The sequence below is a fragment of the Oreochromis aureus genome, linkage group 12 (genome assembly GCF_013358895.1).
Source record: "Oreochromis aureus strain Israel breed Guangdong linkage group 12, ZZ_aureus, whole genome shotgun sequence".
NCBI lineage: Eukaryota > Metazoa > Chordata > Actinopteri > Cichliformes > Cichlidae > Oreochromis > Oreochromis aureus.
This window is the reverse complement of record NC_052953.1, coordinates 25,212,467-25,356,012: the sequence shown is the minus strand read 5'-3', so window position 1 is coordinate 25,356,012 and position 143,546 is coordinate 25,212,467. Positions and strand designations below refer to the sequence as shown.

Here is a 143,546-nt window from a genome sequence, read left to right as displayed (position 1 = left end):
TTTCCTGTGTGGACATAAAGCCTATCTATCACTCCCTGAGGGATGGGGAGGAGTATGTGCCTTGGTGAAGTTATCGGATCATGTCTTCTTCATGGACAGAGTTTAACATCACCCTAGCAACCGACGGAAGCGTGAGGTGGATATAGCCTCACCAAACTCTTTTGGAGTGACAGTAGACACTGGAGTGCCACGGGAATTCCGCATTTGGGGTGGAGGAGCTAAGTTCTTCCAAAGTCTGATCCCAAACATCGGAGTTGCAGAGGTGCGGGATCACGTGGAGATCAACCGGTACGCCCTACTGCAACACATTAATCTTACTAAGACTCTGGGGACAGCCTTAGCAGAGGAGCAAAAGGCCATCAGAACGATGGTTCTGCAGAACAGGCTGACCCTGGACTTGATAACAGCATCACAAGGAGGAGTGTGTAAGCTGATTGGAGAGACGTGTTGTACATTTATCCCGGATGGATACACGACTGGAGGAGACCTCTATGAAGCACTGCAGAACCTAACTGCTCTGCAGAAATATGTGGCGGACCACACATCAGGAGGAGACGCGTCACAAGGCTGGATAGCCTGGTTGACATCTGGACCATGGTGGAATATGTTCTTAAAGTTTTTGACTCCCATTCTTTTTTTTTTTTCAATATATTTTTATTGATTTTATAATTGGACAGTATACAACAACCACCTTCAAGAGAACACAATAGAAGGTGGACAGCAAGTCAACAAGGTGGTAATACAGCATATATAAATGTTAAAACAGAGTACATTTCACTTAAGTTTATCCATCAGGCTAATGACTGGTTGCCAAATCTTATAAAATACTCTCTCTCAGTTAGACAAGGTAAACCTGATTTTCTCCAGATGGAGTACATTTCCAAATTCTCTCAACCACATTTCGAAGGTAGGAGGTTTATCAGACTTCCAGCAGAGAAGTATCAGCTTTCTAGCCTCAAGTGTAGTCATTGACACAACCTGCGTCTCTGTCTTGTCCCTTGCCCATCCTGGTTCAGACACCCCGAACAATGCTGCAAAGGGGGTACACGGGACCTCCCTGCCAATGGCTTTGGTCAGAAAATCAAACAGATGATTCCAAAAAAGCTGTAGTTTTCGGCATTGAAAGAAAAGGTGAGATAAAGTTCCTCGATCACTTGAACACTTAACACAGAGGGCTGAAATGTTCTTATATATTTTTTCTACTTTAGTGGAAGAAAAATGCAACCTATACACAACCTTAAATTGGATCAGATTATGTCTAGCATTTATAGAACTACAATATATATTCTTAATGCACTCCTGCCAAACATCATCAGTAACATCCACCCCCAGTTCTTCCTGCCACTGCTCCCTAAAAGTATCAGATGAAGGAATGTATATATCTAGTAAGGCCCTGTAAAAGCGAGACACAGCACCTCTAGTGTAGGGCTCAACTGACACGAAGCTGTCAAGCACTGAGTTTCGAGGAATCAAATCATACTGTGGAATAGATGCTTTGATGAAATGTCTCAACTGTAAAAATCTGAAAAAATGTGAGTTAGGAAGATTAAATTTCACCCTCAATTGCTGAAAAGATGGAAAATGTCCATCAATGTAAATATCTTTGAGAGAACAAATCCCTCTTCCTTGCCATGTCACAAACGTGATGTCCTCCAGCCCAGGTCTGAAGGCATGATTGTTACAAATTGGAGCATCCAGATACATTTTAGGAGCCTTTACTGTGCCCAATAGTTGGTTCCAGACCTTAATTGAATTTTGAATTACAGGATTTCTGCCATACAGTGTATTCTTCACTTTTATCGGGCTATTAAGCAGGACTGGAAGACAAGTTTGTCTACAAGACAGGTGTTCCATCATCAACCATGAAGGCTGTCCTTCCAAATCAGCACCTGGAGTACACCTTCGCCAAAATGAAAAAAATATTTAAGTGTGCAGCCATATAATATAATCTAAAATTTGGGAGTCCAAGGCCACCACAAGTCTTATGTTTAACAAGATGTTTTTTGGAAATTCTAGGAACCTTACCCGACCACACAGAGGAGGATACAATAGAATCCAGCTTTTTAAAATATGACTGGGGAATGCACACTGGGACTGACTGAAAGAGGTACAAAAATCTGGGCAAAACTACCATTTTGATGGCGTTAATCCGTCCCACCATGGAAATTGGCAATGTGATCCAAAACTCAATATTCTTCTCCAACTGATTAACTTTTCTACCCCAATTTTGCTTTAAAAGTTGTGACACCTTACGTGTGACTGTGATACCGAGACATTCAAATTTATCTAGCGCTATTCTAAATGGAGTATTATGCAGATAAGCCATGTCCACCCCATCCGACAGAGGCATAAGTTCACTTTTCGTCCAATTTATCTTATACCCTGAGAGAGAGCCAAATTCGTCAATGAGCTGCAATAGTGGACTGATCGAGGTCTTAGGTTTTGATATGAATAAAACTACGTCATCAGCATAAGCAGAGAACTTATGAGGAATACCCTGATGTATAATCGGTAGTATATCAGAACTTAGCCGTATACGAGCTGCTAAAGGTTCTAGGGCCAGGGCAAAAATAAAAGGAGAAATGGGATCTCCCTGTCGCGTCCCTCTGTGCAATCTAAAAGGGTTTGATACATCATTATTGGTCCTTACCGAGGCCATAGGTCCTTTGCACAAAATTCTAATCCAATTGATAAAAGAATCACCAAATCCAAATTTGGATAATACAGTAAACATATACGGCCACTCGACCTGATCAAAAGCTTTTTCAGCATCCAAAGCTATTACCACAGAGTCATCCGAACACCTAGCAGGACTATATATGAGATTAAATAATCTACGCAAATTAAAATAAATGTAGCGGTTAGGGATAAACCCTGTTTGATCTGGATGTATAAGTTTAGCAATATGATCTTTAAGGCAGTTTGATAAAACTTTTGTTAATATCTTGGTCTCAACAGAAAGGAGAGATATAGGCCGATAGGATGAGACAGACATAGGATCGCGATCTTTTTTAAGAATCAATGAGATTACACCATGATACAATGAACTTGACAAAGAGCCAGACAATTTTGAATAGTTAAACATACGCAAAATCAGAGGGGCTAGCAATGAGGTGTAAGCTTTATAAAACTCCGCACCAAAACCATCTGGCCCAGGGGCCTTATTATTTGACATTTGTTGAATAGCTGTCTTAATCTCATCTAATGTGAAGTCTTCCTCCAAATCTGCAACTGCCTCATCATCTAATTTTGGGAGATTACACTTTTCCAGAAAGTCCTCAATTAATGACTGACTCGCAGAACTTTTAGAGCTATAAAGATTACGATAAAAATCTTCAAAACACTTGTTTATTTGTTGGGGGTTTCTAGTGGTCTAGCCATGTTTGTTATTGATTGATAGTATCGTTTGTGATGCTTGTGTTTTTCTAAGTAATCTTGCAAGTAACCTATGAGGCTTATCACCCAATTCAAAAAATCTTTGCTTACACTTAGTGATTTGAAGGCAAACTTGTTTGCTGAGCAGAGAATTATACTCACACTTCAATTTAGTAATTTTGCCCAGTAATTCTATTGTGGGAGAGAACTGATAAGTTTGTTCTAGCTGCTGTATATTTGACTCCAGATCCTTCAAAGCCATTTCCTGGGATTTACGTTTAGCTGCAGAGAACGAAATAATGTGGCCTCTAATTACCGCCTTCATACTCTCCCAGAGAATTGCATCGTTAACATCACCTTTATCATTGTCATTAATATAATCCAAGATGTGCTTCTCCAATGTCTTATGAAAGGTCTCATCTTTAAGCAGAGTTGGATCAAAGCGCCAGTTTCTTCTCTGTAAGTTGGCTAAATCTGCAAAATCCAAATCAATGGACACAGGGCTATGGTCAGAAATTAAAATAGAATGGTAGGTAACATCCCTCATAATTGGAATAAGTTTAGAGTCCAGAAAGATATAATCAATACGGGAGTACGACCCATGAACGGAAGAGAAAAAGCAGTAAGCCCTGCCTGTGGGATAAAGTAGTCTCCAAGTATCCACCATGTTCATGTTTTTCAACGCACTCTTCACAACATGACTGGATCTAGACTGTTGGGTATGAGCCGATGCGCTTTTATCCAAACAGGTGTCCAGTACCAGATTCATATCCCCAGCTATTATAATATTAGAATTATTCACATTTGACAACAGCTTAAAAGTCTTTTGAAATAACTCAGGGCAATCAAAGTTAGGACCGTATACGTTTACAAAAGTGACGGGTAAGGAGTTCAAGAGACCTGTAAGAATTAAGTACCTTCCCCCTGGATCCACAGTAACTGTGCTTTGACAGAAAGGAATATTCTTCCTGAACAAAATTGCAACCCCTCTTGCTTTAGCTCCAAAATTAGCATTGTATGCCTGACCCAACCAATTAGCACGTAGCACAGATTGAACCTTGCGCTTAGCATGAGTCTCCTGTAAAAAAATGATGTCAGGTTGCAATAGTTTAAGGTGTGCAAGAACCTTAGCCCTTTTTACAGGATTACCCAGGCCTTTCACATTCCAACTGACCAACCTCAGTGTAGTCTTATTGGATGTGTTTAACATAAATGTTACTTATCCTAATTTGACTAACTAACCAGTACTTATACACTCTGTACCACCATAGAACAAAAACATCAAAACATAAAACACTAAGAACAGTCCCACTAAAAATGAGGGGCCTCCCCAATCGAAGCCCTTCTCCACCCAATATATCCAATAGGCAGTGTTGGGAAGGTTACTTTTAAAATGTATTCCACTACAGAATACTGAATACATGCCCCAAAATGTATTCTGTAACGTATTCCGTTACGTTACTCAATGAGAGTAACGTATTCTGAATACTTTGGAATACTTAATATATTATCATGCTGTTTACAACTACATGAATGTCCTATTGCTGTGATTTATTACTGTTACTGAAGGTACGTGAGTACGAAAACGTAGTAAAGGGACCTCTGGCTAATACGTCCGGTTCCGTGTCGGGCTGGTAGCCGAAAACTAGCTTTACTTTGTTGTCTGGGTCAACTTTGCTTGCGGGAGACAGAGAGAGCGTTGAAAGGCTGCTCCAACGGAACTTATTTTTTCCGGAGGAAAACACGAACACAGTGTACCGTTGAGTCTTAATTATGGGCTCAAAATGTGGTCATAAATATTTTGTACTTGTAAATCAGTTTTGTACTTGTAAATCAGGATTTGTATGTGTAAAAAGAATTTGTGCGTCGTGTAAAAAGATTTGTATGTGTAAAAAGATTTGTGTGTGTGTAAAAAAGATTTGTATGTGTAAAAGATTTGTGTGTGTAAAAAAGATTTGTATGTGTAAAAGAATTTGTGCGTGCGTAAAAAGATTTGTATGTGTAAAAAGATTTGTGTGTGGACTTAGCCAAAACCCCCTGCAAGTTACAAGTACAATTTTGACCCTATTTTTCTTCCTGTCATCTGATTGGTCAATGTCATGTCAATCACAAATGTAACAATCCAATCAGAGAACAGATGGGTTTGGCTGTCGGAGGGCACTTTTTTGAACTGCAGGTCCTTGAAGGAATAAATGCCTTTTACATGCCAACCCAGCGTTTTCCTTTATCACCACGAAGGAAAACAGTCTGTGGTCCGAGTTTGGTGATTTTTGTGTCACAGGTCTACGTGCTTTATACAGGGACTTCCACAGCCTTTTCAACAGCGCTGCGGACCGCTGGGGGCAGTGTTTTGGAAATGACAGTCTTCATTACAAAGCTTTCTTCGTTATGAATTAGCATACATGTTTTATTGAACATTTGAAGAACTAGCAAAAAACCAGAAACTGTTGTAGAGGACATAAAGTCAGAGATAGAAACAACAAGGAGCAGGTGCATCTAGTACAGGTAGAGCTGCTGCAAAAACCCACAGAGCTCAGCAGCTTCTGGATCCTTTGCTTTTAGTTAGCAGTTAGCATTAGCAGCACATCCTGCGTCCGATGTGAAAGGACCTTTATGCTGCGCACTGTGACTCACAGCAATGGTCCCGGTCAGCCCTGACTTTGTGTTAAACTAATCCTAAAGTAATAATGGTATTTCTAACCACTGACATACCACAACTTTATCCTTTCAACAGCTGCTGAAAGTAAGGGGACCTAGCTGCTATCGGATATTTATATAGAGATCCTCCAGCTTCAAACTGTATTACCCTTCAAGGACCTGCAGTTCAAAAAGTGCCCCTCCGACAGCCAAACCCATCTGTTCTCTGATTGGATTGTTACATTTGTGATTGACATGACATTGACCAATCAGATGACAGGAAGAAAAATAGGGTCAAAATTCGTACTTGTAACTTGCAGGGGGTTTTGGCTAAGTCCACACACAAATCTTTTTACACATACAAATCTTTTTTACATGCACGCACAAATTCTTTTACACATACAAATCTTTTTACGCACGCACAAATTCTTTTACACATACAAATCCTGATTTACAAGTACAAAACTGATTTACAAGTACAAAACTGATTTACAAGTACAAAATATTTATGACCACATTTTGAGCCCATACTTAATAGCTTACTTACAAATGGGCTCGTCAGGCACTCTTCTTGGCTGCTGTGGTTATTATTATATTTACATGCTTCCAGCTCCCGTTTTTGCTCCGTGACAGTTCGGACTTTTCCTTTCTCTCCCTCCCTCGCTCACAGACACATAACGGGTATGGCAGTCCATTCTCCCTGCAGCACGGACTACACTGCCCATCAGGCTACATGCTTTAGCGCTATGCCTGTAGCATTCTGCCTTTAGCTTAGCACAACAACAACAACAACAAAGCGCTCTCTCACCAGGAAACACGCAGAGAGAGCGCGTCACCCTGTAACCATGGCAACCGTAACGCTGCCGCCTGGAACAACAGAACGTAGCTGTCAAACAAACCCAAATAATCCTGACCATGCGACAATATGAAACAGGAAAGTACCGCAGTGTAATCCATTTATTTCAACAAAGTAACTGTATTCTGAATACCACCTTTTTAAACGGTAACTGTAACGGAATACAGTTACTCATATTTTGTATTCTGAATACGTAACGGCGGTACATGTATTCCGTTACTCCCCAACACTGCCAATAGGAACATAGTAGTAGCTACAATCCTACCCCTAACCCATCCCGCAGTCCCACACCAGCAAAGGAGATTTATAAGACACTTTATAAAAGAAAAAAAAAATAAAAGAAAAAGGAAAAAGAAAAAGAAATATATATGGGAAAAATTCAGATAAATTAAAAACAAAAGCCATATAAACCCGTATATGTGTGAGCTTTACTAGGCTCCCATACAGCAAATCAAAGAGTAATCAAAGACCCTGAGGGCTTATACTGTCCATATTGTAGAGAGTAATAACAGCAATAATACTGACCTAAACTGTATGAGCCACATCAACACGCCCATGAGAACAGTAAAAATAAGGCTTATGCAGAAGAAACATATACCTGAGGAAGTAAACCGTTGTGGTAAAAAGTCCTACTCATTTGTACCCACGGCCAGTTTCTGGTCCAGGAATCTTTTGGCAGCCTCCGGCTTATCAAAAGTCTTTGTGACCCCGTCCAGCGTCACCCGAAATCGAGCAGGATGAATAAAGCCGTAGCGTAGATCGGCCGCCCTGCACCGCTTGTGGACCTCTTCAAACTTCTTGCGCCGTGCCAACACCTCCGCGGTCAGATCCGGAAAGATGAAAACTTTCGCCCCGTTGTACTGCAGCGGAGCTTTCTGTGCTGCCAGCCTCAGGATACGCTCACGGGTTTGATAGTAGTGCAGCCTTACAATAAAAGGACGAGGCCGGTCCCCGTCAGCTGGCTTGGGGCCCAGGGCACGGTGTGCTCTATCCACCACGACCCTGCCCGTGAAGTTCTCACTCCCCAGAAACTTAGGAATAAGCTCAGAAGCAAAGTCCAGTGGGTTTCCTTTCTCCGTCCCCTCCGCAACTCCAAGGATCCTGATATTCTGTCGTCTTGACCGCGACTCGAGGTCATCCAATTTTTTGTGATGTAAATCGTATCCTTTCTGGAGCGAGTCGCAGAGCGCTTCTAAAACGGCAATCCTCTCATCATGCCCATTTACAGCCTCCTCAATATCATGTATCCTCCCAGTTACAGTGGAAAGAGTGGCCTCCATAGCGTTCATCGTGGTTGAGATAGCAGTTAATTTGCTATCAACCGAAGTCTCCAATCTAGCAATTGCACTCATTATGTCGGCTGGCGTCGGGTTAGCTTACTTGGGAAGTCACGGGGCCTTTTGCACTTAGCTCCTCAGCTAGCGCGTGCTCGCTAGCCACATTCGCTAACTCACCTTCATCTTCTCCGATTTTCTCAGTCTTTTCACGGGCTTTTGAAGCTTTAGGTTTCGTCATTGTTATAAAGTATATACAAACGTCAGGAATCAACAGAAAGGTGTCAAAAAACAGATGGATATGAATAAAAAAAATTACAGGCTGGTGCGGAGCTCTTCCAAGAAACGTCTTACGCCATTGCTTGCTAACCACGCCCCCTTGACTCCCATTCTTACATTGTTGGCGTTATTTTGCTTGTTTACAGGTTGCATTTTGCCATGTGTAAGATCGATGGTGAATAAAATGATTGCTAACACTTTTACCAACTACATACTGTTGCAGCAGAGTGACATGGATGCTAAGGCTAATGTGTGTGTATGAATGAAGCCTGCACTGAAAGATTTTAGATTTATTATAAATTATTTAACAAAAAATTCTATACTAATATTATCTAAAAACTCTCATGTTTGTAATACTCATCACAGTGGCCAGAAAACGTTTACTAATTTTTGCTCAATTCCAAATATAGTATAATGTTTTTATAATTGTTCAGCATGTACACTTGAAGCTCACAATAGCAGTGCCCAATAAACAGAAACATAACATTTCTCTAACATTTCCAGAGTAACATTATCATCATTTTAGAAAAGATTATAGGTTCAGTATAAATATTGCTTTGCTTGAACTGAGTCAGGGTATTAAAGCTTAAAAGTATTGAGAGATTTGTTGACAATATAAAAAATTTAGAAGAACACCACTTGTCTTTACAAGAACCCATAGTAAACAAAGAATAGCAGTAAACAAATATGCTGCTTCTAAAAACAGAACCTCCATAAAATATACCACAATGAGCAAATTTCTCAGCATTTCATAATAATCTTAAACAAAACTCAAACAACTTTTTGTATTGTTCCTTACAAGTGAATGGATATCCAGAAGAGACTGGAAAAAAAAATAGAGGAACCACCTGAAGGTGTTATCTATTATTCATTATGTGGCATACGTGATATATCAACACCTGAGCACATTAATGAGGCTCGCTCCTCTCACTCTCTCATCTATTGTGGCCACATAATCACACAAGGTGGTAATATGTCTGCGTTTGACCTCAGGTGAAGCAGAGTTTCTATTTCTCATCTGAAGGTTTACACAAAGTTTGCATGACAAGAAACTCATGAATAAACCTCATGAATACAAGGCAGAAGGCGAAAGGTGCTGCCGAGGATAATCACTCTCTGCTATTGATACTGAGCTCAGAACAAAATTAAGTAAATGTTCTTTGGGATATCCATTTAACATTTAAAAAAAAAAAAAAAAAAAAAAAAAAAAAAAAAATCAGACAGCCAGTTGTTTGTTACGGAACGCCAGGACTGCCATAATGAAATAATTAAATACACCATTAAATAATTAATTAAATGTGGCAATAATTAATTAAAATTGGAATTAATTAAATAAATAGTTATGACACATGTAATTAATTAATTATTGACACATTTAATTAATTATTTATGTATTTCACATTTTAATTAATTATTGACACATTTAATTAATTATTTAATGATATATTTATTTATTTCATTTTGGCAGTCCTGGCGCCTGGCTCTCACCATGAATTAATTTTATCTGTCAGACTCACCCATCAAACTCAGGGGGCGGGGTTAACGCTGATCGAGTCAAAACCATTGCTTTGGCCTGGTGGCCATTGTTTTTAGCACACAACAACCGGCATGTGGAAGCTAACAGAACTGAACTTTGAAAAACCCTGTTTGTGTGTCACCAAATACCGTTTTAATATTTTTTTAGCCAAGAATGTAGTGGTTTAATCTTCATATGTCTGGTCGGTTTGTCAAGATACAGCCTCTTTGCAAAAGTGCTTCGATGATTTCGGAGATGTCTGCCCAGTCTCACGGCAAAGCGTGGGATAGACCCGCTCGCCTCGCAAGCAATCGAGCTGTTATTACCGCCGACAAAGCGCAGGCCCCGTACACAGCTGTAATAACCCCGTTGACACTGACTTCTTTTACTGAGGTTATATTTATCGGGGTTTTATTTCCTGATGTTCTTATGTGTCCTACGTGTTTCAGTCGCCAATTCTGAATTATAACTATCATTAAAAACATGTTTAAGGAGGAGAGAGAGCAAATAAATTCGATTAACAGCTGATCTTTGGGTTTTTGTTCAGTAATCACCATGACCTGTGTATAAACGCATAAAAGAGAAAACGTTGGTGTATCCGTCATGTAGTAGCTGCTGGCTTTAACTGTACAAAGGTTGTTCGACACTATGAAACACATACAGACTTCATGATGTCCGGCTAATATTTTTATTGTGAATATTAATCATGAGGGTAAACGGACCTGTACACCACGGAGCGAGGTCAGCATATCCACGATATCTTCAGCTCTCTGAGTTAACCCAGAGTTTCCCAGCTGATTATCTAACTGTCATCTACGAATATGTCACGGGTCAATATGATTTTACAGAAAAGCATCCTTAATACTGCCAACTATTCCAGAGATGTGAAAATCTACAGCATAAAGAATAACAACACTGTAACAGAAATGAACCGTCAGTTTGTCGCAGATCAAAGTGGAATGAAAGCAAGGGCGTCGATTTGGCATGGACGGAGGGGACGTGTCCCCACCAATATCCAGCGATTATTGAATTGTCCCCACCAACAGTGTTGGGGAGTAACGGAATACATGTACCGCCGTTACGTATTCAGAATACAAAATATGAGTAACTGTATTCCGTTACAGTTACCGTTTAAAAAGGTGGTATTCAGAATACAGTTACTTTGTTGAAATAAATGGATTACACTGCGGTACTTTCCTGTTTCATATTGTCGCGGGTCAGGATTATTTGGGTTTGTTTGACAGCTACGTTCTGTTGTTCCAGGCGGCAGCGTTACGGTTGCCATGGTTACAGGGTGACGCGCTCTCTCTCTGCGTGTTTCCTGGGTGAGAGAGCGCTTTGTTGTTGTTGTTGTTGTGCTAAGCTAAAAGGCAGAATGCTACAGGCATAGCGCTAAAGCATGTAGCCTGATGGGCAGTGTAGTCCGTGCTGCAGGGAGAATGGACTGCCATACCCGTTATGTGTCTGTGAGCGAGGGAGGGAGAGAAAGGAAAAGTCCGAACTGTCACGGAGCAAAAACGGGAGCTGGAAGCATGTAAATATAATAATAACCACAGCAGCCAAGAAGAGTGCCTGACGAGCCCATTTGTAAGTAAGCTATTAAGACTCAACGGTACACTGTGTTCGTGTTTTCCTCCGGAAAAATAAGTTCCGTTGGAGCAGCCTTTCAACGCCTCTCTGTCTCCCGCAAGCAAAGTTGACCCAGACAACAAAGTAAAGCTAGTTTTCGCTACCAGCCCGACACGGAACCGGACGTGTTAGCCAGAGGTCCCTTTACTACGTTTAGTACTACGTACCTTCAGTAACAGTAATAAATCACAGCAATAGGACATTCATGTAGTTGTAAACAGCATGATAATATATTAAGTATTCCAAAGTATTCAGAATACGTTACTCTCATTGAGTAACGTAACGGAATACGTTACAGAATACATTTTGGGGCATGTATTCAGTATTCTGTAGTGGAATACATTTTAAAAGTAACCTTCCCAACACTGCCCACCAATAATTTGATCTCTTCGAGTAAAGAAAAACAAACCCGATAGAAAAAAAAAAACGATCTGTCAACGTCTCATTCACCCAGCGGTGCAGAAAGAGTTAAATTACGTTCTCTACTGGAGTCCGACCTCATGTGACAAATATAGCCAATGTGTTTGGCTGTGCCTTTCAGGGAGCTCTGTTTAGTTTTAGCAGCGGCAATCCTGCGCTGCGAGGACCTGCAAGGAGGAGAGGAGGACGGCAGCAAAAAGGAAGAACCTGGATATAAGAAAGTATTTTTCAAAGAAACCTGTAAGTCACTTAAAGTCAAGTTCACTCATAAAATGTGTCCGTCATAATAACGTTACAGGCAATACCAGGCCATACATGCCAACCCTCCCGATTTTTCCAGGAGAATCCTGAATTTCAATGCCCTCCGAAAATCTGCCGGAGCCACCATTCTCCCAATTTCTCCTGATTTTCCACCGGACAACAAAATTGAAAAACCATATCCTAGATTGGCCCAGCCAATTCAGTTTCAACAATAGCTGCTACTACTGCAGCTACTTAGTATTAATATTACTCTTATTACTCTTTCTGGGTCATGAAATAAACTTTTAACATATTTTCAGGCGAGATTGTAGTTGTGTAAACTTCAAATAACTTAAACATGTTATTGTTTGGCCTTTTTTAGTGTTTTATTTGTTCGTGAGTAAATCGGTTTGGCTGAGATTAAAGTTATTAGCTTAGATTAGATTAAATAAAACTTTATTAATCCCTCGGGAGGGTTCCTCCGGGGTTTTCACACAGCTGAATAAATGTCAAACAGAAAACTGATTAAACAGAAGTGTGAGATGGTCGAGAATCTACGCCAGCGTCCGGTTATATTTTACTTTATTTAGACAGCAAGGAGCAGACGGCAGAGGTGACGTAATTATGAAGGCTAGACCCCCCAATTTCACAGTCGCTCATTTCCGGTCTACCCGGCTTTCGGAGGACCCGGCCCACTTAGACCGCGAAGGCTGGGTCCTCAGGTGGACGCAGCCTCTGAATTTGGACACCCCCGGAACAGGCCGGTGACATTAAACTTATTTTTTTCCGAGAAGTAAACACTGTAAAAACCCCTTTGAATGTCTCCCTAATTCTGAGGTCTCAGGGTTGGCAAGTATGTGCTAGGCTTTGGCCCTCATCAGTCTAAAACTGTATGTAACCATGACAAAAGTGTTACCATGTCCACCAGGACAGTATAGTATAGACAGTATAGTATAGACTCCTTCACATAGTGGACATTGAGTTGTTGTGTGGGGCACCAGTAGTCCATGTCTGTTGCTGTAACAGTAGTTCATGTTTAGAATAAAAAGTCCCAGCTCACTGATTTGATCGGGGCAATAGTGCCTAAAATGTTGCATAATTTTGCTGAGAGATCTTTTACTTTGTGGTAATCTTAGATGAGTAGTTTTATGGACAAAACCCACCAGGTCATTCAGTGTTCCCTTAGCGCTAATGTATCAGAGATGTTGGTGTACTATAACTGAAGTAATGTTGTTAAGTCCTTAAAGTCATATTCTTTTATTGTCATGACTCTATTTGAAGCTTTTTTTATTTTTGTATGATACCTGATTTATATGGCTGAAGTAAACTAAAGTCTAAAATCAGTTATTTATTTAATAGTAATTTAACATTATATAATTCACATATAAAACTATGAATTGTAATTTTAAATGGTTTAAAAGCATGTAGAATAGCATATGTAGGCAAGTATATTTCTCCTTTTTTTTTTTTCAAGAAACAAAGACAAAAAGGACAACAAAAGAAACGGCAGGTTTCGGTGGTTGAATCATCCGTCCCCACCAATGCCAAAACCAAATCTACGCCCTTGACTTAATGCTATGAAGAATTGCCTGCAGCTAATGGGAAATACACGCTTAGGGAGATTTACAAGTGCATAAACAATACATAGCATGAATAATATGTAAATTAATCGTGTTGTGAATTAATGTACATATCAGACATTCTTGTCACTAGTTTTTTGTTTTTCAGAATAGCTTGCAGAGCTTAATCTTTACACTGCAGGGGGCGTTGTTGTCCACCACACAGTAATTGGGCAAGTAATCAACTCCACGCTAAACACTAAAGGTTTGAGAACGTCTAATATGAACAGTCTCCAGTCCAGCCCAATAAATTGCAAAGAACTTCCAATTTAGAAATAAAACACACTGCTATTATTGGTGTGATGGAAATACAGGATTGGGGAATTTAGCAACTTTTTTTTAAATCATAAATATGTTCTATTTTGCTTTTGTTTATTTTATGAACCCCTTTAATAAGATATATTTCTGAAACTGTATTTTTGGAATTGCAGATTTGAAAAAAAAAAAAAAAATCTGTCTGGGCTTGAACACGATTTGTAAATGCATGGTTCATTAAATTGGAATATTTTCAGAATGTGTTTTTATTATTTGTTAATATCAATATAAATTAAACCTTTTTTTATAGTTTGCAGTGATTTTATTCATCCAGCTCACTTGAGCTGCATGGTGCCTATAAAATAATATGGGTTTGTCACCCCAAACTTAGTGTGTCAGTAACAATGTAAGCGCGCGCATATATATATATATATATATATATATATATATATATATATATAACTATCATATATATATATATATATATATATAGACAACTTTCAGATATCCGCATGATGCACTAGCACCTGCCCCTAGTTTCTTTGACAGATGTGTGTTCTAAACAGCTGTAGTATGGTCTCCTCTCTACATCAACAGAAGGCTGCTCTTTCTACATTGTAGCAGTGACTATAACAGGAGCCCTTCCCTTCCAGCTGCCATCAACTCTACACACCCACAATCCTGTTGTAGTGGAATCAGCCTGATTTAGCTTGCTGGATTCTGGTGCTTATAGCCCATGTTTATTTACCTTTATGTACAGTGACAGTGAGTATTTATGTAATCCTCTGATGAATTTGTAAGTTTGCTCACCTACAAAGGAATGATCTAATTTGTATGGTAATTTTAATAGATTAAAACAGAATATCAACAAAAAACTAGAAAAAAAAAAAAAAAAACACATTACATGAAAGTTACAAATTGTTACAAATTGATTGAGCATGTCACTGAATTTGATATACGTTTGATCCCCTACAACCCAGACAGAATTCTGGCTCCAGACTGGCTGTGTGGCCATGTAGCACATGAATTACAACCAATCAATCACAGATACTCCTGATCTTAACTCGCTTCTTAACTCGACAGAATCAATTTCTTCCATGCCAACCTCTCCAAGACCAAAGAGCGGCTCAAAAAAACATCAGGGACAAGGCCTGTATAAGGCTGGAAAGGGCTACAAGACCTACAGCATGTGAGCAATATCAATACTGTAGATTATGTTATTAATGCAATGGTAATGATGATGATTATGAACAATAGCAGTAAAATTTCTGTGATCCCCACAATTTCAAGTTATGAAAATTATTGTTAAACATGTTTGTGGGTTTTATAGTAAACAAAAAAAATAAGTCTTTATACTCGGATTTTGAATATTTTGTCTGAATTTAGATCAACTGTGCTAATATAGTATACCAAAATGAAAACAATAACTCAAATTTCAGATATTTGAGGTTGTGCTGAAAATAATGGTACCAAATAAGGCAAGAAAAACATATTTTAAAGGTGAAATATAGAGGTAAAATCAAAAATAGTCAAGAACGGCCAATTATACCCTGGACCACAGAGGGTTAAATTTGAAAACAGTTTAAAAAAAAACAAAACATCCCCATTCTAAAATGTCATGTGACAATCTGATTCATAAAGAGTGATGATGTCACAAGGACATCATGCCTTTGATCCTTTGAAGTGTTTTCCTCAAATAGGGGTCAGGAGCAGCAAGTTTTAGTCAGTTTGTTCGCAGCCTTCAAACGTTCACCAGAGATATATTTGAAAGTATTTGTAAACCTCTTCAGAGTCACTGTGCACAGGATTCAAAATGTCTCCACAGCGCCAACAAAGAATAAAAATCTTGCTGCCTCTCCTTCGAGGTCTGGGCGGCCACTCACTTCAAGAGGGATGACTGATATGACACGATCCATTAGTGCCTCATCAGTCCAAAGGACATTACAGGAAAACTCCGACCTACATGCAAAAATTAAACAAATTGAAGAAGAGAAGCTTCAACTGGAGGAGAAGTGCAGACAATTGGAAGCACGAAATCAAGAGCTGGAAAAACAACAGCAACACCAGCCTTACACAAAAATTATTAGTGAGGCCTGGGAAGGAAAGTTTGGTAAAGCACAACAGAAGATTTTGTTCCTGATGAAGGAAAACAAGACAAAGAGTGCTGAATTAAAAGAAACGTCTGCCCAGCTTCAACGCGCGAATGCTACTATTGGGGAGATGCAAAGGGATCTCCAAAACATGGAGCAAAAGAATCAGGCGCTCCAAGGAACACTTGATGAAGCTATGGAACAAACTGCACAAATCCTCGGACAGATAAAGGAAGAGGACACACAAATGCAGGACCAACTCAAAGGCATAAAGAAAAAGTACGAAGTGCTGAAAGTCAGGCTGGATGAAACAGAGTGCAAAAATAAAGAGCTTCTTCAAGAGAAAGAGCAACAGGAAGAAGAAAAACGTATTCTTCAGGACTTGGAGAGAAGAAATCTACAACTGAACGAATTTTGTAATACAATGAAGGACAGAACACCTGAACTGGAAGGAGAAGTATTGGAAAAACTACGTTCAAAGATGCAGCGTAGGATCAATGAAATGGCGAAAAAACACTCAGAGGTCATTAATGAGATGTTGTTGAACTCCGACAACTTGAAGCGCGAAAACGCTGAAATGCTTGCGCAAAAGCAGCAACAAGAGAAAATAAATGAAGACCTGCAGCGTAAGCTTCAAGAAATCACAAGAAGAAATGAGCAGTTAGAAAATATCCACAAGGAAAAACAACAGCAAAATACAGACAAGCGCAATCTATTAAAAGAAATGGAGCAAAGATGCCAGAAACTTGAGAAGGAAGTTGAAGAAACAACCGATCAGTTGAGAACCCTCATCCTGGAGAAAAAAGTGCTCGTGGAAAAGCTCATGGAAAAGAAGAAAAAACGTTTCTGCTTCTTCTGGAGGAGGGACACTCCTGCTTTTTCTACTTCTTCTATTTTTTCTACTGCTGATGTCACCTCGTCTCCCTCCACCTCTGTTCCGTCTTAATTTTCACCTCTCCTCTCCCTTCTCCCTTTCTCTCCTAACACTTCTTCCCTCTCTCCTTCATCTTTTTCTTTTCACCCTAACCCCCCCAACCAGTCCCGGCAGTTGACTGCCCTCGTGAGCCTGGTTCTGCCGGAAGTTTCTGCCCGTTTAAAGGCAGTTTTCTTCCCACCCCACGCCTAGTGCTTGCTCAGAGAGGATTGTTGGGGTTTTCTTTTTTTTTTTTCCTTCTTATTACCGTTTTCCTTTATTTACCGATTTGTTTTGTTTACTTTTCTTTTACGTTGTTTCTTTATTTACTTGTTTAACTTTTTTCAACTTATGTAATAAACTAATAAACCAATTGAATTTATCCTCTGAGTATTTTACATCTAATCTTTAAAGAATATTTCCAAAACATTTTCAAACATCACGATCTGTCTTTTTGTTTGCTTGTTAAAACCCGTAAATGGTGAAGTAAAAACCCTGTGATATGGTTTAAAACATCAAAATAGACTAAACAACTAGTCTAAAACTAAGAGACACAGGATAAAGTTGGTGTGAAGGTTTCAGTCTGTGAATGAATCTAAGCACCATCACCTTAACTTTAAATTCATCTCCGTTACCCTTTTTGTGACTGAACTCTGACCGTGAGCACCACAGCCACTGCACACCAGTCACACGCACTTTAAATCCATCACAGTAAACCAGTTAGTTTACCTCAGTTTGTTTTGCAGCACATTTCACAACATGCAAAAGCATAATGTGCCATGTACAGACTCAAAATCTGATTTAAAAACATGAGGACTGACCTGTACGCTTTACATTTACAGTTTCTCACATACCACTGAGCAGTTCTTACCTGTAATTCTAACCCCTCTTCTTTCTTTTCTGGTTTAAAACATCAAATTAGACTAAACAGCTAGTCTAAAACCAAGAGACACTTAAATATTAAGTTAAACCTCTGGGGCTGGACGGCGCCCGTAGCGTCAAAATCACATGACCAATTTAAGACGACACAGCTACAAGATGCAGCGATTCAGAGGCTGTATCCTAATTCAGGGTCTATCATATTTACACTGACTTTAGTCTCATGAACAACATTAACTCCTTGTTATTTACCAGCTAATCTTAAAATGACTGTTCAGTACAGATATGAAGGCCAACAATCATGTTTTCCAGTCCTGTGGCCTCAGTCTCAGATACTTATTAAATCACACAAAGCTCGTGTAGAAACAAACAAACAAATGAACAAAATATGTTCTCCTTCATTTCTGTCAACCACACGTTTCCAGCTATCATGGTTGCTAGGCAACCTGGGCAGCGCGACGGAGGCTAGACCGTTCCATTTCACAAGCCTCGCACTTCTCGGTCTTTGAGGTCGCGGCCCTTTAGGACTGTTGAGGCTGCATACTTTAAGGCTGCACACCCTGAATTGGCAGGGCTCGCAAAATCGCTAGCCCGAGGTCCTGGGGCTAGCGATTTTTCCAGTCGGGCTACCAAAATCCATCTCAGCCCTGCCCGTCGGGCTATCATAGGAATGAAAGATATGTCAATGCTTTTGCATTCTTTCACAAATGTAGCTGAGTAATTATGTCATCGGCATCGATGAGCCACTGTCAATATGTGACACATTGAAATCGCGTTTGAATTTGCGCTTGTTTGTTGCTTTCACTTTGCGATCGCGCGAACGGTGTGTAGAGAGCGGCAGCACTAATTGGTAAGTCACAGATTAATTGCGCACCAATTCCTCTGGCATCGTCTTATCAATCGTTAGCTTACTATCAAACATGACAAGTGAAATCTCCTGCAGCAAGCTTAAACATGTGATAGAGGTTGATTGCGCAGAGAATTGCTGATCGTTATGCAAGTATGTGTGAAAGAGCAGATGGATTTACGCAGGTATTTTAGTTCTGCAGAGCCAAACAAGACAGGTCAGGGTGAAGAAGGGGCAGCCAAAGAAAAGCCGACCACAAAACGGAAAAGTTATGACAAATCAGACAATGAGGGAAAAAGAAAGCGCACCTTTTTTGGTTTCATGGACAAAAGAATTTATGTGGCTGGAATATGACGAGCTAAATAACATAATGTTCTGCCGGGTGTGCTGTGAGCTTTCTGAGTCGACAAGCGCCTTTGTTACTGGGACCAGTCATTTTAAGAAAGACCCCATCAGAACCCATGAGAAATGCAAGAAATACATTATTGCTCAGTCTGCAGTATCTTTCCCAGAACAAACACCAATTGCAAAAAGCATACTAAAAGTAAACCAAGCATAACAAGAAGTCCTGAAAAATCTGTTTAGAATAGCGTACTATGTTGCAAAGAGTGAACTACCATTGGCAAAATTTAGCAGTTTTTGCAAACTTCAAAAAGCAAAGGTCCTAGATCTTGGTTCCACTTGCCTCTTACCTGTGATTTCAGTGGAAATTTCAAATTCAGGATCTGACACAGACTGATTCATGTTGTACACAGTTCTTGCAATTTCATAGAAATTTCTGTTCAATTAGAACCAAATATTTGAGTTGATGGTTGAAATTGTTGTTGTAATTTGTGTTTTAAATATTTTTAGATTGATTTTTTTTCCTTTATATTGTAAAGGAAACAAAACATCAATCAAAAAATTGTCTTTTTTTTTTTTTTATTTATTTTATTTTTTTTATTCGGGTTACTTAAATTTATTTTGGGCTACCAAAAACTGAAGAGTGCCTGCCCGAAGGACTACCAGGGATTTTGAAATTTTGCGAGCCCTGCTTATGCAAGGTAAGTTTCATGTTGGACTCATGGTTCTTTGTTAATTCAGTTTAGGATAATGTCTCTGACGTATGTATCATATCAAATATATGTCATATCAAAACAACCCCACACCTGCAGTTGTTTCAGTTTTTCACAGGTGTTTCCTGTCAGCTGGTCAACCTCACTCAGGTGGACATCCATATCAGCCAACCAAATGACAAGCTCCTCCCTTTGTGCTTCAAAGCCCTCCCACTCTGAGACAAGGAGCTGAGAGAGAGAAAACAAGGGTCAATTATAAAGAACAGAGAAAAGTGAAACCCTCCTGAGAAGGTCTGACTCGCATACCTGCAGTCGACCTATGATTGGTGTTCACGTCATCCTAGCGGCGGCCGCAATCCCTCGCCAATGCCAGCAGCCAAGTCTGCAGGGTGCCCTGGAAGAGCAGAGTTAATGTTCGACTCCTCCTGGTCAGAGGGTTAAATTTGAAAACAGTTTAAAAAAAAACAAAACATCCCCATTCTAAAATGTCATGTGACAATCTGATTCATAAAGAGTGATGATGTCACAAGGACATCATGCCTTTGATCCTTTGAAGTGTTTTCCTCAAATAGGGGTCAGGAGCAGCAAGTTTTAGTCAGTTTGTTCGCAGCCTTCAAACGTTCACCAGAGATATATTTGAAAGTATTTGTAAACCTCTTCAGAGTCACTGTGCACAGGATTCAAAATGTCTCCACGAAAACGCCAACAAAGAATAAAAAATCTTGCTGCCTCTCCTTCGAGGTCTGGGCGGCCACTCACTTCAAGAGGGATGACTGATATGACACGATCCATTAGTGCCTCATCAGTCCAAAGGACATTACAGGAAAACTCCGACCTACATGCAAAAATTAAACAAATTGAAGAAGAGAAGCTTCAACTGGAGGAGAAGTGCAGACAATTGGAAGCACGAAATCAAGAGCTGGAAAAACAACAGCAACACCAGCCTTACACAAAAATTATTAGTGAGGCCTGGGAAGGAAAGTTTGGTAAAGCACAACAGAAGATTTTGTTCCTGATGAAGGAAAACAAGACAAAGAGTGCTGAATTAAAAGAAACGTCTGCCCAGCTTCAACGCTTGAATGCTACTATTGGGGAGATGCAAAGGGATCTCCAAAACATGGAGCAAAAGAATCAGGCGCTCCAAGGAACACTTGATGAAGCTATGGAACAAACTGCACAAATCCTCGGACAGATAAAGGAAGAGGACACACAAATGCAGGACCAACTCAAAGGCATAAAGAAAAAGTACGAAGTGCTGAAAGTCAGGCTGGATGAAACAGAGTGCAAAAATAAAGAGCTTCTTCAAGAGAAAGAGCAACAGGAAGAAGAAAAACGTATTCTTCAGGACTTGGAGAGAAGAAATCTACAACTGAACGAATTTTGTAATACAATGAAGGACAGAACACCTGAACTGGAAGGAGAAGTATTGGAAAAACTACGTTCAAAGATGCAGCGTAGGATCAATGAAATGGCGAAAAAACACTCAGAGGTCATTAATGAGATGTTGTTGAACTCCGACAACTTGAAGCGCGAAAACGCTGAAATGCTTGCGCAAAAGCAGCAACAAGAGAAAATAAATGAAGACCTGCAGCGTAAGCTTCAAGAAATCACAAGAAGAAATGAGCAGTTAGAAAATATCCACAAGGAAAAACAACAGCAAAATACAGACAAGCGCAATCTATTAAAAGAAATGGAGCAAAGATGCCAGAAACTTGAGAAGGAAGTTGAAGAAACAGCCGATCAGTTGAGAACCCTCATCCTGGAGAAAAAAGTGCTCGTGGAAAAGCTCATGGAAAAGAAGAAAAAACGTTTCTGCTTCTTCTGGAGGAGGGACACTCCTGCTTTTTCTACTTCTTCTATTTTTTCTACTGCTGATGTCACCTCGTCTCCCTCCACCTCTGTTCCGTCTTAATTTTCACCTCTCCTCTCCCCTTCTCCCTTTCTCTCCTAACACTTCTTCCCTCTCTCCTTCATCTTTTTTCTTTTTCACCCTAACCCCCCCAACCAGTCCCGGCAGTTGACTGCCCCTCGTGAGCCTGGTTCTGCCGGAAGTTTCTGCCCGTTTAAAGGCAGTTTTTCTTCCCCACTGTCGCCTAGTGCTTGCTCAGAGGGGATTGTTGGGGTTTTCTCTTTTCTTTTTTTTCCCTTCTTATTACCGTTTTCCTTTATTTACCGATTTGTTTTGTTTACTTTTCTTTTACGTTGTTTCTTTATTTACTTGTTTAACTTTTTTTCAACTTATGTAATAAACTAATAAACCAATTGAATTTATCCTCTGAGTATTTTACATCTAATCTTTAAAGAATATTTCCAAAACATTTTCAAACATCACGATCTGTCTTTTGTTTGCTTGTTAAAACCCCGTAAATGGTGAAGTAAAAACCCTGTGATATGGTTTAAAACATCAAAATAGACTAAACAACTAGTCTAAAACTAAGAGACACAGGATAAAGTTGGTGTGAAGGTTTCAGTCTGTGAATGAATCTAAGCACCATCACCTTAACTTTAAATTCATCTCCGTTACCCTTTTTGTGACTGAACTCTGACCGTGAGCACCACAGCCACTGCACACCAGTCACACGCACTTTAAATCCATCACAGTAAACCAGTTAGTTTACCTCAGTTTGTTTTGCAGCACATTTCACAACATGCAAAAGCATAATGTGCCATGTACAGACTCAAAATCTGATTTAAAAACATGAGGACTGACCTGTACGCTTTACATTTACAGTTTCTCACATACCACTGAGCAGTTCTTACCTGTAATTCTAACCCCTCTTCTTTCTTTTCTGGTTTAAAACATCAAATTAGACTAAACAGCTAGTCTAAAACCAAGAGACACTTAAATATTAAGTTAAACCTCTGGGGTCGCCGGACGCGCCGGCGCGTCAAAATCACATGACCAATTTAAGACGACACAGCTACAAGATGCAGCGATTCAGAGGCTGTATCCTAATTCAGGGTCTATCATATTTACACTGACTTTAGTCTCATGAACAACATTAACTCCTTGTTATTTACCAGCTAATCTTAAAATGACTGTTCAGTACAGATATGAAGGCCAACAATCATGTTTTCCAGTCCTGTGGCCTCAGTCTCAGATACTTATTAAATCACACAAAGCTCGTGTAGAAACAAACAAACAAATGAACAAAATATGTTCTCCTTCATTTCTGTCAACCACACGTTTCCAGCTATCATGGTTGCTAGGCAACCTGGGCAGCGCGACGGAGGCTAGACCGTTCCATTTCACAAGCCTCGCACTTCTCGGTCTTTGAGGTCGCGCCCTTTAGGACTGTTGAGGCTGCATACTTTAAGGCTGCACACCCTGAATTGGCAGGGCTCGCAAAAAATCGCTAGCCCGAGGTCCTGGGGCTAGCGATTTTTCAGTCGGGCTACCAAAATCCATCTCAGCCCTGCCCGTCGGGCTATCATAGGAATGAAAGATATGTCAATGCTTTTGCATTCTTTCACAAATGTAGCTGAGTAATTATGTCATCGGCATCGATGAGCCACTGTCAATATGTGACACATTGAAATCGCGTTTGAATTTGCGCTTGTTTGTTGCTTTCACTTTGCGATCGCGCCGAACGGTGTGTGTAGAGAGCGGCAGCACTAATTGGTAAGTCACAGATTAATTGCGCACCAATTCCTCTGGCATCGCCTCTTATCAATCGTTAGCTTACTATCAAACATGACAAGTGAAATCTCCTGCAGCAAGCTTAAACATGTGATAGAGGTTGATTGCGCAGAGAATTGCTGATCGTTATGCAAGTATGTGTGAAAGAGCAGATGGATTTACGCAGGTATTTTAGTTCTGCAGAGCCAAACAAGACAGGTCAGGGTGAAGAAGGGCAGCCAAAGAAAAGCCGACCACAAAACGGAAAAGTTATGACAAATCAGACAATGAGGGAAAAAGAAAGCGCACCTTTTTTGGTTTCATGGACAAAAGAATTTATGTGGCTGGAATATGACGAGCTAAATAACATAATGTTCTGCCGGGTGTGCTGTGAGCTTTCTGAGTCGACAAGCGCCTTTGTTACTGGGACCAGTCATTTTAAGAAAGACCCCATCAGAACCCATGAGAAATGCAAGAAATACATTATTGCTCAGTCTGCAGTATCTTTCCCAGAACAAACACCAATTGCAAAAAGCATACTAAAAGTAAACCAAGCATAACAAGAAGTCCTGAAAAATCTGTTTAGAATAGCGTACTATGTTGCAAAGAGTGAACTACCATTGGCAAAATTTAGCAGTTTTTGCAAACTTCAAAAAGCAAAGGTCCTAGATCTTGGTTCCACTTGCCTCTTACCTGTGATTTCAGTGGAAATTTCAAATTCAGGATCTGACACAGACTGATTCATGTTGTACACAGTTCTTGCAATTTCATAGAAATTTCTGTTCAATTAGAACCAAATATTTGAGTTGATGGTTGAAATTGTTGTTGTAATTTGTGTTTTAAATATTTTTAGATTGATTTTTTTCCTTTATATTGTAAAGGAAACAAAACATCAATCAAAAATTGTCTTTTTTTTTTTTTTATTTATTTTATTTTTTTTATTCGGGTTACTTAAATTTATTTTGGGCTACCAAAAACTGAAGAGTGCCTGCCCGAAGGACTACCAGGGATTTTGAAATTTTGCGAGCCCTGCTTATGCAAGGTAAGTTTCATGTTGGACTCATGGTTCTTTGTTAATTCAGTTTAGGATAATGTCTCTGACGTATGTATCATATCAAATATATGTCATATCAAAACAACCCCACACCTGCAGTTGTTTCAGTTTTTCACAGGTGTTTCCTGTCAGCTGGTCAACCTCACTCAGGTGGACATCCATATCAGCCAACCAAATGACAAGCTCCTCCTTTGTGCTTCAAAGCCCTCCCACTCTGAGACAAGGAGCTGAGAGAGAAAACAAGGGTCAATTATAAAGAACAGAGAAAAGTGAAACCCTCCTGAGAAGGTCTGACTCGCATACCTGCAGTCGACCTATGATTGGTGTTCACGTCATCCTAGCGGCGGCCGCAATCCCTCGCCAATGCCAGCAGCCAAGTCTGCAGGGTGCCCTGGAAGAGCAGAGTTAATGTTCGACTCCTCCTGGTCAGGCTCTCCAACTGGATGAGCCGAGGTCCCGCCTCTCGCCGCCGCCTCTGAACACACAAACACAAATTGCATGTGAAGCAGGAGGTGCAGATTTTTTTTGCTATTGTTTTCTAAATCCAGGCTTGATCACGTGGAGGTATTTGGAAAACTTTTTTTGGCCAGCGGACTGTTATATTCTGGTCTCATTCACAACAGACTCCAGAATATCTATTTTGTACCCAACGGGGTAGTAAGGTTTATTAATAAGTCCACAGCAACATACAGTCTGGGTCAACACTCCTTACTTGTGTGACACTCCAAAACGTCCGTGCAGCAACACAATCCACTGTGGAACAAACCATCTTACAAACAATAATTCACATTATTACACGGACGACTGTTGTCTCGCAGAAAGTCAAATCAAATGTATGCGATACACAATCAATTCACAAGAACACATTAAAAAAAAAAAAGAAAGTGCCTGATTTCAACTGAATTCTGCATCAAAACAGGGTAGCAGAATTAAAACGAGTGTTTGCAGCAAATGTGAGCACAAAGCCTCACTTTGTACAAGCCTGCTATTAAAGTTCTCCTCTATGCAGATGACTTTCCTGTTTTCAAGGCACAACTTGGATCTGCTGTACAAATCTTATGGATACACGCTAAATGAAACAGTAGTGTGCACGACTCCAGATTCTGATCCCTCATCCTAATATGGTCCTAAAAGGCTCACAAAAACCCACATAGCAATAGCAATAAAGCAAATGTTGAGTCCATAAACCAATGGCTCACATGGGTTTTATCATAAGGGTGATAAATATACAACATAAGACTAAAAGTATAATACAGATTTTAGTCTGAGAGATTTGATGTTCATTTACCTGCAGATGAACTATACGTGCCTGCTCTGTGGTTTTCCACAACGTTTTGCACATCACTATTTAATACAGGAAGTAGGTGAACTAAAACAAGTCATCTTTCTTTGTGAGAGGACAATATTATGAAACAAACCTCAATGACATCATAGAGATCCCCTAAAGATGCTCCTGCTGCTTTTCTTCCTCCTCATCCTAAACTTCCTTCTCCTTGTCCTCGACTTTCATCCAATTGTACTTCAATCTAATTGTGTTTCTCCCCCTCCTCTTCCTCATTTTGTTGGAGCTGTGAACAGAATTAGTGTGAATCTGAATTAATTTGTGCAAAAAAGTAAAATCTACAGCTTTTCAGTCAGAGGTGGTCTTGTGATTTAAGCCGGGTAGAATAGATTTATGTGTTGATGCTGCCTGCTTCATCTCTGCGACTGGCTGCTGAGTGATATTTACACCCCGGCTGGATTACAAACTTTAACCATGTGCTGAACTTTGGCCCAGTGTTGATACCTCTTGTTAGTATAATGAACTCTTCTTGGCTTAATGTATGATGGTGGATAAATGAAATGTACAAAGAAAATTTAACTATATTACAAAAGGACATCTATCTTGGTAACATCAATGACCGGAGCATAACTTGTTAACTAGTCCGAAAATAAGTTACACAGGAACAGTCAAAGACACACCTTCTCATGTGTCACATTTCTATTCATTCAAAACACTTATGCATTGCTGTATTTTATACGGCTCTTACAGAATGCAAAGTACAGGCTGATGTGAGTATTTAATGTACGGCTCAGCTCTACTGAACTTCTGAGTTTCTACAGCAGACACAGTTCACATCACAACAGGCTTCAGGTGCCATTATAGTGACTTTAACAATATTATACATTTTAATATCGGTCTAGCTGCACGCAGCACGCAATTGAACCACATATTTTAGAAGCCAAAGGTTCAAATTAGTTGGGAGCACCTTCACTTAATTATAACAGTGGTTTTGTTAGGAAAACAGTTTCTGTATACCGGATACTAAATTGCGTTAACCCTTGGGTGAACCTCAAATTCCCATCCTTTCCTTTCCCATGGGAGCAAAAATCATCCCGTACCAGAAAGTGCTCTAAAATGTTATATATCAATATTTTTTTCCCCACTTTAAATTAGTCAGTCTTTTAAAACTACTTCTTAAAATATCCATATCAAGTTTTAATTATATTTTCATTGCTTTAACCCTTTAAATCCCAGTTTGGGTACATGAGCGCCCTGTTTTTTAACAGAAAAAAAATAAAAAAATAAATATTTTCCGTAAATACATTTGAATTAATATTTGATTGTTATTATAATTAGGCCTTTAGATTGTCCAAACATTGGCACCAACATTCATTTTGATCCAATATTATTTTTTGTGCAGAAGCACACTAAATGTCATGTAGTGCCATATCAGACACAGTTTCCTGTGTCTGTACTATTATGTAGATATCTAAAAATTGGGGCATTGTGGGCTCCAGGAAGTTTCTCCTTCTCTCTCCCTCTCTCTCTCACACACACACACACACACACACACTACCTAAGGCAACTCCTATCTATGGGGTCAATGGGAGTTGGTTTGGGACGGACCACTCTGATGTCGTCACTGCTGCACTCAAGAACAGACCATAGCTGTAGTACCAGGGCCCGAATAAAGCCTGAGACAGAACATGGAGAAATTTGTTGTACCAAACATTTATTTGAAATAGCAGCAACTAAAATGATTAACAGTGCTTTAATAAATAAACGACTGACTTTGTGTCCAATCTTTTAAAGAATGCCATTTTAAATCTGTCTTTGCATTGCTGGCACCGTTTTGATTGGAGGATTTGAATCTCAGGAAGGAATGAATTTATAATGCCACTCCCTTTGATCCCATTTAATCTCTTCCCTGTTGCACTTTGGCCTGTCAGTAACTACATTTGAATTTTGCAGCTTCTGATTGGCTGTAGTGTAAAAGTATAGCCAATCAGAGTGCTGATGTTAAAGAGCATTGGACTCAACAAACCTCAAGCTTGCACATAAAGGCTGGATAAAAACGTTAATGCAATCAAAATGTATGCAGCCCTCGCTGGAAAACTGAGGATACAGTACAATACATAAATGATGAAGCAAAGACAAAACATTAGTGTCATGGAAGAAGAAATAGTCAGTGCATCACGGGAAGCTCCCAGCAATAAAACCTGCATTTGTATTGACACAAACATTAATTTGTGAGCAATTTTCAGTGTATTTCAGTTAAATTAACAAGACAAATATAACAAAAAGGGATTTTATACTTAGAAGAAGAATATGAAATTGAAATATTAAGCTATGAAAACTGTAAATACTGCAGTTCTAGAGTTACAGATATACAATTAAGCTTTGCATATCAGTGCTGTATAACCCAGGGAATGTACTGTATTGTATATAAAACAAGGACATAGCCCCCTAACAGCACCCATTGATTAGTGAAGTCCAGTTCTGAAACCTCAAGGAGATGCTTTTGGTTTTGGTGACAAGCTAGGGGTGAATGTAGATTTCTAAATGACACTGCAGGCCTTCCTTAAAGTATTGTTTTTAACTGTAAGGTTTACATTATTTAAATTGTTAAAGGTAATGTTACTTTTTTTTTTTAATAATTGAATAGTAATGGAAATCATAAACTGTTTTTCAGAGGTCATAGATCAAATGAGCAGTAAAGTCTTTTTCTCACAGAATGGTTCTTTCACATAGAAAGCAGTGTGTGCTGCAGATTTAGCATATGGCCCATAATTTGTAAGCTCTGTCTGGACTATATCACTTTTTGAGGCCATCCTTCTTTCTGTCAGTCTGCCTTTTTATCGATGGCACAAACATATGTCACATCATGGAACACATGAGTGCTCCACAGCCAGCGCTGCTCAACACAGCAGGGAACTGTTCATTCTGCAGCATTCAAATGACGATACAGAGGGGAAGATGAAGCTTTTGTTTGTCTTTGGTCCGCTCGTTTAGTGCCAGTTTGCTTCATAGCGTGCTCTCCTCTGAGTTGCCGCCGACTATAAAGAGAACAGATGGATCTTTGCTGGAACTCTGCTCTGCGTTTTGACCCACGAGATTTGCCTGATTCTCCCTGAACACCGCTGTTACTGCCGTCTGATTCAGTGCTGGCTCTGCGGCTCACCTTAGCCACCTCCCGGGCCATTTCCTCTGGCTGTGGTAGTGCGCGCATTGCCACAGAGCCAGATTTGCCTTTGCTAGATTTTTCTTTTTTCAGCTTACCCGCCTTTGACTTGCTGTCAGATGATTTTTCAGGCAGGTGTGGACTTTTGCTTGGTTGAGGAGGAACGATTGGTGGTTGTGGTTTATTGACGGGAGGATTAACTCTGTGCTCGGGTGCGTTTGGCTGTACTGTCCCATTACTGACGACCACATCTGTGAGGCAGTCGTCATCAGTCTGATCCTTGGCAAAGTTGACAAACACCTACAAAAGGTAAGGGGCTTTAGTATCACTGAGACTTATTCTTTCTTTACTGACCCAAGTCTTGTTTAATTATGACCAAGCTTTAAAGTGGGATTTGGCAGATCGGGTATCGCAGCGCCACATGTGGAGAAAATCACTAAGAAAGAATCACTTGGCTCCACTTAAACGGGATCACAGGCCATGAAACTTACACAACCCCTTTTGCAGAAATAGTCATTTCCCAAAACACTAAAGAGGTTTTAAACCTTCATCACAGCCCTCACCTGGTCCAGCGTGGTCTGTGAAATGGAGAAATCAACGATGCCCAGCTCCTCGTATTTTTTTGCCAGCACGTAGAAGACGCGAGCGAGGCAGCAGGCGTGCGAAGGTAGCTGGTACTGCAGCACATTCTGGTGCCGCTCCTTCAGCTCAATACTAGGAAAACACTCCTTCATGTAGGCGCTGACGGGACACGAGTCAGGGTCCGATTTGGTGTCTGCCAAACGAAGGATGATGGTGTATCCATCACCAAACCTGAAAGACGGGAAGGAACGAAGCACGTGATTCACGACTGTTACATGAGAAGATAAACTTCTCAGATCCTGACCTCTTCACGAATTTGTTCACCTTCCGCTTGGAAAGGGTCAAGGCTATTTGCGGTACTTTTTTCAGCATTAAGTCAGAACTGGGGGTGAAATGCAAAACACTACAGGATGCACTTTCAGCCTGTCTAATGTAGACAACACACCAGACATTAAATCAGGGAGAAGTGCAGCGTTTCGTAGAGGTAAGTGGATATTGTTTAGCTGGTATCGGATCGTATGCCTATATTTGCTGTATCGCACAGCACTAGCGTTTGGTTACCTGTTCTTCAGGTGCTGCACAGACCCAAGACACCGAAACCTGCCGTTGACCATGATGGCCATCCTGGTGCAAAGTGCCTCACACTTCTCCATGCTGACAATACAAACATTTAGAGACAGCAGTAAATATTTTGCCTTTACAATACAAAACTCCACCGGGAATGAAATAAAGCTGAACCGACTGGTACCTGTGTGAGGTTAGCAGTACAGCTCTTCCCTCTTGGGTGACACTGAGGATGCAGTTCCACAAAAATCTTTTGGCTTTTGGGTCCATGCCAGTGGTGGGCTCATCCTGACAAAAGGTGGTGGGGGAGCATAGAGGAGATATGGAGTGAGATATAAGTTAGGAATATTTTAAGGATGAAGGTCATTCAATAATAACCGCATCATCTTTTCTATTAAGCTGAATCATCACCAGGAATATGACAGGTGGAGACCCGATGACGGAGATGGCTGTGGAGAGTTTCCTCTCGTTGCCCCCGCTGTAGCCTCCAGCCTCCTGATCTGCATACTGAGCAAGCCCCAGCTTCTTCACACCCCACTGCGCCACCTAGAGAACAGCAGAGAAACTGCTGACTGTAGCCAAACCTGATACTTCACCTCTTGAAATAACATTTAAAGATGACAAAACCTAGATTTTTACGATGACCACATATTTAGCAAAATAAAAACACCAACTTCTTGATGCATTCTCAATCATCCAGGAAAGTAAGTCTCCAAAAGTTGAATCTGTTCATCTGGATGTAGCGTTTTGTGGGAGAAACGTTTCGTCACTCATCCAGGTGACTTCTTCAGTCTCAGCTGACTGCAGGTTTCCCCAAACCTTATAAACAGGACATTTGCATAATGACTGAAACCAGCCCACTGAGGGAACAATGGGCTGGGAGGTCAGTTCCTTAATCATAATTATGCAAATTCTCATGACCAGTGATCAACAATCACTGACCAAAACCCACTGATCAAAGGCCATGAGTACCATTCACAGAGAGCTGGGGAATGGCTGCAATCATAGCATTGTAAGATGGTGACAGATGTACCCTTAGGCCCCCTCCTCGATTCAGAGATGGTCTTTCCCTTTTCACGTAAATGGCCTCCTTGACTCCGCCCTCAAACCAGCATCAGTCAGCTGAGACTGAAGAAGTCACCTGGATGAGTGACGAAACGTTTCTCCCACAAACGCTACGTCCAGATGAACAGATTCAACTTTTGGAGAAAAACACCAACTCTTCAGCATATCTTCCTTCATAAAACTCTAGCTTGGGAATTTTACACCACCTTAGAGACGAACTCCTCTGGCACCCCCTGCAGGCGGGCGTACAGCTCCAGATGTTCCCGGCCTGTGAGCAGGTCGCTGATGGCATCGAACTGTGGGCAGTAACCCATCAGCTGGTGGACCCACTCCATTTCTGTCAGCACACTGAGAGCAGAGAAATAGCTTATGCAATGTCTGTGGTTTGGTACAATAGTAGTTCTGTAGGGGCTGAAGTCACTGCAGCAGACACGCTTTGTACCTGTGCTGGCTGAGGAAAGCCTCTCCATGAGTGACAGGTGTATCTCCAGTCAGCATCCGAAATGTTGAAGTCTTCCCAGCTCCGTTGACCCCAAGCAGCCCAAAACACTGGACGGCAGAGACATAAGAGCAGCATGCTAAAAACATCTATTTATATACACACAGCTCAGTTATTAAGTCATAAGTCACAGAGGCTTTTACTAGCAGAAGCAACTATAGAAAAAGTAGAAGGTCCATTACTAGTAACGATGGTATTTTTAGAAACTGCAGCACTACATGTGAAAGTATAAATAGCAGTAACAGTGGTGAAAAGCAGTACCTCAAGTTGCATTTACAATATCATAAAACAGTCCCTGTGATAATGTGGCTGTAACTACATGGATAAAGAACACAGAGCTGATAGCCAAAGGTGGTGTGTGTGTCTTCACAATCACTGGTGCGCAGATCCCTCACCTCGCTGCGAGGAATCCCGAGGCAAAGACGGTCTACGGCTGGCTTTCTGCCAGCTTTATAAACCTGAACAACAAGAAGCTTATTTGTTACACTTTTAAGCTGAAATTCACAACTTTGTGTCAGTGTAGGAGGAGGACAGCTCATCAGTGAGAGTCTCTCGAATGAAAAACATTTAGCTGCAGTAGAGTTAATTAGTGACCTAAACAAGTTCAGCGTTTACATTTTCCTGCACGTTGTACCTTGCTCAGGTCGATCATGGTGAGGATGTCTGAGTGTGCTTTCCCACTTTTGACCCTCTCTCGCAACATCCTCATCCTCTGGACCAAGAGGAGGCAACTCAGGCTTAGTCCACCAAGGCCTGAACAAACACACAAGCAACCAACTCACAGATCCCACTTTTATTTGATTTCAGAATTTCTATCCATTAAACTGACACACTTGCACAGCAGCAATAAGAGGAAGGAAAAGGGAAACAACCTGAGAAACAAGAGTGCAGAGAAGGTTAAAAATAGAGATTTTTTACCTGTAGCGGATGAAGAATTTGTACTGAAGGAGTATGGTAAAGATGAAGAAGATGACACCTTCTACTGCCATTGCAAAAAGGTTCTTTCCTACAAAGTCCCACTGAAGGGGGTCCAGGCTTGGTTTGGTACCTGGAGGAGAGACATTACATATTTCTATACCTTTTTATACTTATACATCTATATTTAGTCTTTGTAAGAGCAAATAACTCTTGAGGCTGACTAATATGTACCCAGTCTTTTGAAGGCATCCACCATGGCCTGGTTTTTGGCCATGTCGATAAGTCCTCGTCCCAAACAGAAATGAGGGAAGATTAAAAACACCTCCAGGATTCTGTTCACCTCGTTCAGATACTGGAAAGACAAAATCATTCACATATGATGGATTAGTTAAAGGTGCATTAAACAAAATTATGTTTCTACTGCAGAGAAATATTTTAAGGAACATTTCCTTAGTTAAGAATAATGTAAAACAAGAGGGTTAAAAGCATAGTTACTGTTATTTACATATATTTATGCCTTACTTATTCCTAGAACACAGGTGAAGTAGTAATTGAACTTCACCCCTGCGTAAAATTTACCTCAGCTACAAACAGCTCCAGGACGAAGGTGGCAATGCTGCCGTTGATTCCAATGAAGAGGTTGGAGGTCAAAAATACATAAGCTGTGCTTGGGACAGTGAACACAAAGGATGCTGGGTACATAAGAGGGGTTATGGACCACCCGTAGAACAGGAGGAGCAGGATAAGAGCGGGCAGGTTGGTCTCAGAAACGTATGACTGCTGCTGGAAACTGATGAAAATCAGCACCACCATGATAGCAGGAATGGTGTAGTTTAACTGGAAACAACGACAAAAAAAAAAAAAAAAAAAAAAAAAAAAAAAAAGAAAAGGGAAAACTATCCTGAGCCTGGATTTTTATCTAGTCAAGTATGTGATGATAGTCTAAAGGCCTTTACACACCTGACGTAAAATCTGTACAAATATTTCGTGTTAAAAATGTTTCTGGGACGATTCTCAATGCAACTATTCATGCTCAGTAATTTCCCTGGACATTTATTTTTTCATACTGAGCCTGAATTTTCTGATTTCTTTGCGTCTGAATAAACAGCATTGATCAATCTGACCACTGCATTTGACAACAAGAGCGCTCGTAGCTCAAAACATGTATTGGATCCACAAACAGTAAAATAATACTATTTTACTTCAGACACACAGCTAGACGCTTCTCCAGGTCAATCAGGTCTCTGAACTTCTGTCTCTGCTTTCTCAGATGTGGAAGCCAACGAGAGCTCAAACTGTCCCACTGACATCCTGAAATGTGTGCGAAAGCACCGTGATACAGCTGCAACTCCTGGATCAAACCGTGAAATCTCAGTTTCTTCCTTGTCTTGTTCAGAAACATCAGGACCAGCTCATCATCGCTCAATGCTGTGTGTAATGGTCTTTACAGTGACAGTACCCTTTACAGTAGTAAATGGATTGATGAAACTTCCTGACTTACACTGATGCATACAAATCTGTGTGAGTGAGGACAGTTAACTTCTTCTATCTCAAGCTTTACTGACCATGTCCCAGGTAAAATTGGCCAGCCAGTAGAGAATCGGTTTGACCCCGCTGACAAACTGCAGGTGTTTAGCTTTGCTGACTCGCTCCTCGATCAGAAAAAGGATGAAACTGGCCGGCACGAAGGACATGGCAAAGATCACACAGATGGAAACCAGGACATCCACCGATGTAGTCATCCTGAAGGAGAAAGCAGAGAAAAACCATCAGAGGACTGTGGACCTCTTTATTTACAATACATAAATAAATAAATAAATAAATAAATAAATAAATAAATAAATAATTTTTTACAACAGTGCACAGAGTTTAAATCCACTCTAATCTTCCCCCTCACATAAACAGAACTAATACAACGAGCACAAGAGCCAAACTGGTGAACTTGAACTCTCCACAGCAGTGAACTAACATGGTTACTTCGGTGAGCTGCTCCTTGGTGAGGTTGAGTGGGTGATTGTAGGCAGTGATGCCGTGCTTCCTCCTCTCAGGACCTGGTGGCAGACTCGCTCTCAGCAGGCCATTGTTCATCACATTGACAAATGACACCATGGCGTGCCAGCCTTTGTTGTTGTACCACACCTGAGCACAGAAAAGGGAGCGTTTGAGCTGACAGAAATATCTGGACGCATCACCTACATCACTTTCTTTAAAGTCTGTGGAAAAACAAACAGAAGACACAAAGACAGTGTTGTGGATGGGCGTAGCTTTGGGTCACGTGGTGTCGGTAATAGTAATAGTGATTGCTATATCACCTGTTCATGTCCCGAGGGAATTTTTGTGAATGAGTGGGTGATGGGGGAAGTCGACTTTTGCTGACCGCTCAAGCTTAGAATGTTCTTTGATCACTGTTTTTCTATGGATTTTAAGGATTTGATAACAAATAAAGAAGTTTTTAATCTGGAACTTTGACCTACGTTTTGAACAGCGGGCGCGTCAACATAATTCCCCTATTCAGCTGCTCGGCGACTCAAAGGCTTGACAGTCGCCAATATTTGTCAGCAAAAAGTGCGACGGCAATGGAGCCTCCCGCAATCAGCGCTAAATAAACGCCGACGCGAGCCCACACACGGCCGCCACTACACCCATAAAAGCGGCTAGTCTGACAGATAAGGAGAAGACGACGGTGGTATGTAAACTGTTTTTGTGCTGCGTATTGTTTGTTTGAACGCAGTTTGGATTCTGACCACACGAAGATGTTGCTGTGACACGCCCACCGCTACGTTTGCTGTTGGATTTGGTGTATGTGTGTGCTGTGGCTCTGCAGGCGTTCAACTGAGTTTAAAGGAATTTCTGTTGCCTTTGTTTTGGATTTTGGCATGCTGCTTATGTTGAATGCTTAAAATGAGTGGATCACAGGCTGCATCTGTTGTTGGAAAAACTGAAAAGGATAAATATCAATTTCTCTCACTGAGAAAGCTCTTGCAAACAAAATTGAAACCATCCAAACAGATCGGAAAAGGCATGTAAACAAAATGAAAAGTGTTATTATGTCTCTTAAAGAGCTAATGAAAGATGATAAAAATCATTCACAAGTCAAAAAACAGTTTGATGAGTTCACACACCTGTTTAAGGATGCCAGTACATTGCATGAATCTTTACTTTCTCTAATCTCATTTGTTGAGAAAGAAACAAAATACATGATTCTCAAGCATCGCTAAATACAATAAAGGGTTTATGGAGGATGTTAAGATATGGCTTTCTGAAACTGATAAACGTTCGGGAAGGCCATCATCTGACAAAGCACAGTCACAGGAAACTTCCCTGGGAGGAGAAATGGAGTTGCTAGAGCACCCTGGAAAAGAACCTCAATCATCTCTTAATCCCCATGATGACGTTAATGATGACGTGTTGCCATCCGACAGTGTGTCAAATCAAGGCAGTAGGTCAAGCTCAAGAGTATCATCTACTTCATCTGCACGTCTCAGGGCAGAAGCTAAAATGGCCGCCTTGCTTGCACGTCAACATATGCTGTCTAAGGAGCTTGGAAAGAAAAGCATCTGGACTTCTTTGAGTTGCTTGAAGATGTTTCACCTCTCATCCGAGAAGCTTCTTCAGTTCTAAGGGTCAAATGGTGGAGAGTCCCAGATTTAAACCCAGTGGGAGTTTCCCCCCAAAGAGGGACAAAGGACCCCCTGATGATCCTCTACCTAATCACATGAGCCGAGGTGTGAAAGTGGGTGTGGGTCCTAATCAGCCAGAGTTTCGGGTAAGCTCATTGTGAATCCTGGCCCCACCCTATCATGTGATTTCCTGAGGTCAGATGGCCCAGGATGTGAGTGGCTGAAAGAAAAACACTCTTGAAGAACAAGAGGAACAATTGAGGAGAAAGAAAGAACAACTTCAGCTTGAAGCAGATATAGCTGCAACTGTTGCGAAGGTGAACGTGCTGAGAACTGGATCCACTATGCGGAGCGTCGCTTCACGGAAATCTAATGGAATGGAATCATATTTTAAAACAAAAGGAAACAGGCTTGAAATTCTTAATGCGGATGCAGAGACTTTTGTTCCACAGACGCTTACAAAAGGAAACACAATCACTGGGAATGCAGAGCTTCAAGTAAAAACAGTGTAACAGACTATGAAAAGGGAAAAGCCTGCACCCGCTCTTATGGGGCCTTCTGACACTTTTGGATCAATTCCACCTTTGCCTAAGCCACAAGCTGCTCATCCAGTAGCCAATGAAAATCTGTTGTCCATTATGGAAAAACAAAATGAATTAACTTGTATGTTGGTCCATCAGCAAAGTCTTTCTTCACTGCCCAAAAGGGAGATTCAAACCTTTGATGGCGATCCTTTACATTTTCAGGCTTTTATGCGCTCGTTTGAACAGGTCATAGAAGCAAAGACTGGTGATGCTGGCGACTGCCTGCATTATCTTGCACAGTACACCAAGGGGCAGCCCAATGAACTTGTTAAAAGCTGTCAACATATGTCTGAGAGTGCTGGATATGTAAAGGCAAAGACTCTGCTGTATGAACACTTTGGGAATGGACATGTGATTGCATCTGCTTATTTGAACAAAGTTCACTCATGGCCACTGATTAGATCGGAAGATGGAAAAGCTCTTCAGGCATATTGTTTGTTCTTACGTGGATGCTGCAATGCAATGGAAGAGATTAATGATCTCTCTGAATTAAATACACCTGCCAATATGCTTGCTGTGATTAGAAGACTGCCATATAAGTTAAAAGACAAATGGCAAACAGTAGCATGTGACATTCAGAAGAGGCAACATCGCAGAGCCGCATTCATTGACACTGTTTCCTTCCTTGAGCGTCAAGTTAAAATTGCAACAGATCCCGTCTTTGGAAATCTATGTGACGTTCCAGCAACACATCTAGCAGCCAAGGGCAGCAATGGAGGGAAACGTTCTCCACATCTAAGAGCTAAAGGAAGTAGCTTCGCCACGACAGTCTCTGATGTCGAGAGACAGAATCAGACGGGCTCAAGATCGTCGCAGCACTGTGAAGGCTTGTTTTTTCTGCAAAGGCGGACACACACTGGAGTCATGTGCTCTGCTTGATAAGAAACCTCATAATGAGAAGATTTCTTTTCTTAAAAAGAACAGCATCTGTTTTGGCTGTTTGTGTACTGGGCACATAAGCAAAGAATGCAGAAAACGCCTTTCATGTCAAATCTGTGGTCTCCGACATGCAAGTATACTCCATATCCACCACAAAGAGAAGAATGAAGTCAAACCCAATGATGAGGCAGACAACATTCCTGTTACGATCCAGACTAGTGGTCTTACTGGGGCCGGTGAACAAGACTGTAAGCTTGCCATTGTGCCAGTTAAAGTAAAATCAAAGAGAGGTCAAAGAATAGTGGAAACGTATGCCTTTCTGGACCAAGGGAGTTCAGCGTCCTTTTGTACAGTGGGTCTTATGGACAAGCTGAATATTGCTGGGAGGAGGACAAAGATTCTCCTGCGCACCATGGGACAGGAGAAAGTGGTGGACAGTTTCATTGTACCTGAACTTGAAGTTGCTGGATTGGACAGTGACATGTACTGTGATATGCCTAACCTCTTCACTCAGCATAAAATGCCTGTGGATATTGGCAACATCCCAAATCAACAGGACCTGGATGACTGGCCACATTTGAAGCATGTTCATTTGCCAAAAATTAAGGCCAATGTGGAGCTTTTGATTGGCATGAATATGCCCAGAGCTCTAGAACCTTTGGAGGTCATCCGGAGTGTAGGTGATGGACCTTTTGCCATTAGGACTGTGCTTGGCTGGACAGTGAATGGGCCACTTAATCGAGAATGCTGTGGAAGGCCAGGATGTTTGGCAACAGTTACTGCCAACAGAGTTTCTGCTGTCACACTGGACAAGCTATGGAAACAGCAGTTCAAGATGGACTTTCCTGAGAGCAGCGATGATGAACAGATGGGGCTGTCAAAGGAAGACTTGAAGTTCCTAGAATTGGCCAGCAAGACGGTGACTTTGAGGGATGGGCACTACAGCATTGCCCTGCCACTGAAAGACTGAGACATAAGAATGCCTGACAACCGTGCAATTGCTGAGCAACGAGCCTTAGGTTCGAAGAAAAGGTTCATCAGAGATAAAGACTTTCACAAAGACTACACTGCCTTCATGACAGATCTGATATCTAGAGGATATGCAAACAGAGTGACAGAAATCCTCAAGGCTTCTAGTGCCTCCCAATGGAGGTATGTGAACACCACGCATAACCCTGCGGACCTTGCCTCCAGAGGTATGAAAGCAGAGACCTTTTTACGTGACACTGAATGGATATCTGGCCCCGCATTTCTTACACAGCCAGAGAACAATTGGCCTGTGAACCCAGAAAACTTCCAAGAACTTCCACATGAAGATCCTGAAGTTAAGGTGTCTGCTGCCATCGAGGTCTCACAAGCACACGATGATGATCATCCTCTGACCCTTTTAATCCATCGTGCCTCATCCTGGACTCGTCTCATCAGGGTGATGGGTTGGATTTTCAGGTTCAAGACATTGCTATTGCATCGCAAGAAGATACATTTCCAGTCTGCATCTGATATAATTCAGTTTGAAGACGCTCAACATAAGGTTGATTTCCAGCATGGCTTTCTTTCATTGGGAGAGATTAAGGATGCTGAGATGCAAATAATTAAGTTCTGTCAGAGGAAAAGATATGCCAAAGAAATTTCTTGTCTCCAAAGGGGAGAGTCTGTGAAACGAAGCAGCCACATATATAAGTTGAATCCTATTCTGGAGGATGATGTGCTGCGGGTTGGTGGACGTCTCAGTAGGGCTGTCATGTCAGAAGAATCCAAGCATCCTGTCATAATTGCTAAAGAGCTTCACATTTCTAATCTCATTCTACAGCATATTCATAAAGAGGTGGGTCATGGTGGAAGGAACCACATACTCTCAAAGCTGCATCAAAAATACTGGATTCCTGGTGCTGGTACTTTGATTCAAAGCATCATGTCGAGGTGTGTGACCTGCAGAAGGTTTCCTGGAGCTGCAGGCCAGCAGCAGATGGCTGAGTTGCCTCAAAGCAGAGTGACCCCTGAGAAACCCCCATTTAGCTTTGTTGGAGTGGACTATTTTGGTCCATTTGAAGTGAAGCGTGGGAGAAGTCTTGTGAAGCGATATGGTGTTATTTTTACTTGTTTGGCAATTAGAGCAGTACATATTGAGGTTGCCTCATCTCTTGACACTGACTCTTTTATTAACGCCTGTGGAAAAGAGGAAATTGCTTTACTGCTACAATATATTAGATAGCATATTAATCAGCATTAATATTATCGCGTATAGCTTTAAGCTGGCCAGGTGACAGTTAATACACGGACACCATAGTAATCATTTAACACACTGACACCATATTAATCCTTATTACAGGTGCAGCACAACCACTTTCAGTATTATTATGTTTTTATACACACATTGCAGTCCTGTGCTCATAAAGAGTTGAAGCTTTCCCAGGTAATTAAAGGTCTCAAGCTTCATTCAGCGTGACTGTCTGGGTGACACATTGGTTAAGAAGCCGGGAGCTTAAGAAAGATTGCACACATGCTTACAAAACACACATATATCACATAACCTAGAACTAGATTTAAGCATAGGCCTGAATGTATTGAGCAAACATGTTGCACTGGAGCTTTCTTGACAACAGGTGACGAGTGGAGAGGACCAGCCCCTGGAGACTGCAGAGGCCCGAGTCCATTGCCTTTTTTGGAAGAAGATGCCAAAAAGAGGAACCTCTATGTTGCATTTTATGCTTAAAATACATGAATGTTCTGTACATGCAAATTATGTGCTTGTAAACGCTAGAAGGGGCGTTATAATACCCTGATGCTATAAAAGCAGTCTGAAGTATAATTTTGGTGAAGACCCTTGCTGACGTGTGCAGTGACTGTCTTCCCGCGCGTGTACTTCAATAAAAAGATCACTCTGACCCAAATCTTCTGGACTGTCTTGCCTTTGTACTCTCCACCAATTCTGAACCCTTAACAATTGGTGCATTGGCCGCGGTTGGTAGGGAGAGACGCTGTTGGCATTGTAGACGTCCAAGGGGGTCTCACAGACAGGATCCGGTGGTCGATCTGAGTGGACAAACGGGCAGCCCATCGCAAAAGGTAGGCACTACCTGTTGAATTATTCCGAAGTGTGCCGAATTGGATGTTTAAATTAATGTCTACTCATTAGATTACTGGTGAATGTTTGTGTTATGATCATTTAAGAAGTTGCCATTCTGGGTATCATATGCATATGGAGAAGTACTGAATATAAGAGTAAAAGGATTAAGAGAAGTTACAAATGGTCGTGAATAAGAAATAACTGTAAAAGAAAAGTGAATTAAGACAAGTTAATGTATTTACAGTGAAAAAGGATTTTAGTGTGATAGGCAATTGGTGTATTTTGTGACAATAAAGTCACAATTGAATATAAAGCCGGGCTTGGACACCGATATGGTGGGTTTGTGATTTTCGGGGTGTCTTCAAAATAATTAAATTGTATAACACGGGACTCTGGGAGTCTAACAAGTGCATCGCTCAGAGGTAACGCTTGCCGGAGTCGGGGACGCTTAGACTCCGTCCTCTATGAGGGATAGTCAGTTGGTCACTGTGGAGCTTGGGGCACTCCAGAATAACTAGTGGTTGGACCACTTTGCCGTTCGGAACGGTTTATGCACTTTTTTGGTCAGTAGAAACCGGGTTTCGGGCGTCTAACTTTTAACTTTAAACTTCAGGGAAGCCTGGGATGTGGACTGTCCCCAAAACAGGGCTTTTCGGGTTGAGTTGGGTGATGCTTTTAAATTGTTAAGGGTTCAGAATTGGTGGAGAGTACAAAGGCAAGACAGTCCAGAAGATTTGGGTCAGAGTGATCTTTTTATTGAAGTACACGCGCGGGAAGACAGTCACTGCACATGTCAGCAAGGGTCTTCACCAAAATTATACTTCAGACTGCTTTTATAGCATCAGGGTATTATAACGCCCTTCTAGCGTTTACAAGCACATAATTTGCATGTACAGAACATTCATGTATTTTAAGCATAAATGCAACATAGAGGTTCCTCTTTTGGCATCTTCTTCCAAAAAGGCAATGGACTCGGGCCTCTGCAGTCTCCAGGGCTGGTCCTCTCCACTGTTGTCAAGAAAGCTCCCGTGCAACATGTTTGCTCAATACATGTTGTCAATGAATATGTGTGTTTTGCAACATGTTTCTTTCTTAAGCTCCCGGCTAACAATTCAGACAGTCACTATGAATGAAGCTTGAGAAATTACCTAGCTTCTAGGTTATGTGATATATGTGTGTGTGTATAAAACATAATAATACTGATGTTGTGCTGCACCTGTAATAAGGATTAATATGGTGTCAGTGTGTTAAACAGTGTTGGTCAAGTTACTTGAAAAAAGTAATCAGTTACTAATGTGTTACCCAGACAGTCATCCGCTTTACTGAATGTAAGCTTAGAGACCTTTTAAATTACCCTGGGTGATAAAGCTTCAACTACTTTTCTGCATAATTCATCACAAAATGCAAATGTGTCTCTTTTTATAAAACTTGTTTTATAAATAACTGAAAGTGGTTGTATGCAACATTCTCTGACTGGAAGAAGGTTTAACATTTAAACCTATTTTGTTCAGCATATAAAATAAAATATTTTTTTGTGTTTACACTCACTCTTTCAAATAGATGCAAGTAAAACACAGCAGAAAATAAATAAAATCAAAGACTAGCGGTCCTGTTGCTCTATTACCTGTAAAGCAGGACTGGGGTAGGCGGAGGAGGTTTACCCTGGTGCAGGTGTGCAGGCGGTCAGTGGAAGAATCATGAGTTTCTCTGTGAATTTCACATTACGTCGTAGTACACTCGGTGCTTGCTTGGAAGTTTAGGGGTTTTTCGCTGTAAAAAGTAGTTTTCTTCCACGCACAACGGACACTAATGTTTTTGTCACTTTTTATGGAATCAAACTCAAAATAAGGTCAGTACTTCCACGCTTTAAACGCTGCATGCTACACTCTGTCCCTTTTCGATATATTATGATCTGCAGACAGCTGTTGTCACGAACGTGTCATGAGACGTTCTCGCAAAAAAATCTGCAAAAGCTGTCTTTCCCACGCACAACTGTTTTGCCACTTTTATGCAAAATCAGCTTTTAAACGCTGTAACGCAGTAACGCGATAATATTAATGCTGATTAATATGCTATCTAATATATTGTAGCAGTAAAGCAATTTCCTCTTTTGCAATAGTAATCCTCACACGCCTATCAGATTACGTACGCTTCATCGCAAGACGCCCAGGTGTCACTATGGTACAAGAACTGCGCCTGGCCAGCTTACAATGGCTGATTACTAACTATCTAATATATTGCGCAGTAAAGCAATTTCCTCTTTTCCACACGCCTGACGACGATTCTCTGTCTTTCAGAAGGAACTGCGCTGAAATGGATCTTTAAGAGCCTCCAGGCTCTGTCTTTGAAGGGATAGCTCCAGTAGGGATAGCTCAGTAGGTGCGGTTGCCCCATGATCGGAAGGTCGGGGGTTCGAATCCCCTGAGCAAGGTACCGTCCCCACACACTGCTCCCCGGGCGCCACACTGGTGGCTGACCACTGCTTCACTGAATGAATGGGTTAAATGCAGAGAAGAATTTCCCCACGGGGATCAATAAAGTATACATTATCATTACATTATTATTATCAACTGGATCGCATCATGGCGGAGCATGGGAGCGGTTGATTCGTTCTGTCAGAAAGGTCCTTAATTCCACTCTCCAAACACAGTATTTGGACGAGGAAGGGCTCCAAACTGCTCTTTGTGAAGTGGAGTCAATCCTCAACAGTAGACCCATTACGCTGGAAGCCTTAACACCAAACCATCTCCTTCTTCTCAAGTCCAACCCGTCTTTACCACCTGGCCTGTTCCGGAGGGACGATCTCTACGTACGTAAATGATGGAGGCAAGTTCAATATATATCTGACCTGTTTTGGAAAAGATGGACTAAAGAGTACTTGCCACAACTTCAGCAGCGCCAGAAATGGGGAAGGATTAAACGCAACTTTGTTCCTGGAGATGTGGTCCTCATAGTGGAGGATTCTGCACCTCGTGGTTCCTGGATCATTGGGAGAGTCACCAGAGCTGCACCAGATGAAAAGGGGCTTGTGCGTCAGGTCTGGATTAAGACTCCAACCAGCCATGTGTGCAGACCCGTAACAAAGATATGCCTTCTTCAGGAGACCTCTGACCCATGACGGTGACATTTTTGACACAATGTGACATAACTAACTTTGAATTGACTTTGTTGTTATGAGATGCACATCACAGACTGTCTATATTTAGGCTAAGTGCTGGTAACCTCTGGCCTATGACTGACTGATCATGTGTCAACAGAAGAAAAGAAGAGAAGAAATGAGAAAATAACTTTGGTGGACTTTTGAGTATGTTATGTTGTCTCACTGGGTGTTTGTGATGTGATGAAGTGTGTCTTGAGTTATGGTGTCGGATGTGTAATTATTACTGTGAGAGTGTTATAATTAGGGGCCGGAATGTTGTGGATGGGCGTAGCTTTGGGTCACGTGGTGTCGGTAATAGTAATAGTGATTGCTATATCACCTGTTCATGTCCCGAGGGAATTTTTGTGAATGAGTGGGTGATGGGGGAAGTCGACTTTTGCTGACCGCTCAAGCTTAGAATGTTCTTTGATCACTGTTTTTCTACGGATTTTAAGGATTTGATAACAAATAAAGAAGTTTTTAATCTGGAACTTTGACTTACGTTTTGAACAGCGGGCGCGTCAACATAATTCCCCTATTCAGCTGCTCGGCGACTCAAAGGCTTGACAGTCGCCAACAGACAGATAAAAAGATGCTCATTTACCTTCACATTGTTTTCACTGTTCAGCCCTCCTAAGACCTCTGGGAGTCTGTGCAGCAGGTTTCCCAGTGAACTGTTCTGTGATGAAGCAAAAAGCACACTCTCAGTGTTGACTGCTTTAATGGGGAATCATGTGGCGTGGGGGATGGTGGGTGAGGCTTTTTATTGTTATTAGCCGGTGCTCTGGTCAGGACTAGCTTTTCCTGGCACCAGCAGTAGAACTTCCAGCCCTTTTAAATATTTTACTTCCATTTTCCCTGCTATTCTCTCTGTAAAGGTAGAAAAAGGAATTAGTCTTATTAAAGCACTCATCTTAAGGCTCTCTGTACCTGTGGGACTCGGAAACGAGTCCTGATGGCCATGACCGAGTCTTGGAGATATTGCGTTTGAGATACAGCTCTGCCTCCGAGGGAGAAGCCACCATATCTGTGATACATTTTAGAAATAATACAAAGGTGGTTCAACCGAGTTCATGTAAACCAGTACAAAGCATTTAAAGAGATATATACAAAATATCTCCTCTATTTAACTGTGATAAGTGTAATTTAACAGCTTACCTGAATTCATTCACCCACTTCTTGGTTTTTAGGCTATTAAAGGCAGAGAGAGAGAGACAAGCGATCACAGAGTTAAAATCATGATGGAAATATGCAAATCAGTCAAAGTTTATGAAGACATTTATGAATACTGTGAAGTGTTCGGTCAATTGGGATCAAAATAAATGATAGCTATGTGTATATTTTTATTGTATTGAGTTAATGAAGGATTTGAGCGTAGGTCTTCACCAGGTAATCTGAGATGTTATAACTTGTCAGATTTTGCAGGATGTCTCCAGTCGGCCTTTTAATCTGAAAAATAAAAAACTGCAATAGGTCAGTTGAAAGCACTGGGGTCCAGTACAGTACTGACATAGTCTACAGTATTTAACGAAAACAAACATTTCATGACAAAAAAAAAAAAAAAAAAAAAAAAAAAAAAAAAAATCAGATAATGTTGGTTCTGTTATGAGTTAACTGGTGATATTTTCTGATGGTGCAGAGATCGTTTCACTGATCACTAGGGATGGGTATCGAAAACCGGTTCTTGTTGAGAACCGGTTCCCACTGTTTCAATTCCTTGGAATCGTTTGCCATTTTTGTAAACGATTCCCTTATCGATTCCAGTCGCCCCGAATGACGTCACCACGTTGCGGAGCGTACCTGACAGGAAACACGGCGCCTAAGCGGCTCAAACGCTTAAAAGTTTGTTTATACTTTACGAGAACGGATGACAACAGGGAACTTGCAATACTTGCAAAGTAGATATTTCATTTAAGGGAGGAAACACTACGAACATGCAAAAGCATTTGCTCACAAAACACGCGACGAACTTAAATGAATGTCGTGTTTTTAATTCCGCTCCGGACTCGTGAATCTCAACCCAGCAGCAGCAGTAACGTTTGCACGTCCTCTCCCGTTAATGCGGCAGGTAAATCTACCATTACTGTGCATTTAGGTGACCATGATGAGAGAGACAGACAGAGTCTGGCTGGCGCTCGCTGGCAGTTGTCGCTGCAGTCTACCGGTAGCGTCTCCTTTCAGGCCCGAATGTCACAGAGCAGTGACTAAGTTTGTGGTCAAAGCCTTGCACCCATTTGCCACAGCAGATGGTAAGTGAATGTGTTTAATTGTAGGCAGGGACATTACTGGATATTCTTGTGTAATTGCTACAGAATAATTTATGTTATACTTTGTTATTGCTACAGAAGAATATTTATTTTATTATTTTACATTTACAATTTTTTTCCCCGGGGACCCTGTGACACCCCATTGAAGAGCCATAGGCTGGATTTCTTAAGGATCTCTTAAGATCTCACTGTTGGGTTTGTAAGGCCATGTTACTCCTAAATTTCTCTCTTGTTCAAAGAGAAGATATAAAACAAAATTCTAAGCTAATCGACCTTAGTGTTCTCCTTTTTAAAAATAAGAATCGATAAGAGAATCGATAAAGAATCGAATCGTTAAACAGAATCGAAAATGGAATCGGAATCGTGAAAATCTTATCAATACCCATCCCTACTGATCACTGTGTTACAGTAAATCAGTCCCGATTGATCCCGCGCTGACCTGTGGAGGTGGAAGCCCTCCAGCACCCTCAGGACACTCGGGGAGCATTCGGTAGACGTCTTCTGTGCTGCACTGACATTCAGGTGAGGGTCTGTCTCTGCTCCAGTTGCCTCTGCTGAACATGTCCCAGGTAGAGTAAGATAACTGTGGCCTCATGAATAAACCACCCCGCCCAGCTTCACACTGAGGATCCCTGCAGGGAGAAGACAGTTTTGGTGTTATAGTCATCGATGTGCAGTGATGCAGATTTACCCAAATCTATATGTTTACTTATAGAGAGATGCAATTTCAGCTGAATGCCACTGGAGGTTTTATATTGTCCAACCACTCTGTAACCAAACTAAAACCGACACTTTCTGAAAACGTGCATACATTTTAGCCACAGCAATAATATCTGTGTAAGGAAAATAAATATTTTCTGGTGCCTAATACACTGTATTTAACATCATGATGTCTCAGCACCACAAGTCCTTCTATCTTTACTACTGCCTCCATAAATACCACTGAAACCAGTTCAATGGGATGATCTTACGTCATGTTGTCCTCCTTTTCCATGCACTTGGTACCAAATCCAGGCTGGTCAAGGAGAGCTTCAAGCAGATTCTCCATGGCTGGGTTTCCAGGATCATCGTTGCTGTAAATATAAAAAACAGATGAAAGAATTCCTTAATAATATGCTCAATAACAGAAACAAGATGCCAAGAGAGGAAAACAAAAGGGAGCTTTTGTAGGCAGTTACGACTCAGTGGGGTACCTGAAGAAGGTGTACTGCTCGCCGTACATCCAGGGATGCAACTGCAGGGCACTTCCCAAAAGGAGGAACAATAAGGCTGAAGAGCAGGGCGATCAGCACAAATACATCAGGGAGAACGATCTCAGGTACAAATCGAGACATCCTTAAAGATATCCGTCTATGTTTCAGAATAACTATCATTCTGCAACATAGCTAATGACAAGCAGCTAATTTCAAAGAAAAAAAGCATAGCGATAGAAGTGGGTGGATATTTAAGTCAGCTGCTGACAGATAGTCTAACCTGGGCAAAGATTCCCCGACGGCTCCTCCGAGCGTAAAGCCAGCGTTTGATGAAGAGCGCTCTCAGCTGCTGCCACGTCAGCCACCAGCCGGTTGCAGGCACCCCACCGTGGCCATCGCCATTCAGCAGGTCTGTCTCCTGAGGTTCTGCTGACAAGAAAAACGCAATGTGAGAACCTGGACTGTTAATGTACATTTAACTGATAAATACTTGGACCTAGACACGTCCATGGATACAGAGGCAAAATAAACCAGAGAAAAAACTGAAATGTCATAATTTACATCTACTTTTTTTGCATTTTACTTATATTCTACTGAAAAAAAATCAATCTCATCTAATAAATATTTTCAGCCAGTTGTGAGCTGAGAGTACCTTTTCTATGAGGCTTTTTCCTTGTTAAATGGTAAATTGACTGGTTCTTATATAGCGCTTTTCTACTCTACTTTGAGCACTCAAACCGCTTTCACACAAGCACAAACTTAATTCATTCACCCAACCACACCCATTCACACAAGCACTTCTTCTAAACTTAGTGCATATCAGCCTAACATTCACCTGCTCTGCACATTCACCCTTCCTGGCAGAGGAAAAAACATGGGGAACACTTAGTATCTTGCCCATAGGATATTTGGCATGCAGACTGGAGCAGCCTGGGATCGAACCACCGACCTTCTGGTTAGCGTGTGACCTGCTCTGCCACCTGATCTGTATGTGTGTGCTGTAGCGCTACAGCCACCCCACCCGTCCTGACGGCGGCTGGCTGTGGGGTGATTCAGGCTGCACCTCTGCTTCAGTGTCCACACCTGTCTCCTCTGCCACCTGCAGAAAGATCTGAAAAATACTTTAAATTTAAATCCTCCGTACATGCACAACAAGGCACTCTTTGAAAGAGTGTGAAAACGAAAACAAGATAATAAATAAACCCCACAACGTTTTATTTGTGGAAAGAGTGGAAATCTACAATGTCTTAAAGGACATTTGCTACTCTGTTGCAGGAGTTTCTTATAAAAACTCAGCCAAAGCAATTTTAAGTTTAAACTGAGGCATTTCCTTAACAGTGTAAGCTGCAGACTGCAGGGGACAGTGAAGGGAGCATCCAGAAACCTTGCAAAGGAGCAGAGAGTGAGAAGGTAAATCATGCAAAGGTGACTTATCAGGCTCCACAAATCTGCTATCAGTGCTAATCGAAGGCTAATGTTAAGCCTGTTACTGGCACGGCAGCTCCACAAATATCCAGCCTTCCTGAAGAGACAGATAATACGCCATTCAATCCGTTTACCTTTACGTCACCCTTGTGGACTGTGCATTCACTATATTGATTAGTGTGTAATAGGAGATTTTTATACTAGTTTTATCACAACCAACCACTCACTGACCTAGTTTCATATTTTCCAGTGATGTAACTGGGAAATGTAACTGTAACATTGTCTCACCTCCTCCAGCGTGCTGTCCAACAGCCCGTAGCTGCTGATTCCCAGTTCAGTCAGTCTCTGGTCCAGTGCGATCAGTAGGATGGCCAGGCTGCTGTCTTTGGCGGCCATCTGCGGCAGGTTGATTACCGCCTCACGTCTAGACTCCTGCACCAGTCCGGCACCAGGGATGTGGTGTTGAACCAGCGACAGCAAAGCTGCCATGAAGATGAATGTGATTTTAAATTGCTTCTAAAGATTTTTTTCAAACATGCACTCAACATTTTCAGTCTCTCCTATTGTAAGCTACATATTCAAAGCTACACATAAACCCGACAAAATGCAACTTCAGACATTTAATGCAAAACAGGAGGAAGTCTACGGACAGCCCACGACTAAATAGTTTGTAGAACCAGCTTTAACAGCAAGAAATTGAAATAACCATTTTCTATAAGACTTTATCAATCTCTCAAATTGCTGTGGGTGAATTTTAAACCCACCTTTATTACAAAATTGCTTTAGTTCATTGATGTTTGTGTGCATTCATTTATGCACAGGTCACAGCATTTTAATCAGGTTGAGGTCTGGACTTGGCGAGTGCAAAGCCTCGATTCTTCAGTTTTTCAGCTGTTCTGTTGTCCTGAGATCATTCATCCTGTTTTGACCAAGCTTTGATGTGATGGCCAAATCCTGTGGCTTCAAAATAAGCTCAAATCATCACCCCTCCACCACTGCGCTGACAGTTGATATGAGGTGTTTGTACTGAAATGTTGTGCTTTGTTTTTGCCAAATGTGGCGCTAATATAGTTGTTTCGGTCTCATCTGCAAATGATAATTGCAGTTTCTTTGCTCCAGACCAACAAACCACCAAAACGTCTGCTTTTACAGAGGTGCTCAACCTTGCTAATGATCAATTAATGTAGTGTACACTCACATGAGCTGCTATCCTCACTTCCCAGCCCGGTGTCTTCACTCAGTGATGAGTCGCTGCCCTGAAACATAGAGCAGAGAACGGTTCTTTCAGTACTCCACATTTCTGTGCTTTCTTTAAACTTATGTACAAATTATAAAAACTATATAACAGCAAGGTAATAGATAAACAATTAAAACTTTAAATTTGCTTTCATTTTTATGATGAATATAAATGAAAAACCTTGATGAGAGGAGGGAGCTTGTTGGAGCTGGCACTGGTGGAAATACGGAAATTACTGGGAGTGCTGGTGTCCAGTCCTTCCCTCTTCACCACAGTGAGGTAGTAGCCAGACCCCAGCTGAGATTTAAGGAAGAGTGGTGAGCGACAGCAGCACAGCTTCCCCTGAGAGATGATGGCGATCCAGTCACCTAACAACTCTGCCTCGTCCATGTAGTGGGTGGACAGGATGCTCCTTCCCCATAATCTCCTCACTCCGCTTATCCCCTGGGACAAACCGTCTCTCCTGCGAAGACAATCAGACAACAACAAGGCCTTGCAAACTGTTTTCTAACTATTTGACCCTGGGTTTCACCACTGATTGTGTCTGCGTGTGTGCCTCGACTTCAACATTCACTCTGTCTATGAAGACAGGGCCCAGCTCTTCATGTGTGCCATAAACTGACTGAAGCCATACATGTAATACATTGAATAAATGTTCTAATCAAATGCCACTGCTCAAAGCTTAATAAAAGGCTATAAATGAATAAAGGATACTGGTGAATAGCATGGTATATGTGTTTTGTAGGCGTGTTCTCTTCGTGGCTCAAGATCCTGAACACAATAGATTGTTCGGTCCTCGCGCCGAACAAAGTTTCCGACCCTCCACTAGTTGATCGAGCCCCCTCATTGGCAAGAACAGAAAATACAATGCATGTATATAAAATGATTATCACAGCACCTGTAATAGAAAATGCTGATATGGGATTATGACGATGCCTGTAATAGGAGTTGTAACATAAGGCCGACAGCCTAAAGAAATTCTCTAATGCAAAAACAATTACTGATTATAAGTAAATGAGGTAATAAGTAATTATTACCAATACACACTACTTAAAGATTAACAAAAAAATAACTGAATAAGAGATCCTCAAATAACATGATGTAAGTGTCTTGTAAGCATGTACGGCCTTCTACGCTCTGCGTCGCTTTACACAATAGATCAGCCAGACATCCCGCCGACTGTAGCTTTTAACCCTTACTGACGTGAGCACAACTCCATAATGAGCACGAAACTGCAATGTGTATAAAGATGATCATGGTTACCCCTGCAACGAAAGATTGTATAATTATTCTGGTACCTGTAAATAGAGGATTAACATGAGGTTATAACAATCACTGTAATACAAACTTTAATGTAATGCCCATAGCTTCAATAAATGTTTTAAGGCAATGCTTGTAATATGATTCTGATGCAATAATAAGATAACCGTAAAACAACTCTTATTTTTACAATTCCCTGGCGTCTTCCATTGCCATCAACCACCCTAGTGTGCACTTAAACCCCATCATGCCTGCCTGTGTTTCCACCCCACTTGAATCAATAGCCTTTGTGTTTCTGCTGCTTGTTGGATTTTTATGTCTCGCCTGAATAAAGGCCTCCGACAAACGCTATCGCCACAGACAGCTTCCTCTGCATGCCGCCTGACAAACGGAAAGTTTTAAGCTTGAAAAGAAAACTGAAAAACAAACCTGTTGTTTTTCCATGCATAAAGTCTCACACACTGAGGTTAAACTAGTAACTTTACCTAAAAGGTTTTTGGTCTGTTTGTGTCGCTTGTGCAGGAGGCCCACATCCTCCAGCAAAGTGTCCAGCTCCGCCTTCACCTCTGCTTCAGACAGACCCTTCATACAGCCATAAAACCACACATGCTCCTCTACCGTCAGCCTGAAAGTAGGAGAAAATCTCTCTTTAATAGAAATCCGATCAAAACAGTCTACACTATTTAAAAAAAAAAAAAAAAAAAAAAAAAAAAAGGTATTCTGAACGTTGTTTCAACACGTTGCAGCTCGGGCCTTGCATGTCTCAATAAAGGCTGTTAGTAGTAATATACCGTGTGTGTGTGTCCTCACAGAAGGTCGGTCACAGCAGGAGCTTTTTCAAACACATTTCCAATCATTTTTTACAAGAAGTGTAGCTCATACAATGGTATAAATGTATTATTTGTGATACTTTATGAATATGAAACACTAAAGATTTTGAGTTCATGCACATTGTGAAACAAGAATCTAAATATTTGTGTCACAATGATTTGTATAAAAGCATGTTGTTTATGGGCATAATGTGACCAATCTTTTGTGTGCCCTATTATAGATCAATGGTAATTGAAGAGGAAACCCTGGCTCTGGACATTTTCATGACAAGTGACAGCGCAGACATCTACTAATGAGAGAACATGTTTTATCATCATAAACACGGTGATATGAAGCATCGTTAAAGTGTCACTTCAGTAATGTTTTTTTAATAGATGACTTTAAAACACTAAACTCTAATTTCTGTGGTTTATTTTAAGCTTACAGAATATAACATGTGGTAAGACGATGAGTTTTACTTCTCACTGTCAGTGTTATGTGCATCTATTTATCATGTATGCTACTTTGCTCTGTGGACTGTAAAATGTTTCATTGTGTTCATGAAATAAACCAGACCTTCACCGTCTGCATCTTTTACTGTTTTTGTTCACTCCAAGTTTTGACAAACCCGCAGATATCCAGAGTTAACTCACTAACAATGTTGAGCAGTCTCAGTGAATTTAGCTGCTTTTTCTCTAAACACAACCAACTGAGAGAAACGCTTGTAGTCCTCACTTTGGTCATTTGAACGCTGAAGGAGATTTGTTCCATAGCCACCTTATACTAGTGTTTCCTGCACTTAATCCATCACTACTATGTTCCATTTCAATCCAGATTCCTTTGTAGCTTGCAGTGAAATTTGTTAAACCGTTGCTTAATGGGACAGAAGTACACGTCACTCTTTACTAACACATTTGTAGATAAGTTTATTGCTGAACCACACAGCTAGCAGTCTCACACACGCTTTAGGTTTTTGAAGTTGTGTGTGTAATGATTTAGTCTATCAAACCTTACCATTTTCTCCCCAGTATGACTCCCAAAGTACAGATCAGTAAAACACCAATGATTCTAAAGCCAGAACAGAAAGATACAGTTGGAAGACGCATGATTGCGTTTTTATGATGCGTAGTAAAACTACCCCTCTTCTTTTTCTCTGTGTAGTTGCTGTTCTTGTGTGTGCGCGCGCGCGCATGCCTTAGAAGTCAAATAATACATTAGCCACACTTTAAAAAAAAAAAAAAAAAAAAAAACACATCTGAATTTCATTTAGAACTGAGATTCTAAGTTGTAAGCAGAAATCTTGTGCTCAGCCACAAACATGTTTCCCCACTTTCACAATGCTGAGGTGTCAAATCCACAAACCCCAACAAATGGTTTGTTACACGCGGGTGTGAAGGGCCAGATTTACTTACACAGCCTCACACACAGTAGATTTTTAAAGTTTTTGGGTACAATGGTTTAGCCACAGATGTAAATTCTACTTTTGATAAAGACCACTCCACCTGTTTATTAAGAAATTAAGCTCTTATTTATACATGTCTACACAATAATAGACACCGTGTGCTCTGTGACATTATAGTCTTCTACTGCTGCTTCCATTGGTTTGCATTTTAAACTCCCAACCTTTCAGGTTGTTATGAACGACTTATATTTCTAACATTTTGTGATGTAAAAGTGAACCATGCGACTTTTTTTTTTTTTTTAATTTTCTGTGTGATGGAAGGACTTAAGACACAAGTTATTTAAACAATTCTAAATGACAGTATGACGGCCATAGTAGTTAGTGCGGGTCAAATATGTTAAGGATAATGTTTATCAATGTAAAATTCCAAAGAACCTTTGGATAGATTATAACATCTTGTAAACAGTTACCTCAGATCCTGTACTGTTAGATCTATGTATGTAAGGTAAAACTTTCCACAGTACTTCCACTTAACTAAACACATAAAGTCACCCTTACCAATAATCCACTGCTCCTTGAAAAAAGTAGCACAAACACACAACTGACTCAGCAATGATGAGTAGAGCTACCCGAGGCCGAGAATCAAGCAGAAGAAAATTAAATGTTGTTGCTTTTGTGGCTCGAAAAATTAAAGAAAGTATATTTAATAATTCAACAAGACCCACACCTTCAACACATGTACATTCAAACTTTGGAACAGCCTCAACAATGCTGTTGTTCAATAGTTTTTACGGCTTTAATGTTTCCAACTGATAAGGAGAATGAGTGCATTTCATCAAATGTGCGTCCAAAGGCTTTAAACATCCGCTTTGTCCGTAACGACAGTATCACTGTATAACTACAGTGCATTGTTGTTTACTAAAATGCTTCACCTGTCCTGTGCAGCTGGTCCAACCCCTGCATGCCTCCTTAAACTTGTGTGTTTAAATCTCTTTACCTCTGTTGTGAACTTCACACAAAGTTTGTGGTAACAAAATCAAACTGAGGATCTTGTTTGAAAAAACGCGCACTCACGAGACAAAATAAAAACAGTCTGCTCAAAGCAAACGCAGAGCCCTCACAGCTGGTAGTAAAATACACTGTAACAACGTGCGTATTAGATTCCCCTTACTCTCAAAAGCATGAATATGAAAAAAATGGGATCACCAAGAATATCCTAAAAATGGCATTGAGGGGTGTGTTACAGTGGGAAAAAAAACAAAAAGCAGCCATATTTTCATCTGAAAATGTTGAATTTTAGTAAACAACAATGCACTGTAGTTATACAGTGATACTGTTGTTACAGACAAAGCGGATGTTTAAAGCCTTTGGACGCACATTTGATGAAATGCACTCATTCTCCTTATCAGTTGGAAACATTAAAGCCGTAAAAACTATTGAACAGCAGCATTGTTGAGGCTGTTCCAAAGTCTGAATGTACATGTGTTGAAGGTGTGGGTCTTGTTGAATTATTAAATATACTTTCTTTAATTTTTGTCGAATGGACCCGAGCCGCTACCCCCATGGCCTACTCTGATTGACCCACCCCACCGATTGGAGGGTGCATCAAAATGCACCAAAGAAGACATGGATGAAACAAATCCAGGATGATTTGAACGCCCTTCGACTTGACCTCGAGCAGGCAAGAACCATCGCCTTAGATCGGAAAGCGTGGAAGATAATCGTTGGTCAAGCAAGAGAACCTGCGGCACCTACAGCAGCGTACTGGTTGCACGGCAGACCACTGCCGCTGGTCGCCCGCTAAGGACAAGAAGAAGTGGTTTACGGCCAGTTCCCCCCCCTTCTTGTAGATTTTCACCAGATTTCTGATGCTTACGCCCAGAATCATGTTACTGGGTTCTGGTTCAATGTGATCTAATTACAGGTATAAAGAGGCAATTTTAAATATGTGAATATGCTAAGGGAAAACAGCACATTATGCCTTAAAACAACAAAACAAATGCATGAACACAAAAAACAAATTGAAAAGGATTATGGGTAGCTTGAAGTCATGAAGTCTAGGCTCAACTTCAGTCTCCTTGTTTTCTAAAATCTTTTTAATTAATTGGCTTATAGTCTCATCTCATTACCTTGATTTGTACTTAATGGTCTTAAGACTGCAAATTTGCCAGGAATGTCTTTAAACTGGCATGAAGAGCCAAGCTCAAAAGTCATCACGGTGCAGGATGACAGGTTACTAAAACTCTGTCCAATTAAAAAAAAAAAAAAAAAAAAAAAAGCACCTTATATAAACGATAAGTGGCAGTAATGAGCCTTCCTTTGGGAACCTGCAGTTGAAAATGAAACAGTACCTTCATTCTATTCTGTAGGTGCAGGGGGGATCGGCATGCCTGCTTCAAGGGGAACACCTCCCCAGTAGTTGAGCTGAAAGATGAAGTACCATGGCCAGATCCAGTGTAACTCTCTCTCCTCACCTACTGCTGCTCTACACGAAAAATTTGACTATAGATCAAGAGAGTTCACAACATCCATTTACAACTGCACACCACTCACACATCGTCCACATAGCAGGGGTAGGGCATCTGCTGGATGTAGATGCCAGTAGTCTGTCGATCTCCGGTAAGCACTCGGCTCACCGGTCTCTCCACTAGGTCCTGAACTTACACGAAACCACCCCAAATGTAACGCATGTCACTGAAGGGGTCAGCAGCTGGACCCGGATCCCAAAACCTGAAGTTGAAAGAAATCATGAAATCAAGAATTAAAGTGCTAGAGAAACCGTCCTAAGGTCTTCCTTGTTTCATGATGAGGCTGTCTCAGCATGGTTAGTTTAATTGCACATTAATTACAGCATTATCCAGAACAAACAATAACAGCAGGAGCAGCCCTGTGTTTAACTGCTGTAAAGTGTTGGTTAAAAGGAACGTGCTACTGCTGATAGTAATGAGCTATAACAGGAACAGTACTTCTCAGTACCGGTCTTTGAGCTTGTTGGTGCGGGTCACATCATCAATGTCCATTCGGATCTTGTAGGTGACATGTGGGGGCAGCTCAGACGAGGAAGTGTTGGGCAGCAGGAAAACCACGTCTGCCCAGAACTGCCTGTCCTCTAGTAGCTCCAGCGCTCTTTCAATCAGCTGACCCTCAGTTTCCAGCCCCTCCAGTTTGTTCAGAGAGAAGCACTGCAGGAGACGAAGGAAAACGTGCGGAAGATATAAACAGACAATCACAAGGAAGGTGGAATTAGGCTTTAAGCAAACTTCACTTTTCTATTTTATTAATATTTAAAAATAAATAACAGCAAAGGAGGAGAACCTCTGTAACTTGTGCAAGAGTGGAGATAGTTTGGTTTATGTCATTGTAGATGTCCAGCCAGGTCAGCGGTGCTCCGGGCCTCTGTGGGATATCTGGAGAGGGTGTCGATAGGAAGCGTGCGATGCGTGAAGCTGTCCAGGGTGTGTCTTCCAAACGCAGGTTAACCAGTACTGCAATCTCTGGCTGCCTTAACAAATCCTGTCTCAAACACATACACAGACACATTATTATGAATGAAAATGCTGAAAAATGCTATACATTTCACTCTTTCCTCTTGTAGTGAGAGAAAGTCTGACCTGTAGCATCTTAACCTCCACACTGGTCTCCATGTAGCTCTTGATTTGTGGTCCCACCTCAAGCCAGGCTTCATTTAGCTCCTGGATAATCTGCAGGTCTTCTAATGTTTGGTTCACCTTCAGCGGAACCGAACTTAAAGTTAGCTTAAGAAGTCACGTCTGACACATCTTACAGTCAAGATTTCCTTTTTAATTTAATTTTTCATATAATGTCATATTGTAAGATAAAGACCTTAAAAATAACACAAGGAAAACCCCAACTATCAGACAATCCTCTGAGCAAACATTTGGCAAGAGTGGAGAGGAAAAACTCCTTTTTAACAGGAAGAAACCTCCAGGGAGGGGCAACCCACAATCTACCTATGCCCGGTGTGTACACTCGCATGCATCGGGGAGGGGATTCCACCTCACGTGCCTAGCCCCTCAACAAGCGGCCGCACCTCCACTAAAGCAATAAAAGAAAACATAAAACGTTAAACAAATTAGTAAAAGATCTACATCAAACAAATACACCCCAAATTACTGTTCGTTATAAAAGCATTGCGTAACAAACAAAACAGCATAACACAAGACAGCAGCAGTATAGTGCAAACCTGCAACAAAAGAGGGAAACAGTCGTCAAAGTCCACCCTACTATGCCACGTTATGATGAACACGAGGGTCCCACTTACCACTCTCTAAAGGGCAATACTGAGTAGCTTTCCTTGAGAGATCTGCAGCACTTAACTGCCTAATGCTCGCAGCCACCTTGGATGGACAAGACTGCCAAATGCCTCCTTCTGGTAGTGAAGTGCAGCTGTTTCTTATAAGCCTGCTAATTGTAGGCTGGGAAGGTGTGGATGTCAGTGGTGCGTTTGTGGACATCATGTACAATCCTACCCCAGAATCTACTTCACTACAATAAGATTGCTGTACCTCTTTCATAACTTGCTGGACTGCGGGAGTGTTGGGTGTGTAGAGGAGTTTTCCTATGAACAAAGGTTTGATTCCTCTCCACACAATGCGAGACAGAGGGATGGACTCCAGCGCCTGGACCAGATTTTTACAGAAGGGAGCTGCAGGAAGCAAAACACCCGCCAAGCATGACAATCATTAAACAACACAGGTGTTTCTCAGTGGGGTTGTGTTGATTTAAGTGGTGCAAGTGCACCCTGAAGTACAGAAGGATCAAGGCCTCAAGCCAGGTCTTGTCTGCACATATTGCCATTAACATCCTGCCACAGAAACTGCACAGCGTCTTACTTGTATTGTTGTTGTGCTCCACATTCACATCCTCTGTGCCATTTTTGCCCAAAAAGGACTTGATGTCATTGTCTTCATACCAGTTAAGGGACGGGATGCGTTCACCGTCAAGTTCATGGTGACCGCACACGATCTTTGAAAAAGCTCTGAAACTTTCTCTGGGCATCGCTGTGCGATTTTCTGGAGACAGGACACGAAGAGCCGCGCTCATGTCTGCAAAACTGGAGAGGGAGGCGATCTGAGAGAAGTGAAGGAGGAACAAAGAAGCATAGAAGAGGCAGAAATGAAGGGCGAAAACGGGTGAGAAAGACGAATTGTAATACAACAAAAAATGATGAAGGTCTGATGGTCTTAGGTCCTGAAGCACCTCGAACTGATTATGTCCAGTGTGATTAAAATAGAGATACAGACTGAATCTAATGTGCTCTTACATCATCCAGGAGGGCAGTGAGCTCCTGGGAAACTGAGGTGACAGCCTGACTGATGGCCCTGAGTTCTCCAGCGTTGGCCATTAGACGGTCTCTCTGACAGGGACAAGAGTTGGCCCGTGTTACTCGTGCTGCTTTGAATTCACTAAATTTCGCGCTGGTTTCTCCATCAGCCAGTGCTTACCGTCAAGAACTTCGTCAAGTCGAGCTGAGACAGGAAAAGGCGCTCGGTCTCCTGCAGCACATCAGCTGGTAAGTCACACATCTGGGTCTGAAGATCAGTCATGGCGGCTTCTCCTCCATCCACTGTCAGCAGCTGTTCTAGGATGCTCCTATTACACACCATGTCCTTTAGCTGCATCTCCACTACAGCCAGTGTAGTCTGGAGTGGACAAAAACGTACTTTTAAGGATGTTTGGCCATCAGACAAAAACAATACAAAGGTAATAAACTTGCTACTGACCCAACAAAAAAAATTCAGTGATGCCTTAAAGGGAAAACTAACAGTTTACATTAAAATATCATCACAAATGACCAGACTTTCCTGTAACAAGTGACAGTAACTGCTTTTCAGAACGAAATGTAACTGTAGCAAACACCTCAAAGACTTGTTAGTGACAGAAATCTTATTTTCATTTTGCATTATATCTTTCTTCTTCTTCTCTCTGTAATAAATATTATTTATTCTGTATCAAATTTTACATTAGATTATATCTTTCATTCTAAAAGGGATTAACCACTTAGGTCAAAATAGTTTTAGTTCTATGGAGCAGATAATGGGTTTATTTGTGATTTAAGTCAGTAACCAACCTGAAAATTAAGTCTAGCATTCAGCAGTTCTTCCACAGTCACAGGTGACATGCTGGCATTGGTCAGGAGGAAGGCGGAAAATGTCTCATTGGGTCTCAGGTATTGTTTTACTGGGAGATCTGCAGTGGAAATAAACAGATTAAGATTACAACCAAAACCCCACAAAGCCCCACAAATCAAAGTCCAAGCTAGAATCAACACTTAACATCTAGAATAGAGCTTGCAGCTGAGTTTGCAGTATCAACACTTAAAACTTAAAGTTAGCACAGTTCATTTGTAGTTTTTTCAGGAAGCACATGACATCCGATTGTTTCTTCCTTTTCATACTGACGTGTTTGACAGATTTTATCCTTATAAAATCTGTCAAACAGTAACTGTTTGACAGAGGAAGTAACTCAATATGACCGAGGCAGGGCAAGCTAAGCAATCACTATGTCCTGCTTTCACAACAGCAATAAGACACAATCATTCTGCTATGCTTAAACCACACATACAGATCGACTGCTGGCCGCTACTGTTACCCTAAGACCTGCTCAGATACGTCAAAGTTAATCCAATATTCCTTTCATTGTATATATTCTTGTGGTTTTTTTCTATGTCTTTTAAAAACAAAGAAGGTTTTTGCACTAACTTCATGTTTGTATACAGACCAAGTCTATTCAATCATATTGCCTGCTAATCCTAAATTTGCCTTTCAATGATTTCTGTTGTGTACAGTACCGAACTACTGAGACACCTCAAAAAATAATGCAAAACTGAGAGCTGTTACCTCATATTGCCTGAAGACAAGTGTTCTGATTTCCTTCTGAAATATTTTAAAACTCTTCCTATAGGATGTGTTTATATAAACTCATGCAAAGTATGCACATTTTTGCAAATGAGCTGAAAGCTGCAGGAACGCAGCTGAGGTTTTTCCATCTGCTTTATTTCTAAAATATACTTTTACTTATGGTTTTTCTTGTTTCAGAACACTTGTAATCAGAATACTAGTACTGTACCCTTAAAACTACTCTAAACTGCACCACTCTAGGCGGCTGGCCATGTTTTTAATCTCTGATCTACCTACATGGAGTTGTTAAAGTTGCCAACTTGGCCGGGTGTCTCCCCTGGTGTCTGGCTGTGGAAGCAAGGGTTGTTGATGTTGCAGATAATGCCCTGAATCCAGGGCAAGGTCCCTGCTGATGGCAGGCCCTGAATCCAGGGCAAGGTCCCTGCTGATGGCAGGGCTTTGTTTGGAAAGTGACCTACAAGGAAAGGAAAGGAGATCAGCCTGAGCCACAAAACAATGAAAATACTGTGGAAGTGACCTAAAATACATCCTCCAGGTACTAGACTGAGCAATAATCCTAACATCCTATCCTAGGATTCAGCTGTGTATTAAAACAGTGCCACAATCTTCCCATTAGTGGACATCCCAGCAAATCCACCTGTTTCTTCCTGTTAAAAGGGAATTTTTCCTTCCCACTGTCGCCAAAGTGCTTGCTCATAGGGGGTCATGTGATTGTTGGGTTTTTCTCTGTATGTATTATTGTAGGGTCTACCTTACAATATAAAGAGCATTGACACAACTGTTGTTGTGATTTAGTGCTATATAAATAAAACTGAATCGAAGGTCTGACTATGCAATGTTCAAGAAACTGCAAAAACCCAAGAGCTACATCTCATACTGTACAGGTCTCAGTTAGCGTGTTAAATGCTAACGTTCATGCTAGTGCAATTTAAAAAAGACTGAAACAGTTTGTCTTGTTTTGGAAGGGTTGCCAGGAGAAAGCCTCTTTTCTACAAAAAGAAGATGGTGAAACAACTTAGGTTTGTAAAGTTTTATCTGAACAAACTTCAACTTCATAGGTGGTGATTTGTTCAGTTCTCCACCTTTATTGACGCTAAAGGTGATGAACAGCAATGCTATGAAGAGTGTGACAAAATCTCTCCCCAACCCTAAGAGAGATTAATAAATGATTACTTCAAGTTATTGCTGCTTAATGTGGACCTACAAGCTAAGGAGTCATGGGTGGGCTTAGTTTTTTACAGAACTGCATAAAGTCCTGTGACGACCTTTCTCACATGGCTGTATATATATGTAAAACTTTAATGTTCAGCCTTATTGATTGTAGTCCAGTGGAAGCACTTGGAAACATTTCGTGTAGGTTTCGTGTTTGATACAGAACGTTTATTGATCCTTTGAGCGTTGCAGTTACCATAAATGCCTCTGTATATTGTTCTAGTAAAATTGAAGTTCACCTGTCTTTCAGGTAAAACTTGGTCTAGTTTACATCTTCTTAAACTCAAAGTTATTGAGATGTAACTTTATCATGCACAGACTAACTGCCCATTACACTCTGACCTGGCATGCTGTGTTTTCTTAGGTTACCAGTTATGTCACTACATGTTTATAGAGAACTAATCAAAGCAGGTCAAGAACACACATGTGCGTGTGTGGCACAAGACTCACTCTGAGGGAGTTAATCCTCTTTAACCAGTTGGCAAAAGGTCATTTTTAAGACGTGTAAGCGTGTTTGTGAAGAGACACAAATATCACAGCATCACTCACATTGGCTCTGTTTGTAAGGAGGGTGCGAATGACGGACAGAGATAAGAATGACAAAGAGGAAGAGCGGCCAGAGGAGCTCAATGATCAGCTGGATCTGCACAAGAGGACTGACAAAGCACTGCTGATGGCATAGTTACATTAATAGGCCCTTAAAAATGCACCCTTTAAGGGTCCTAAGGCCACAAAACGGCCACGCCCCAAAAAGTGCTATAAAAATATTATATATTCATATTTTTTCCACTTTAAATGAGTCAGTCTTTTAAAACTACTTCTCCCTGAAATATTCATAAAGTTTTAATTATATTTCAGGGGTTTTAACCCTTTAAATCCCAGTTTCATTACATGAGCGCACTGGTTTTTTAGCTGGAAAAAAAAACAAAACTTAAATATTTTCCATAAAATACATTTGAAGTAATATTCGTTTGTTATTATAATTAGGCCTTTGGATGGTCCAATGATTACCACTGACATTCATTTTGATACATTAATATTTTTTTGGCAGAAGCGCACTAAATGTCATAGTGCCATATCAGGTTTATCATGTTTTGCTTACACTAAATGCTTATTACCTTGTTTTGTTCTAAAATAATAAAAAAAAAAAGTCTAAATAACAAAACAAGATCACTTTGAACGGGAAAAACATTTACTTTACAAGGATGAACATGATTATTTATGTTGCTGGAAATCGGGAAAGTTGTGCTTCCAGCGGCGGCTCTCAGTGGCTCCAGCAGCCGCAGCTCCAGTGCCTACTGCCAGTAGCTGCAGGGGTGGGATAGTGTTTGGGTCCCGGTGTCCCCAGCACGACACGTCCGATACCACATTAAAACAAATATATAATGTTCTGTTGTAGCCTTCACACTGAATGTAACGACACTAATTTTTTTTTTTACTCTTTTTGTTATTCATGACACAAAGATAATACTTTGCGCATAATCACAACCTAGTGGAAACTTGTTCCATCTAATTTGGCATGGCAGGTCACATAGCACGATAACATGTGTGAACAGTAGGATTCAAGATTATTATTATTTGTCACATGCATAGTTATACAAGTACAACACGCACTGAAATGTATCAAAATAGAGGCGAACGCAGCGCGTTTTACCTGGCGCTGTGCCCTTAGCGGATAGATTAGCGGCATGTCGAGTGGAACAACAAAAGACGGGCAGCCTGGTTGGGTTTAAAAGTGTCCAAGATTACATGTGCAACCTTATCACCGATGTTTAGAAGTGCTCTGCTGTCGTTGACTATAAAACTAGAGGACTTGGGGATGTAAACAAGTTGAGCGTAACAACAAGGCGGATAGACCGGAAGAAAGTTGTCGTGACGTCAACGTGCCGCCTTAAAATTTAAAAATATAATTTTTTGTTGTAACCCTCAAACTCAATGGTAATGTAACGATACTTATTTTTCACGTTTTCAAACGAAAACATCAGCACTTTTCGTACCTCCGACAGCGGGCGTGGGGAGTTTCTGTGTGCATTTGGCACACGGTGAGTCAGACGCTGTACGCTGCTTCCGGAGCAAAGTCATTGTCCGTGAGTTTGTCAAAATCATCCTATGGCTGTTCCCATCGATCTCCTCTTCGCTCACAATTTGCAGATAATTTGTGTCGCTACCTGGTGAGCAAAAAAAAAAAGAATACAATTTTAAGGCCCGGACTCCAAAGGATGGCCCTTCAATTAGTTATAATGATCGTACAATGAAAAATAGCGTTTATAATGGGTTTCAATGGGGCACAAATCGACCACTGAAGCTAATTTAAGGAAGTCAGACTGAAATTTTAAAATAAAGTTTAAAAAACTTTTTTTGGGGAAAATTTGGCTATATTCCATTCAACACAGTGCAAATGGCTTAGAACTGAAAAACGCAAAAGCCACAAAATGGTCCCAGGACCTCCAGAGGTTAAAGAAACAAATTGTTTCATGACAAATCATATTAACGTCACAGTGGTCTAAAGTCACTATCTTCTACATATGTAAACTGTGCAAGATGTTACATTCTTCCTATGCAAAAGCAGCAGATATACTACCTGTTATAAACCTAACAGCAACATTTACTGGAAAAATGCAGCTGTCACTCATTCTCAGTGTTGTGAACAAAGAGCCGGCATACTTGATTTGATTTGACTTAATACAGAAGAAACAATAAACACTGGACATTAATGATACGTTTAATTCAGCGATGGGAGATTTTGGCTTCAAATGAAGCTGTTCTTCTCATGTAACGGAGTGTGGTCCTCCCTGTACTCCCACTGTTGGTGCTGGATGATCGATTCCTCCGCATGCTCCTCGTTTGTCTTTGGTTGCACTGAGCTGCAATCACATTGAGGGGAAAACTTCAAATTAAGTTCATGCAGGTACATTATGCCATGCTTATTACTAATTCAGAAATTGTGGTACACATAAAGCTACCACACCTGTTTTCTGGGATAAGGCAAAGCGTGGGCTACAGGTCAGCGGTGGAAGCTGACGCGAGCGGGACACACTGGGTGTGGGGGAGGCTGTGTCTGAAGGACATTTGATGAGCTTTTCTGGAGCCACCGTCGCAGCTGCCTCTGTTTCAGCTGCTGGGGAAAAAAAGAGGCTGATTTAATGACTGCTGGAACTGATGGAAATTACTCATCACTTAAAAAGAAACTTGCTGGATGATCGATTCCTCTGCATGCTCCCCGTTTGTCTTTGGTTGCACTGAGCTGCAATCACATTGAGGGGAAAACTTCAAATTAAGTTCATGCAGGTACATTATGCCATGCTTATTACTAATTCAGAAATTGTGGTACACATAAAGCTACCACACCTGTTTTCTGGGATAAGGCAAAGCGTGGGCTACAGGTCAGCGGTGGAAGCTGACGCGAGCGGGACACACTGGGTGTGGGGGAGGCTGTGTCTGAAGGACATTTGATGAGCTTTTCTGGAGCCACCGTCGCAGCTGCCTCTGTTTCAGCTGCTGGGGAAAAAAAGAGGCTGATTTAATGACTGCTGGAACTGATGGAAATTACTCATCACTTAAAAAGAAACTTAGTCATAAGTCTATTTGGATATATTTTCCTTTTTTCAACTCCTGTTAATATGTAACATTTTCAAACCATCTAAAGCAACTGCTGCTCATCATTTTAGGGAAATTGATAGAAATCTGAGAGACTCACATATACTCACATTTTAACAATGGGGTTTTCTTTGAGTCTGCAAATGGACTCAATTTTAAAAACCGGTCTGTGAGCCATGTTGCTCGATCCTCCTCAAAGGCCCACCTCTGCAAAATGAACCCCCCAAAAAAGTTTTAAAAACAGTTCAAACATCTTAACTGAAGTCAGTAACCTGTCATATGCACACAACTTTGCACAAGATCTAAACTAATTTGTTTTTAATCACCTCGTGGCTCAGTCTGTTGGCTGCCTCTGCAAAGTTCTTCCTCTCCCTCTCAAAGATCTTCCACTCCTCCTTGAGGTGCTCCTTCTCTTGAAGCATGTAGCAATTGCTTAGCAGGGATGCGGTTTCCTCATCACACGGAGAGCTTAGCTGCTGCTATAGGAAAGAAAGGAACGTGGATGGATTAATCAACAATTTATTGATTATTTATAGAACAAAATGAGTTTCAACTAAAACACAAACAACAGTAAGTCAGGTGTTCATTCCAGAGTAACGTGAGAAGTAGCAGACATCTCTGATCCTGGTTTTGGTAAATGTATATTACCTTTCACTAAACACCGATAAATATTAAAGACGCTTTCTCTCTCTGTGCAAATTTCAGCTTTTAAATCCACAAAACCTCAGAGCTAATTCATCCGTACCTGTAGGAGCTGCTGCTGTGTTGGAATAAAGTCTTTGCACTGCTGGATCTCCAGCTTTAGTCTGTCCATCTCTTCCTCCTGAGTCTCTTGTGGAACAGCATCAGTGTTTTTGCTTTCCACCATCTGAACCAAGGATGCTAAAGCAAAAAGCCCAAATAATTAATCAGATTTAAATGTGTCTTATAAATACTGAATTCAGCAAGAAGAAGGAACAAGAAGTAAACATCAAACACAAAGTGACAGAGCCGCTGTATACAAAATATTCAAACCACACATTATCTTTTGCTTCCAATCAGCTCATAACATTTCTTGATTTTAACAGACAAAAAAACATAACAGGTCCATGTGAGAATACTGACTTTTAATTCTTTGAGCAATCACAGCAGAGGCTTCAGTTCATAATTTAAACAATTATTTGCATTAGTGAGGAATCGTTGATGTCACAGTATTTTACCTTGGCTGTCCAGTCTTTCGACGTGGCTCTTAAATCTTCCCCACTGGAGACGAATACTGTTGGTCAGTTTCTCCGGGGTATGAAAGCAATAAAGCTCTACACTTTCCTTACTGGAATCAAACACCTCTTCCTCTTCCTCCTCCGATGTGGCCTGGAGTGAATAAATAAAATAAAACATTTTTCAGTCTGCTGGTAGGACATCTAACAAACATTTTTGAATGACTAAGTGAAACAAAGAAGGAGGCTGATTGTTTAAAATTGCGAGGAAATGTCATCAGCAGCTTTAAAATGTGACGGAAGAGTCTCAAAAGAAAAATACAAAGTATACAAAAGGTGATCAAACACTACCTGTACGCCACTGTGTTCACGTTTGTCGCTTTTCACGGCTGGTTTTCTTGAACTTAGAATGGACACCATGTCTTTTTTTATCTGCTGCAACACTTTTCTCAGCTCTGCATTTTCCAGCACGAGCTCTCTCTGGCGAGCTTCATAGTAGCTCAGCAGAGTCTTATACATTTCCCCTTCATGCCTTATGAAGAGAAACACAGGTCTCTTATCGGTTAGACAGTTGTGCTCAATTTAAGAGGAAACATCCAAGATTAGTGCCAGCCATGTTTGAGGTTCATGCTGCCAAAATGTTCATTAGAGTGACCTAGAAAACTGACAAAGGCACTAATCTGCTTCTTGTTTGAGGCTCCGAAGTACAGGGACTAACATAGAGGAGTTTCTCTGATCCAAAGAAGGTTCACCTATATATCTAGGGTTCTCAGAGTGCCACTGGCCACCCTTACTAACATTTTATGCAAACAACAAAGAAGATTGAGCAGAGGGGTGATTTCTCTAATGCCAACTTTCCACTCTCCAGTCATCTTAGTCACACAGGTCTAGACACCAGTGTCTCTAGGCGAGTGGTTATTGGAGGTTGCTGGTGAATAGGTGAACATAACCACAAAGAGGTATGCAGTGATACACCAAAGACCACCTTATGATTAATTTGGTCACTAGCAGATAGCCGCGGTTACTGTAGCTGTCATGCTGTCTGCAAACACTTGCCAACTACTCACAGAGTGCTAGTCAAACTGTGGAAGGTGCAACACAAACTGGTCTCTGTATCATCAGGACAGACAAAGTTTGCCACAGGATCCATCTACGCAGCCTGCTCCTGAAATAGACGATCAGATTAACAGCAGCGATTCAACTTACAAGGATTTGGGAGGCAGTGGTGAGAGATGGAGGCATGAAGCTAGTGAGAAGATATATTTTACTGTTATTTTATCATTGCATCAGAATCATATAATAAGCATTGCATTAAAGCATTTATTGAAGCTATTGACATTACATTAACGTTTGTATTACAGTGATTGTTATAACCTCATGTTAATCTTCTATTTACAGGTGTTAGTATAATCATATAATCTTTCATTGCAGGTGTAACCATGATCATCTTTATACATATTGCCGCTTGGTGCTTATTATGGAGTTGTGCTCAAGTCAGTAAGGGTTAAAAGCTACAGTCAGCGGGATGTCTGACTGATCTATTGTCTCTCTGCACACACACACACACACACACACACACAAAATTTTGTGTAAACTTATAACTCCTTAAGGAGTTATAAGGTTAATGGGCGTCCAGTCAGTTAGCTAGTAAGTACTTTGGGTTTAATATCGGCACATATGGCAAAATAAGCAGCTTCTCTCATTACATTTCAGACAGGACAGTGGTAACAGCAGTAGCTACGATAATGTTAAATTTTTGATTTTAAATAGGCTGTAAACATTTCAATGGGAGCAACAGGACGGTCAAATATCACTGATTTTACTACAGAGCAGGACAGATTGTAGGGCAGCAAACATCATAGGAAAACACGTTTTCAACACAGCAGGTTGCCTGGTGTAATGTTTTTCAGCTAAAAAGAAACATGGCCTGACTCCTACCAACTATATGAAGAGTAACTTAGGGTTAAATGCAGCTCTTCTGTGGAACCAACTTCCAGTTTGGATTCAGGAGACAGACACTATCTCTACTTTCAAGATTAGGCTTAAAACTTTCCTTTTGCTAAAGCATATAGTTAGGGCTGGACCAGGTGACCCTGAATCCTCCCTTAGTTATGCTGCAATAGACGTAGGCTGCCGGGATTTCCCATGATGCATTGAGTTTTTCCCTTCCAGTCACCTTTCTCACTCACTATGTGCTAATAGACCTCTCTGCATCGAATCATATCTGTTATTAATCTCTGTCTCTCCACAGCATGTCTTTCATCCTGTTTTCCTTCTTTCACCCCAACCGTCGCAGCAGATGGCCGCCTCCCTGAGCCTGGTTCTGCCGGAGGTTTCTTCCTGTTAAAGGGAGTTTTTCCTTCCCACTGTCGCCAAAGTGCTTGCTCATAGGGGTCATATGATTGTTGGGTTTTCTCTGTATTTATTATTGTGCGATCTACTGTACAATATAAAGCGCCTTGAGGCGACTTTTTGTTGTGATTTGGCGCTATATAAATAAAATTGAATTGAATTGAATTGAATTGAATTGAATAATATGTCCTGTTTTAGGGCAGGCGCTTCCACCTCCGCTCCGCTGCGTCTCAGACACCATCGCTCTGGCACAAAGGGCACCTGAGAGAGAGGTGGGCTGGAACAAACCATTTTGGGAGGGGGGAGGGGTTATCTATACTTCTGTTGTTAAAATGTTCCATCTCAATTACGTACTGTATGCTTTTTATATTTTCAGTAGTGTGTCCTACAAACAGCAAATATTGTCAAAAAAAAAGTAAGAAATCTTTGGGGGTGCTTTGATCCATTTCAGCACCCCCCAAAATTTTAGCCCATTTAGCGATTTTAGCCCATTTTTGGGGGTGCTTCAAAATGGGCTAAAATCGCCCCTGCCCCAAATTATCATGATATTCCTGCCCATGGTTAGTGGATGTAAACCTCTGACCACAAGTGTGTGTGGCAAAGTTGCTCTACAGCGCCACTAGTGGTTAGAAAAAATAAAATCCCAATAAAGTATTCAACTGTAATAGCGTACTTGTACCACCAGAGGTCAGCACCGCTCGGTGGTGATATGGGGGCGGTGGGTCGGCAGGAGTTGGTCGTTTCAGTGATCCTCGAGCCGCCAGCTGTACGCTTGTGCTGTCCGACGGGTGGAGTTTGGCTGCAGTCCACAAGACAAAGACAAAGTGATGGGGGACGGAGCGCTGCTGTACCGGAGCCGGACTTAACGTGACTGAAGGTTGGTTAACTGTGAAGCCTTTTAAGCCTCGTGTAGTTTTGTTGTTAGGATAATTACTGGAAACACATCAAGTCCTCGTACCGAATTCAAGCTGGTAACTGAAAGGCTGTCTTAGCGAAGCATGAACTACCGGACAGCATCGTGGAGGACTGAGCTGAGCGCAAGCAGGCTAACGTTAGCAAAACGAGGCGATGCACACAAGGAGGCAAATTTGAGCCTCACTGTTAGCTCAGAGGCGAGAAGCTAACTTTATCCTTGGCTTCTTGTCATCAGTGTGCGTTCAGGAGTCTTTGAGTTTCGCAACCGAGCTTTTGCTTATATCGCTTTAATAGCCTCCTCGGGGTTGAGAGGCGGCCAAATTGTCCTAGAAAGCGTCTATAGCCGTTAAATAATGCATGAGCCGCGCTAATCCGAAGTGTTTTGTTTTTTTTTAAATTCAGGACGGAGCCTGTCGTTAGCCGCCCGGCTGCAGCATCAGCAGCTGGTACGAGAAGGGCCTCTAAGCTAACGTTATCGTTGCACCCCAGCCCATAACCGTAACATTTAAAGTTATCTGCTCCTTAGCAGAAAATAGGTGGGCGCTAACCTTATAAAGACCAGTGGCGTTTATTTATGTTCACGTTAGCATTAAGTTTGTACACCGGTATATGTAATATGTACTGAGCAGGCGCTGACACAAGGACACGTTGTCTGTCTTGCGTTATTAAATTACACAGACAGCAATCCGACCAAAGAGGTTTTAGGACTGAGACACAGCTGGTCCTGATCATGTGTTTACATCTTTCCAGGCCTTTGTGACTCCTGCCGAGCTCCCGGATCTTCACCACACAAGAAAAACCACCTGCTGTACCCAGCTGTTTTTGTCCCAGTGTTTACATCTCTTCCGCCAGTGGGAGGCATTTCTCAAACCGCAGAAAACCTCTGCAACAAGGGACAGGCAGTTTTTTTTTGCACACCTGCCTTAAAGAATTGTTCCCCCTTTTTTTCCCGGAACTCTTTTCAGCTCAGTTTCAGAATCCAGTTTGAGGTGAATCTACTGAAATACTTAACACTGCCCAAGAGGGCAACAACAAGATGGTCACCTGTATTTGTAATAATTCGCAGTTCAATGCAAGGAGAAGCTCCACCCCCTAGTTATCTTGATGAAGGCCTTTTTCTGACAAAAAGGTAAAGGCCACTTGGGGCCTGGAGGTGAAGACCTGCACCTCTTTTCACATCTGCTCAGTCCTGGGATTTTACACTGTTTTTGAACTGAACCCATCCGACTTCAAAGATGGAACTCTTCTTCAATCCTTTTGATAACTTGGTGTGTATCCTGCTGGGCATCTCCTTCACCGTGTGGTTCACCCTGCTGCTGGTCTTCATTATTGTGCCTGCCATCTTTGGGGTGTCCTTTGGTATCCGGCGTCTTTACATGAAAACACTGTTAAAGGTCTTTGAGGTAAGAGCTTGCTACCTCGTGACTCAAAGTTTATTGCAGTCTGATGTGCTGTGGCAATCATAAATGTTGTGGATAAAGGTGTGTTTGTGCTTTTGTACAGTTGACAGTTAAAATGATTGCCTCTGCTGCCGAGCACAATGGCAAGGACATAAAAGTTGCTAGCGTTGTTCCCCAAATGTGTCATTAAAATTTTATCTTAGTTGTAAAAAGGAAATAAGTTGTAGAAAACAGCGATTGTTCACTGGCACGTCTCCAGCTTTATTTGTGCCTTTAACAACTGACCAGTATGCATTGCATTGTCTGACTGATAGAGATCAACACCACAGCCACAGGATATTCTTCCCTTGTTATGCAAGTTTAGAAAACAGTGGTTGTCAGTAAGTATTGTCTCTGCTTACTGAATTGATGTCGTTACTTTAAAGATATGCGTTTGAACTCCTAATAATGGCACGGTGCATCAGCTGCTCTGCCCAGTTGTGTCACTAGTAAAGCAGTCATTACTTTCCATCATGTACCTCTGAGAGCAGAACTTGTGCCAGAAATAAATGAACCACTGGGAGATAATCAGATGTTCTTAGCTCATGATTCAAGGAGCAGCAGTGAGATTTCCAGAAAAGAACAGATAGGACCGAGAGCGTGCAAGGCGGAGAATGAAGATGTAGCACATGGATTTGGTTCACTAGGTTTGATGGAAATAAAAACATGAATCCTGGCATCTTTGTGTATAGACAGTTTTAACTAAAAACCTAAAATGATGCTTTGTTTTGCAGTTACTTGCCTGAAGAATTTGCTTTACTGTTAACCAATCGGTGTATAAATGGCAATACTTCATAAGATATGTATATATAGCAGTTAGGACCTTATCGCTCACATGCAGCTCTGGAGCTACATGCTGCAAAGCAGCTGCTTTATTTTGGTCCTCATCTTTTTACTAGAAGGAGGCGCTCTCTGTTTACTCTTGCAGTCACCACTGACAACTGCAGCTGCATTTTCATATGATGACTCAGTAAGACAACTTGTCACGACACGGTTTAAAGGTACCTGTAAAAGAAAACAAAATTTAAAAAAGTGACAAACCTTGGTTGACTAGTGTTGCTTGTATCAGATTTGACTAATGATGGCTTGTGTAGAGCCTTCATTACTAGAGTTAATGTTAATCGTTACTGTAAAACAAAGTTCTTTTTTGGAAATTTAATAAAACATCTTAATTATCCAGCCTAAATAAAGGTGTTTAGGTTTTTTTGTGATTTAGAGCCAAAAGTTTGAAAGTTTGCGAGATCTCCAGCCACCAAGCATTCCAGTACTCTTGACTAATTTGAGTTTTGCAGACTTTCATTCCTTACTGTGTTTGAGTACTTAAAAACATGCATTTTGTTCCAGTGTCAGTTGATTTTTCTTATGATTGATGCAGAAAACCCTCAAAGTTGCCAAAATTCTGCACTGTGGAGTCTGAGGCTGTAGGCACAGGTGAAACTAATCTGGCACAACCCGGTTAATCATTTCCTGATATTTTCTCACCCACCACCACCAAACACACACACACAAACATGTTGTTTTCCAGCTTAGGAGAACACTGCGTTCTTTGATGCTCTTCATTTAGTTTTTATCTCAGCTAGCACAGCGTACGTAAATGAGTAGATGTTTGCATCATAGGAAATATTTTTGACATTTATTGCAGTATAATACATGTTAAACAGGGAGAAGTCTGCATTTTAGTGTTTCTGCTGGCACAGATAAGTCAGAAAAATTGGAGAAGTACTACACACGGAAATCCTTTTTTTTTCTTCTTTTTTTTGAATAAGCAAACATTTGGTGTCTGAAGATAAGCATGATATACTTGAACAACACTGGGGAGTTTGCCATTTTTAATCATTTGTGCAAAAAGGAAAAACAATAGATGTAATATTTCTTTTTGTGGGAAAAGTTCATCCATATTGCCTCTTGAGGGGAAATCAGTATCGGATGTTGGCTTGCTTAAAAGTTTGACCATTTGTCCATATAAGATTGCTTCTGCCGCCAGATGTTTGACATTTCTTTCATGTAATGTAATGTTGCAATGATGATTGAATGCAAGGCTTAGACCTCTCTTTGAAAAAACTCTGATAACCAGTGCACACATGTTTTCATTTTAGATACCTTTAGGCCAGGGTGTGGAGAATATTTGTGCACCTCTCCAGAATGGACTGGGATTTTTTTATTTCTCAAACATTTTGCGTCTCTTTCCAAATGTAGACCCATTTCTTTCTTTGTTTCTTTCTAGTGGGCCACACTTAGGATAGAGAGAGGAGCAAAAGAAAAGAATCACCTCCTGTACAAACCCTATTCAAATGGTAGGATCATTGTGTTTTCTTGGAAATATTTGTTCAAAAGATGTATTTGTTTTAGAGGTGAGTATTGTTGACTTTCTGTCTGTCTCAACTATTCCAGCTATCATTGCCAAGGAGCCAACCTCCTTGGAGGAGGAGATCAAGGAGATCCGGCGGAGTGGCAGCAATAAAGACCTGGACTCAGCCACCGAGTTTGAGTTATCTGACATTTTCTATTTTGCCCGGCGAGGAGTGGAAAGCATCATGGATGATGAAGTGACCAAGCGGTTTAGTGCTGAGGAGCTGGAGTCCTGGAATCTGCTGACCCGCAGCAACTATAATTTCCACTATATCAGCCTGAGGCTGACTGTCCTATGGGGGCTGGGCCTGCTGATCCGCTATGGTTTCCTGCTGCCTCTCAGGTATTAGCTGAACTTTCAAGAGTCACAGGCAAAAGCCCTCAGCACAGTTGCTGCTTTTGAAATACCAAAAACATGGATACACACAATACATTATCCCCTCCTGTACAAATAGGCACTGGTATAACCTTGACACAAATGCTTATGCTAGCATAAAAATCTGAGGAATTTAGTTTGAATACTTTTCCATATTTTAGCCTGTCGCAAACGCTCATCGTTATGTAACAACTTGTGTATGTAACATACTAATAATCTTCCTCCCTAGCATGTATGTTTGTATCTTCTGTCATATGACTCTATCTAAATAGTCAAATAAAAAGTTGCAAATGTACCACCTGTAGGTCAAACCAGCCTCACAATCGATGCTTCCAGTAGGGATATTTCAGAAAGGTCGGGTACACCCTCGATAGGTCTTTAGGCCGTCACAGCATTAACACACATGCAGATTAAGTGTTTGCACACCATCCCGTGGGTGTGTGGTTTGACTGTGGCAAAACCACAGATGATCAGTTCAAACCCAGGACTTTCTAGGTGTGATGCAGCAGTCCTGCCCAGCTGAGCGATGATAGAACACTTTTTTTCTGATATTGAGTTCTTCAGTTTTAACAGACTGTCCCAGGGTATGTTACTAAAGTTTCACATTTATGTTTTAACCACATGCAAGTCTAATGGGTTACTCAGTTTCGTGTGGTTACGTGACATGGGAACTTGCCGTTACATAACTAAAGACGCCACATACAGAGATCCTGTACGAGGCTCATCTTAGAAAGGCACAGGGATGGTGACTCAGTGCTAAGCGTGGCTGGCTCATTTCCAGTTGCCAGTGGGGAGACAAATCAGGCCACCGCTGCACAGACACCCTCCCTTCTAGTCTCCTGTCAAGCTAATAGATTCTCTCTTTCAGCCTTTGTCCAATTGAATATTGGCTTTGCTCATGACACTGTGAAACCTTCAGCTCCCTTATATTTTTCTTAATCCCCACACAATATAATCAGCACCTTTTCCAGCCCTGGATGATTGGTTCATCCAGATTAAGTCGACGCGTCGGCCAGCTTAACCGTCGCCTAATATGTCCTTCTGCAGGTTCTGCAGTCTTGTCTGAGACAGTGGAGTGTAGAGGAGGGCGTGACACTTTGAGTTGATGGCAAGAATCTTACACTACTGGATATTAATCGTGCTTTTTACATGAGCTCTTCAAAGTGAAAGCATGTGGTTCAGAAGAAAGCTTTTTAAGTAATATATCTGCATGTTAATGTCCATACAAAGACTAATTAATAAAACCAAAACAACTACAGTGTTCTGTTGTAAAGCTCTGAATTGTCCTGTCTCCTTCTATCAGGGTCACTCTTGCCTTCACTGGTGTAGGTCTGCTTGTGTTCCTCACCTCTGTTGTTGGGCTGCTGCCAAATGGAAGGTACAACTGATCTGATCGTTACGACTTTGACTGTATCAAAAGTATCAGATCAGCCCTGCAGACATGTTAATCCTGCTGTGTACTCTTTCCAGGATGAAAAATTTTCTGAGTGAGAAAGTCCATTTGATGTGCTACAGAATATGCGTCAGAGCTTTGACTGCCATTATAACCTACCATGACAGGTAAGGACCTACACTGTTTTCCCACATAACCACCAAGTCATGTGACTGTTTTATTCCATTGGTCAACCACTGGAAGTGTTTACTTGACATTGCTCATTTAATTGCATAATTTCTTGCGTCAGAAGCACATTACCTGTGGGAATGATGGCAACAGAGATGGCAGAAGCTAATTAATTATCCCTTCAAGGCTCGTGGCAGAGTGATTTCTGAATGCAAGCCTTTGTATTATTTTAAAGAAATAATATCATTTCTATAAAGGTTTAAACAATTTGTTTCAAAGGCTAGAGTTTGTGCTTGCTGTCATTTCCACTGGCTGTTTTTCCATTTTTTGGATCAGTGTCCTGTCATAAAGGACAGGATGATGGGTGGTGCATCTGCTGGTTGATTGCTTCACAGTGTTTCTCAACATTTTGGTTAATTTCCCAATTTTTTTTCATCCTTGCTCTTTAATGGCATACGCCCTGATAAGTTATATTGATTGATGTGTTATTATAATTTCTGTTCGCACTTAAAAAGAAATTGCATGAAGCCAGAGTTGTAACGGTGCAAAAGTCTGTCCGAAAAGTGTAACAGTGCTGCTGGTGATTATTGACTTCCCTGAAAAAAATCAAATTGCAATTCGATAGCGCTGAGAGCTATTTACTTTTTCATTGTCAAGGGGAAAACTACGTTTGACAAAAAGAAATACCCCCAAAAATTGCAAAATGTCAGCAGTCAGTTTTAAAAATGCTGTTGTAAATTTAATGCGTTTGGGGTTCTTTCCCACACTTTGGGCAATGAGCATGTCAAGATTTAAGCTTTGGTTCGAAGCTATCATAAACCTAGAAGGATACAATAATCCCAACCATGCAGCGGTTGCACTGCTTGTTCACATGGTCTCATTATTTTGCCTTTGAGAAACATAAGGCTCAGCAGACATCTTGTCCTGAGGGGAAAGGTGTCAGATTACATAATGACAGATGAGTTATGTTCAGAGAGCAGAAGCCATGGTGTTAACAACTGAAATCTGTGCATATAGTGTGTGAGTATGAAAGGAAGGGTGTCTGTAGCCAGACTCAAGACTTTCTGAATTAATTTTCACCGCAGCAGTCATTCTGATGCAAGATGAAGTACAGAAGTCGGCAACAGATGCTCACGAAACCATTGTGAGCTCAACCAAACTTTCCAATTTTTTACATAAAACATGTTTAGAGCCAAGGAATGTGTTTCATGTACCATTACTGATTCATTTAGATTTGGGTTTGAGAGATTTATTAAGTGATGCAAGAAATAATTGAAATCTAATTTTTTTTTTTTTTCGCAAGAACGTTGGAGGAACAAAACGTGAGAGAGGATCAAAAGGGTTGCACATGCAACCGGATGTGAAGGAGGAAGTTGATACTCACATTGTGCACTCTCTAGCAGCTGGTGTTTTCTTGTCAGTGCCAAGTGTATTGGAGGCTTGAAGGAATTTGAAATAATCAGCTGGCATTTTTAGTGATATTTGTTACATTTCTGAAAGAAAATGTGTCCAGATATGCTTTCACCTGCAGAACAATGGTGGTTTCTTGTTGAAATGAGAATATAAATTCAGATTCTGTTGAGAGATACGAGTTGAAGTCAAGTCAGTACTTGTTTGACATTTGTTGATTGGACTGATGCACATTAGGTACTCGTAGGTGAGCCAGAGCTGTAGCTTTGAGTGTCTGTTGGGCCTAGCCTGTTGTAACATGTATTCCTCCCCAGTCTGGTTCTAAAAATACTCAAGTGATACAGTAAGCAATGTTCTCTCCCTATTTAAGATGGAAACTCTATCTGTGGAATGTGGTCTTAGCTGTCAGATCCTCCATGCTCAGGGGGTCGCACATTTCAACATGGACAGCATGGGTTGCTTTGTTTTCACCAGAAAAGAGGGTGGGAGGCACTGCACCAAATCATACCAAAATTTCTATTAAGCATGGTTTTGCATTTGATTTTGGACTAAGTGTATTTTAACAGTTGCTTACCCCCACACTTCATAATCTTTATTAAGTCCCATCATAATTTAATTGTTGTTTTCCCCTTTTCTAGTGAGAATAAACCCAAAAATGGAGGCATCTGTGTCGCTAACCACACTTCACCAATTGATGTCATCATCCTGGCAAGCGATGGCTGTTATGCTATGGTAACTATACTGTTTCCTGGCACAAAATGTTGAAAAGAACAAAACCTTTACGTTGGTCACTTCTTCTACTGCAGGTATTTGTTGGAGTGGCAACTCTCCCAGAAATAGATGTGTTGCTATCTTTGTGTTTGTGTTGTTAGGTTGGACAAATCCATGGTGGCTTGATGGGGGTCATTCAGAGATCCATGGTCAAAGCTTGTCCACACATTTGGTTTGAACGCTCAGAAGTAAAAGACAGACATCTTGTGGCCAAAAGGTAGCATTACAATCTGTGTTTAGTGATATTTTTTGTACGTTTTTATGACGTTTCACCTTTTTATAAATTATTCCATGGTATGTTTTTGGATCATTCAAAGTAGAACTTCAAATTGGAATAAGTCTAATCAAATTTTTGTTTTAATAGTCTTTAAAAATGATCTCTTTAGAAATCTTTTGCATTAACCTGCAGAATTCTTTCATTACAGATTGAGCGACCATGTAGAAGATAAATCTAAACTGCCTATCCTCATTTTCCCAGAAGGTGAGCTCTGAGTGACATCATTAAAATCATATAGTTATCTAACTGCAAGTTTCATTTTATCTTACATAAACCTTGTCTTTTATAAATTCTTATTTCAAGGTACCTGCATTAACAACACATCGGTTATGATGTTTAAGAAGGGCAGTTTTGAAATCGGTGCCACAGTCTACCCTGTGGCTATTAAGGTAAAGTTTTTTGTTCTAGTTTTTAACCATAGTCTTGTCCACAGTAACACATGTACTGATTAATCATTTTGGTGTGTGCCTGATCCTCGTAGTATGATCCCCGCTTTGGAGATGCTTTCTGGAATAGCAGCAAGTTCGGGATGGTCAGCTACCTTTTGCGTATGATGAGCAGCTGGGCCATCGTCTGCAGCGTGTGGTACCTTCCTCCCATGTCTAGAGAGGTGAGCCTCAACTCAAGGCATCTCAACAAAGAGAAGCTTTCTTGTTTTTTTTGTTTTGTTTTGTTTTTTTTCATATATTGAGAGCACATTGTTTAAAATCCATATACTTGTAATGGATTTTTTGATCTTGATTTATTAAATTTTATTTTGACCAGTCGTCCTCAAAATTTGACTAGCAGGACCTGCAGTGACAATAACAGAACATGCGTTTCAGCTGTAGACCCTCTGTATTGTCTTGTCGCCCTGTTTATAAATTCCTACAATGAGATTAATGCCAAAGTTTTGATGGTATAAATTTTCAAGGCTTTATACTTTTAAAACTGTTTAGACAAGGGCAACAAAACATGAGGGGAATAAAATACCTAGTGAAACATCTCAGCATTAATTATCTTAACTGGCAACAGGTCATTAACATTGATTATGCAAAGAACATCTCAGAGAAGCAAAGTCTTTGAGAAATAAAGCAAGATTCAGAAATGCTGCTAACTCACTTATTTAAGATCGACTGAAATGAAACATAAATCTGTCCGGTGACCTGACCAATCAAAATCTATTCATTCATTCATTGTGTACATAGTCTTAAAGAGCTAAAAAGAGCAACCATCAGCGCACAACTCAAAAACCAGCATCCTCCATGGTATGTGGTGTATTAGTGCATATTGCATGAGCATGTGCTGCATGGCATTGCTACAGATGCTGCCACTCAGATCTCCTTCAGTAAGACAAAATGACAAGATTTTAGCAGCAATGCTGTCGATTATTTATGACCGCTTGCTTACCAGAGTCGTATTTATGTTTGTCCTCTCAACAGGAGGGAGAGGATGCAGTACAGTTCGCAAATCGTGTTAAAGCAGCCATAGCAAGGCAAGGAGGACTAGTCGATCTCTTGTGGTAAGATAACACTCTTCCATTTTCACATACACACTCGGTGAAGGACAAGGCATGAAAACCGTGTAACCATTCATACCAGACACTGGATCATAGAAAAGCACAAGTGTAACCAAAAGCAATAACAAAACCTTATAAAATAAAAGTTTTTTCTGTCAGTCACATACATAATCATTGCACCAGCTCACTGGAGCTCTTAACCAAATTCATCCATCATTAATGTGGCTTTCCTGCTATGAGACATGAAAATACCTGCCTGATTTAACCTGCCAGTAATTTAATGTTACATGTACTGTAGTCCCACACAGATCATTTTAAATGTCTAAAAATATACTAGATTTTGTTTACTGCGTTTCAGCTGCATCCATTAGTTTCCATGAAATGCATTGAGCAAACTGATGCAACCTAATAACACTGCTTTCCTTTCTTTTTATGAACTATGAACTGCTGAAACTTCCTTTAGTTACTACAGCTTTTTAGGCTGCCATCTGAATTACAGCTTATCTGCTTGTTACATGATGATGTCCCTTTTGCTTCCCTGTCCTCCTGTGGCGTTTGTTTAGACTCTTGTCTTTTTAATGTATTGTAATACTTTTTTTAGGTAACATAAACAAGCCCCTAAGAATAATCCGTGGCCGTTGTCAGTTTGTCTGGCTTTTTATTAGCACTGGTTATGTGCAGCACGCCTTTAAGCTCAGTTTTTATCTACTGTATCTACAGCCCCTGGGCTCATGGCTTGCCAGATACCAAATATTTTAACGCATCAGAAAAGAATCCCTCTCAGGCTGACTAAGATTTCAGTGGGAACCTGAAGCCTAGCCAAACTTCAGTAACACTACAAACATTGCTACTCCCAAAAAGTTGATTCTGTTCATCTGGACATGGCGTTTTTTTAGTGGGAGAAACATTTCATCACTCAGAATCTGAACAAAATCAACTTTTGGGGATTTCCTTACTTGGATGATTGAGCATGCAGACAAACATTGCTGCTGTTTTGTCCTGAGTGACAACAGATCTGTCACTTTCTTTCTTTCTTTTTTAACTTTCAGAACATGATTTATCATTTTTTGATGGAGAGTATATTAAGCTAACTTCTTACTCTGTTAAACAACATATATCCCCTTTTTCATGGATGTTAAACTTTTTTTGTAACACCAGGGTGAACTCCCACACTCATCATTTTATTGGCGCTGCAAGAATTTGGACTGTTGTTACTCTCAGTGATGCCACAGTGTTTGTTTGATTTCTGGGAAATGAAGAAGAGTTTGACATCATCAGCTATTTCTGGGTCCAGACTTATGAAGCTGATTGGCTCTAAAAGGCCAATCAACCTATAATTTAATTATTCTTACCAATTTCATGGAGACATTATTATATTCAATTAATTTTTCATAGTTGCGTATTTGCTTCCTCATCGTACCATTTGGTTGCCATTTTTTTTACAGAATAAGAATTTATTACAGTATTGCCATTTATGATAAAGTTTAAGTTTATATTTTTTACATTTTAATTGCTTTGGTAGAAACTAATCAGTAGAACATGTGTGGCTACATTGTTTACTAACTCAAGCTCTTTTATAGGGATGGAGGACTGAAAAGAGCAAAGGTTAAAGATACCTTTAAGGAAGAGCAGCAGAAGCTGTACAGTAAAATGCTGGTTGGCACCCAGGAGGACCGCAGCCGCTCCTGAAGGACCTTTATGGAGATGGACTGATTCAAAGCTGGGCACCTCTTACTGATTAGGCGATCAGCAGCGGTCCTTTTCTGTCGGAGCCCCTGGACTGGAAAATTCTGTCCCTGATGTCAAAAGTACTCCATTTGGCTTCCTCGGTCACTGCCTCAGCCTGGCATGTTAAGTTTGCTTCGCTGTTACGGGTCATTCTGAGTCTGCTGCCCTGTGTTGGAATAGCTTGACCGAAGCCTCGCTTGCATTAGAAATGAAGCAACAGAGTCTTCCTTGGTGGCAGTCTTTAAGGAAAAGTGTTTATTTTGTTTGTTTGTTTGTTTGTTTTTTCATTTAATAGTTTAATCTTTTTTTTTTAAGATTTTACAGTCATGTTTTTAAGTTATGTTTCAGTTTCAGACTTGATTATACCCGGGGTGTATAAAAGAGTTATTGTAGATAAAAACTCAGTTGTTCTAAAGCTTGGGTTTTTTCATGACCGGCTTGTACCCTTGATTCAGGGCACAGTGCCAGATTTTGTTACATTTCAAATATTTTTATGGGCTTTTTTCCAAGATGAAAAACAGACTTGTATTTTAAGCATTGAGTTTTACATTAAGACTTGTATCAACACATGGTCACTGTAGGAGCTGCGCTTGAGACGTGTTCCTGATATGCTGTCTGTGATTTCTTTTCTTTTTTTTCTCCTCTCTCCACTGAATGTGCAAGTGCTCACATTATGAAGTGGAAAATGTGCACCCACAGTTACTCTGATGGAAGTTTGTAGATTTAGACACCTATTCCTCTTCCAGCTAATAATGTATAACTGGAAAAAAAAGGGATTATTAGGAATTTCTTCAGCATTGTTCCTGTAAGGCTTGTGTCACGCAGGTAACGATGTAAAATCATAACAGTGGGTCTCTTCACTAAACGCATAGATATAATGGCAAATAGCCAAAACATACTCATACTAATACACCTTTTAAAAAGACATCTGTTCATTGACTTCCTGCCATTGCAGTGAACATGTTGGCTAGTTTATTTTAAGTAAACTCTAAAAGCTATTGTGTTTATCTGCCCCACCTCACCAATGACCTTTTTCCTAACTTAGCAGCCTCAAGGAGGTTTCATGAACAGACTGCAGCTTTACTTTGAACTCAAGAAACTTGGTGGACGGCCTCATTGGTTTCTCCCTGGGACCTTTATCTCACTGGTCTGCTGTTATCAGGGATAGTCGTTTAGATTATGTCAAATCATTTCATAAAAATAATAAATGTTCAAGAATGTTCACTACTTTTGACTTTGTTTTTCACTATATCTAAAGTATTGCCTTGACTTGCTGTTGTTTTCTGTCTTTCTGGATAGTTTTTCGTAGTGGGCACCATGTCCTCCAGTCTGGCATCAAGATTGGGATCTTTATTTTTCTAGCACTGTATTTTTGCATGTATTCCCTATCAGGGATCAGTGCTAAGGATCAGTGCATGAATGTACAGCACATCTGAAAAGATTTCAACATGTGAATACCTGAGATGCTTATGCGTGACCTTAAACAAGCCTTTCAACCTTGAAAACCCTCCAATGTGGTTGATTTAAAATAACTCTGCAAAGGCGAGTGGGCCAAAGTTCCTTAACGGTGATTTGAAAGACATTGCCAGTAATCACATACACTTGATTGCAGTTCGTGCTGCCAAAAGTGGCAAAACAAGTTATAAGGTTTACACAATCACTCTGTCACACAGAGCCAGATAGGTTTGGGTAGATTTTATCCCTTAATTTATTAAGTCACGATTTTAAAACTGCATTGTGTTTTGTCATTATCATTGCCTCATATTAAATATTTTTTGACAATCTGACACATGTAACTGTGACAACTAAATAAAGAATAAACCAGAAAGGGGGCAAATATTTGCCGAGTTTCAGCACACAGTAGAGTCAGATGTCAGAAGCTCACTTTTAGTCTGATACCTGCTCATGATGTGCGTCCGAATGACTAAAGCATTTATTCTTAAAAGTGCTGATAATTTTTTTTTTATAGGGGATAAAACAAAAGACAGACCTGTTTTAAAGTAGACTTAATAAGAATTTTGAACGCATAAAAATATCAAAACCTTTTGATCTCATGGGTGTGTCAATTGAAAGACAATGAACATCAGCTATTTCTAGGTCCAGTCTTATGAAGCTGATTGGCTCTACAAAGCCAAACAACCTATAATTTAATTATTAGGTTATTCTTACCAATTATGTGGAAACATTATTATATTCGATTCATTTTTCATAGTTGAGTATTTGCTTCCTCGTACCATTTGGTTGCCATTTTTTACAGAATAAGAATTTATTGCAGTATTGCAATTTATGATAAAGTTTATATTGTTTACATTTTAATTGCTTGGGTAGAAACTAACATGTAGAACATGTGTGGCTACATTGTTTATGAATTCAAGCTCTTTTATACGGATGGAGAACTGAAAAGGGCAAAGGTTAAAGATACCTGTGAAGAAGAGCAGCAGAAGCTGTACAGTAAAATGCTGGTTGGCACCCAGGAGGACAGAATCAAATTTTAGATTATTGAAACTTGACAAAATGTGGAAAACTTGACAGTTCAGTTTTATTTATAAATCACAACAACAGTCGCCTCAAAGCACTTTACATTGTGCCCCCTATAAGGAAGCACTTGGTGTCAGTGGGAATGAAAACCCCCCTTTTAACAGGAAGAAACCTCTAGCAGGACCAGGCTCAGGGAAGGACAGCCATCTGCCATGAGGGGAGGAAGACAGGACAAAGACGCACTGTGGAAGTGAGACAGAGATGAACAACAACCACAAGGTCTGAAACCTTTCACAGTGTACTGTACTGCCTCATTCAAGAATCCATGGCTGTCACGGCTGCAATAAACCACTTCTTCCTCCTTTCAGTGAGGCGTCCTTCCAAACCATTTGATTGCAATAGCTTCAAGTGGATTTGTTGATGCGGGTAAATAAAGCACACAGTGCTTGGAGGATGAGAAGAAAGAGGAAGCAGAGAGCGGCTTTCGGTTGTGTAACCCATGCCTTGGTTGAGCAGCTCACTAACAACATTACGGAGTGCCAGAGTCCAAGCCCCTGCTGCATGGCACACATCTATCTACTCCAAATAAGTCTTTTATAGCTTCTGGCTCCACTGGATACTAAGGATGGGGAAATGTTGTTATGCTGCTGTGGTGATGAAAAGATACTGGAGAAGGCGGGCTTTTCTAAAGAAAAATGACTAAAGTGGAAGTCATGCATCTGTTGGCACAGGACTGCAAATTACAGTGTAGTTAATGGTGATAGCAGCAGGGTATAATCACTGATCATACAGCTAAGGGGAAGTGAGGTTAAGGCAAGATGTACCTGTTATATAATTTGATTGTGCGCTGAAGAAACGCAACCTGCCCCAAAAGAAGTGCTACACAGGGAGAAGATGACTAACTTCCTGTTTTGTGTCTTTAGACAACGAGACTGTGGTACGCTGATTTGCGAGTTTAAAATCCTTTAAAGTCCTTTTTTTTTCAACAACAACAACTTTATGTGGTGTATAAATTACATGTTAGGTTATAACACCTCACAAATCATTGTTGTAATAATGTAATGCTCAGTGTGGTTAAGGGGGGGTTGCGGTTAGTAAAAGCTAGCTGTTTAGTACAGCAAGTCATGTATGTATGTAAAGGTTTCTGTGACATTCAAATGCTGTGAGATTATCTCCAGGTGATTTTATTATTGAGTGATGGTTGGCTTATCACTGATAAACTTATTGTATGGAATACAGCAAACCAGCAGCGATCGGAGCAAATGGGCGGAGCGCCGAGAGTTCATAACGCAACACCGCCCGCTTGCAGAAGGCTCTTCGAGGGTTTGTCAGCAACAGATGCCCAGTCCAGGCTGCTTAAGAAGCCCTCCTAAGAACCTACTAGTCCAATTAACCCCGAGGAGGCGGAAATCCACACGTCTGGGCGGGCAGTTACACAAACTTGTTACCTGCTCCCTGACTCCACGACGATGATGAAGACGAGCGCCTCTCTGCAGGGGTACGTTAACCGTGCGACACCGAAGCCCGCTATCAGCAAACGAGTTGGACCAGAAGCGGGAAGGCGTCCGTGAGACTGAGGGATAGCTGCTAGTCGCCACTCAGACTCTCTCTCAGATACTCACACACATTATAAGCCTCGGTAAGCTCCTGCAGAGTTGATCGCAGGCCTGCATGAGCATCACTGGCGACGCTGCTGCTGCTACTACGGAGTTTCCTCGGGACTGCTCGCGTCGTTAACATGGAAACGTTCACCGATGTGCTGCTTGTCACCGCAAACGTCGGCTCGCTCTTTGACAATGTAAGTAGAATGGCATCACAATTAAAGTCACACCATACTTAAGGTACAGTCAGAGGATTATATAAACGCTAATAGGCTCAAGTAAGCCGGTAGGAGGGTGTAGGGTAGGAGGCAAGTGTTTTTTTAAACATTGAATCGGCTACATTGCTAGCTTACATCATAGGTATAAGGATGTAAGCAGTGAGCTGAGCTCTTCTGGTGTTTTATGTTGTTTTTTTTTGTTTGTTGTTGGGGTTTTTCGGTAATTCACGTACATTTGCTTCGTAATGCGACGCTTTCAAGTTACCAAGCAATGTTTCCTTATCAGCTGTCAGCAGCAGATACTGTTAATTAAAAGGAAACAGTCAAAGTTCACTCATAATTAGACAAGCTACCTGTTGGACCCGTCACGTGCCAGACTGGAAGGGGTGGCTGCAGCTCAGGCGGCAGAGCAGGTCACCTACAAATCGGAAAGGTGGTGGTTCAATTCTAGTCTGCATGCCAAGTATCCTTGGCAAGATGCTAAACTCAAGTTGCTCTCCGATACATCCATCGGGGTGTGAATGTTAGATAGAAAGAGCGTGCTTTTCTTAATGAGGGAAGCTGCGTGAAGTGCTCTGATAAAGTAGTTATATCTACCAGTCCTATAAGAAACAGTCCTTTTACCGTTTACCAAATCCTTCTGAACCCGTCTGCAACACCCAGACATGAAAAATAACAACACACAGGTCAACTAAATGTTGTCATTCAGAAGTGTGTTTTTATTTTTATCCGTTTACAGTTATGCTTGCAATTAAATTACATATTCATACTGATAATAAATAGTGAATAGACCTCTTTAACCGTTGCCATGTTAACATGAAGTAACAAATTGCTTTTTTTCCGATAAAAATAAAATAAACAACAAAAGTGCAGTGTAAACAGGTAACTGAGAAAGAATAAAAACAAAAACACCTCCAACAACAGCATACCGCGCAATTTACATGGTGGAAAAGGAGCAGGAGGAAGTATAAACTTATTTAATCATACCCACTTTTGATGCTGTTTGATAATGATCAGCTCAGCATCTGTGCACACACATGTACAAACCTAATGATCTCCATACACACAGACGCATACATAATGCAGTGCGCAATGCACAGAACAAAACATCAAGTTGCATTGAGTGTTGGGCATAACTCATTCCAAAGTAAACTAAGGTCAGCAAAGGTTTAATAGAGGATTGCAGGTTACATAAAGTTTATAACAGATTTAGTCGCAGACGGTGATTTATTGCCAGGGATGTTAACTCATTTGAGTTACCATCCTTGGCATCCTGTCAATCTGCAAAGGTAGCTGTGCCTTTGCAGGGGTCCTCCAGATCCTCTATGAGGGTAATGAAGATTGCAACCACACTATTTGTCATCAATCCCAGGTGTAAAATCACTGCTTATGATGTCACTACTGGGAAAGTGTGTTTGTTTTGTATTCAATACTCAGTTTATAGCAGCCTTATAAAACATCAGAGATTTAGAACGCCATGGTAGCTCTGTGAGTCTGCAACACCATGTAAGTTGCACTTTACAGCCCAGTCTCACTTTTTTGCATGTATTCAAAAACATACAGTAAAACCACCTCTTTAAACACAAGATTAAATAATTTAAACTGTAATTTAACTGTTCCAACGAGTTCCAGCACTTTCTCTGTTTTACCTCGGCTTTGCTTAACTTTCAGACAGTGCAGGGAGGAGAGCTTTTAGACTCATGGAAATTTGGCTCAGGACCTGTTTCCGGTTGCCAGACCTTGCTCCAATGAAAACATGTCAGGTCCCATTGTGGGAGATATGTAAACAGATGAATATCTTCCCCGGTGGACTTGAACTTTTCTACTTACTTAAGCCCTCTCATTTCTATAAACAAACACTCCTAAATTATTCACCCAACTTTTGGGTGAGAGCAGGACCTCCAGCACAAGACAGAGTAAATCCTTTCCCTTTGCAGTTCTGGGCTGGCTTAGTGTCCTGTTAGAGACATTAAACTCTCACCGATATTTAGTGCCATCTTGGCTACCATGTTTATTACTGAGCTTGTGTAATGACTAAATATATACATATTTATATATTTTCCTTGTATAAAAACAAATGCCTTCATTTTCAGTCATTCCCAGCTGGGATAGGACAGGATGTGGTCACCACTCTGTGACAACACCAATCAACTTAATCAGCCTGTTGAATTCAATCAATCAATCAAAATTTATTTCTATAGCACATTTAAAAAGACCACAGCTTCACACAAGTGCTGCAGTGCGGATTACAACAGTAGACAAAGAAAAGAGTTTAACGTCTACTATGCCTGCTGTCTGACAGTTTGCTTATTGTTCTGGTCAGAAAGAAAAAAATTAAGTGTCCAATTGGTTGTTGTAAGTTTGCCTCATCCAATTTTTAACGTTGTCACCCCTATAGAAAGTATAAATTAAAAGTATGTCAATTAAATGCGAATGTATTACAGCTGGTGGACAGAGTGTTTGGAGAAAGGCTGACGTGGGAGGAGTCCTTTCGGTCATAATGGCTGAGTTGCTGTCATCACTGGCATGCAAATGCAGTATGCAAAGTCATTTCTCAGGTGCTTGGAAAAAAACCTGGCCTTGCAGGAGACCGCATATTATTCTGCGCCTACTCTGGGCTGTAAATCCAATAGTGTCACTCTAAGAAACTACATGATGAAAGTTGGTATTAATTGATGAACTATGAGAGTGAAGATTCTGGCAAAAGAAACAACTGTTTTACCTGGTAATACCAGCTACTAGGTATACAAGTTAACAAAACACGACCTTAAACAACAACAACAAAATCATGGGATGAAAGCAGATTTTTATTTGATCAGATGGGTGGATCAGTATTGTCGGGGTACAGCAACTCACATGTAGCATCTAAAATATGCCTGCTTTTCTAAACCTGGAAGCACCGAACCTGTTTGGCTTCTTTAGCTGTGTATAAGGCTTATCTGCTGACTTTTTTGAGTAACATTTTACTATTAAACCTGAATATCAACTGTCTATGAAAAAAGACACAGACCTTCATAGATGACAAGCTGATGTTGGCTGGACTGCAACAGGTGCAGCTGTACTTGTACATGGTGCAGGATAATGTTTCCAGGAAATCCCTAATGTTTATGTTAACCTGCTCAGAGTTTGAGATGACTTCCTGACTTCCATTTGAGCTGATTATCCATTAGCTGGTATGGCAGTGCAATTTTAAATACAGAAGCTTTTCTTTGTTTTGCATCTATCAAAGGTTGCTACTTCTATGTCCCTTCTGTTGGGCAGCATAAGTGAGCAAAAATAAATCATCATTTGATCTTCATTTGTGGACTCCATGTAAGAATTTGGTGGAATACTTGAAGCTGCAAGTTTTGTAACTCTTAAGCATTTAAAAAATATTTGACAATTTCTGTCACATTTACTAGTCACTTATTATTATTTTTTTTACTTTAACTTGCACTTGTAGCTCTGTGCATGTTTCCATGCATTTCTCTGTAGGGGACTTCTGTTGTCCCCTAGAGAGATTGTTCATATATCTTTCTTTCTTTCACTCAGTGTCATATTTTATCAATAATTGCAATCTTTCAGTCATAATTGTTTTTTCATAGGACGATGAAATGAGCATTTGCAACATTAAGTCAATGGGATTTAAAAAGAAACAATGTTTTAAAGCATATATATTTAAAGCTGGATAGTAGAATGTGATGCCCCTCAATGCCAGATAGATCAGGCCAAGGACTGTACGACTAATCTGGCACATGAAATATAAGCTATTGTGAACCAAGTGTCCTGTTAGAGTCATACATAGCAGTAAAATAAAGAATAAATAATTTTATAAAATAAATAATTAGTTAACTCTAACAGAGGTCTGTGAAATTTTCTTGACTGCAAATTGTAAAGCAGTGTATTTAAAATTAAGTACACCCCTACTGCTTCCATAGCAGGAGGTAAGTAGCTGCCAGGTGCTGCTGAATAAATGTACTTGATTAACTGATCATCAGCAAGTGTGAGGACCTTGTAAAGGAAGATGTTCTGATATATGTTAACAAAGACAGACAGTTTGACAGTTTCAGATTCTACAAGCCTCAGTTAGCAGCACAGCTTTGGTTTGCAAATTTGCATCTCATCAAACCACAAGATTTCTTGACCAATGTCCTTAAGAAAGACCAGAGCAAAATGAAGATGTTTCGCCATCCACAGCGCTGCATTTGACAATAACCAAACACAGCGTATCAGCAAAGAGCTCATACAAGTTGTCATGCACGGCGGTGGAGGGATGATGATTTGGGATTCTTTTGCAGAAAGAGGTCGTTTGGGCCTTCATTCATTGAGCCATTAACTCTACTGTATGCAAAAGTATTCTACAGTCAAATGTGAGGCCATCTGTCTGACAGCCCAGACTGGGTCATGCCGCAGGACAATGATCCCAAGCAAAGCAGCAAATCTCCAAAATGACGTGAGAGACTGATAAAGTCATGATAATGATTATATTAAGTTACTTCTGCTAAACGTGCTCTTACCAGATATCTACTTGGTTTCTCACACACTCGTTCTGCATTTTGCTTTCGTTTTTTGTTAAATAAATAATTCCACAGTGTAATATGTAATGTGCAGTTGTCTATAGGGGATGGTATTTAAATAATCTTTGAACCTGCTAACTATTTTTATTATGTACTAGTAAAACGTCAAAACTGAGAGAGAGTGTTATTTATTTTACTGTGATTGCAATATTTTTAGTCCTTTAGCTTTGAACATTTTAAATAGTTGAAGATTAGACTAACCCTGTTTCTTTAATTTGGTCTACTTATGATATAAAGCAACATTTAATATCTTTAAAATGTATTAATTAGTGGGTATGGTAATCATGGAGCAATTCAAAAAATGATGATATCAAACTACGTTGTCCACAATAATACTGCTATCATGGCACTGTGATTCTGTGATAATTGAGACATTGCAATAGCAGTTATATATGATTATATCTGTGCAAGTGAGGGAGAAAATAACATTTGAAAGGAAAAAACATAAATTAAGTATCTATTGTGGTGTCAGTGTTATGAGTTTCTTCTTCTTCGCTGCAAATTGGTTATCCTCTGCTGCCTTTAGCCTCACGATCTGTGAAATTTAAATAGGGACATCATGTTATCATAGATTAAAACGGGAAAGTAAATATTATCTATTTTTGGCACCTACAAATAAATACCCTATGAAAAAAATTCTGATTTCTAGATTTACTGAAAAAATTGTGTTAATCTGTGCCCAAATTATATGTTTGTTTGTTTGTGTTTACATTTCATAGGTCGGTGAAATTCAGAGTGAATGGTTAAAACAACTGTACAAGGTAAGCTTGAGCCTCTGTGTGTTGCAATAATATCACAGTTTTCAGAATGTGATATATCTGGGGGGTTTTAGGAGTGTATGGCCACTTCTAGGAAGCGAAACCTGTGTTGGTTCTGGCCACTGTCCTATTATACAGTTGTAATTACTGATAACATATCTGCAGAAGGACTAACACAGATAGTCAGCAACAGTAAACTTTCACCTGGCCTCCCTTCATGGATGTAGTGTTGAAATTCAAACATCACTAAAGCATATGCTCTTTAAAAGACAAATTGAAAGGTCAGATATTTAAGATGTGCTGATTAATTTGCATTGTCCACACATTGGACATACTTTATGTGTCTTGTATTTCAAATTAAGAGTCTTCCCTGGAGAGAAATCCTTAATTTTTTAAACTGGATTATATTATGAAACATTTTCAGGAACATTTTGTGGAAAATGCTAGTGTTTTAAAAAGGTTTTATGTAAAGAAATGACATCCTTCAAAAGCAGCAACATGTGAGGATGATGATGTAAAGCAGATGAGGAGGGATAGGCAAGAAGAGATATGAGAGACATGATCTTTTCATGAAGTCAGTCTGATGTGGTTACACAAATTTACGGAAGGAACCACAACTCAGCCGTGTGCATGCATGTATGTCATTGGTGCAATCCAGTACTTAAACTGATAGCATTACCAGCCTGACTCTAAAGGACAGTTGCCTTCATCCTGTAACAATCATTATTGACCTTCTACACGCCTCAGTGCTCTTTAGTGTAAGCATATACATTGCACTGAGAGTGTTTGCTTTGCTTTATAACAGACTATCCAGAGCTACAAGCCACAGTTCATTGCCCTGCACTTCCAGGAGGTGGGAGGAAAGGACTACATGTTAAACATGGGCCATGCAGAAGACTTCTTCTGGTAGGATTAATATGCTGATTATAATGAATTTTGCCATTTTCATTGACTCATTGTTGTCAATTAAACAGTTCCTTATAATGTGTCAAAAAAATCAAAACCATCCACAGTTTGGTATCATTTGAGAAGTGAGAACCAGTCAAGCCATTACATCTTTTTTTTAAAAATATACCATTAATTGATGGTTATATAGTTATAGTCAGAAGACTCTTAGATTGTTAGGTCTGTATACAAAGAAACCTCCATTGCAGTGATCATACTTCTTTGCTCTGCTGTTACCAGGACCCTCGAGTCCAGTGAAGAAATGAAAGACTTTGACAGGTCTTGCATTTATGTGGACAACCAGTTCAAAGTAGAAGATACCTTCACGGTAAGAAACTCAACTCATACAGAGTAGTTGCTGTGTGTTTCCACTAGATGGAGTTCTCTTACATGTTACTGCACAATGATAACTGGATGCAGTCAATGCACTCTGCTGGGGAAAATCAGAAGTTTCTGAGTGACGCGACACAGTCTCAGTATTGAATTACATTATTTTTACATTACAGTTTTTAGGATAACTCCAAAAATACTTTACTATATATTTAATGTTGTACTAAAATTTAAAGAAGTTTTTGTAAAAAAAACAAACAAAAAAACAACCAACCAAACAAACAAAGCTTATCCTGGGCACATGCCAGTATTCATTTTAAGTCTTGATATAAAACACATTGTGAGCCCATCCATCTAGTTTTTTTTATCCAGTTCATTGTGGTGGATGTTCTGGAGCCTATCCCGACTGTGGGGTACCCCGAGGATGGGGTTCCAGGGGTAATACACGGAGACAGATCAGTTAACCTAGCATGTATGTTTTTGGAGAGAACCCACTCAGGGGAAATTATACAAGCTCCACACTGTGCCGCCCCACAATTTGACTATTGCACACTTTTCATCAGGTTGTCTTCAAAATGAAAATGATAAAAGTCACGTGAAGTCATCTAAATTCTGTTGATATTTAGTTGTAATTGTATACAATATACCACAATAAATTGTGATTGCCACAGACTGCCCAAACAGACTTTTCTCTGAGTCTAACTGATATTCTGATCATCGTGTTAAAGACCAGAACACTACAAATAAAATCTGCTGAAATCTGAACATACTCTAGTAGTACTTCTTAGCTGGAGTCAGTTTTCAGTTCACTGCACAATGTTAAATGTGCAAAACAACAGCCTTGTGTAAGTGACATTGATCTCAAAGATGAAGCACAAAACAGCACTAAAGCTGTTGCACAATATGAGCACAGGGAGAGGAGGTGCTCTTAAAGACAGGTCTGTTAAATCTCATGCTGCTCCCTGCATTTCTTAATGTCAGGAGCTGAATCCTTGGTCTTTTGTTGGAATGCTGTTCAGTCACAGATTAAGCCTCATTGTCCACACCTTTTATGAAAGACGTTTTCTGTATGCACCTTTTTTTTATTGTCCTCATGTAATACAAACAAGCTTTTAATATCTTTCTTAGAAAGATATTAAAATGATTTCTTAAAGTTCATAGTAGCTTTTAACTGGTTCAGCAGTATTAGTTTCCTAGAAATTTTGCCCCTAGCTGGAAGTGCAAAAGTTGTGACTCACCCCTCATTTTTTATTTCGCTTTCAAGGAACCAGACTTTCTTGTAATTTTTTAAAAGTTGTTTGAGCAATAGTTCTCCAGGTTTTCCGAAGAGCTTTTAAAGTTTTTCTTTAGTCACTGGCTGCTTTTTTCTCATTTTCAGGCCAGTCCTTGAACCTGATCATTTTCAGGGCAATGTTTGTTAAGCTTCTTAACAGTGACCTATGAATCATTCAAGATTTTAAAAAGCAATGAAATTCAAGGGATAAGCCCGTCTTATGTCAACACATAACAGACAGCTTAGCAAAGAACCAGTTTTAAATTGTAACTTTAGGCACTTTGTTACTAGCAGTCTGTTGCAAAAGCATACTATTTGTTTCTATTTTTGTATCAACAAGTTGATTCCGAAAAAGCTATGAGCCGAAACATGTCTCGGCATACTGTGTAGAGAGGAAACTGAACAAGTGGAAGAGTCAGGCAAAAAATCTATATACAGCAGATCAACAGCATCAAGCAGTCAAATCAATTAATGTTATTTATACAACACTAAATCACAATGAAAGTTGCCTCAAAGCTCATATATTGTAAGATAAAGACCTTACCTTGCTTCAGATGGATATGTCAGTATGTACAGAGGAGGTCAGGAGAGAGGAACAACATTGAGTGTCTACTGCATGTAAACCAGGGGGAGGCTTTGTCAAGATCTGGAACTGCATTTTGGCCAGTGGTGTTGGACAGATTTTGGGCTTCAGCATAATTGAAGATGTGTGAGATCATCTTGACAGAGACCAAAACAAAAGGCAGCCAACATCCAGAGAAGAGCTTTGAGTGTCCTCCAAGAAGCCTGAAAAACTATTCCTGAAAACTACCTAAGCTTGTGCTCACACCAAATATTCACTTTCAAGCTGTTTGAATAGTTCAACCTCTGTTTTTTCCATGCATGCTTGCACATTTTTCAATAAATCGCGGTGCCTTTTTCCCACTTTCTTAGCAAAATAGAAAGAAAGGACAGTCAGCTCAAGACTTTTGCACGGTCGAGTGTTTTTTAAAGTATTAACCCACACTCCTCCCAGGTGATACCCTCACACTGAACGTTTGACAGTAGGGGTCAATGGCTGCATCTGTAGACTGAAGGTGCGTGAAGTAAAAAAGGGGAAACTCAATGGCCAGGTGAGAGTAGAGACAGGCCAAAGTCAATACATTTAACTCTAGATTAAAACTATTGATCCCAGCCTATTTGTACACAATAAATAAAGTGTGCTGGGGGGGCAGAAGACAGCCGGGACTAAGTTTCCTCTGCACTTGAGTGTTTGCACCCTCCGCTGTTTGCCCTGAGAGGGTTGCAGCCACCCCACCCCACCTAATGCCTCATTCTCATTTCGTCGGTGCCACCCGTATTGATTTTCAATTTGTTTCCCCTTGGCTGCGATCATCAGTTATACGGCCATGAGAGAGTTTGGGGAGGGGTGGTGGGTTCTCTTTTCAGAGAGGTTGCAGAAGCAGAGGGGGCAGACTTGCATGAATTCCCAGTACAAATGGTGTTTTGATAAAAAATCACTTGTAAGTCAATATTTTTTTATTAAACTGTGCACAAACCTGATTGATGAAGATAGGTGTTTGGCAGAGTATGTGGAGGAAAACGAGGAGGGAAATGTGCCTCTGTGTGTGCCGACGTGTGTGCACATACTTTCCAGTATATAACATTGTTACTAATCCAGCATAAACAAAGCGAAGAGTGTTGGCCATCTGATGTTTTATGACTTGTTAGAGTACACTTCTAATGCCCCAATTTTGTGAAAAAAGTGCCATCATAACTTCAGTGGGGACTCACTTCCTTCCTGAGTCTACAACAGGCTTTAAATACAAGTTAAAGAGAATTTCAGACTCAGTTAAATAACTCGTTGCTTAAATCTTCATTCAGACAAGTTGGTCACCGACTGCAGTTCGCTGGAGTCAAACACAGAGATATATCTAATTTTATTTATTGTGGACAATTTTGGCACTGAAGATAAATGAATTCTTCAGGGAGAAATTTCTCATGTAGCGGCTGGATTTGTGTGTGTGTGTTTGGGGGGTGTCTGTCACGGCGGTCTGTCACGCCCTGAGCCCTCTTGAGTGCCGGCTGATTTTTCTTCAGCTCCCAGTTTGCAGCAGCGGTGTTGGCAGACAGTGGGCTCACTGCTTAATACCTTTTAAATGGTTTTAATTTTCTGTCTTTATTGATTTCACCGGCTGCGATTAATCAGATCAGTGGAGCAGGCAGTTAGTACATTAAAAATTGTCAGCCCCACGTCAGGGATGATTGGGTACTGAAGTGTGCGTGTCTCAGAAGCAGCGCGTGGATGTGCTGTGCAGTTATACGTCCCCTCGGAAAGAGTTTATTACTTAAAGTTTGCCATCTTTTTGGACAGTAACAATGCACTGTGTCATACATTTCCAGTGCACAAAGCATACCATGTGTTCTTGCTTTCTTTTAAGAGGATCAATGAAACCAAAAGCATCTGCAGAATGATTAAAAGTCCAGTTTCACTATCATTTTTTTGAAGTGGTTTACCTGAAACTGATTGTAACTGCTATATCTTTTCTATTTACAGGCTTTGGGGAGCATGTACTTCATCCACAAGACACTGAAAAATATACAACAGTATGACTTTCATGGTAAAAAAAACCCACAACGCTTACATAGATTTCCTATTTCATCATTCATCATGTTGTGCTAAATTTAGTTTCTTTTCCAAACAGAAAGTCTTGGAACGCACCAATGGTTATTACTCAATGCATTGTTTTGATAGAATCCTCCCGCCTTTGGTGCTGTCGGTTGTGCTGTTGCAAAATCCTTGTCGGTGTTTAATTGTTGGACATTTCTCTGGCAAACTGTGCTGGCAGTTTGAAGGCTACTTCTCCTATTTGCAAAGAACTCGAATTTAAAGTGGAGCGGCTATTTTGCTGTTGCATAGTCCAGTCACGTTAGACGTGAAAAAGCTCCTCAGAAAAGCTTATGGAAGGACCATAAACATCCCGAAGCTGCCACTCGCTGCGTGGCCCGAAACGATTGTTGTTCGCCGAACACAGTCTAATGGCCCGCTTATAGATTTGCTCATCATGTATGCCGCTCTGATGAGGTTAACACCAGTTTATTGATTGCTGTTTGCATGTTTTCTCACTCTTTTACATGTCACCTCCTTGGCTCTGCCTCTCACAGTTAAGAATTTTAAAGCAGTGCTGGAGAAGAACAGGTATATGGGCTCTCTGGACAGGGTCACCACCGTGGAGAAAGAAAAATTCCCAAAGAATTTCTGGCCTGATGTGAGTATGTATGCATGACTGTGCATCTGGGTATGCCTGTCGGGAGGGGCAAACATGGGCCAAAGGAGATGTTGGGACAAATGAGTCTACTGGGGCTTTTGGGGGGCCGTCTGCCTGCTCTGACAGGGTGATGAGACAAATTATGTGCAAGAATCAATAATTATCAATTTAGCCCTTTAAAGACACAGCTCACTGCTGTTTAGTGACTCACTCCAGTTTTTCCTGTGTTGCAGTTCAAGTGGTCCAGAAAGGGCTTCATGAGGACCCGCTGGATTATACACAACCAGTACGTAACAAACATTCACCTTCGCCGTGATGCACCAGCAGGGTTGAACACACTTTCATGTGTGGCTGTTTGGTGACTTTTTGGAAAAATACGTTTACAATAAAAACAGCACCCTTGGGAACAAATATGTAGCCTGTTTTTAAAAGATCGGAAAAGCAGCGTAGAAGATTGTTATGAGCCCAAAGTCCTTGACTGACTGTCAAAGTTAAATAAATAAAAAAATGTCCCATGGGTCAATGTTCAGATAAGACATCACATCAGAGGGCTGGGTATACATTTCACTGATAGTACCTAACCTTTGATAATAATTAAAAACAATGTTATTAAATCATATTTGGTATGTCCACATTGGCTTTGTCCATCTTTTACAGTATTTGGTATCAGTATGTTTAAGCTCCTATAATATGGAACCATAACTGCTGGAGTTAAAGCAACTGTTAGCCACTATGTCATACTTGTTTTTAAAGCATGCTTCGGCATCCCTCAGTAAACTGAAGGTCAAATATTGTAGTTCCTCGAAGACAAGCAAATAAAATTTTACTCAGTAAACATCTAAGAGGACATTTAAAACCTACTTTGATCTATCAACGCTGATATAAAACAAACAGTGAGGCTCACATTCAGCTGCTCCGATGACCTTGTGGTTTCTTATCATCCAGTTATTAATATCTTCTGGGTTGTGTTTTGACACAAATGTCCTCTTTACTTCACTGGTTAAACTCACAGAATATAAATAATTAATGTAATGTGGTGCTCTGTTGGGAGCTGAGACTCAGCAGGATGGTGGGCAGGGTTTTAATTTCGTAGTAGCAGTCAGTATTTGCTCTGCTGTGTTGTTACCTTGGGACTGGAACAACAGGAGCTCAAAATCTAATGTACCACAGCATCATACTGTGAGTCAACACAGCTCATTTGTGAGATGCTCATTAATTGCTTTCTGGTGACAGCCTAAGAAAAGGAGCCAGCGAACTGCACTTGTTTGTAGACTGAACATTAACCCAAGTGTGCTCACTGATAAGAAAGCTCCTGTAAATGACACCTGTTATTGGCATACAAACTCACATACACACCTATCTGATGTCAGGCTTTGGAGTTATCGGATCGTTTCGTGTTTTTCTCCCTCCATCTGCCACAACTCACCCTCTTTTGCCTGTGTGTGTCGGGGGGTGTTTTCACAGAGGTCTAGACCTGGTAAATGTCCACCTGTTCCATGATGCCTCTAACCTCATTGCCTGCAACTCCAGTCCTTCCATTTACTCAGCCAACCGCAATAACGCTCTCAGATATGTCATCAGCAGGTGAGATTAGCAGCTGCACGCTACTGTGTGAAAACATAATATTCAAAATCTGCTATCATGTAGCTCCTCTTATCCAGTGAATTAGCATTTTAACAGAATCAAGAGAAACATGTATGAGAATTTCCACACATACAAAGTACATTTGGATTAAGAATTAAAACCCTGTGTGATGACTTAAGGTAGTATTTTTATTTTTCCAGGATATCAGACAGTCGGCAAACTGTGCTGCCTTTCTTTTTGTTTGGAGATTTCAACTTCCGTCTGGATACACTTAGTCTGGTCCAGGTATGCAAGAGCTTTCATTTTTCCCAAAGTTCAAGTGATGCAATCATGTACCAGTCTGGAATTTTGACATAAACCCTCTCTGTCGTTTGTGTTTTTTGACCAGGATTTGTCCACTGCTGCCGATGTGCAGACGGTGAAGAAGGACAGCAGTAACGAAGTGCAGAGAATCATATATGAAGAAAAGGATAACGACCACCAGGTGACTGGAACAAGAGAATCTCGTTTAAAAAAAAAGGCCAGAATAATCTGCTTCAAACGTAACTTTCTCTGTCTCCTTTTCACCTCTAGGTTCTGCTTCGAATTGAGGAGAAGCTTTTCGCCTACCTGCACCAGGCGGTTTTCAGAGAGGACAATGGCAGAGCAGTAAGAACACAATCTCACCTTTCACCCATAAAGATATCATCAGTTGCACTACTGAGAAACTCAGGGGAAACTTAGTTTGACCTGTCTTCACAGATTTTAGATTAGATTCCATCAGGAGGAATACTTCATAGAAATGACAGCGCAGTAAACACAAAAAGGGAGAAACATTAGTAGTAGTAACCCAAATTATCCCCCATGTTAAATCTGCACTCGCTCACATCATGCTTGTTTTTCATGTGCTGACGTTTGTAGTCATTTGTAACCATAATGGCTTCTGTCCCTCAGCTTTTGAAATATGACAAAGAAGTGGCAGCCTTCCATGATGTTATTAGGGAAGAGGACATCATGTTTCCACCAAGGTACGACCTGTAACTCTGCTACTTGCTGCAAAATTCTGCCATTTACTTTTCATGCTTTAAGATTTTTTTCCCCTCTTGTGTTGTGCTCAGCTACCCATACAGTGAAGAGCATGCTAAACCAACTCAGTACATGAACACTCGCTGTCCTGCCTGGTGTGATCGCATCCTTATGTCACATACGGCCCAAGATTTAATCCACAGGGTGAGTCTTTGTCACGCTTGTTGTTTGTCATTTTACATCCACACAATCTCAGATATAATCTCTGCTAATTGATAATACTACACACAGAGATTATTAAAGGGTTATATTTAACTAAAAGTATATTTGTTTTCAGATAGGATCAGAAAGCACCCAGTAGCAGATCCATGCTACTTCTGCCATGTTAGTTATACAGCTTTGATTTGTAGCATCACATCATTTCTTGATGACAAACATGAACACAATTTGATGTAATATGTGAGTTAGCATGACGTGTTAAGGAAGCTCTTTAGCAAGCTAGCCAACCAGCATATCCACAACAAATGTGTTTCTAGCAATAACATTAGTTCACAGCATTTTAAGGTTAACCAATTGTGCTGCATGACTCTGACTCTGGTTAGTTTGTAAACCTTTGCTAATAGTGACGGGTTAATTTACCAGCCAGAGCAGCTCTAGGGGTTTAAATAAATTAGCTAGCATTATCTATTTAAGATAGTGTTTCGCTACAATATGTAGCTTGCAGTTTGTCTGTTTTTGCAGGAAAGCTAATGTTAGCTAACAGATGGTGATAGCTGTGGTTGCAAAAAGACTTCTTTTCCTGTAGAAGTCTGTGAGCCAAAGTCTGTAAAAGTCCTGCTGAGTATTTGGGATTGTTCTGGATCATATTTTGAAATTGAGGATTATCTGTGGTGTAAAACTGCATGTTCATTGCATAAGAAGTTGTCAATCACAAGTCATTAGACAACGGGCTTCGCATACTTTTCTTTCTTGTCTTGTTTGTGATGGTCTGTGTTGTGTGGGAGACGTTGGCACAGCATGCAAGCACAGCATGGACCTCACTTTCTTCTGATTTTTCTAGAAAATTAAGACTTTTACAAATAAATCAGCACACAGGGTGTTAGAGGACACAGAGGAAGTCAGAGAGGGTCAATTTTTTTAATACTACATGACACTTCACTCACACACTGCCATTTTAAAAAAGTATTTACCTGGACACGGTTTTACATTCATGCACACATACTGTATAACCTTTAATATGTAATGTGATGTAAATCCACTACGAACATAATCCAGCCCACAAAAATGTGATACTCAAAATTTAACTTAATATAATTTAAGAAGAATCTGTTTGTTATGTCTACATATAAATGATCTTCAAGTTCATTCTTCTTTTCAGAGAGACAATGGTGAGAAGAGTGTTGTTTACAACACAGTGGGTCCTAATGTCTGTATGGGAGATCATAAGGTAACAGATTACATAAGCAGTGTGTTGTGCACATTGTGCAGGTCACAAATAGCCATGTGGGCTGACTCTGATGTGTTTTGTTTTTCTTCTCTAGCCTGTGTTCTTGTCCTTCTCACTGAAGACAAATGACCACATCTGATACTTCTAAATGTACCACATCTGATGTGTGTGTGTGTGGTAAGTGTGTTCCACTGTGTGTGTGTGTGTGTGTGTGTGTTCTGTACTGCATGTGCAAGTGCAGCTGAGTCGATGTGGTAATTCCAGTGAATGGATTCAGTGTGAGAGAGTGAGCACAGTAATCTTTCTCTGGTCCCTGGAGAGCCGTAACCCTACTGGCCCAGTGGAGTCGGGATATGAACTAAGAGTAATGCGTGCGGGACATAAGAGATCCTTTGTGCACATCGTAGTTGGAGTGCAGGCGATCTGCACCTTTGCTGATCTATGTCTATTGAATCCTCCTCACTGTCACTGTGGCTACACATTAGGTGCAATGCTGGCCTGCTTTTCATTAATTACCACACGGATGGCTGGCCGGAGACACATTCATTGTGCGGGGCAGCATATTGGCATTTTTACGGCCATGATTTTGTTTTGCTGCCATTTCAATTTATTTTTTTAAGGAAGAACTGCCTTTTCATGATTGTCCTTTTACAGAAAGCTGCAAAATGATGAGATCCACACAATGGGAGTGCTTGAAGAGGCTACAACCATCTCCTTTTGTGTTTTTGACATTTCAAAGCATATATTAGCCTACCGCTAGTACTTTCAGGCTACATTTTAGCTCATGCAAGGTGTGCTTTTTATGTAACCATTTACATTTTAAATGATACTAAAAATCATAGAGTTAATTTTACCTCATTGACCTGAGAAATGGCTTTTGCAGGAGAGTCAGTCACTAATTTAGACTTGATTTGCTTACAATGGCATTTAGATGTCTGAGCCCACTGTGTCCTGTATTTGCACTGTAATCCACACTGTTTGAACAGAGTTCTGTGGCTGAAGATCTGGTGGTGGAGCAGGTCGTCTACCGGTCGGTGGATTGATCCCCGACTCCTCCGGTCCACATGCTGAAGTATCCTTGGCCGAGATACTAAACCCCGAGTTGCCCCTGACGTATCCATCAGAGTGTGTTAGCTGTGTGAATGTGTGCGCTCGGCTACAACAATTAAAAAGGGTTTTGAGTTCTCATTTACAAAGTGTGTTTCTGTCTGCTGCAGGTCTGTAACCACAGCATCCTCAGAGGCTGATCGGTGTGATCGTTCTCCACTACAACCGTCCCATCAGCCACCAAAAATAAGCCAGCGTTTCACTCAGCCTCAGCTAAGCTCCCTGCCACACACTGTTGACCACAGTTCTTGTATCATGTAACCCAGATTTATCAGCACGTGTCAAGAGTTTTTGAGAGTTGTTCCTATTCAGCGCTTCCTGACGGATTTTTTTAAATGTCCCTTCAGCCCGAAACCTCGAACTCAGCGAGGATGATCCTGCAAGTCCTACCTGCAGCTGCACATTCATGAGATACATCAAGAATTTTTAAAATGATTTTTAGCTCAATTGATTTGATTTTACTGGCAGTGTCAAAAATAACCAAACTTTGTATAAATTTCAATTTACTCATTTCTTACTGGCCCTAACTAAAGGCATTTTTAAATATTATAAAACACCAGCTTAAGCAACAATTAACAAAAGATTCAGGAGAGTTCTGGGCATATAATGAGCCACAGTTTGTGTAGTAGTGGTATCTTGAAAAGGGAAATATCAAACCCTCCTGGTCATATGTGTATGCGCTTGTATTTAGTTTTTTTATGCTCTATTTAGTACATGTATCTTTGCTTTGCCATCACCATAGCATTTTTTAAATGACGAGGGAAGCACAGCTGTCTTTGCTTCCAGGTGTCATGTGTGGATGATCTCCACTGATAAAACATGATTTGTGACAGATTTCCTACTTTTTTCATACAGGTTGCTACTTCATACACAGCTCCAGCCGTGACAGATTGGATTTTTAATAGTGGTATTATGATTAAATGAAACTAGACAGGCAAAAGAAAAAGGCCAGTAACATTTCAGCAGCAGTGCTGGGAACTGAGTGGATTACCGCAGCATCCAAATGAACTTGTTATCTCTCTTATTTCCCGACCTGTATTATACACATTATACCAAGTGCTTTATTACATTGACTTTGCATTTCTTGGTCGATTAATTTGAGCTGTCCTCCCCCAGTTTGCTATGCAGGATGTCTGCTCAGACTTCACCCTGCTGCGGTCGGCTTCAGCCGTATTTCATTGCCAAAAAGAATCACGCTGTAATTATGCTGTAGTGTTTACCTACAGCTGTAGTTAAGGAGAGCGTCTGTTTTGATCACCTGGCATCAAATAAATTAAAATTAAAAAAAAAAAAATCCTGTGCATAATCACACCTGTGCAAGTGTACCCACACTCAACAGAGGGGGCGCTGTTTGCTTTTGAATTACTGCATTTATCTTTGATCGCTTGTCTCTTACTGCAGCACCAGTGTAGTAATGTCATGTGTGAGTTAACAAGGTTAAGGTTTTGACATTTTTGACTAATTGAGTGTCTTTAAAGTGTGTTTGTTGCTTTTTGGGTGTTTTATGGGAGAGCTTTTTCCTATATTCGTCACAAAAATGCTTTTTTTGATGCCCAGGTTCAGAACTTTGGCTTGATGTTTGTAAAGTGTGACTGTAGCCTCATCGCAACGAGAAAGAGCGACACAAATGTCTGTTTGTGATAAATGCTTTATCACAGGAGTGGAGCTGGTTATAAACACTACATTTGTGATATTTCACTTTTGCAAATAAAGTATCACCCTCTGTTGCACTTTTGTTTTTCGTTTTTTGGGGTTTACAATCAAGTCACGCCTCTTATGGGAAAGCTAAGCTTGTAAACTATGTAAATGACCTCATTTCCCGAGAGCAGTTAACCCTGACAGGTTAGGTAATGATCTGTGTACCAAGTTACTTTTTTATGACTTTAATGACTTATAAAAATCTTATAAATAAACTATATTCTCACTTATATTTGTATAAATCGTGCTAATGCTGACTTTTGTGTTGATCACATTAAAATAAAGGGCAGATGATGTCATATTTAGCCTGTCCAAGTAACATGAGCTTTACATGAGTGTCTGTGTGTGTTATTGCATTTAGTTACTGTAATAAACCTGCACTTACTTTGGGTCAGAAGAGCAAAATGACAGCTAAAACAGAGGAAGTATTAAACCTGCGCTTTAGACTGAGAATCACAGTCAAGATTCTTTCTTTTTTCACTTTGTGTTGATGCAGCAGTTGGAACCAGATCCAGATTAAAGGCCAGATAATAAAAAAAATACAGATAACATCAGTAACAGAGGAGACCAAAATATGTTTTTCAGAATAAAAGACTTGGACCCACCTCTGTCACTTTGACACTCAGATAAGAACAACCACATTTTTGACTGTTCACGTACGTGACTGATGTGAGGCTGAGCATGTAGGAGTTGGGTATTTTGTACTGGAACACTGAGGTATGAGAGGACGAACTGGTCCAACTGGTTAGCAATGCAGCGAACAAGCTCCAATTAAAAAAAGAAATTTGGTGGTCAGAGAAGGAATTCTCTCACCCACACATGAAGTCTGAACTTATGTGTCAGACCAAAACACATCTTCCTAAACACTTGCAAGAACAACTACCTTTTTTTCAGACTTTTCTTTGAAGCACAATGTGATTGTCTTAGCAGCGTTCCCATGCTTTTGTTCTGACACAGTCATCAGACCTGATATCCTGTCAGGTGGATAAACCACAGCCAGCTTCAAGTCACTGAGCCTAAATGGTGACCAAGCTGCTCTGCTAGTATTGATTTGAAGTTGAAATGGGTTGCAGAGGTCATTGTCTTCAATTAAGCCCCACCCCACTAGTAAATCACACTAGAATTGACCTTTGACCTTCTTTAGCTTTTGTGCCTTTGCTTTGGCCCCTTTAACCGTCCCTTCACAGCTACCACATCAGCATAACTCAAGACCCAAATTGTCTACATTTAAGTTTGATTTTTCACATTAAAAAGGACAAAAAAGACATGTCTGATAAATAATTAATAATAATTTAATTAGTACGGTAATTTTTTTTAATATCATACACCTTGATATTTTTACAGTGTGTTTAAAAAGCAAGTATGAGTACAAAGCAAAGTCAAAGACTTGGATTTGAGCCAACTTCAAGCTAAAATTTAATTAAAGCAAACAAACTGTAGACTTTTAAAACACTTTACAGCATGTCAGCACTGTCTGCTTACCTTTTATTGTTCCGGCCACCCGCACCCTCACTTTTAAAAAGTCTACCTTTCTAGTTTGTTGGCGCACATGAAACCGTATACGTTAGAATGCGTGATCATGTAACAGTGTTATATGATCACGCATTCTCTTCTCTGGCCTTTCTGTAACGATCACGGAAAATTTCCTTGTTCTGGGAAATTATACTCAAAAGTAAATTCAGTAGAAACGCGTCACATTGCCTTAATTTTAGCGTCTACTTTAGCGGTTTTTCCCGAAGTGCTTGGAGAGGTAAAGGCTCTGTGATCTTTGTGTTTGAAGGTATATAGAGTGTACTAAAGCATTTAGACAACATTGTTTTTTTATAGGTATGTTACACAAGTCACACAAGGATTTAGAAGAGCTTTATTTTGAAATACGCATAACTGAAAACGACCCAGCTGTTCAAAATTGGAGTGCAGGAATAACTTAAGGTTACTTTCTGTGACACAAGTAACAGTGTAACAAGCCAGAGATATAGATTTTTTTTTACAGTAACTTTTTAAAGCCTCTGCGTCAGTTGGACCGTTTAATGTTCTTTTGTCGGGCCTATTCCGATCATGCGTAACAGCTCAGCAATTAAACGTTGTATTGCAAACTAGTTTGAAATTTATTACAGCATGCATATGTGCTGAGAGAGTTTTTATGCCTGTACGTGTGTGTGTGTGTCTGTGCTTGTGTAGCCTATAGTCTGCAGGAAGTGCATCAGATGTGGTGCGGCCCGAGGCGAAGGACGGAGAAAGCCCTGCGGTGTTTGCGCAGCAGCAATCGGATCTTATCGTCGTCAGAGTCGGGGTCTAGAGGCTTGTTGTACTCCTCGTCCTCCACCTCATTCTCCGAGGCCTCTCCGGCCGGCCCCGAGTGGTTGGTCTGTGTGGAGCTGGGCTCAGAGGCGCTCTTCTTCCTCCACTTGGTGCGCCGGTTCTGAAACCAAACCTGAAAACACGACGGGGGAGTTGTCATCTAATTACTGTAGACCGGAGCCCTGCAGCTTATCGAGTTCATCTTCCTTTAAGCATTGTGTAACATGAAAACATATGGAAAAATAATCTGTGTCCCCATTTCTGCATGAGGGTGAGTATGTGCTGGTATATGATCTGCAGATTTCCATCGCTGCACTTGAATTTACACACGACATGTATGCTTTTTTTATGTGGCAGCTTTCAAAGCGAGACAGCACTACTGGGTATAAAAAAAATAAATATGCCACTAGGAATCTAAATCAGTGGAACTGCCAAACACAAACAAATAAAAATCTAATTTACACTCATCTCAAAAGTAAGCAGATTCTGGAGACGTTACCTTGACTTGTGATTCAGTCATTCCCAGAGAATACGCCAGTCTCGCTCTCTCTGGCCCTGCCAAATACTTTGTCTGCTCAAAAGTTTTCTCCAGAGCAAAGATCTGATGTCCACTAAACGTCGGTCTGGTGTGTTTTTTCCTGCTGGACATCTCCCCAAGAGGACCACTGCCTGAAAAAAAGTTCATTAAAGCATAAAAACACATTACATGAAACTGATGTATGACACAGGACTGAATGTTTCTGCCTGAAATGCCACCGCATTTTGGCTCATTGCTCAGAAAATAAAATGACCACATGTATATTTCCCTCATAGACTGCATGTATTTGTTGTTTGTAAACTGAACTGAAGTGAAATGGCTTCATTTGTGAATTAAATTAAACATAATTTTTGAATCATCTACATAATTAAATAAAATCTTTTAAATGAATATTTGACATAGTTATTGAATAAATTGTTTTTAAAAAATCTGTTTGTATTTTCCTTTAGTCTGCACAACTTTCAATAAACAACAGATTGTTATATTTTAATAAATGGATTTTCAATGTTTTAATACAAGAAGAATGAAAAAGTTTTAGTCATATCAAAAATCTAACCCTGAGTCTGAACTCAATAGATAACAGCTTTATAACAGTTCCGATTCTTGAAATTTATGTATTTACTGGATAATGTTTCCATTTTTAAAGTGAAAGACCAGAGTGCAATGACAGTGCTGAGGACCTGCTGCTGATGCTGAGCCCGCTCTGCAGTATTTAGACTCACTGTTGGTGCACTGCTGCCTCCCTCCTCTCCACTCACAGCTGCTTTCTGCCCAGCAGTTTACGCTGCGACTCTTCATCGGGCACTCGGCGCCGGGTTTGGAGAAGCCGCCCAGTGAGGAATTGTAGTCTCGATTGTAGTACATGGACGTGCTGGTGACAGAGGGGCCGAACCCCCCCATGCTGGAGTATCCGGGCAGCAGGGTGGTGGTGCCCGAGGAGCCCACCCCGACCATGGAGCGGCTCAGGATGTCACTGATGCCATGAGGTGTCCCTGGCTGCAGCTGGCTGTTCAGGCCCGGGCTGAGCTTGTAGAAGGAGTTGGGCATTGAGTACTGGCACACTGGTGCCTTGATGTCTGAGGGGAACTGGTTGAGGCTGTTGTTAAACAGGAAAGACCCCTGGATGTTTGGATCCATGGGAAGTGTGGTAACTCTGCCTCCAGGTCTTAGCAACACATCCAATGAGATCCAAGTAGAAAAAGAAATTTGGTGTCCAAAGAAGGAGCTCTCTCACCAGCAGATGAGGTCGGAGTTTGGTACCACACCCTCCGTCTCCAGATAGTCAAACAATTAGGAGCATGAGCAGCAAAGTCTCTGATCTCTTTGTCAAAGTTGCTACCACATCAGAAGAATAAACTTCACTCGCACATTTGATTTCTTCTTATCCACAGCTTGGCATGTGATAGCTCCATATCTGAAGTCTCCTGCGAGTCCTCTGGACACAGATTTTAGTGTTCTCCGAAAGACATATGCCTCCCGCTGGCTCCCTCCTCAGAAATCATAAATAAGCAGTATCTGGAAATGGAGTGGCACCTTGATAAAGATAGGCCACATTAGAATGCAGCTTGGGATTGGCCTGGGTCTAACAGCATTAATGCTGTTCTATTGGCTCCTCGGTGAAAGCCAAGCCTTTTATTGGAAGGCAGCAGATTAATAGTGTTTTGAACAGGTGGAGTGGGAACAAGTTGATTTTTTGATGGCCTGCCATGTGTGACCAAGTGTGGTGCAGCTGGAGTGAAGAGGAGGAGTGGAGGAAGGGTTCCCTGTTTCCTGGTTTGATAGCAGAACAGTCCAGTTTTGTATAAAGAAAATGTGAAATGTTTGTTGTATGTTATATAATTATAAAATGAAAAACAAAATATAAAGACTTGGTTTACAGACAGATATTCTTAAATCCATGATGTGTGAAGATTTGGTCTATCATTATTTATTTTCCCCTTTCCTATTCCTATTTATAAATCTATTTACCTCCACTGAGGCATTATCAGAAAGGTGATCAATCTAAGCACCACCCTTAGTCAAATATATACTCACTGGCCACTTCATTAAGTACACCTCTACAACTGCTGGTTAATACAAATATCTAACGGCCAGTTACAAGGCAGCAACTCAGTGAACTGAAGCATGTATACAAGATTAAGACAAACTGTTGAAGTTCAAAGCAAGTATCGAAATGGAGAAGAAATATGACTTACGTGCGTTTTAAAGGGACATGGCACAACCATCCCTAGGTTTCACAGAGAATGGTTTGGAACAGAGAAAATATCAGGGTGAAAGTACCTTTTTCATGTCAGAGGTCAGAGGAGAATAGCCAGACTGCTTTGAGCTGATAGGAAACCAATACTAACTTAAATAACAGTAAAAGAATGTAGGCCATCATCTGTGACTGCACAACATTTCAAACCTTGAAACAGATGGGCTGCAGAAGCAGAAGACCACACTGGGTTGACAGAGGCTACAATTCGTGAGCCTCGCCAAAATTTGACAGCCTGTAGAAACTGATCGCAAGAGATGGCTGCTCTTGCCTGAGGCTGGGCAGTCTCTCTTCCTGTTAAAATTCCATTTTTCCTTCTCACAGTCACCAAGTGCTTGCTCATAGGAAGTTGTCTGATTGTTGGGATTTTCTCTGTATTATTGTGAGGTCTTTATATAGCACCTTGACGCAACTGTTTTTGTGATTTGGTGCCATAGAAATGAAACTGGATTGAACTGAATTGCCATTATAAGATTCTGCTGAGACATTTGAAGGGTAGGGTCAGAATTTGGCATGAAAACAAAATGAAACCATGGATCCATCCTGGCTTCTTGTTGTTGTTGGTGTATTGGTGGGATATTTTCTTGGTTTTTAACCCCTTAGTGCCAAGTGACATGATTTAAACTCCACAGACTACCTGAGTGTTGCTGTTCACAACATTTGTTCCTTTATAACCACAGTGCACACATGTTCTGGTGGGTGTCACAGAGCTCAAATAATCTCAAACTGCTTTCTTGAACATGAAAATGAGTTCACTGTACTCACTTGGCCCCCGTAGTCACCAGATCTCAATCCAATAGAGCATCTTTAACATGTGGTGGAACAGGAGCTTTGCGTCATGGATGCACAGAAACTATGTTGCTGCAGATTTGACGGTGTCAAGTCAATATGGACCAAAATCTCAGAAGAACATTTTTAGCACCTTGTTGAATTAGGACACTGAGAATTAAGGGAGGAAAAAAATGCAGTAAAGTTGCTCCGGTGGCCCAGCATCTTACAGAGTTTCGCTTTAATTTGTCGCACATCTATATCTTTAATCTCTTTAAACAAAATGTGTCTTACACAGAGTTGTGAGGCAAAGGACATCGGTTAAATTAAATGCCATTTGATCACAATATTCACTGGCAAAATCTGATTTCTTATTTTATTTATCAGTGTAATAATGTGCCATGTAATCCACTCTGTTTTTGCACATTAACAAACTATTCAGGAGGACAGGCAACTGTGTCATTGAACTATATGGCATTAAAAAAACGCCATCAGATTATTATAATCATGCAAATGAATTGTTGTAACTTATATTAAAGTTATTCTGTGGACTTGTTTCTGGGAAACAGCAGCAGCACAGTGGCTGCTTTGAAAAGAGTTAATGACTCAGGCAGACCTTGGTTTCTGTGTTGCAACGACTTTAGCACAATTTCCTCACCCATTATCATGTAGGTTAAACATGTCCTGTGGGAGGACTATTTCCGGCCTCATATCTGGACTTTACTTTTGCGTTTTTCTTGGAATTTCTTTAACTATTTGATTACAGTTTAATAATAAACCTTTATGTAAACATACAGATATCAGGTTATGACTTTTATTATTTGTATTGTTTTGTCTTTTAAATAAAGTACTCAAATGCTTTAAGTGCATGGCATATGAAAAGTATTACATTCTTAACCTAAAAGGAGCAAAATACAGCTTGAATGACATAATTAGCGTACACAGCTCTTCTCATTTTACAATCAGTTTTACAGGTTGGAACACATCGCTGCTTTTACGTACAGTCTATCAGTGACGAAATGTTGGGATTTTCTTGGGAAAAGCGTTGCTCAAAGGACGAGAGCTGGTAAATTTCCGAACGTCATATTCTCACAGCTGCTACATGCTATAATTTCGTCCTGTCACGGGATCTGAGCAGCCAATGAGGGCTGAGGAAATCACAGCGCCTGTAGAGGGCGACAGATCGGATTTAGAGATTAATCACAACCAGCCAGAGATGTGTAATGAACCGTCACGTGCTCTCATTACGCAGGCATGTCTGGATTCCCTTTAAGTTCACACACTCATTCTGGAAAATTATATGTTGGATATGGTAAAAAATTTCCATGATGCAAATCTTAAAACAAGATCATTTAATTGATCTTTAATGTGCGATCTTTAGTTCAGCATGTTAAATGAAGAAATGATACTGAAAAATCTTTTTGAGACAGTGATACAGGGCCAAACACATTCGTATTCGCCATGAACATTGTCTTTTGTCCTAAGCCACAAAGTAATTACAGATAATGATAATGAAACTAGTTGCATGTGAGCAGAATTCACACAAATCATAATGTGTCTGTGTGCTTCTTTTGTTTGAACTTTTACTCCAAAGGTCAGTGACTAATAAAGAAATCACGAGACAAACAGTAATGCATGAAAAAAATAAATAAATCCTGGTCTTTTTTTTTGTGGAAATTTTAGGTGAATTTCCGAAGTATGGCTCCTCCCTCATTCCAGTCCTTCCCACTTCCTTAACTTGTCATGCTGGAGTTGTTTCTGTTTTCAAATTACATGTGCTCCAGTCTTAAAGGCAGCCGACACTCCCACTTCATGACATTCATGACCAACACACAGACGCGAGCGCATCTTCTATCCAGACGCATATGAGAAGTATTACTTATCTCTTCAAGATGGTGAAGCAGATCAACAACAAGAACTCCGGTAAGTCCTTATAGAGAATTTGATGCATAAAAAGCAAGAAGAAAAGTTGTAATTGATTTTACTAAATGAAATAGCAATACAAATTCAATTTCACATGTCAGTAGCATTTTTTCTTCTTGTGTGTAAATATTATATATTATATATAATTATAGTCTAAATTTTCTAAACTGATGTTTTCTAAACTGTTCATTAAGAAATATTTTATGGCTGTGGCATCACTGGAGATAAGAGAGGGAGAACAGAAAGTTTCTATTTTACAGGAAATGGGCTGCTTGTTACTGATGAAGCGCATACACACTAAATGTGTGAGTCACACCTGCAAGATAAATCTTTGAAACTGCCTAGTAAACAAAGCTGACAGCAACTCACCTTTGACAGATAGATGAGACAACTTGGAGAGTTCACTTTAAGCTTAAGGTTACGAAGCGTAGATGAAACTTCATGTACTTCTTAAAAGTGAATACTCTTGAACTACTATTTTAGTTACATTAACATGATTTATAGTATAATTACTAATACATAGATCAAATGTCAACAAATAATTTTTAATAAGAATGTTTTTGTTAAAGTAAATGATCACATTCTCACAGTTTGGCTCTGACTGATGATAGATTATAGAACCTGTTATTTAACTATTAAATGCAAGTATATTGTTACAATAATCAGTTATTTTCCTGTACTAAACCATGTTTTGCCTGTGGTATGAAGCACTGTAAAATAATTTGTTGTGTTTGTATTTTTATTCTTTGTAGTTCTTCAGTCAGAGGTGTCACACAGATGCAGTCTGCTTTGTCTCGGTCCTCTGGCCTTCCACCATCAGGCTGTGGGAGAAAAGATCCGCCTGAGTCATGGCGGTCGACTCGCAGAGAAGACTGAGGCCACGTTCAAGAATGGGCTGGTGTTCAGCAGCCGTCCAGTGAAGGTCCAGGAGAGGATTCGTCTGAGAGTGCAGAGGGATTCATTCATCTGGGACGGGGCTCTGCGTGTGGGCTTTACCACTGTGCCACCCTCAGCCAGATCTCTACCTCTGCCCTGCATGGCCATTCCCAACCTCACTGACAAGCCTGGACACTGGGCTGTTCCACTGAATGAGTCTGTTTGTGAAGCAGGTTCAGAGCTGGAGTTTTGGGTTTCTGATGGTGGCAGCATATACGTAGCTGTCAACAACAGGCAGTGCAAGGAGCTAACGGGAGTGGACCTCAGCCAGCCTCTGTGGGCCATGATAGACATCTACGGGCAGACGAGCTCCATTTTGCTCCTGGGTAAGTTCACTAGAACCACAGTTATATTTGCCTTACAGCAGCTTTTCTTGGTGTCTGAAGGCACAGCATTTCACATGCTCTGATAGTGATGAATGTTGTCTGAATGCCTATTAAAACATTTTTTCTCTTTGCTCCAGGCTCAGAGAAACGTAAGCTGTTTTACACTAGGAGATCATGTCCTCCACCTGAATCCCTCAGTTCACTTGCTGGTTCAGTTCCTGATGTTTCAGACTTCACTGGTGATGACTGCATCTCCTGTCTTGACACAGAAATCCCAGCCGGTAAAAAGAGTCCCTTTAAACATTGCTGATTTCAGTTGCACATTTCTGACCCCAGAGTGTGGTCTCATTTCCTGGTGTCACATTTTTCTAATTCGGGATCTCTCTCTTCTGGTCACAGATACAACCTGTGTGGTGTGCAAGGTGAAAGAGGCCAGAATCACACTGCCGTGTGGCCACCGGTGTTTATGTAAGCACTGCAACTCCAGAGTCTGTCAAGAGTTTGGCACCTGCCCGCTGTGTCGACACAAGATCAGAGCTCCATCAGCAGAGGAGCTGGTCTGAGCTCTGAGACAGAAACCAGGAATCACCAAAGAGAAGTTACAGAGTGACTGTAACAGTGAAAATACCGCACTAAATGCAAAATATGCTGCTATTTATATATTATTTATAATGATAACTTTGTCCGTATAGTATACTTTTCTACCTCGATGCAAATCTTAAAGCAGTGTTGTATTTTTGTATGTCTGAAAATTGTAATGTGTTGATGGTAAAAAACATAAACTCTATTATGTTTTAAGTGTAAAAAACCCCAATATTTTTTCAATGAAACGAGTTTTGGAAAAGAAGCATCTGTCTACACCTCATGTCTCTACAGTCAGGAATGAGCAGAAGTGAAAATAAATGTTGGTTTTCAGATAAGAGCAGACTGTGTGGCTGATTATAGAAAAACCTCACTCTCAAATCACTGATCAGGTCATGTTGTGGTCACCAAACATAACCATAGCAATCTTAATTTAACACAAACACATTTTTTTTACCCTTTAATCATAAACACGTGTTTATATAATTCTTAAATGTGAAAGTAAATTAACCTAGTTCCATCATTACTTGATTTTTACATATTTCAATATTTATAAAACGTTTCATCAAACTAAAAATAAATAATCAGAGTGAATTATTACATAAAAGTGGTCAAAATAAACTGAAACAGCAAAGATTTGTTTGCACTTCGTCCTTAAAGGCCAAAATTAACACAATCAGACATGTTTGTGCTGCCTTTGAGTTTGTGTTCAGTACTTAAAGTTGGTGTTTATGAGTAAAAACTAACAATATTAAATTAATCTGTGAATAGAAAACTTAATCACAGCAAGACCTTTGGTGTGAGCAGAAATGGGCAGTAACGCATTAAAAGTAACGCACTTTCAAGTAATGAGTAAAGCAAGGGATTATTATTGATAAAAAAGTAATTAGATTACTGTTACTTTCCTGTATATTACTGCGTTACTGCGTTACTAAACCGTGATTTTGTTTGCGGGAGTGTCTCGTGACAATGACGTACGAGCGTGTGACGTCCGTGGCAGCAACAGACGTGTGTAGATCAGCAATGGAGTGTGGGAGAGAGTACGGCCATGCATCATTTAAAGCGCGGACGTACTGACATTACTTTGAGTTTGATTCCGTAAAAAGTGACAAAAACATTAGCGTCCGCTGTACACACTGCGTGGGAACGGGATTGTGAAATTCACAGAGAATCCCTGGATCCTCCCACTGACATGACCGCTGCGGCACCAGGCAAACCTCCGCCTGCTCCACTCCTGCTAAACAGGTGAAAATAGACTTAATACCGGCAGGACTTAGTGCCACTGAATCTTTGATTTGATTTACTTTTTGCTGTGTTTTACTTGCATCTATTTGAAAGAGTGAATATAAACACAAAAAATAATTTTGTTTTATATGCTGGAATATGCAGAAAGTAGGTTTAAATGTTAAACAAATTTCTTCAAGGCAAAACTGTTGCATATATAATTTTTGCTTAATGCAATGTATATAAAGTTAAAATATTAAAACTAATAAAACACTTCTTACAAAGAGACTTTTTCACTTGATTCAGTTTTATATGATGGATTATGCAGAATAAATAGAATTGGGATAAAATGTCTATTGCTTTATTAGATATTCAGGTTGGGTATCATGTTTTTAAAAAGTAACTAAGTAATAAAGTAACTAATTACTTTTGAAGTAACCAGTAAAGTAACAGGATTACTTTCTTGGAGAAGTAGTCACTAATTACTATTTTCAAGTAACTTGACAACACTGGTCTCTAGGTTTCCTGATGTTTTCAGTTAGCTGATGTTGGTGCTCCAACACACCCAACTGTGAACGTAAGTTAGTTTAGATGACCATAAATGATGCTATGTCCACTGTAAGAAAGAGCTCAAAAAAGCCCCAAATTCAGGACTCCAAACTCTTGGAAAAATTCCAAATTCAAAAACTTTAAATCCAGACGATGGTCGTTTCAATCATTTTGTGGATTCAAGCCATTCAGTAGGAGCAAAGGATGCCTGAAATCCAAAAGACAGGCAAAAGATCTACAACGTGTAAAATAGAGGAAAAGAAATTAAACTAGAGAAGGAAAGCATGAATGTGAAAACAAACAACTTCAAACTTGAATTCAAAAGGGAAAAAAAAGCAAATTAGAACGACAGCAGCAATATGTCACTATTGAAAGAACAGCACAGGAAACAGGAGAAGCCACAGAGGTGGTACAGGTGATTAAATAATTAAAATAATTTTCTCAAACCAAGGTGGAGAAACTGACGAAACTAACAAGGGTGCAAAGAACATCGGAGTAAAGAATAAAAGAGGAAATGACTAATAATCAAATCACCAAATTATGTTATTGTTCATTTCAGGTAATTTTCCAAACTTTGGTGCCTCCCTCTGTCCCTCCCCATTCCCTTTGCTTGTGATGCTGGGCGTGTGTTCATACCTCACTTACTTCGTGATTCAAAGGTAGTCAACACTCATGACTTGATGACTCTCAACCTCATCATCCATCAGAACTGGCATGACGAGATTTATTTGCAACTTCAAGATGGCAAGAGACAGTAAGAACAAGAACTCTGGTAAGTCTTTACAGAGAATCTTATATCTCAGTTTGATAAAGGAATCATTATGAAGCTGATATTTGGTTTCAAAAATCAACTTACAGCAACTTATTCTTTTACAGAAACTTAATACAGAAACAAGACAATGGAAAAGTAAACACTGAAAAACAGCAAAGTGCTGTAAAGCAAGTGATTAGCAAATGAGTTCAAAGACAGAGTGCTAATAATGAGCTGCACACTGAAGTTTCTAGTAAAAAGAAACTAGAAGCTTTGTTTCTTTGGAAATTAAAATCTTTCCACTGATGATAAAACACAGAAAACAAATCAACACAGGCCATCTAGTGGACTGAGACGGCAGCACAGACTTCACCAAACAAACGCTGCAAACTCCAGCACTGAATTTCTCAGCTTGGATGAAGATCAGATCAAACAAGCTTGTTTGTGAAACCACAGCAGATTTCTGTTTACATGTTTATCTATTTCTAGACTGTTAAGAGGAAACTTTGGCTTTAAATGTATTATTAAATATGAATCAATAACTTTGATATGTAGATTATTTTAATTAAGTAAATGTAACATGTCACCTACCTGAAAAATGTGCAGTTAAATTTTTTTTAAATAAATCTTGAGACACAGATGTGGTTTCACATGTTTCCGTTTTCTATCTTTGTAGTTCTTCAGTCAGAGGTGTCACACAGATGCAGCCCACGCTGTCTCGGCCCTCTGACCTTCCACCGTCAGGCTGTGGGAGAAAAGGTTCGCTTGAGTCATGGAGGTCAACTTGCAGAGAAGACTGAGAACACCTTCAAGAATGGGCTGGTGTTCAGCAACCGTCCAGTGAAGGTCCAGGAGAAGATTCGTCTGAGAGTGAAGAGGGATTCGACCAACTGGGAGGGAGCTCTGCGTGTGGGCTTTACCACTGTGCCACCCTCAGCCAGATCTCTACCTCTGCCCTGCTTGGCCATCCCCAACCTCACTGACAAGCCTGGACACTGGGCTGTGCCTGTAAATGAATTGTACTGCCAAGCAGGTTCAGAGCTGGAGTTTTGGGTTTCTGATGGTGGCAACATATACGTAGATGTCAGCAACAGGCAGTATAAGTGGCTGACAGGAGTGGACCTCAGCCAGCCTCTGTGGGCCATGATAGACGTCTACGGGCAGACGAGCTCCATTTTACTCCTAGGCAAGTTCAACCACAGTTATATTTGCCCTACAGCAGGTTTTTCCTGCTCTGTGAAGGCAGAGCATTTCACATGATCTGACAGCGATAAGTGTTGTCTGAATGACTTTTAAAATATTATTTTCTCTGTGCTGCAGGCTCAGAGAAAAAAGATCTATTTTGTACTAAAAGATCCTGTCCTGCACCTGAACCCCTCACCTCACCTGATGCTTACAGTCACTTTGGTTCAGTTCCTGATATTTCGGACTTCCGTTGTGATGACTGCATCTCCCGTCTTGACATGAAAATGCCTGAAGGTGAAAACAGTCCCTTCAAACGTCGCTGTCTGATTTCAGTTGCACATTTCTGACCCCAGAGTGTGGTCTCATTTCCTGATGTCACATTTTTCTAATTCGGGATCTCTCTCTTCTGGTCACAGATATAACCTGTGTGGTGTGCATGGTGCAAGAGGCCAGAATCACACTGCCGTGTGGCCACCGGTGTTTATGTAAAGACTGCAACTCCAGAGTTTTTCAGGAGTTTGGCACCTGCCCGCTGTGTCGTCACAAGATCAGAGCTCCATCAGCAGAGGAGCTGGTCTGAGCTCCGAGACAGAAGCCAGGAATCACCAAAGAGAAGTTACAGAGTGACTGTAACAGTGAAAATACCGCACTAAATGCAAAATATGCTGTTATTTATATATTATTTATAATGATAACTTTGTCCGTACAGTATACTTTTCTACCTCGATGCAAATCTTAAAGCAGTGTTGTATTTTTGTATGTCTGAAAATTGTAATGTGTTGATGGTAAAAAAACATAAACTCTATTATGTTTTAAGGTTACATGCTGTAAAAAAAAAAACCCCTCAAAAACAATATTTTTTCAGTGAAGCCTGTTTACGAAAAGAAGGATCTGTCTACACCTCATGTCTCTACAGTCAGGAATGAGTGGGAGTGAAAATAAATGTTGGTTTTCAGATAAGAGCAGACTGTGTGGCTGATTGTAAGAATAGAAATGTGCTACAACGTGTTCATTTCCAAACATACATTTGTGTTTGCAAGAATAATGATGCAAATACGCATAAAAAAAATTACACTCTCAAATCACTGATCAGGTCATGTTGTGGTCACCAAACATTACCCTTTACCCTTTAACGTTTTTACCCTTTAATCCACAAACATAGGTTTATATAATTGTTTAAAGGTGAAAGTTAATATAAATGAATTTAGAGAATTTAGATTTGGATTAAAGTAATCAGAAATGTCGGTATGCCCACTTGGAAAAAGGATTCAGGACTCCAAACACTTGGAAAATTCAAAAACTTTAAATCCAGGGGATGGTCCGTTCAGTCATTTTGTGGATTCAAACCATTCGGGAGGAGCAGATGAAGCCTGAAAACCAAAAAACAGGCAAAAAATCTAAAACATGGAGAGAGTGTAAAAAAAAAAAGAGGAAAGAAATGAAACTAGAGAAGGAAAGCATGAACGTGAGGGAAAAAACAAACATGCTCAAACTTCAAATCAAAAGAAAAAACATGCAAATTAGAACGACAGCAGCAATATGTCACTATGGAAAGAACAACATGGCAAATGGGGGAAACCACAGAGGCGGTACAGGTGAGAGAATAGCAAAACATGAGAACTTAGTGCAACAAGCAACTCCCCTTGAAAGGCAAGGGCTGTAGTCGTAGGGGCGTGGTTAAACCCCCCCTAAAAAAGTGTGTTGTACAGCTCACTCCATACCCTTTCGTGCAATATATTGTTCTTGGTATAGTTTGTTTTAAAAAAAGAAAGAAAGAGACGACTGCTGAAACTCTGATTAAGTGACACAAAAACAAGACATTGCAAACATAAGCATTACAAAGCAGCAAAGTGCCGTAAAGCAATTAGAGTTCAAAGAAAGAGTGCTAATAATGAGCTGCACACTGAGGCGTTAAATGATGGCGATAAGAAAAAGAAACTACAAACTTTATGTTTCTGTGAAAATGAAAATCTTGTCACTGATGACCAATGTTCCCTCTAATTTTTCATGTGTCTGAGCGAACACACAAACTCCCTGAGCGATCCCTTGGACCACTGTGAGCGACATCAGACGTGTGCACTGTGGTCACACCAGCATCGAATCCATCCAAGTTACATGGTTTATTAAAATAATCAAATTACAGCATTTACATTTATGTTAGACTACTTTTAATTAACCGCTTTAGCCCACTTACAATGAAAATTTTTAAAAAATCTTGTTCATGACCTGTGTAGTATGTTAACACTATTGGAAGTAAAAATAACTTTAACTCCAATTTTGAAAACACAACTTTCTTTCTTTCTTTCTTTCTTTTTTTTCATAAAGCTCTGACTTGTATAATGAGTCTGTGGTCTGGGAGAGAGTCTGTAACTCTCTGTCTGCCAAATACAGTATATAATGACCAATGTTGGGCAATTAATTATATAGTTACTTCTTCAAAAAAGTAACTCAGTTTGGCAAACAACAAAGTTTTTTGCAGCTATTTTTTAAAATGCAGCCAAGGCGTTTTTAAATAAACATTTCAAACTATTTACAGAACAATCAGCTGTTCTGCATCAAATCTGATGCCACACACATTATTTGTGCCACTCCAAAAAATCATTTCTGTCCACTATGAGATAAAGGAGAACAACAGCCTGATACCTGCAGGCCTGACAACAGGAGATGTGTCACTCCTGTAACACCTGTAACATTCAGCAGTCGCCTCATTGTTCTGACACACCAACAAAACTATTGACTACACTACACACTAACTACACACTAACTACACAAGATTTGCGCTAAACGTCTCAAATCTCTCACATATCAAAACACCGCCGTCACCCCTAAAACTTCCCCCCGTTTCTTAACAACTAGATGCCACGTTGCCATATCATTTTTTGATTGGTCGACACGGTACTTTTTTCGACCAATAGGAAAGGGTGGGGTTTTTTGGTTTTGTTTTTGCTCACAGGCGGAGAGTGCTTTCGAGCGTTTTCTTTATAAAACGCCGTTTTTACCGTTTCTTCCCGCAGTAAATATAAACAACGACAGTATTCAGGAAGAAAACCAAACATTGCAGATATTTTTATCATAACTCTGGTTTTACGTGGCCTATCAACACAATTTAAAAACTGGTATAAAGTCCACACTTTTTCCGTCAATTGTTCCGTCTGTCCTGCTCACATCTCCAATGGTTGTACACGTTGTCATTAATGTGGCTTCACTGCACATCAGCCACGCCGCTTTGCTAGCTAAAACTCCGGTGACGGCACATAAGGACGCTGTCATAGCCTGTCAACGACGTTGATTGGCTGCGTATACGAATGTGAATCGCATCATTGGCTGGACTATGGGATAAGGTGGCATCGTTCTAATCCCATACAGGAGCAGCCAGTCACTTACTGACTAACACTGCAAAACAGAATTGTTAACGTATTTATTTTAATTTCAATTCAGGTTAGATTTTTTTTGTGCACAACGCAGATTTTCTGTGCGCAGAGACCGTGCCAGCAGTGCGCAATTGCGCACGTGCGCAGCTTAGAGGGAACATTGCTGATGACAAAACACAGACAAGGTACCTGCGTGTGGGTGTGTCACACCTGCAAAACAAATCAACACAGGCAATCTAGTGGAGTACGACTGCAACTCAGACTACCAAACAAACGCTGCAGTTTCCCGCACTGACTTGAATTTCTCATCTTGGATGAAGTCCAGATCTTCACATTGTTCTCTAAAGTGTAAGCACAAGAGTTTGCTAGTTTCGTTATGACTTATTTACATGTTTAACTATTTCTACACTGCTAACAGATAACTCTGGATATATTTTGCACAATTTACATTTATTAAATAAATACGAAGAAATGATTTTGAATACGTAGTGTGTTTTATCCAGCTAAAGCCATATGAAGTATATCACCAACTCAAAAACAAATTTGTATTATTATTATAAACCATTAAATGTAACTATAAAAAATAGAAAAAATGTTTCAATTTGAGTGTTTTAGTGTTTTTCTATTGAGTTTGCTATTGTGATCAGTGATTGCAAGATCAGACTCATGTGACATTTTAAACTAGAAGAGCCATAGAGATGTTACATGTACACATTAAATGGCAATCAGCTGGTTAAAAACATAACAAACTCCTGGAGGGAAATGCACAAAGAGAAGATACTAAACTAACAAGTTTGGAAAGGAAACTGGGAATCCACAATAAAAGAGGAAATGACTGATAACCAGTTCTGTTATTGAACATTCTGTTATTGAACACTTCAGGTACTTTTCCAAGCTTTGGTGCGTCCCTCTGCCCCTCCCCTTTGTCTGGGTGTGTTTCTGTTTTCAAACCTCACATAGTCCATGATTTAAAGGCAGTCAACACTCCTGACTTGAGGACTCAACCTCATCATGCATCAGGACTTGTATGACAAGTTTTTTCTACATCTCCAAGATGGCAAGAGAAAGTAAAAACAAGAATTCTGGTAAGTCTTTACAGAGAACTATATTTCTCAGTTTGATAAATGAATCATTATCAAGCTGATATTTAGTTGCATAAATTAACACATAACAGCTGTTTAGGTACTTATTGTAATACACAGTAAGAGGGTGCCGAATGCTGCAGCTCGTCTTTTAACTGGCCCTCAAAAGATTTTGCAAATTTGCCCAAATCTAGCAAACGCTCCATTGCAGCACTAGTCTGTCATTTAAGAATTAGTATCACTGTTAAGACAACACAATACAAAGCAAAGTGTCAAATAATGACAGGACGTCTGGTGGACTAAGTTTACAAGTCAGACAACTCATACCAAACAAATGCAACTTTCTGCAACGACTTTAGCTTTTCAGCTTGGAAGACATCCAGATTTTCGCATGCTTTGCAAAAACAAAAGTGCAAGAGTTTGCTCGTTTTATTCTGACTTATTTATATATCTGCTTTTGTACTGTTAAAATGAACATGAAAGTTTGGCTGCATTTTGCACAATTTAACTTTGATATGAAGTATTAAAAACAGCTTGACATATGTAGCTTCTTTAATCCAATTGATATGGCAATTCATCTATTAACAAAACTTGCATTCTTCTTCTTCTTCTTTGTCAAGAGTTTATTTTCAATAAGACATTCTTCAGGCTGAATAAAGACACTCAAACAGTTAGAATGTAATAACATTAACGTGCACGGGTGAGCACTCTGACGAGACTCACGCACGGGTGAGGACTCTGGCGAGACCCACACCCTGAGTGCAGGCACAGTTCTTTATTTATAGGTTACATCGCGTATGCAAATACGTCACATTTCCTCTTTTACAAATTCCTTTAAACCAACAGTTGTATATGTGCGTGTGTGTCTGCTTCTTTCTAAAAGACGTGGCGCTGACTTAATCTTTTGTGGTTAGGGAGTCGCGCATCTGTTTTCCTGTTGTGGTTTAGGTGCCTCATCCGTTTTCTATTGTAGTCTGGGTGACCCGCATCTGTTTCCTGCTTAAACTATATGTATTGCAGAGTTCACTGTCGGGTTGCATGACAATGGAGCAATATATCGAATCTTGTGACATGGGAAAGTACAGCAAATTCTGTGAAATATATAAACACTTTACAATATGCTTGAATATTAAAAGATAATAAAACAAAGAATAAAACACATAAAAACATAGAATCTCATAACATTCCCTCCTGTTGTTAATATATTTCACTCGTACTTCATAGGCTTCAGTAGACAATCACTTGTTTGCACATTTTCAATTGCTACGTCATGTTAAGTACAAGAAATTCTTACACACAGTCTTCTTCTTCCTCAGTTGCTATCGGGCTATAAGCTTGTGCCAGGAAGATTCCGGTTGCAGTGTCTTATTTGGATAAACAAAAGATACACCCTGCTTTTCTGGGACTCTAAGTCTCCATAGGCAGACCATGGTCATGTTATGGGCTAGTTCGGGCGGTGTGACCGGAAGTGTTATTAAGTTCTTTATTGGTTCTTTTGGAGCACATGCACGCAGACTTGTATTCATTACTGTTTCTAGAGTTTGTAGTAGGTTTACAAGGAATGCCCTTTCAGTTTTGTTATGGGGTACATAATTATGCATTAATAGACAATCAAGCGGATGTACCTGTGTCATATTAGCTCCGCTATTACCTATAGTTGCTGACCAGGCTCCCCACCCCACCCCGTTTCCGTCTGTTAATGAACCATTTGGGATAGGGTAGCCGACTATCTTTAATTTTGGGCGAGCTTCTGCACACACCACACAATTTATTCTATTGGCATCAGTAGCTGATGCATTAAGTTGATCATACCATGAGTTACCTTTTGGGGTTGTAGGTGTGATTTCGTGGGCGTTTTCACGACTTACTGTCTGTTTTGTGACCGTTCATTACATGGGTCTGAGTCATTTGTTGTGGGCGAGTAACCTTTTGGACAATATGGATTACAGGGGTCATTTGTGCAGGCAAAATTCATGCTTACTATGGCTACTGCAAGAAACATCGAAATTACAAAAGGAAGCATAATGTTATGATTGTCATTAATTGGCATTCCTCTGACCAGCATCGTCGTCGAGTCCTGTTGGAGACTGGGTCCTCTTCATCTGAAATGTCTGAATGTTCATTTTGCACATCTGTGTCGGGCATTGTTTATAAGTGTCTGCAGTAGTTACTTGAGTGATGGGTTGCTCTTCTGGTTTTGCAGGTCGGACTGATCTCCTGTTACTCTACCGGGCAGGTGGGGCAAGGTCGGTGCTCGAGCTACAATGGGGTTTCTTCAGGTCGACCAAGTTCACCAGATCACCTAGTGTGTTGACTGAAAGCGAGAAGTCAAGAGGGCGGGTATACCCAATCTGCCCTCTCCTCCACTTACAGATCACTAGATGACAGGTGAACTGGCGTCTGGGCTTGTGTCCCCTTGTACTTTTTTGGTGTGGCTCTGGTGGATCCACGAAGGTCTTTCAGCGATCTTGCACGCTGTTGGCGTCGTTAGCAGGACCTGAAAAGGGCCCTCCCACCTCGGTGAGCTCCAGTTTTTCCTCTGGAGAACCTTGATCAGGATCCAGTCGCCTGGTTTCAACCTGGAAGAGACTGGAGAAGAATCACTCGGCAGTTGGTTGTTCAAAACTATGTCTTTATTCTCTAGCAGTTTTGTCATCCACTCTGCTAGGGTTGTTTCTCTAACTGACTTGTCTATTGGTTCACTGGTGATGGGCAGAGGAAAAGGTCTACCGTGTACGATTTCAAATGGTGTCAGTTTCTGCGAACATTGGGTTAATCTCATCCACATTTTTACTAGGCCTATACACTCTGGCCACGGTCTTCCTGTTTCTTCCATGCATTTTCTTAGTCTTTGCTTTATTGTGCCATTTGTCCTTTCTACTAGGCCGGCACTTTGAGGATGATAAGCACAGTGATATTTGATGCTGAATCCTAGTGCTTCAGAGACTTTGCTGATTACCTCATTGACAAAGTGTGTCCCATTATCTGATCTTATCAGAGTGGGGATGCTATATGTTGGAATAAAATGGTTACATAAGCATTTTTCTGAAGTTTCGAAATTTAGAGTGTGTTCGAAATTTAGAGTGTGTTTTGGAGATTATATCTCCTATCCCTCCTGTTGACGCATGGAGAGTAACTCCATGTGTCACTAAGGCTGCTGTTTTGTGTAGAGATTTTGGAAGTATTGGTTTTCCTTCACAAATCATCAAGTCATCTTTTAGTTTCGCTCCGCATTTCAGCCATTTCTTTTGCTCAGCTGTGGGAGCTGCTTTTTGTTCATCCTTTGTCAGTAAAATTGTTTCCCTTTGTAATTTCATAGTCATTCTTCTGATGTGCTGCACACTTGCAAATTGCTAAATGTCGCATCACATGAGGAGTTTCCTCCCATGTAAACAGATGTGTGCCATGATAAAACCTTCTCCACACACTAGAAACAAAAAACTAATTTCAACCGTTGTTACATCTTATTCACTTATTTTATAATACAGTTACTTTTCAAATCTAATATCAATCAACTAATTTGCATATCAGCTTATAATGCGCTAAATTGACAGGTCAACAGAAATGCACGTTCAAAAGATTATCACAAAAGAGAATTTCCTCCATACAGTAAATTACTTGTGTTGCATCAATCAAGCAGAAAGCATCTCACAATTTATTGTATTACCAACTAAATTTATTGTCTGATCACTGCTTGGTCATACCAGACTCTCTCTGTGTCTTTATTTTTCCTTCTTTGTTTTCACAAACGTTTCACCTATTGTCCTGCAAGCTGGAGAGTTAAATGTCAGTAGTGGGTAAATTCAGCAGTTGATAACAAAACTATTAAGTTTTTCCTGCTTTAACACCAATGTGAGATATAGAGGCGCACATATAGTGTGTGCTCTAGTGTAAGCTGCTCTTCATTGCATGTATGTGTGTTAGCACGCTTGCATGCAGGGCCTCTGGGACTGTCTCACCCAAAAGGGCATTTTCTTAACAGTTGCCTTTCACTCGCGTGTGTTAAGAAAGGCAAATGTGCTTGTAGCAGTTGTGAGATTATTATGCTGTCATATATTACATTATACCTGTAATCAAAATGAGTGAATCATAATACTGCTGGAGGCCACATCATACTTCTTGTGTAATCAGTATGTAGTTTTAGTTTGCATCATACTTCTTAGTTAAAAGAATTTGAAAATCATTAGATTTATTAGATAGGTTTGTATTATCCTATACTGCTGATTTACTGTGAGTGAGTTACACTGTTTCATGACATTTCATACTGCCGAGTTATGAAGAGAATATTGTATTCAGAGAGTAGGGGCCTCTCTTTTCTTTTTTGTGATAGTAAAGAGCCACGGAGCGTCACCCCACCCTTGGTGGAGGCAGAAAAACAGGGAGCCAAGGTCATAACTCAGGCTCACAAAGAGTCAGAAAGAATGTGAATACTTAGTTTTGTGGCTGTGGCGCATTCTGTATAGCTTCTTTTCTTTGTTTAGTAGCTTTCTGCCTTTACCTGAGGGTGTGCCCTAAGCATGTGACTTCAGGTCTCCATAATTGGAGTTTATTTAAAGATAAATAAGATGATTTCATATATTGCTCGCAGATCATGCACTAGACGGTATGTTGCAGTATTAGCCTGCTTCAACACTTAAACAAAACATCACTCTTTGTTTTATTATTATTATTATGATTATTATTATTATTATTATTATCCTGTCTCAAGACAGAAAATGAAATTGTAGTTGTTCTTGGCTGAGAAACACAAAACCTCTCTTTTTTTCCTTTTTTTTTTCAAAACAAGAAACTAAGTTTTAATCTCTCAGCCTTGTCACATAAAACAAAACAGATAACCCTGCTGCCAGAAACAGAGCAGAAGTGTGAGGAAAAAACTGAGCTCACAGACAGCTGCATGTGTGACCTTTAATATGCAGCTTCTGCACTAAAAAACAAATAAAAATAAAAAAAAATGTGTAACTTGCTCATCAGCTTGGTAGTGTCCACATATTTAATTCATTTTATTCAGCTTCTCAAACCTGTAGCTTTAGCTGTTGTATACAGGGTTTGGCTTATTAGTTGTTAGTATAGGTTTGCTCTTCATCTCAACAAAGTCTCATCTAAGATGACAGGTTTACAAGCAGGTCAAGTGTCTCTATGCACCTGATTAGTGTAGTTATTTCCTTATTTTCTTCATCTCCTATATCATTGTACTGAGTTTGAGCAAACCTTAAGCTTGAATCAGACTACTTTTAACAATCTTCCACCTCGCATCATAACTGACTGAAGTGCCTCTTCCTATTAATAGTATGTCATTATTAATGTTATCATTGTATTGTTTTTCCTTTTTATAACAGCAATAGTATATCACAATACACTACTTTACTACTAATATACAATAGTATATTAGTTTATATTTTATTATGTATCCATCACGGGTCTGTGTGAACCTGCAGCTTCACACCTTCCCAAGCTGGAGACATTTCCTTAACTGAACAATGACACAGCCTTAATATGCCTTATGCATCCCTCTTTTTATTTGATATATTTTGTGTGAATTATCTGGTTTCACGCATTCTATTCATTCAGCTTGGTTGTCTTCCCAATTTTGTTTCATTGCTTTAATTTAAGTTAACCTTAATTTAACCTTTTGTTTATTCCACTTCATTCCTCTTTCCATGCTTTAAAATATTACAACTCTTGTGTATGCTTTGATTTCTTTTTAGCTTCCTTTTCAGTATTTATTTCTGCTTGGAGGGTTTCTTATAATTTAGTTAATGCATTTTCCTCCCACGTGGGACATTTAGGTTTTCTTTGGATTTCTCCATCTATATGCACTAATTTGTCCGGCGCCTGGACATTTCTTTTTTTCTAGCCACTGCTCGTCAGCAGTGAGTTTTGTTGTTTTATTTCCCATTTTGATTTTGTGTTATTAATACTACAAACAGAACTGTGTGACCTTCTCTGGTATTAGAGTTAGGGGAGGTTATTAAGGCAGCCTTCTACCCTTGTCCTAATGTCAAGGGCGGCCTTAATTTTATGCGATGAAGCGCAACCTTTTCCCTTCCTCACCAGTATTTCAGTCGACACAGGAAAACAATAGAAGTGGTGTAGGGTCCTACTGTCCCTCTTCAAATGACACTCACTTCCTCTTTTTAAATACAAACAATTCACATACGCGGCAGTGTAATCCTATTTTAATTGACACTTTCCTTTTCCCATTTACTCCCGGAGTAAATTTTGTCGACTACCAGCTTTTTTTTTATTGCGAAACGAGTCACCTCTGGACTGCCAGTTTCGTCTTACAAGCGAGTCTTTTAGACTACCAGCTTTTTTTTTTTGCTGCGAAACGAGTCACCTCTGGACTGCCAGTTTCGTCTTACAAGCGAGTCTCTTTTTCAACTGCCAGTCCCTACAGGACGAGTTTTTTCCCTTGGAAAAGTGTCAATCTAAAAGACGATTATTTGCGATGTGTCTTTGAGTGTTAATATTCACCTGGTTATGATGATACAAGTGCCGGTCAGAGATTCCTCCTCGTTCCCCAGGATCGTGGACCTCTTACTAAGAACGCTGGCCAACCCCGAATTCACATAGTTGGTCTTTTCTCTTTCATAGGAAAGAGGCTGTCGACAGACTTCAGCGCGGGCTCTCCACGATGTCAGGAAACGACGAGGTCACTCTGTTGGAGCATAATTCGATGTCCAAAATCCGGCTCGAAGGACCAATTAAATGTCAAGAGTTTATTTTCAATAAGACATTCTTCAGGCTGAATAAAGACACTCAAACAGTTAGAATGTAATAACATTAACGTGCGGGTGAGCACTCTGACGAGACTCACGCACGCGGGTGAGGACTCTGGCGAGACCCACACCCTGAGTGCAGGCACAGTTCTTTATTTATAGGTTACATCGCGTATGCAAATACGTCACATTTCCTCTTTTACAAATTCCTTTAAACCAACAGTTGTATATGTGCGTGTGTGTCTGCTTCTTTCTAAAAGACGTGGCGCTGACTTAATCTTTTGTGGTTAGGGAGTCGCGCATCTGTTTTCCTGTTGTGGTTTAGGTGCCTCATCCGTTTTCTATTGTAGTCTGGGTGACCCGCATCTGTTTCCTGCTTAAACTATATGTATTGCAGAGTTCACTGTCGGGTTGCATGACAATGGAGCAATATATCGAATCTTGTGACATGGGAAAGTACAGCAAATTCTGTGAAATATATAAACACTTTACAATATGCTTGAATATTAAAAGATAATAAAACAAAGAATAAAACACATAAAAACATAGAATCTCATAACATTCTTCTTCTTCTTCTTCTTCTTCTTCTTCTTCTTCTTCTTCTTCTTCTTCTTCGAATGAGAATTATAGGAATTTGCGAAATGACCAATTGACCTTTAAATTGAAAAAAATGTTTGTTGAACTTTTTAAAATTTTAAACCTCATTTCAGTTAAAAAACAAAGCTGTTAGGTTCCTACACATCACAAATGTAAGGGTCACTTGTTGTTATTGTGATTGTTGTTATGAAGTAATTCTTGGGAAATAAACAAGGTTTCACATCAACATTCATAACTGTGTGTTTTTATAATTTGTAGTTCTTCAGTCAGAGGTGTCACACAGATGCAGTCTGCTTTGTCTCGGTCGTCTGAACTTCCACCGTCATGCTATGGGAGAAAAGGTTCGCTTGAGTCATGGAGGTCGACTCGCTGAGAAGACTGAGAACACCTTCAAGAATGGGCTGGTGTTCAGCAGCCGTCCAGTGAAGGTCCAGGAGAGGATTCGTCTGAGAGTGGAGAGGGATTCGACCAACTGGGAGGGAGCTCTGCGTGTGGGCTTTACCACTGTGCCACCCTCAGCCAGATCTCTGCCCCTGCCCTGCTTGGCCATCCCCAACCTCACTGACAAGCCTGGACACTGGGCTGTGCCTGTGCATGAATCGTACTGCCGAGCAGGTTCAGAGCTGGAGTTTTGGGTTTCTCATGGTGGCAGCATATACGTAGCTGTCAACAACAGGCAGCGCAAGCGGCTGACAGGAGTGGATCTCAGCCAGCCTCTGTGGGCCATGATAGACATTTATGGGAAGACGCGCTCCATTTCGCTCCTGGGTAAATTCACTAGAACCACAGTTATATTTGCCTTACAGCAGGTTTTTCCTGTTCTGTGAAGGCAGAGCAATTCATATGCTCTGACACTGATAAACATTGAATAACTTGAAATATGCTTTTGTCTGTGCTGCAGGCTCCAAAAAAACAAAGCTCCTTTGCACTAGAAGATCCTGTCCTGCACCTGAACCGCTCACCTCACCTGATGCTTACAGTCACTTTGGTTCAGTTCCTGATGTTTCAGACTTCAGACGTGATGACTGCATGTCCTGTCTTGACATGGAAATCCCAGCAGGTAAAAACAGTCCCTCCAAACATTACCGTTTGATTTCCGTCGCACATTTCTGACCACAGAGTGTGATCAGTGAAATAGTGTGGTCTGACATATGTTTAATGTTGCATTTGTAATTGGAGTCTCTCTTTATCTGGTCACAGATAAAGCCTGTGTGGTGTGCATGGTGAAGGAGGCCAGAATCACACTGCCTTGTGGCCACCGGTGTTTATGTAAACACTGCGACTCCAGAGTCTGTCAAGAGTTTGGCACCTGCCCGCTGTGTCGACACAAGATCAGAGCTCCATCAGTGAAGGAGAGGTGGTTTATAGAGGTCTAAGCTCTGACACACCAGCCAAGAATCACCAAATATAAACTACTGACACACAGCGAACAGCACTTATTATGAAGCTTCATCATGTTTGGTTTTTCTGTTTTGTCAAACATGTAAAAGTTCCAGCATGATGAAATGTCCTTAAATTCATGTAAAGATGTTAGTCTGGAATTTTTTTATGTAAATATTGCAATTACGTCAGTATATGACGAGACAAAATATTGCACTAAGTGCAAAATATGTATGTATGTAAATATGTAAAATGGTATTATAATAAAAATTTTCTGTACAGTATATTTTATACTTTGGTATAAATCTGAAAGCAATGTTTGATTTTCATAAACTCATTTTGTCTTAAAATTGTTATAATGTTGGTTCTTAGACAATGGAAAGAAAAAATAAATAACCATTGTTTCAATCATAATATTTTCTTCTCTAATGTGTTTTTAAGGATGTTGCTATAAGAAATGAATCAATAACAGTGCATATTAAATAGAACATGTTGGGGGATAAAGAAATAATTGTCCACACTACACGTGTGAACACTGATTAAACATACCTTAAAGAATAACAAGAGAGTCAAATTGCCGTCATGACTGAACTGAACTGTAAATAAATGGAGGCCATCACATAAGATGAGACCGAGTAGCTTGAAAACAAAAGCTTGCTTGAAACACAAGAGCATTTTCAAACACTTAGTTGTGTCAGCACATCGCAGGGATAATGATGCTAAAGCAAAAAGCTAAACTTTAAATCCAGCGATCAGGTCATGTTGTGGTTAGCAGAGATTACAAACAATCTCGCATTTTGTGTTTGAATAATTAATTGTACAATAAAGCATGCAATAAGAAATTCATTAATTCAAAACAATTATTTTTTATTTTCATGAATAAATTAATGAACAATATAAAGAATTATAAATAAATATTCCTAAATAAACTACTATTCATAAATACTTTATGTGTAAAAGGGATTTATGTCAAATGAAGGCTGTGTGCAGGCAGGAATAGAGGACTCAATGTGCAGACTCACGGAGGCAAATGTGAACTCAGCTTTAATGCTACACAGCAAAAGAACAGAAAACTAACTAAACCGGAAACATAAACAAAACAAAAACAGGCTGAACAGCAGAACACAGTATAGTAAGATGGAGACCACAACAGAGACAAAGGAAAACACAGGGCTTAAATACACAGAGCAGCAATCTGGGAATGGGAGACAGGAGGGAAACACAACAGGCCTAACGAGACAAGGGAAGCAAAACACATTAAAATAAGACAAAGACCTTTAAAGTAAAACAGGAAACACCGACTGAACTTACAGACACAGACTCACAAGCAGACGCTATGATATCACAGACACTGCAACAGTGGGAACACAGAGACGTGGGACCAGGGCAGACATGGAGACACAGACTGGACGCAGAACAGCGGGAGACAGAGCAACTAACATAGAAACCAAAAGGCTAAAATCAAAGTTCAATAATAATGCAAAACTACAGGCATTCACAGACACACACTATCTCTGTCTGCTGCTGCCTCTAGAATATCTTGTATTATTAGTACTGTGCAATGTTCAGTAACTTTGTCAGTGTTATTTATGCATATGTTGGTTGTTTCCATGGTTTCTGTGCTGGTTTTTTTGGGTGTTGAAGGAGATTCTGTGTTTTTTTTCCTTTTCTCTCTTTAGCCCTCTTCTTCTCGTCTAGTTTTCTCTCCCTCTGTTAACTCTCCTCCAAATTTACTTTCTTTCTTGCCTGTGATGGTTGTAATGATCCAAAATGAAAGGCTGATTTGGTTTATATGAGTGAATATTCTACAGATAATGAAAATGTGTGATAATGTGCACGACCAAGGCAGAAGCATCTGCCACAACTGCTTTTGAGGATACTCTGAAAGATAGCATGTCCCTGTAAAACTTGAAACTTGAAGCTTGAGTCCTCCTGATGTTTCTGACACGATGTATGCCCCGGTGTGTAAACAGAACACCCGCAATGAGACATGATTGATGAAAGGGAGGAAGTTTCTCCAAACCTCCGGACCCAGCAAACCCAACGTGGCCCGATAGTCTCCCTCACTCATTTTCCCCCAGGATGAATCTAACTGTTGATAATAATGTGGACTCTGAGTGGTGCTGTTAAATGATATGAACGATCTGGATCTAAAGCTTTAAATCTTTAGGGGTTTTTTTCTCAAAAATATTTTTTTATTAAATTGAAGCAACAAAGAAAAACAGATACACACAGAATTGTTAAACAACAAGGAAGTAGGTTTCACAATGATTGTTTGAACTGAAATAATAGAATACAGATTAATGACACATTCACATATCTTGTAATTGCTTTTATCAAATCTTTAGTTTAATATCATCCCAAGTCTTATGTTGAAATCTCAAAGGACAACATTTAATTTCCAAATACTTCTGATATTAAGAGTAAGTCTGGACCTCTGTGGTGAGTGCAGCTGATGTCATCTTTGTCTGAAACAGGATAACAAAAAGCAGTAACATATCATTCAAGTATATAGACTGTGAGAGTAACACAAGTGTGTAGCATCGCTTCTATCTAGCAACAAGCCTTTAACACAGTACATAACTACTGGCCAACCTAACTAATGGATTAACAATAGGAGCTGCAGAGTGATGTCATGTTTGTCTTGTTATTTATAGCTACATGGTTGTATTTACCTTAAGATCATTAATACTGGAGCAGCCTGGCTACGTAAAAAGTGCAGGGATGTTTGTTTGCGGTCATGTCCAGTGGGTGTGTGGGCGTGAGGTCGACACAGTGACTCCACCTCCAGTACATTAACAGGAGGCGTATTTCATACTTCATAGTCTATATAGGTTGACTGTGCCACTTAAAAAGAGGCTTTAACATTCCTCTGCCCCCTCTGAAAATCCTAACAGACCTGTGAAAGACCAGCATCTGTAATCAAAGTGTCATTGCACAGTCAATGATACTAGCCAGCATGTAACCCTGTTAGGCACCCGCTCTGGGTTATCCACACTACTATCTCTAAAATCAACACACTAACACAGCTAACCTGAAGATGATCCCCATCACACCTCCACACTACACAAGACCAGCAGCAGCACAAGGAACAATTCAGTGTAATTTATATAACACAACAACAGTCCCCTCTAGGCACCAAGAACAACACAATTATCAGAGATTGGCAGATTGATTTTAAGCAGCTCACTCTTAGCAATAGAATAGAAAAGGACCCAGAACATCAGACACATGTGAAGTCCAAGTTCCTGAACTACAAAATTCTGTGCCATCTAGTGGCCTGTTTTAGACTGCAGCTCATCCTCTGACAATCAAATGCAGCAGCTTCTGGCTTTTTTTCTCTTTCAGTCCAGACCTTCACGTGCCTCTTTATAGTAAAACATGGGAACTTCCTGGTTTCTTTATTACTTGTTTATGATTTCATCTGTTTTTATAATCACACTAAAATAATTTTCAGAAGTATAAAAGAAGTATAAAAAAGTATATGACTATATGACTAACCAGCATTTCATTGAGACATCCAAACATGAAAACTTGTTTTGTTATTAAGTTTCTTTTTGTTAAAAGGTGCTCTCAAGGAACTAAGAGCAGCGCAATTATCAGAGACTGGCAGAGGGAACTGTAGAAACATTACAACTTCTGCCACTAACGGTATAATATCTCTCCATGCACAGATGCTCAGTCAAATTGATGAAGCTCAGAGAGAACATTAGCGAATTATATTTGTAGGCATAAAGGTGATTTTCTACCATACAAAAATATGTGTTAATATTTGAAAAACAAACAATATTTTATTGTACACTTAATTATTTGATGTGTGTGACTCCCTTGGCTCCATACAGGGTTGAGGCCTAAAGGCCTCTTCTTTGATGAGTGCTCTTTTTGCAAGACTTTTAAAAACAATTATTTCTATTTTATGATTTCATATTTTTGATTTTAAATTGACCCATTGTATCAATTCATAATTTTAAAAAGTAATGCCCAACAACTATTTTTTATAACTGGTCCCCACCTTTAATTTGCAGAAATTGCCAAAAAAAAATGAAGTAAAAGAAACTAGAAAAAAGGGAACTAACAGGTAGCACAGGGTAACAGATCTCTTCTGTTGTGCTACAGGCCATATAACAGTAAGGAGGGTAAGGGAGATTTATTATCATCTGAACACTCAGTGTAGAAATAATGAATACAAATACCATTGTCTCTGTGAAAACTTATAATTCTGTAGGAGTCTGCTGGTTTTGAATTTTGATGTGATAGACCTTTGCATCAGTGTATCAGTGTTGAAATAAATGAATTCATAAGCATGTAAAGGGACTGTTAATGTGCTGAGCTTATGTATCTTGTAAAAACCTATGTGCCCTTTGTTGGCTCAAGCACCTGTTCTCCAAAATCTCTGTGCAAAATTGTGGTTCTCAACAGCTCAGTCTTAACATTCAAAAGGAAAAGGACCTGGAACATCAGACACATGTGAAATCCAAGTTCCTGAACTAGAAATTCAGCGCCATCTAGTGGAGTGTTTTTAGACTGCAGCTCATCCTCTGACAAACAAATGCAGCAGCTTCCAGTTTTCTCTTTAAGTACTGATTTCAGATAAAGTCCAGACCTTCATGTCCCTCTTTAAAGTAAAAACACAGGAACTTCCTAGTTTCATTATTGTTTGTTTATGATTTCTTCTGTTTTTATAATGGCACTAAAATCATTTTCAGAAGTATAAAACAGTATATGACTATATGACTTACCAGCATCTTACTGTGACATCCAAATACGAAAACTTGTTACATTGTTCCCTTCCTTTTTGTTAAAATTTCAGTCATGTGACAAGGAAAGCTTTTACAGGACTCTCTGCAGTCATACATGCTGCCATGTTTAATACACATTCTCCTGTTAGCCCTTTCAGATCAGCCATACCTCTTCATTCTATTTTCTAATTGAACTGTTTTAACATTTAACAATGGTAACATATCAACTGATGCATTTAGAGGCTGAAATCTAAATCTTATGTTGTTGTTTTTTTGTTTTTTTTCCCAGCCACTATACATTAGATTAAACTGCTGAAAAATTCTGCTTTTATTGGAGTGGTCACACTTGCTGGTTAATTCCAATGGAAGCAGTAAGGATGTGCTTATTTTTGACTGCATACAGTCCCGTTAGATTCAGATCTACAACAGACAAAACTAAATTCTTAAATAAGATCACGCGGCGTTAAAAAGATTAAAATACCAGTGAATCAACCAAAAAAGGATTAAGTGCATTAATCTACTTTAATTACTGGCCATCATTACTGGTCTGCTGGCTTATTTTAAGTAAGTTAAACGTCCTGAAAAGTATGAAAAGAAAAAAGAAAAAAATCAAACAAGGAAAGAAGGAGAAGAAATAAAATTATTTTCATTAGTTTTAAGTAATTTATAGCATACAAGAGACAGGTGTGTTTTGTCTCAAAACTTTGTTTTTTTTTTTAAAAAAAACAAAAAACAATTTAAGCGTAATCTGTTGTTATTAAGAAACAGATCACTGCTGTAAAAATCTGATATAGAAATAAAAATAAAATAAAATAAATGAAAAAGGTAAAGGGCTGTAAGGATTAGCAAATGACCATAAAGTTTATGTTTTAGAGGAAATGCTCAGCTTTCTATGAGATCACACACAGTAATTGTGTGAGAGTCACACCTCACCACAGGCCACCCAGCTCAAACGTTTCTGAAAAGTGGAAGCATAAGAGTTTGGTAGTTTTATTGTGACTGGTTTACAAGTTTATCAGGTTTAATTGGTGTATTTGATAACTACAGGTAAAGTATATAAGTGGTTAACAATCCATTTAGAAAACTTTGTCACATGTTTCTGACTGTTGTTATATGGTTTTATACTGTTACCATGAAGAAAACTTTAGATATATTGTCACAATTTAATTTAATGAAATATTTAAAAAATGACTGAATTTTTTCATTTGTACTATTTTCTACATTGTAGATACAAACTGAAGACATCAGATATATGAAATCAAGATATATGGAATTAAGTATGAATCCTGCATCCACACGCCATCCCATCCTGTTTGCTTTTAGTTGGACCATCATTTATTTTTCAACAGGACAATGACCAAGGGCTATTTCACCATGAAGGAAAGTGATGGAGTGCTGCGCCAGATGGCCTGGCGTCCACAGTCACCTGACCTAAACCCAGTAGAGATGGTTTGGGATGAGATGGACCGCAGAGTGAAAGCAAAGGGGCCAGCAAGTGATCAACATCATGCCGGAAAACATTTCAGGTGATGACCTCATGAAGCTCATTGAGAGAATGGAAGAGTGTGTAAAGCAGTAATCAAAGCAAAGGGTGGCTGTTTAAAAGACTCTATAATATAAACTTGTTTTGAGTTATGTTGAGTTTGAGTTGAGTTTTTGTTTACTACATATTTCCATATGTGTCCATTCATAGTTTTAATCCCTTCAGTGAGAATCTACAATGTAAATAGTCATAAAAATAAAGAAAAACCATTAAATGAGAAGGTGTTTCCAATCGTTTGACTGGGAGTATATATAAACTATTCAAAACAGCTTGTAATTTTAACAATGGTAAATCAAAAAATTAATTTTCTTTAAAACCATTAAATATAGTGGGTAAATAATGCTTAATTTATTGATCATAGACTTGGTTTCACATCAGCATTCAGAACATTGTTTTAAAATCATTTTTGTAGTTTGTCAGTCATGGGAGTCACACAAATCCAGCCTGCTGTGTCTCAGTCCTCTGATCTTTAACTGTTAGCCTGTGTTGAGGTCCCTGCGCCAAGCCCAGGCACCATAACAGGTGCCTGATATTGTCTATTGTCCAACCAGTCTACAGTGGATTAAAACAATATCATAAAAAACACTAAAAACATGAAATACAAATATCAGAATAAAAACATGCAAATAAAATCAAGACTACACATACAAAAAAAAACACTAAAATCAGGGTAAAACTGCCCAAACATCAGGTATGATGGAGCATACCCTGTGGCACTATGGACACTGTTATTGTATGTTTGTAAAAGCTCTGGGAGCTATTCTGGCCACCTCCGCTGTCTCTCCGCCTCGAGGAAATGAAGCATGCGCAGCAACGTTTGATTCAGCATCTCAACCCCACCATTTCCAGCCGGGTGGTATGAAGTGGTTTTACTTTTTGTAAAGCCGTAGCACTTGCATAACTGGTACATCAAAGCAGACTAAAAACTAGCACCTCTATCCGAGTATAGCCTGGCCAGGCACCCAAAAGTCTGAATCACGTGAGTCAATAGATCATATGGTCTGAGAAGTTTGGTCTTTAGTGGGAACTCCCCATGCGCAACGTGTGAAAAGTTCTGCCATAACAAGAATATTCTGGTACCTGTCAGTGTTGGTCAAGTTACTTGAAAAAAGTAATCAGTAACTGATTACTGATTACTTCCCCCCAAAAGTAATCCCGTTACTTTACTGATTACTTATTTTCAAAAGTAATTAATTACTTAGTTACTTAGTTACTTTTTAAAAACACAATTTACAACCTGAATAGGTGATAAAGCGATAGATCTTTCAGCCCAATTCTACTTTTTCTGCATAATCCATCATACAAAATGTAATCAAATGGAAAACTCTCTTTTTAAAACTTGTTTTACCGGTATTAGTTTTAATCTTTTAACTTTGTGCATCAAGCAAAAATTAAATTATATGCAACATTCTCTGACTGGAAGAAATTTGTTTAACATTTAAACCTATTTTCTGCACATTCCAGCACATAAAATAAAATATTTTTTTGTGTTTACACTCACTCTTTCAAATAGATGCAAGTAAAACACAGCAGAAAATAAATAAAGTCAAAGGCTAGTTGCTCTATTTTCACCTGTAAAGCAGGACTGGGGTAGGCGGAGGTTTACCCTGGTGCAGGTGTGCCAGCGGTCAGTGGAAGAATCCGCGAGTTTCTCTATGAATTTCCCATTACAGTCGTAGCGCACTCGGCACTTGCTTGGAAGTTAAGGGGTTTTTTTCGCTGTAAAAAGAAGTTTTCTTCCCACGCACAATGGACGCTAATGTTTTTGTCACTTTTTATGGAATCAAACTCAAAATAAGGTCAGTACTTCCACGCTTTAAACGCTGCACGCTCATACTCTCTCCCGTACTTGATATATTATCCATTGTTGATCTGCAGACAGCTGTTGTCACGAACGTCGCACTCGCTTACGTCACTGTCATGAGACATTCTCGCAAAAAACTCACGGTTTTAGTAACGCAGTAATGCAGCGTTCCTACGGGAAAGTAACGGTAATCTAATTACCGTTTTTGCAATGGTAATCCCTTATATTACTCGTTACTTGAAAAAAGTAATCGGATTACCGCGTTACTGCCCATCTCTGCCTGTCTGTGGGCCTCACCAATGTAAGAAGGTCCAGGGCCACAACCTCAAGGGAATACGAAGCCATAATAGGATGCAAAGGGGCTCTGGGCCCATCTCTATTTCTTAGGCTGCATGCAGCACAACCTAGCTGGAATCCACACGCCTCACCTTCCATACTGGGCCAATAAAAGCAGCGACATATCCTTGACAGAGTCTTACCCATTTCTTAATGGGCAGCTGCCTCATGATACTTCTTCCACACCTCATGTCTTTCTGCAGGATATAGGATTTGGAAATACACTTTGTTAGTGTTAGGGTCCCTTACTTCTCTGCACAGCACACTGTCATAGAATTGAAGCCTTCTCCATTGATGTAAAAACTTCCGTACTGGGCTAGGTAGCGATTTCCTCATTGGCGCATCAGGGAGGGTTCCCTGTTCAATGTACTTCCTCAGGATTCCCAGATCCATATCCTTTTCTTGGGGATCCTTATAGTAAATCATCTCGGCAACAGCCCCTCTAGCAGGAGCAATCATGGTGGTTATGCGGGCAGCTTGACAGTCTGCTGGGAACCTGGAGAGAGCATTAGCATTCTTTTTTCCAGCCCTGTACTTAACCTCAAAATCAAAAGAAGCCACCTGCGTCACCCAACATTGCTCTGTCCCCCCCAGTCCAGCATTCTGTACGTGGGGCACTGGACTGTTGTCTATATGCATGGCAAACTTGGCCCCCATCAAGAAGTCCTTGAACTTTCAGTAATTGCCCATTTTAGGGCTAAATTTGAAGTTAAAATTTAACTTGAAAATAAGTTCCAATTCGAAGGAACTGTAGTTTTTGTTATTTCACTCTGTGGGATCTAGGCTCTTGCCTGCACATGCAATCACCCGTTCTTTGCAATCTTGCACCTGAGCTAATGCAGCACCTAAGACTTGATTACTGGCATCAGTGTAAAGAACAAATGGCTTCGACAAATCTGCATAGGCCAAAATAGGGGGCCCAAATGAGAGCGTGTTTCAAACATTCAAAGGCTTCCTGACATACTGTGGACCACTGGACTTGCATGTTCGATCTTCTATGGCTAGAACTTCCAGCTGGAAAGGTATTTAAAGGTTTAGCCAACCTAGCAAAACCTGGGTCTAATCGTCTGTAATAGCCAGCCAGACCTATGAGGGCTATGACCTGATGGGTGGTAGAGGGAACAGACCAATTCTGAACAGCCTGGATTTTCTCAGGATTCAGTCTTACCCCTTGTTAGTCAACAAGATGTCCAAAGAACTTTACCTGACGCTGTACAAAGATCAGCAGCAGCACAAGGAACAATTCTTCAATTCTATTCAATTTTATGTATATAATGCCAAATCACAACAACAGTCCCCTCAAGGCACCAAGAACAACACACTTATCAGAGATTGGCAGATTAATTTTCAACAGCTGACTCTTAACAATAGAAAAGAAAAGGACCCAGGACATCAGACACATGTGAAATTCAAGTTCCTGAACTAGAAATTCAGCGCCATCCAGTGGACTGTTTTAGACTGCAGTTAGCTTCCAGTTTTCTCTTTTAGTACTGACTACAGATAAAGTCCAGACCTTCATGTGCCTCTTTAAAGCAAAAACACAGGAACGTCCTAGTTTCATTATTGCTTGTTTATGATTTCTTCTGTTTTTATAATGACACTTAAATCATTTTCAGAAGTTGTTACGGCCCTGGGCCTTGGAGGGAGTGAGACTGCCTTTTTGTGTTCATGCAAATCCAAGTGTGCCATGACTTGTGGGCGATTGACTGCTGGGAGTCCTGTGCCAGCCTTCTTTTATTCAGATCACAGTGCGCCAGACCTCGCGGACGATTGGCTGCCTGGAGATCCCATGACCACTCCAAGACCAATTGACTGGCTGATTGTCTGCACCTGGGAGTATAAAAGGCTGAAGATCCTTCACACTATGGGGAACTGCTGCTCTGAAGTGAACATGCAGTGTCCTCCTCGTCTGCGTTGCATGTGAACGTTGTTTGTTAAACCTATTTTCTGTGTTAAACCTGATATACAGCTGACCTTAGTTTTACTAGAGTCTTGTTTGATTTGAACTGTGTTTGTAACCTCTGATATTCAGCCGACCTTAGTTTTATAAGAGTCTTGTGGTTTGCTGGCTCACCTTAGTTAACCCTTAGCTTTTATTTTGTGTGCCGCCAGCTTACCTTAGTTAATCCTTAGTTTTATTCTTGCCTGTTCTTTTCATTGTGTATTAATTGTTTCCCTGGTGGTCTGTTGAACAGCCCCGTTGGTTTTGGGTTTAATGTTTGTAATAAAACCCTTTATTAACTCAGATTTCGTGAGAGGGCTTGTGTATGTTTCTCCCCTCCTGTCGCCTGGCAGAGGGGGTCGTAACATAAGTGGGGGCTCATCCGGGATCCTCCTTTTCCCCATAAGGAGAATTCCCATTTGAAAGAGAGAACGTGTGTTTTGCTCCATTTTGTTTTTTGTCTCTTCTGCCCTCTTCCCTGTTTTGAGCGTCATGTCGGCTCCATTTTGTTTAGAGGATTTTTTAAAAGCTCCATCTGTTGTGCTCCTTGAGAGCTGCCGCAAATGCGAATTGCTGCAAATTGCAGAACACCTTAAGCTACAGGTCTCTAAAACACTCCGTAAGAGTGACCTGAAAGCGCGGGTAGTGGACAAGTTGGTGGAGGCTGGTCTAATGCAAGCCCCTGATCTGCCTGAAGTGCCTGTGGTCTCTGGTGAGCCTAGTCAAACTTCCTCATTTGAGGGGGACCATAAAGATGGTATGGGTCATGACAGTGTGGGAGATGAGCGGGGGAAGACGCCGCGCACGCTCCCTCGCTATGATCCTCCTTCCCCTGGAAGCTCAGAAGCACGGGATGGGGCCCGGCTAAAGGTGCGACTGGCACGGCTCCAGTTGGAGGCCGAGGAGAAGGCTCAAGTCAGGCGAGCTCAATTAGAGCTTGAGATCAGAAAGCTGGAAATAGAGGCAGATAAAACAGTGAGGCTGCGTAAGCTGGAGCTGGAGTCTCAGCCACGAGCCTCATCTGTCTCCGCTGATGGTCCAGGTTCTGCCCCGGTGTCTACTACTCCTTATGACATTAGTAAGTGCATTTCTTTAGTGCCTGCTTTTAAAGAGGCTGAGGTGGATTCTTATTTTGCCGCATTTGAGCGCATTGCTGGTGCTTTGCAGTGGCCTAGTGAGATCTGGCCTCTTTTATTACAGTGTAAACTGACTGGAAAAGCTCAAGAGGTGGTAGCTGCGCTTCCCTTAAAAGACAGTTTGGAGTATTCTTGTGTTAAATCAGCTGTGTTGCAAGCATATGAATTGGTTCCAGAAGCATACAGGCAGAAATTTCGGCTACAGAGGAAACTTCCTTCCCAGACGTATGTGGAGTTTGCCAGGGAAAAAGGTATCCTCTTTGACAAGTGGTGCTCTGCGGCAAAAGCCAGTAATTATGATTCATTGCATGAATTGATGTTGCTGGAAGACTTTAAAAAGTGTCCTCCTGAGAGTATAGTGTTATACCTGAATGAGCAGAAAGTAACCACTTTAGCGACTGCAGGAGTTCTCGCAGATGAGTATGTGCTCACCCATAAGTCCTCTTTTCTAGTTAAAGAGAAGTCCCAGTTTAGTGCCGCGCAGCAGGCTCGCACTGTTAAACCCTTAGGCTCTAAAGAGAGTCGAGAGTGTTTTTACTGTCATAAACCGGGACATGTCATTGCGGACTGTTTGGCCCTGAAACGCAAAACAGTGAATTCTCAGCAACCCCAAAGTGTTGCCTTTGTGAAAGCAGCGTCCCATCCTGAGGTGCTTGATTGTTGTGGTAAGGTGCCAGACCCTTGTTTTGACCCATTTATCTTTGATGGTTTTGTGTCACTTACTGATAAATCCACTGATCTAAAATCTGTGCGCATATTGCGAGACACTGGAGGGTCTCAGACCTTAATCCTTTCTAGTGCTTTACCTTTCTCGGCAGACAGTGCATGCGGATTTAATGTTGTGTTGCGTGGAATAGAGATGGGTTATGCTCCCAGACCCATTCACCAGGTCTATATCAAATCAGAGCTCGTTACGGGATTTTTCCCTGTCGCAGTATGTCCGACCTTACCCATAGAGGGGGTGGCCATGTTGCTAGGAAATGATATTGCGGGCGGATTAGTGCGTCCTAGTCTGGAGGTGCTGGATAAGCCCCTCAGTTCTGATGCCCTAGATATTTCTGTGACCCCAAAGCCGTACCCAGCCTGTGTGGTTACTCGTGCCCAAGCCCGTAAAGATGGCGACGTTACCCTCGCTGATTCTGTGTTGATGACCTCATTTTCTGAGGAGGGTGCCGCGTTACCTGACGAAAACAATGTTTTGTCTTCCCCAGACTTGGAAAACCCTGAGGAGCCTGGTCCATCTGTAAAAGAAATACCACTGTCTTTAACCAGAGAAAATCTGTCGGCGGCCCAGTTGGCTGATGAATCGTTGCAGCGATGTTTTAAGCATGTGGTAAGTGCTGAACAAGCTAAGAATGAGCAACAAGCCTATTTCATAGAACAAGGTGTGCTAATGCGTCAATGGTTTCCATTGGGTGCTAGGAGTGTGGACTGGAGTAAGGTTAAGCAGATTGTCATACCCACGCTGTATCGGTCAAAGATCCTGGCGCTTGCTCATGAAAGCCAGTGGTCGGGACATTTAGGCATCACAAAAACGTATCAGTTACTATTAAAACACTTCTTCTGGCCTGGCATGAAACGTGATGTGGCAGCTTTCTGCCGTAGTTGCCATGTGTGTCAACTTGCAGGTAAACCAAATCAGGTTATACCCCCTGCACCATTATGTCCCATCCCAGTAGTCGATCAACCATTTGATCACGTCATAGTAGACTGCGTAGGTCCACTACCAAGAACAAAGTCGGGAAACCAATATTTACTCACCATTATGTGTGCAGCTACACGTTTCCCTGAGGCTATTCCACTGCACAAAATTACAGCAAGGTCAGTTGTGAGAGCCCTTACTAAGTTTTTTTCTACATTCGGCCTGCCTAAAGTCATTCAAACAGATCAAGGTTCTAACTTTCAGTCTAAATTATTAAAGCAAGTAGCTAAAAGCCTACAAATCAAACAGGTTGTGTCCTCTGCCTATCACCCAGAATCCCAAGGAGCTTTAGAGTGGTGGCATCAAACCTTAAAAGTCATGCTCCGCAAATATTGCTTAGAGGCCAAAGTGGATTGGGATGAAGGGATTCCCTTTGTGTTGTTTGCTGCTCGCGAAGCCATCCAAGAGTCACTCGGGTTCAGTCCCTCTGAACTAGTGTTTGGCCACACGCCTCGTGGCCCACTTAAAGCGATAAAAGAGGAACTTTTGATCCCGGAAGGGAGCCCTAGAGTGGGAGTGACCAAGTATGTGCAAG

The 143,546-nt window shown here is 40.4% G+C and overlaps 7 protein-coding genes and 1 pseudogene across 17 annotated transcripts; 5 read left to right on the top strand and 3 right to left on the bottom strand.

Annotated features, from left to right (window-relative positions):
- Positions 1-27,423: 27,423 nt before the first annotated feature.
- Positions 27,424-61,055, bottom strand: LOC116335697 (annotated as a pseudogene).
- A 3,253-nt stretch (positions 61,056-64,308) lies between these two features.
- Positions 64,309-69,501, bottom strand: LOC116335696 (afadin- and alpha-actinin-binding protein-like). Of its 7 annotated transcripts, none has more exons than XM_039620594.1 (11): positions 69,425-69,501; positions 67,467-67,564; positions 66,751-66,931; positions 66,403-66,553; positions 65,949-66,085; positions 65,530-65,679; positions 65,314-65,410; positions 64,955-65,104; positions 64,800-64,850; positions 64,575-64,724; positions 64,309-64,470 (listed from the first exon to the last, which is right to left on the bottom strand). In XM_039620594.1, exons 2-11 carry the CDS (start codon positions 67,547-67,549, stop codon positions 64,334-64,336), a joined length of 1,287 nt encoding a protein of 428 aa, XP_039476528.1. In that variant the 5' UTR covers positions 67,550-67,564; positions 69,425-69,501; the 3' UTR covers positions 64,309-64,333. The 7 variants fall into 7 exon arrangements, with proteins under 7 accessions (XP_039476528.1, XP_039476521.1, XP_039476526.1 ...); XM_039620587.1 differs by having other exon boundaries at positions 64,310-64,470; positions 65,530-65,682; XM_039620592.1 differs by having other exon boundaries at positions 64,310-64,470; positions 64,575-64,721; positions 65,530-65,682.
- On the top strand, positions 69,464-82,302 carry LOC116335698 (glycerol-3-phosphate acyltransferase 4). Its single transcript, XM_031759454.2, has 13 exons — positions 69,464-69,628; positions 70,417-71,069; positions 73,330-73,399; positions 73,497-73,797; positions 75,134-75,208; positions 75,301-75,390; positions 77,440-77,533; positions 77,674-77,789; positions 77,998-78,053; positions 78,153-78,238; positions 78,331-78,459; positions 79,271-79,350; positions 80,928-82,302. The coding sequence occupies exons 2-13, from the start codon at positions 70,902-70,904 to the stop codon at positions 81,034-81,036; spliced, it is 1,374 nt and encodes a 457-aa protein (XP_031615314.1). The 5' UTR covers positions 69,464-69,628; positions 70,417-70,901; the 3' UTR covers positions 81,037-82,302.
- A 2,523-nt stretch (positions 82,303-84,825) lies between these two features.
- Positions 84,826-103,653, top strand: inpp5l (inositol polyphosphate-5-phosphatase L). Its single transcript, XM_039620978.1, has 16 exons — positions 84,826-85,351; positions 90,648-90,689; positions 91,492-91,592; positions 91,872-91,959; positions 95,771-95,834; positions 96,379-96,482; positions 96,716-96,768; positions 97,947-98,066; positions 98,267-98,351; positions 98,455-98,550; positions 98,640-98,714; positions 99,000-99,073; positions 99,164-99,275; positions 100,450-100,518; positions 100,613-100,668; positions 101,735-103,653. Exons 1-15 carry the CDS (start codon positions 85,292-85,294, stop codon positions 100,655-100,657), a joined length of 1,188 nt encoding a protein of 395 aa, XP_039476912.1. The 5' UTR covers positions 84,826-85,291; the 3' UTR covers positions 100,658-100,668; positions 101,735-103,653.
- Positions 103,654-105,170: 1,517 nt separating this feature from the next.
- On the bottom strand, positions 105,171-107,665 carry nkx6.3 (NK6 homeobox 3). Of its 2 annotated transcripts, none has more exons than XM_039620523.1 (3): positions 106,843-107,665; positions 106,124-106,293; positions 105,171-105,757 (listed from the first exon to the last, which is right to left on the bottom strand). In XM_039620523.1, exons 1-3 carry the CDS (start codon positions 107,297-107,299, stop codon positions 105,527-105,529), a joined length of 858 nt encoding a protein of 285 aa, XP_039476457.1. In that variant the 5' UTR covers positions 107,300-107,665; the 3' UTR covers positions 105,171-105,526. The 2 variants fall into 2 exon arrangements, with proteins under 2 accessions (XP_039476457.1, XP_031615312.1); XM_031759452.2 differs by having other exon boundaries at positions 106,885-107,665.
- A 3,315-nt stretch (positions 107,666-110,980) lies between these two features.
- On the top strand, positions 110,981-113,291 carry LOC116335701 (E3 ubiquitin-protein ligase NEURL3-like). The gene is made up of 4 exons (XM_031759458.2): positions 110,981-111,107; positions 111,860-112,369; positions 112,507-112,650; positions 112,769-113,291. The coding sequence occupies exons 1-4, from the start codon at positions 111,050-111,052 to the stop codon at positions 112,930-112,932; spliced, it is 876 nt and encodes a 291-aa protein (XP_031615318.1). The 5' UTR covers positions 110,981-111,049; the 3' UTR covers positions 112,933-113,291.
- A 2,087-nt stretch (positions 113,292-115,378) lies between these two features.
- Positions 115,379-117,622, top strand: LOC116335694 (E3 ubiquitin-protein ligase NEURL3-like). Its single transcript, XM_031759451.2, has 4 exons — positions 115,379-115,496; positions 116,152-116,661; positions 116,796-116,954; positions 117,077-117,622. Exons 1-4 carry the CDS (start codon positions 115,439-115,441, stop codon positions 117,238-117,240), a joined length of 891 nt encoding a protein of 296 aa, XP_031615311.2. The 5' UTR covers positions 115,379-115,438; the 3' UTR covers positions 117,241-117,622.
- A 2,664-nt stretch (positions 117,623-120,286) lies between these two features.
- On the top strand, positions 120,287-130,553 carry LOC116335700 (E3 ubiquitin-protein ligase NEURL3-like). 4 transcript variants are annotated; one of them, XM_039621156.1, is made up of 5 exons: positions 120,287-120,379; positions 121,006-121,116; positions 128,688-129,197; positions 129,331-129,489; positions 129,630-130,553. In XM_039621156.1, the coding sequence occupies exons 2-5, from the start codon at positions 121,059-121,061 to the stop codon at positions 129,803-129,805; spliced, it is 903 nt and encodes a 300-aa protein (XP_039477090.1). In that variant the 5' UTR covers positions 120,287-120,379; positions 121,006-121,058; the 3' UTR covers positions 129,806-130,553. The 4 variants fall into 4 exon arrangements, with proteins under 4 accessions (XP_039477090.1, XP_039477092.1, XP_039477089.1 ...); XM_039621158.1 differs by lacking the exon at positions 120,287-120,379 and adding an exon at positions 123,317-123,501 and having other exon boundaries at positions 120,729-121,116; XM_039621155.1 differs by lacking the exon at positions 120,287-120,379 and having other exon boundaries at positions 120,729-121,116.
- Positions 130,554-143,546: the final 12,993 nt, after the last annotated feature.

Coding starts and splice junctions, on each gene's coding strand:
- LOC116335700 (XM_039621156.1), top strand. CDS start 121,059: ATGACAAGTTTTTTCTACATCTCCAAGATGGCAAGAGAAAGTAAAAAC. Junction 121,117..128,687: donor AAGTAAAAACAAGAATTCTG/GTAAGTCTTTAC, acceptor TATAATTTGTAG/TTCTTCAGTCAGAGGTGTCA. Junction 129,198..129,330: donor GCGCTCCATTTCGCTCCTGG/GTAAATTCACTA, acceptor TCTGTGCTGCAG/GCTCCAAAAAAACAAAGCTC.
- nkx6.3 (XM_039620523.1), bottom strand. CDS start 107,299: ATGGATCCAAACATCCAGGGGTCTTTCCTGTTTAACAACAGCCTCAAC. Junction 106,294..106,842: donor GGGCTCAGCATCAGCAGCAG/GTCCTCAGCACT, acceptor ACTTTTTTTCAG/GCAGTGGTCCTCTTGGGGAG. Junction 105,758..106,123: donor TGACTGAATCACAAGTCAAG/GTAACGTCTCCA, acceptor TCGTGTTTTCAG/GTTTGGTTTCAGAACCGGCG.
- LOC116335696 (XM_039620587.1), bottom strand. CDS start 67,549: ATGGATCCTGTGGCAAACTTTGTCTGTCCTGATGATACAGAGACCAGT. Junction 66,932..67,466: donor CACAGTTTGACTAGCACTCT/GTGAGTAGTTGG, acceptor TCTCTTCATAAG/GCATGAAGGGGAAATGTATA. Junction 65,411..65,529: donor CCAACAGACTGAGCCACGAG/GTGATTAAAAAC, acceptor TTCATTTTGCAG/AGGTGGGCCTTTGAGGAGGA.
- LOC116335701 (XM_031759458.2), top strand. CDS start 111,050: ATGAGAAGTATTACTTATCTCTTCAAGATGGTGAAGCAGATCAACAAC. Junction 111,108..111,859: donor GATCAACAACAAGAACTCCG/GTAAGTCCTTAT, acceptor TATTCTTTGTAG/TTCTTCAGTCAGAGGTGTCA. Junction 112,370..112,506: donor GAGCTCCATTTTGCTCCTGG/GTAAGTTCACTA, acceptor TCTTTGCTCCAG/GCTCAGAGAAACGTAAGCTG.
- LOC116335694 (XM_031759451.2), top strand. CDS start 115,439: ATGACGAGATTTATTTGCAACTTCAAGATGGCAAGAGACAGTAAGAAC. Junction 115,497..116,151: donor CAGTAAGAACAAGAACTCTG/GTAAGTCTTTAC, acceptor CTATCTTTGTAG/TTCTTCAGTCAGAGGTGTCA. Junction 116,955..117,076: donor TGACATGAAAATGCCTGAAG/GTGAAAACAGTC, acceptor TTCTGGTCACAG/ATATAACCTGTGTGGTGTGC.
- inpp5l (XM_039620978.1), top strand. CDS start 85,292: ATGGAAACGTTCACCGATGTGCTGCTTGTCACCGCAAACGTCGGCTCG. Junction 98,715..98,999: donor GAGAGGACAATGGCAGAGCA/GTAAGAACACAA, acceptor TCTGTCCCTCAG/CTTTTGAAATATGACAAAGA. Junction 99,276..100,449: donor CCCAAGATTTAATCCACAGG/GTGAGTCTTTGT, acceptor TCTTCTTTTCAG/AGAGACAATGGTGAGAAGAG.
- LOC116335698 (XM_031759454.2), top strand. CDS start 70,902: ATGGAACTCTTCTTCAATCCTTTTGATAACTTGGTGTGTATCCTGCTG. Junction 78,054..78,152: donor TATCCTCATTTTCCCAGAAG/GTGAGCTCTGAG, acceptor TCTTATTTCAAG/GTACCTGCATTAACAACACA. Junction 78,460..79,270: donor TTCCTCCCATGTCTAGAGAG/GTGAGCCTCAAC, acceptor TCCTCTCAACAG/GAGGGAGAGGATGCAGTACA.